This window comes from Ammodytes marinus, assembly GCF_949987685.1.
Source record: "Ammodytes marinus genome assembly, chromosome: 9".
In the NCBI taxonomy this organism is placed as follows: Eukaryota; Metazoa; Chordata; class Actinopteri; order Uranoscopiformes; family Ammodytidae; genus Ammodytes; species Ammodytes marinus.
This window is the reverse complement of record NC_137213.1, coordinates 10,013,493-10,157,671: the sequence shown is the minus strand read 5'-3', so window position 1 is coordinate 10,157,671 and position 144,179 is coordinate 10,013,493. Positions and strand designations below refer to the sequence as shown.

Sequence of the window (144,179 nt, the reverse complement as noted above, 5' to 3'; positions counted from 1 at the left end):
TTTTTTAAACACTTGAACCGCCACGGGGGCAATTTTACCCGTGGCAGTTTTTCAATTGCCCATAACTATATTTTCCCTGCCCCCACTCTTTGACTTTTCCTAAAATTGTGTTGAGATGCTCTCCCTATGGTTAAATAAAGTCACAATTTATCTGGATGAAAAAAACAGACATTTATACCTAGAACCGCTGCACTGGGTCAATTCTACCCACACAGGAAAATTAAATAGTTTTGAGCAAGTTACTAGGCAACGGCATTGTTTGGGCTCCCCGATCTGACAACTATACGTGCAGTCATTCATAAACTCTTACAATAGATAAGAGATGAAGATAAATACCTAACAGCATTAGAGTTATAGTGAAATGAGTGATGCGAGTCTGATGGTGGAGAGATATCAGAACTGAATGCTGTGTTCCACATACTGCGGCACGTCTAGTTCAACACACAGCTGAATGCTGTGAGATGAGCCGGGCAGAGTGCGTCGGAGGGATCCTCCGCTTCAAAACGTGTGAAAAAATGAATTAAATATCAATTAGAGCTCTCCTAAAAATAAGTGTGCCATGTAACTGTTTTTTGTATTTAGGATTTTAGCTCATATAGAGGCTGTTGTCATTTATTGGTATCTACTTTCAGTTTCATTACAGAGTTGCCACGAAACGTGATTTGTGTTCTTTAAGATACTTAGATAACGTATAAGACCAGGGGCCTCATTTATAAAGCTTGCTGCGCACAAAAACCTTGCGTAGACAGGCAGAAATGTGCGGTAAAATGTGCGGTGGCAAACGTTGGTATAATAGAACAATTATTTGCGGAGAAGTGTGCGTATTCCTACGCCAACTTTCGACCATGCGTAAAGCTACCACAAGGTTTTCCTGACTCAGGGAATCAGCGATGCTCAATGGCACCACCACGAAATAAAGCTCAGTCATCAGAAAAACACACACATATTACTGTGAAATGCTTGGCACCCACTATATTTAATCAATCATAAGCGTACCTATAGTTGCGAATATAGGCTACCGTTGTCTATGGCATGCAGTTTTGATGTAGGTTGAATTACTTATCAAGTAGGTCTACATTTTTGGTTATATTTTTAAAATGAATCTTATAGCGCTATTCTATAATAATATCATATACGTTGGGAGGTGTTTCCGTGAGTGGCCAGCGGCAGAGCAAATAGTCTATATTTTTGGCGATGTGTAAAAAGTAGTTTTGTACAAAGTTAAAAGGTGAAGTAAACGGTTTATTTATGTTAATATACACTCAACAAAAATATAAACGCAACACTTTTGTTTTTGCTCCCATTTTTCATGAGATGGACTTAAAGATCTAAAATTCATTCCAGATACACAATATTACCATTTCTCTCAAACATTGTTCACAAATCTGTCTAAATGTGTGAGAGTGAGCACTTCTGCTTTGCTGAGATAATCCATCCCACATCACAGGTGTGCCACATCAAGATGCTGATCTGACATCATGATTAGTGCACAGGTGTGCCTTAGACTTTCCACAATAAAAGGCCACTCTGAAATGTGCATTTTTTTTTGCTTTATTGGGGGTCTGGGGACTCAGAACCAGTCAGTATCTGGTGTGACCACCATTTGCCTCATGCAGTGCAACACATCTTCTTCGCATAGAGTTTATCAGATTGTCAATTGTGGCCTGTGGAATGTTGGTCCACTCCTCTTCAATGGCTGTGCGAAGTTGCTGGATATTAGTGGGAAGTGGTGCACGCTGTCATATACGCCGGTCAAGCACATCCCAAACATGCTCAATGGGTGACATGTCCGGTGAGTATGCTGGCCATGCAAGAACTGGGACATTTTCAGCTTCCAAGAATTGTGTACAGATCCTTGCAACATGGGGCCGTGCATTATCTTGCTGAAACGTGAGGTGATGTTCATGGATGTATGGCACAACAATGGGCCTCAGGATCTCATCACGGTATCTCTGTGCATTCAAAATGCCATCAATAAAATGCACCTGTGTTCATCGTCCATAACAGATGCCTGCCCATACCATAACCCCACCACCACCATGGGCCACTCGATCCACAACATTGACATCAGCAAAGCGCTCACCCACACGACGCCACACACGCTGTCTGCCATCTGCCCTGAACAATGTAAACCGGGATTCATCCGCAAAGAGAACACCTCTCCAACGTGCCAGACGCCATCGAATGTGAGCATTTGCCCACTCAAGTCTGTTACGGCGACGAGCTGGAGTCAGGTCAAGACCCCGATGAGGACGACGAGCATGCAGTTGAGCTTCCCTGAGACGGTTTCTGACAGTTTGTGCAGAAATTGTTTGGTTATGCAAACCAATTGTTTCAGCAGCTGTCTCAGTGGCTGGTCTCAGACGATCTTGGAGGTGAACCTGCTGGATGTGGAGGTCCCTGGGCTGGTGTGGTTACACGTGGTCTGCGGTTGTGAGGCCGGTTGGATGTACTGCCATATTCTCTGAAACGCCTTTGGAGACGGCTTATGGTGGAGAAATGAACATTCAATGCACGGGCAACAGATCTGGTTGACATTCCTGCTGTCAGCATGCCAATTGCACGCTCCCTCAATGCTTGTGGCATCTGTGGCATTTTGCTGTGAGACAAAACTGCACATTTCAGGGTGGCCTTTTATTGTGGACAGTCTAAGGCACACCTGTGCACTAATCATGATGTCAGATCAGCATCTTGATGTGGCACACCTGTGAGGTGGGATGGATTATCTCAGGCTGAGATTCTCAGCAAAGCAGAAGTGCTCACTATCACACATTTAGACAGATTTGTGAACAATGTTTGAGAGAAATGGTAATATTGTGTATCTGGAATGAATTTTAGATCTTTAAGTCCATCTCATGAAAAATGGGAGCAAAAACAAAAGTGTTGCGTTTATATTTTTGTTGAGTGTAAGTGTAAACTCGCTCTTTATTCATACAGTGATCACTTTCAGAATGTGCGCGTTTCATAAAGCCGATCTCTCAGTCAGCTGCTTTGCATGTAATCGGCAAATAAACTTATTGGAGTATCCCGAAATTTGTATCTAATCAGAAGAGAGAACGCAACGAACCGACACTCTTCTCACTTATATATAGTATACACTCCATGGTCTCACTGCCGGTGCACGCCAGAGCAACAGATGGGTGAATGTGTATACGCCTACAATGGCGGAGCAGGTAAAAATCCTTCCCAATGTCTGTTTTGATGGTTTTTAAACATGTTTTATCACACTTATGGATCTGAGATGATGCTAGATAACTTGCTGCTTGAAGACCGCAGTGCATTAATGTGGTGACGTAGGGACGAGCGAGAGGACTGCTAACTGCAGTAACTGACAGGAAGTTAACTAAAAGAACCATTCCGCTTATAGCACCTTTTAAGGCCAACAATATTAATTAAAACAGTATTTCGTTACATAAAATCATGTTATGAATTTAGCAAGTTATTACATGCATCTCTTTCCCATAACAATTTAACCTGGAAGTTTAAACTATAATCTGGCATTGTTGGAAATGTGTGGATCTCACAGAAGGGAAACAATGCTCTGGAATAGACTACAGGCTAATGCATTATTTCACTTCTCATAACACATTTTATATAGGCCTACATATGCTAATACGTACAAAGTCAATACAAAGTTGGGCGAAATAAATCAAAAAGTGTTATCAAGCACTTCTTGAGTTTAAATGAGGCCCCTGAAGTCTGAATAATCAATTATCAGTACATAACCTGCAGTGAGGTTTTGGGTCCCTGACATTAGGATTTAAGGCAAAAAGATAATAGGGTTAATCTTTTTATAGCACTGAGATGGTAATCCCAAAAACGACACCTGTACTTATTATAAGAGGTGAGTGTTTACTTTCCGTTCAGCCATGTCATGATCAATTCCTTTTAATTGGATACACCTTGTCACCTTTTGCTGGTAATTTACTGGAAGGGTTATCTCTCTATGTTTTATGTGTTTTATTTCCTGCGTTAAAACTTTGCAAGCAACCATAATACATAAATAAATAAATATAAATATCATGCCATGGCTGCCAAAATGTCTATTGGTATCTCACCGTGCATCCACTGTTAGCACTTTGTAGCTCTAATTAGACTCCCGAGTAGACTGTTTGTGGTTGTTGTTTTCTAGGAAGCAGACAGGCATGAAAAAGTTGGGAAGGTAAAAGGTTCCCTATACACTTTCACTGGGTGACAGGATGTGCCGCGTTTGTACATATCAAAGCCCTTTTTGCCAATGTGAAGCACACGAGTGATAAAATACTGCATCTCATGAAGGATGTCAGAAGCATGGTGTCAATGTTTTTACGGCAGAATGGTTATCCTGTGAAATATGTTTAAGGGATCTCAAAGTAAACCTAATACCAAGTATATCAAAGCGATCCATTGCAAGAGGGTGAAGGATGCAAGCAAAACAGGACTAAGGGCATGATGGTTATAAATTATGCTTAATCGAAAGCATGAATTGCTCACAAATAAATCAAACGCATACATTTGTTTAATTTTTTCCTCCTGGGCTCTGAAAAATAACCATCTGTTATGAAAACAAATTATATGGGGGTTGTTAGTTTAAAAGTGTTTATAATTTTTTAATAAAGTTGTAGGAGACAAAAAACAACATCAAAATAAGAGACCCATTTTCCAATTCATACATACAATTATACAGCACTACAAACATTCAAGGCTAACACCCCAACAGAGAAGGGTGCAGCAGATTGGAAGAACAACTTAGTGATCTAGGAAACATTGTCTAGATCACTAAAACAAACCCGTCAATTTACATATTAGCAAACTTAAAAAAGGGACCAATACAGTGTTTAATTGACATTGACTACTTCCTAAGAAGGATCTTATCCAGTCCCATGGTCCCAAACCCATTATCAAAGTCTCAGAGGGTTGATACTGCCTTTCCAATGGCAACAGGTCTAACATGGTCAACTTCTGTGTTGTTGTATTAAATAGTTTGCTTATGTTAGTTCCTGAGCCAAGTAAAAAAACATATTCCATATCCAAATGTATCTGCCTTAAATTTGTCAACAACACAGACACCATGTGCAGCATGCAGCTCAGGTTCCATAATAGCCGTGACAGAAGATCCTATCAGTAGCGTTTCCCGACTTCTATTTTCTGTCGCCATATTGTGAAATTGTACTTTTGCACTTGTAGTTGAAAGGAGTGCAGTACAGTGCCCTTGCTGGGGATGCATTACAGCGCTCCGAAACCTGTCAGAGTCTGCTGTCTGACTTTTGGCCTTGCCGTAGCAACATTCTTGTTTTAAATGAGCTCATTTGTGGCTATCTATCTACAAGGGGGTGGACTGTCAAGAGGCCATGGCAGGGTGTCAGAACGAGGTGGTTTTCAAACTATAAGTGCAATCTTATTTGTCTTTTTCGCAGGGTTTATCTCATATGTTTAATCTAGTTTAGTGCCTAATACTTAAAGGCCTACTTCACCGGTTTGAATATGAAGGTGTATTGCATTCTGAGATCCTATGTAGTATAATTGTGCAAAAAAAATTGAAATTGGTTCATCCTAGCCTGAGAAAAGGCAGAAAGAGTGTTTTTTTAACCCTATATTAATCTTACTGTGACATCACAGTAAGATAAATATAGGGTTAAAAAAAAAACCTTACTTTGTAAATATTACTGTGATTTCTCCTACTGTGACATCACAGTAATATTTACAAAGTAATTTTTTTTTAACCCTATATTTATCTTACTGTGATGTCACAGTAAGATTAATATAGGGTTAAAAAAAACACTCTTTCTGCCTTTTCTCAGGCTAGGATGAACCGATTTTTTTTTTTTTTTGCACATTTATACTACATAGGATCTCAGAAGTCAATACACCTTCATATTCAAACCGGTGAAGTAGGCCTTTAAAGATCTCCTATTATACTACTTTTCTGGTCTTCATTTCTCATTAATGACTCCTATAGAGCAACCTGACACGAATCACAGCACAAAAAACCATGTAGATTTTCGGGAAGCTCTTCCTCTCATCTCAGCGATTTCAGCACTCTGTTTCCACACTCCGCTTTGTGTTTCTCCGCCCCCTCGCCCCCCTCCTGCAAACCCCACTCCGTTGTGATTTGTTACCTACCTTCCGGAACACTTTCAGCGGCGCGCGGGCAGATTTGAGGACGCAGGTGGGGGCATGGCCGGAGCGTGCCTGAGCATGTTGCAGCATTACCATACCAGGGTTTTTCCTGGCTCAGAATGGGCCTTTGGGGGGTCAGTACGCGACCGACTTTTGTAAAGGCAAACGGTTTGTGTATTTTAAGAGGGGTGTTGGGTTGGGAGAGGGGAGTTTCTGTCCAGCTCAAGAGCATTTCAGTCAGCCTGTCAATCACTGCGTTACCATGGAGCTCACTGACTCTTATGAAATCACAATAAACAACCTGTAGATATGAAGTCAAAATACTAATAATGACTAGGCCTACCTGTTTAATACTTTAATTGTTTCTAATTGATCCAAACCATGGAAGAAGGTAGGGCTGCTCAATTGTGAAAAAATCATAATCATGATTATTTTGAGTAATCACATTGTGTTATCACGATTATTAAAGACAGTTAATCATTGATTTAAGAACATTATGCATTTATTTTACTTTTAACAAGGTTTTTTTCTAAAAACACCATGACTTTGGACTTTAAACAAAGGCCTAATTGAACTGAAAACAGGGAGAATAGAAATAGGCTAAATAAGTGAAACATATTTTTAATAATTTAATAAAAATATGTCAAAATAAAAATAACCAGTTGTAAATGGTGATGATAGGGCACGTCTTTTGCTAGCATTGAATGTAAGGGCATGATTTATTTATGTCATGGAGCTGGCTGGATAGGCAGTTGCATTGTAGTGTTGACAGTTGTGGTGGCAGGAGTTAAAGAGCTTTAAACTTCCTGTGTTTGTATTCATTGATTGCTTGGTCATAGACCACTATGACTCGACTTAAAGTGAATAAACAAATTGGTCGGGATGTTTAAAGGTGCAGATCAGGTCGTATATCACTTTTCTTTCTCTGTCTCTCGGTCGCGTATGTCATGTTACTCGCGTGTCCGCGCGTGACAAATCTTGCACATTATTTTAGTTTGTTGTGAGTCTGAAGTGTTTTCAGACAACACAATTAGTTTTACCTTTATTCTCGTCATCTAGAAGTTTTTCAAAACACCCGGCAATGCGCAACATCTCCCTTGTACTCTCTGGACTAGCCGTTAGCGAAACTATCAGGTGAGGGAGGGGCCGAGCGGAGCTCACGGCTGAAAGGGTTTGCTGCATTTATAAGCCTGCATGCGAGCGGAACAATGATAGTTTAATAACGATTATCCCCGACCTGATTTCTTTTTTTACAACTGAGATTGCAAGTAATATGACTGGAATGGCGCGGAAATGGAAACACATTTGGAGCCGTTTTAAGTAGATTTTTATTTATTCATCTATATATATATAAAAAAAAAACACTTTGGCGCTGAGGATTTTCCTTTGGGGGGGCGCTAAAATTCCTTTGGCGGGCGCCAACATTTTTTGAATGCAGGAAAAACCCTGCATACATGGAAAAATCCAGATTCTCTACGTAACGAATCACAGAAATTTTAACAAGTGAATCGCGACCGGCTGCCCTAGTGTTTAGCGCTCTACACAGCCACCCCAGACGGTCAGCAGGGAATACGTCTAAATGCATGTAAGTTATTACTTGACACTTTAGTAGGGCTGCTCGATTATGGCAAAAATTATAATCACGGTTATTTTGATTGATATTGTAATCGCAATTATTAAAGACGATAATTCACTGTAGGGATGCCCCAAAATGAAAATTCTGTAAATTCTTTCAACATTGCATAAATTAAACTCCCAAATGTGCTCCTCAAACATACCCTACAACTAAAAAGCCACCCTAAATAAATAAACAGTGAAACCTTCCAATCTAAGAGTAAAATTAATATTTTACTAGGGATGTGATTGTGAACAACTCATTTATTTGCACGTTGAGGAGGTATAAAAAAGATCAACTTATTGCCTTTTTTTTACAGTGCAGGTTGAGTTGCTGAAAAAAAACTGCAAAGCAGCTGCCAATGTAATATTCGGACTTCAGAATGTGCATCAAAGCCCTAATGATCATAAAAACAAGAGGCTTTATTTAAACGATGTCCATGGTGGTTATTGTAATTTTTTCGGCTGTAGACTGAAACTAACGGAGGGAGGCGGCTCACTGTATATTTTCTCTAGTCGCGCTGTCAGTTCGGCGACATGGCTCTGTGTATCCAGGCTCAAGAAATGCAATCCGATCGCGGAAGCCTTCCACATCAACGTCAACGGGCAGGATATCCCCGGTTCATTTTAGCCGTAAAGCCACAGGGCTTTTCTGTGCGGCGGCTCACACTGGCGAGGTGTCACTGTGAATGACACTGTTACCCACCGTCACAGAGTTTCAACTGGCAACTCGCTATTTCGCTCGCGAAAGGCTTTTGTGTTTCGATTTAACATCAGTCTTGGGCGAGTAGGCTACTTTAACTTTATGCTGAATAAACCATTGCACTGCAATCGCTGAAAGCGAAAGTGTTAGGGCGGGGGCGGGGCAGAGTGGAGCTCACACAGAAGGGTTTGCTGCATTTACCACTAAAGACACGGCGTGCAACACAATAATCGTTTTATTACGATTATCTTGTTTTCATGATCGAGGGAAGCCAAAATCGTAATCGAATTTGAATTTCAATTAATCGCCCAGCCTTACACTTTAGTATGGTTAAACATGACTATAAATCATTATAACATTGTTTATAGGTCATACAAGTCGAAAAAGTATAATAGGTCCTCTTTAAGAATTTGTTAAGGGAACTGCTGCAGCTGCTAGGAACACAATGAAAACAAAGTTAAACATTAAAATCTAGGACTATGATTCAAATGAGCAAAATACTACAGTTGTATTCATCATCCGACCTCTGACCATGGATTCTTCATGCAATAGTAATGAGTAGCCAAGACAACAATTGCTGGATTGGAGCATTGCATCCTGGTGGAGTTATGATTTATGACAGGCTCTCCCTGCTTCTCTCCATGTCAGTGTTTCTTTGATGTCTGATGTCTCAGCCCGGCCCCAGGCTCTTGCCTCAAGCAAATCATCTCATCACACCAGCGGGATAAAATCAGGCCAGGGGGAGCTCGAAAATAAGGTACCAAACAAGCCACCGGCCACTGAGACTACTGTCTTGCAGGGTTTCCTTAGAATTATTTAGGATATGTGATTTAACTAGCTGTGAGCAGAAAGGTAATGTGGTTAAGGGATCAGCTGCGGTCACTTGAGTGTTTGGAGAAAAACACAGCATAGTGAAGGTTAATGTTGGCTTTATTCAAATGTTTTATCTTACTTGCCTGGAGGATGGAGTGAGGGCTCATCTGATGCCCTCTTGCTGCACACTAAAAATCTGTGTAAGAACAACAGAAGCTAATGAAATGCCACATAACACCTTATTTACACTGCATTCCAAATTATAAGATTTTCCCAGATTTTCCTAAATAGTCGATGCAAATCACAGTCAGTATAATTTTCAAGTCATCAACCGTTAGAGTATATTTCAAATTGTATTGAACAAACCTCCCAATAAAAAAAGTATTTTTTTTAAAAATAAAAAACTCCAAATGCGCTGTTCCAAATCATTATGCACAACAGAGTTTCAAAACATTTTATAGGTTGTAAACAACTAAAAATGGTCATTTGTTGAATTTGCAGCATTAGGAGGTCATATTTAGTGAAATTAAAAGCTATTTCAATCAAAAACATCTTAACAGGCCAAGTTACATGTTAACATACGACCCCTTCTTTGATATCACCTTCACAATTCTTGCATCCATTGAACTTTTGAGTTCTTGGAGAGTTTCTGCTTGAATATATTTGCAGGATGCCAGACTAGCCTCTCATAGCTGCTGTTTTGATGTGAACTGCCTCCCAACCTCATAGATGTTTTGCCTGAGGATGCTCCAAAGGTTCTCAATAGGGTTGAGGTCAGGGAAAGATGGGGGCCACACCATGAGTTTCTCTCCTTTTATGCACAAAGCAGCCAGGTATTCTTTGCAGCATGAGATGGTGCATTTTCATGCATGAAGATGATTTTCCTACGGAAGGCACTGTCCTTCTTTTTGTATCACAGAAGAAAGTGGTGAGTCAGAAACTCTACATACTTTGCCGAGGTCATTTTCACAACGTCAGGGATCCTGAAGGTGCCATCCAGCTCTCTCCCCAAAACGTGACTCCGCCACCTCCTGTCTGCTGTCGCAGCTTTGTTGGGAAATTGTAGCCATTCACCAACCATCCACTACTCCATCCATCCGACCATCCAGGGTTGCACGGCACTCATCAGTAAACAAGACTGTTTGAAGATGAGTCTTCATGTATTCCTGAGCTCACTGCAACTGTTTCAGCTTATGATCATTGTTTAGGGGTGGCCGAATAATACGTTTATGCACAACTGCAAACTTCTGGATCCTACACCTTGAGGTTTGCGGGACTCCAGAGGCACCTGAAGCTTCAAATACCTCTCTGCTGCTTTGTGATGGCATTTTAGCAGCTGCTCTCCTATTCTGATGAATTTGTCTGGCAGAAACCTTCCTCATACTACCTTTATCCGAACGAACCCGTCTGTGCTCTGAATCAGCCACAAATCTCTTCACAGTTCGATGATCACACTTAAGTTTTCGTGAAATATCTAATGTTTTCATACCTTGTCCAAGGTATTGCACTATTTGACGCTTTTAGGCAGCAGAGAGATCCTTTTTCTTTCCCATATTGCTTGAAACCTGTGGCCTGCTTAATCATGTGGAATGTCCTTGTTAAGTAGATTTCCTTTGATTGGGCTTACTTAGCAAACTGATTATCACAGGTGTCTGAGATTGATTTAAATTATCAAAAGCACCCTGAGACACAATACCATCCATGAGTTTAAATGAAATACACAAAATTAAATGTTTATGACACTTAATTCCAATTTGCATAATCATTTGTGACAGACTGTATATAATGCAGTAACTGTTTTCTTTCTACATACTGTAAGGGGTAATTAAGGTGAACTATGTAACTGTGGGTGTGTCAGAGAAGTGAAAGTGTTCAAAGTGAGGTTCTCATATCTGAAGAAACAAACATTCCTTACAGGAAAATTGGATCGGTGTAAAAAGTATGTATCAGCCAGCTAGTTGTGTCTAAAATATATTTCCCTGTGCCTTCACACTGATAGACATATGTGCAGGCAGACAGACGGAGGTCTTTACAACAAACTGAAAGACTTGCGATTTGTTGAAGGTCAAGCTTTCTAGCCTTACAGGGTAGCTTTTGTCTACAATTTCAATAGCAAAGTATTGACTTGGCAACATGTGGTCCTCTATTCAGACAGAAATATGGATCCTTTCTTTTCCGGAATCTCTAAGTGGCCCTGGCCAAAATGACAAGCGACAGCTTGGCTTACAAATAAACATGTGGTGCATTTGAGAATTTTTTATCACTTTTTTTCCATCATACACATACATAACTCACTTGCTTCTTCTCCTCTCTTTTTCGTTAACTCTACACTACACTTAATTGATTTTCTATTATTTTCTTCTTCAGTATCAAGACTTCCACCGTGTGTATAATTATATACGTACTACCACACAACACTGACATATTTGACACTCTCAATATTAGCATGCCTCCCTAGCCCTTTAGTTAATATAAATGTACTGTATACCCTGTAGGGACCCTTAATGGCAATAGACTTCAAAAAGGCATCATAGGTGGAAATGTCCTGGTAAGGCAATTGATCCGATTACTGTGATTTGTCATAATGCCAAGACTGACATTTCGTCATCCATTAGAGACCATAAAATTGAAGGGAAGCAGCCTCATGAAATCCAATTAAAAGACAACAAATACCTCAACCCTTTATGTTGGCCAAAGCTCACAGAGATACACAGTCAACTTTCTGGTTGAAAGTTATGTGAAACGAGAAATATAAAACATTATTGGTCAAAAAGAATGGCAGGAATTTTGAGCGTATGGAATATGCCATCACCTATATAATATAATAAACATTTATTTGATTGTGCAATAAGGTTGAAACAAAGTTGTTGAGTTGATCAATCGATGGACAGGAAATTGTTCAATCGATGGACAGGAGATTTTTCAACTAATCCTCTATGTAATGTATCAAGCACTAACTGGTTCCAGCTTTTGAATGTAAGGATTTCTTAATTTTCTCGGATTTATATTAGGGCTGTCAAATTAACGCGTTAATTTCGATTAATTAATCACAGAAAAATTAACGCGATTAAAAAAATGAACGCAGATTAATCGCACTTCTATAATGCCTTTTGACCCGGTGCAAAAGTGGTGCGGAGCTGCACCTGTAGCTCGCCGGGCCGGGCGCGTGGGTTAAAGGGAGAAAGGTAAAGAGAGAAGCAAGGGAAAGGGGCCGACTCGAGGGCTCTATGGACGGTTTATGGGATGCATGAAGGTAGGAAGACATCTTACTTAATTCTCCGCAGTGTCCGTGCATTATTTATTTAGTGGGTGCAACAATGTAGGCTAGGTTCAAAACAGTGAGTAGGCCATATCTCTCAATCTTCCTCCAATTTTGTTTGCCCCGTGTGTGTGTGTGTGTGTGTGTGTGTGTGTGTGTGTGTGAATATTTTTGCCTATGAGTAGGCTACGAAATGGTGGCAGTGCAGCGCTGTCTGTTGTGGGAGATGGAAAGTCGTAATTTTGTCTGCTTGTTTTTTTGAGAAAATTCGGCGCTAGTTCATGTATAAAGCTGGCTGAGGGGAGGAGACAGAAGTTACGAGAGACGGAGAGCGAGCGCGCGCGCGAGAGAGAGAGAGAGACAGAGAAACAAACTGTAGTAGGCTATACAGCTGTTTACAAACAGGTATAAAAGTGTCATATAAGTATGCGATTCATTTAGATTAATTAATCACACAGCCTGTAATTAATTAGATTAATTTTTGTAATCGCTTGACAGCCCTAATTTATATTATTTCAAATTTGATACCTTTGAATTCTGGCTAGTTGGTTGGTTCGACAAAACAAGACATTTTAAATAAATCAATTTAGATTTGGGGAACACAGACACTTTGAAGATTAAAGCATAAGGCTGGCATTATTCAATTTTTTTTCGTAATGTCAACAAATCTCTTGAATATCAAAACCAACAATGAGGAGATGCCACTATTTAATCTGAGCTAAAAGGGCATTAAGTGACAACAGACTTGATACTTTTGGTCTTTTCGTGGGATTTGTTGGCATCAAGAAAAACAGCAGCCTTATCTTATTGCATTATTTGAGCAATTACCTGAAAAAGAACATTTATCATTTGACATTGAAATAAATGATTAATTTCAGCTCTAGTGATGTGTCTACTTTCCAAGCTTAAGACCTTTGCTGCTGTCCTTGCACAATGTTTATGCGATCAGTATGCAGTGTGAAACTCTTCCAAGTCATCAATATGTCTGTTCACCAATGTCACCAAGGAAAATCTGTCACTAATAACCTCTTGGTGATTAATGCACATCAATAAGTGATGAGAAATGAGAAGACACTGTACATTCTAATGTGTATTTGTAAAGTTTTTTTGTGTTCCACCCCCATATCTTCTTAGTACTTTGTGTTTGGTGTGCGGAACTTTACTTTTCACAGTCAGTGCGTTTACATGCAAAAATCAAAATCATGTAAATAAATGGATAAGACTTGTAAAATGCATGTAAACACCTTTATCCGATCTACTTTGCACACAAATCGCAAATTAATGGACAAACGAAATCGGATAAGAACACCTAGATAACTCGTTCATATTCTGCATTCTACCTGCATTTATACAGGATCGCATATCGGAGTTTGCGTTCTGCGCTTACTCGCGAGTTCCCTGTCGGGGATTTCACAAGGAAGTGGAAGGAGACGACATAATAAATAGTAGTGTTGTTGCCTGAAAGGAACCGGACGTGGCTCTATAACCACTTATTGAAAGGGCTACATTGCCACCTAGCGTAGCGGAGTCAGCCATGCTCCGGCCATTTATCGAATATTTGAAAGGCCATGTATACTCAAAGAAGTAACGCGGTCTGTTCCGAGTGGCAAGTTCGGTATATATCTTAATCCAATCTAGTTGTCCCATGGAAACGCACTGAGTGATTATGTAGCTACGATGTGTAATTCGCACACTTGACACATGCATCATTGTTCTTGTTTAAGTTGAAAAATAATTTGGTCAAAATAAGTCATTATCTCCTCACGATCTGTGTGCTGAAAAAATTCTGGTGTTACTAAACAGCCTAGGCTGTAGGGCTGGGCGATATGGACCAAATCTTATATCACGATATAGGTAATTGTATATCACAATATGGATATATATCACGATATAGTATTTTTCCTTAAAATTCAATGGATTACAATAACCGTACTGAACTTTAATCACGTAAGATTATTTTCATCTTTTGCATGGAATTTAAATTTCCATACAAAAGAGAAACTGGTGCAAAATACCACACCAGTCTGGCTTTAGTCAGTCAGTGCAAAATAAAAATGACAGCATCAACCAAAGAGCCTACATTTTCCAATTGATAGTAGCCTATATCAAAATAATGAAAGACTTGAATTTTACTGCAGTATTTGCTCATCTTCATTTAAAAAAGCTGTCAAAATTAACTAATGAGCAAATGCCTGGTAATACTTTAACTCCAGCTTCAACACAAATAATATTTTCAAGTTTGACATGTTTTAAAGTTACATAAAACCAGCCTTGCTGGCTGTCTCCAACAATAACAGCACGGGGGTGAAGCCCCGAGTAGGCTAAAGATGTCATTATTAGCCAGCTAGCTCACGAGAGCTAACCCATGTAGTTTGCGGCTTAAAACAAGCCAACTCTGCGTCACGGCAACAGCACGCTGAAGCAGCAAGCAAGTTTCCTTTGCCCGATGACATTTTTGACCGTTAAAACCAGCTGCTCTGCCACCGTGACACGGAGTTGGTTTGTTAACTTTAATGACAGCGCACCGAAGCTAGACCATGAGCTAGACAGTTAGAGCAACAGATGAGGCTTCTTCTGTTGCGGGTAGAGAAGCTGTATTGCAGCCCAGAACTCTGCAGCAGAGCCCCCGTGTGGCGCGGCGGTGTAACTGCAGTGTAATTATAGGGACTCGGAGGGACAGCTGCCTCCCGCTCCATATATGCTCCCGCCACATCAACTTTGTATCTCCGCGATATAAACGGTATGGCCAAATCTCTCCCGGTAGACACTTTTATATCGTCCACGATATGATATCGTCATATCGCCCAGCCCTACTAGGCTGTGTAAACTAGTATGTTGTTAGCTATGGTGCTTATTGTTTTTTTTAAGCGCACACACAGTACAGACAAGTAGCCAATCGTGAGGAGAAATTCATCGATTTTGACAACAAGCTTTGTCAAAATCGTTACACCTTAGCACTACAGATATTATTCAGTGTTTCCCCTACCATTAGGCCTGGCGGCCCCGCCAGGCCAACGGGACCCCCCGCCAGACCAACAGCTGCCAGAAAAAAATAAATAAAATGTAAAAAAATATATATATATACAGTATATAGCTATACTTAGAAAGTTAAAGTCGCTACGTCACTGTGGCAACCAATATGTATCAACAGCTGAGACAACGCAGCAAGTTATCTTGAAAACAGCAGGGTATTGTAGCCCTACAAGCTTTATTTTTTGGTATTTTAAATGCTATTTTATTTTTAAGTTTTAAATTGAGAATTAGGCTACATGAAATATAATGGTCGGAATACGAAATTTGGCTTATTTTGCACACATTTTGATTGATAGGCTAATCATGATGTGTAGCCTAGGTTAATTCATTTATTTTAAATGAATATTTGATAAATGAAAGAAAATGTTTCATGATCCAGATTATTCCAGAAATTAATACTAGACAGGACATACCTGTCTATATTAGGTCTTAGTGTTTATTGTATTTTATTTTCATATCCATGTGTTTTTCGTCAATAGTTTATATGGCCTGTGTCTCCAAATTATTCCAGAAAATTGTTTTAGGCAGGACATATATGACAGCTGTTTACAGAGCAAAAAAAATTAAATCAGATTTAGCTTCTCAAAGTGCACCAGATTGATGCATTTAACTTTAAAAAGGTAAAGGTTTTCTTCCGCAGGGGCATGCCCCAAGACCCCACTAGAAGGTCCATTCTCCCCCAGCAGTCTCAAAAAATCCTGAGGGAAACACAAAATGTACAAACATACTGAATGTGAAAGCATAACCCTATGCCCTAATTTGTAGCCGGCTGTCAAAAGAGGCTCATCCATAATACGGTTAGTTTTGGTCAATTTCTACTAGAAATTTGGTACGCACGCCATGCGCATACTCTTTATCAGCTTTTACCACCGGGCCTAAAAAAAAATTCTAGGGGAAACACTGTTATTGTTAACCTTTGGCTCTCTTAATCACACCATAATAGGCACTCAAATAACAGAGCGGAGAAAAATGTTTCACATAAGGATTTTTTTTTTGTTTGGCTCCAGTCGAGAGAGTGGACTCAGTCTGTGTGCATGTGCTATTAAACAATCAGAGATATTGGCATTTTGGGCTTTAACGTTTAATGAATCTCAGGATCAGTCGATGAGTGCTAGAAAACAAACAAAACCAAGCTGAAGCCCTTGTGCCCTCTCGTCCCTTTGGCTCCCACTGACCTCTACTCAGTCCTGAGTGCTGAGAGGTAGCCCGCTAACGCACTCAGACTTTGTACTAATTTTGCTCCCTTCCCTCCCCCTCCTGGATCCCACCTCTCTCTCTCCCCCCTTCTTTACTGGGCTCAGTCTCTCCTGCCATCACTCCCACCCAGTATTGCAGGGGGCCTGACCAAGCGGATTGATTTCCAGTAAGGCTGTGTCTGGAGCGCTTTCTGGAGCTTTCCGGATGTGTTCATCCTCCTTTATTGCAATCTAATCTGAAGGGGCAACCGTGTCTGCTCCTATGGCTTTGTTGTAGACGCACACACACACACAAGCAAAAAACATAAAAGCTTACACACACAAACCTGCTTAATAACTAAGCATTGTTATTGCCTTTGTCTTACTGATTTTTGTTTACCTTTCCACAGTCAAGCCAGTCATATTGAAGAATAGATAGGCATTTCATTAAATGATACCTACATCAGAATTGGTGCCCCAATACTAGGGCTGGCCCGAATTTTTCGAATATCCGAGTATTCGTTTGATAAATTATTATTCTGAGCTCAATTCAGTATTCGGATTTTTTTTTTTATAAATTTTTTTTTTTGTTGCAAAAGCACCTCCAACTCTGCAACATATTTTGTCAGCAAATAATGATTAGATACACAAGTTATACAACAATTGTAAAATACACATTAGACTTTAATTTGAATTATATTATTTGAACTTTGACCTTTCAAAGCACAACCGGTGATATCAGCTGTAGTAGGCTACGTGATGTTACCAGAGCGAGGCAAACTAAAGCGGCACCAAGCGCAGTAGGGAGAGAGAGATGGAGGAAGAATAGATTATGTGTTCCTCTTAATTCTATAACACAACATTAGCGCGATTTTGGAAGGAAAAGTAGCCTAATGCTTGTCGTAATGCTAACGTTAGCTTACCTTAGCTGTTTGTTTACGTTCGTAATGCAGTGCCGCTATCGCCCATCATCAACACTGACTTGCTTGCATCATGGGAATACGCGGTCAATAATGGATATAGTATGGACACAAAAGACTATATAAATATTGGACCTTTGTATGGATTTATAAATCCCCAAAAAGATGCATGTTCCGGGATGAATTGAAAATATCCTGTAAGGGTTACGATGGCAGAGCACAGCTGATTTGGAACGGAATAACAGCTGTTCGCTTCCACAAGGAAAAAGTAAGAACTCCGACTTTATTGCCGTTCGAAGTAGGGCTGGGCGATATATCGAATATATGCGATGTATCGCGAGATGTTCTCCACGGGATGTATAAAATGACCCTATCGCAACCATCGAATACAAATTGGCACGTAATGTGTTTTTTTTAGCCGCAGCCGCCACCGGCAAACTCGCTGGTGTTCGCTTCTCTCGCTCTTTCCTGTGGCTCTCTGCCTCACAGACTCACATGCATTGGCAACTCACTCACTCCCCCCTCCCAACGTAGTCTGCAGTGCACCCCGTGTGTTTACTTTTATCGCTATGTGAAAACAACGAGAAGGGGAGAAAAAAAGATGAGGGCTCTTGTGCTCTTATGACAGCCGAACGAGCGAGTGGAGGGGGGCGCGAAAGACGGCGATGGTGGCCGTCGTTCATAGCATGGACCTTTTTTGTAGGTCCATGCTTATGAGAAGAAGGCTACACAGGCGAACGACCAGGGGAGGCGGGCGCACATGACAGCATTAGCGGCCGCTGTACACAGCACAGCCTGCCCTGGTCCTTATGAGAGGAAGGCTAGTGGCTACACATGCGAAAGAACGGGGGAGGCGGGCGCTTGACAGCATAAGAGGCCGCTGTACAGAGCCTGGTCCTTATGAGAGGAAGGCGAACGAGCGCCGGGGGGCGGATTACTCCGATTTAACGGAGGGTTTTTGGTCCAACGTCACACAACCACGGCATCACATTTATTACGGGCAGCCTCTTATAATAGGTCCATGTCAGCACCAAGGGAGGTGCACACCGTTTATTAACTAAAAGTCTATGTAAAGTAGGCTACATTTGCGAGTATTTTTTATAAAATAAAACATAGTGTTTTCGTGATAATGCAGGAGGGCTAGATCAATAGGTATGACTAGCATCCAGGAATGGTGCATCGGTTAGAATGCAAGGAATGATGATGAGACTTTGCTTTCTTTAGACTATATTATTCTCAGCCGTATTTATTTAAATCCTCTGATTGTCTTCCAGTTTTATTTTCATGAACTCAATACAGGACAATTAAACAATAAGGCAGGTAACAGAGGGACGATGAGCCACCTGCTGGTGGGCGCTCGCATGAATCTCTCTCGGACTAACAGGCAGAAAACGAAACTGTATACACACTGACTGGGAGCAACTGCTCTTAAAGCTACAGTAACCATTATACATGTCAGAGCCTTTTATACACATAGACTACTATTATGGAGCAAAACCTGTTCTGCATTTAAAGTGTGGCTGCTATCTTCAGGGGGTTAGTGGTGATAAACTATTAGTAAGTGGTTGTAATGAGTCATAATTAGTGTTCTCAGTTTACAGATTAACAGAAGATGGAAAAAACTGTTTCCAAATAAAATAATGCTGGATCCATTGTATGGGAGTGGAAGGATGTGGAATAATCAATACAATGTGCAAACTCTTTGCCATGTGCAAGTTTCAAATTGTTCCAATAGAAAGCACTAAAGAATATAAACAAGATGTTGTTTCATGTAGCCTAATGCATCGTTAGTGCAGACACATTTTGCAGGGATTATTTAAATCATATTACTGGTGTGATGTTATGCAAAAAATTAATTAAATTGAGCATTTAGGATGTGCTCTAGAGGAGATTTGAAATATATATATAAGATATATATTGTGTATCGAGATATAGTAAAAAAATATTGAGATATTGATTTTAGCCCATATCGCCCAGCCCTAGTTCGAAGGTTATTAAAGTATCAACAAACTACGCAGCTTACTGTCTTGGCTCACACACTCAGTTTCAGGGTGTACATTTGGATTATTAATGTTGGTTTTGATTGAAGGTGTTTTTTTTTAACGAATACTCGAATATTCGCTCGGAAAATCTAACGAATATTCGAAGCCTGTAAAATGGTATTCGGGCCAGCCCTACCCAATACAGGAAGCTCATACTCTGGTTGCACAGTAACCAAAGTGTGATCGAGCAGATGCAATCTCCTTTGACCCATATACTGGATCCATGACCCATCAGACCTCAGTCCCCTGGTAGTCTGCCTAGCAGCTGGCATGTGGAGGATCCCTCACAGTGAAAATTCCTTTCCCTATTCCCAGTGCTGGGACCCAACAAATCACACCTAAGTAATGCAGAGGTCAAAGTTTTAATAGAGTATCCGAACATAGTTGCTATTCAATCCGGTAAGGCGAGATCAGGACCCTGGATAATGAGATTTCTTTGCACCTGGTGATTACACCGAGCAGCCAACCAGAAACGCAACAGGATCAGGTTGGGAGGATATACCCACTGATGGGTACATTGCTTACATCGACCCTTGCAGCTCCGTTCTATTCTTAGCCATGGTCTGCCAGCCATTTCCTCCAGGGTCAGGGTTTTTGGGGTGTATCACAGAAGTCCTGAGGTTTTTTCATAACACTCTGAACAATAATTACCAAGAAAGCTAAAAAAAAGGGGGTGCTTTAACCAACCCTCATATTCATTGTTGAATAAACTGTGGATTACGGTATAGTTTCATCAATAAAATGTCAAATTCCTCTAGCAAGTTCCCAAAGCCCATGCTAATTAAATACTGCTAATTTCAAAAAAGACCCAAACAATTACTAGTGGTGTTAGAGCTGAGACTAATTTATTTGGATTTGTTTGTGAAATCTCACCATTATTTTCTTGATGAATAGATAAATTGGTTTATTTAAGAAAAGAGGGGAAATTGCAATTTCCCAGAGCTCATTGCGACATCAGTTGTTTTGTCCAATCAACAGTCGAGCTATATCACAAATGTAAATTACAAATCAAATAAAAGTCTACTCTATACCTCAAGAAGGCAAATACAATTGCTTTACATAAGATATACAGAAAAAGGCATACAATTAGGGCTGCAACTGGCAATTCTTTATCATCCATGAACTTGCAAATTAATGTCTTGATCAAAAGGATTTATCCATCAAATATATGACCTTACATTTCTGAAATTCTGCAGTTTTGCATAATAATCTATGTATTTAAAGTAATTTATAAAAATGATTCTTCATTTTATTTTGCTGGTTAGAAATTGGATAAACGCAATCATGATTTTAGCCCTCTGAATGATACTGGTTCTTAAAATCTTGCACATGATTGGTGTTGTTTTATCTGATCAGCTGAGGATATTTAAAATTTACTTCATTATTGAAACCTCTTCTCCCTTCCATTAGACAATTTTTAATGACAAAACTTACACTTTTTCAGTCCAAATCAATGGGACAAACTTCTTTTTAGGATTCCAAACACAAAGGGGGGCAGCTCTAATATATTGCTGTTGAGTCTGATCCTACCTACCACGACTGAGTGAAAACGCCAGCAGTGTGACACGGCCTGATGGGGTGCCGGCCACTAGCAGCTCATTGATGATGAGATAGATGTATGACAGCCACTCACAGAAGAGTGTCAGCCTATTTGTCTTTCTGTCTCAGAAAGATGGATGACCCTTCAACCCCACGCCAGTGGAAATATTCACAGTGCTGCCATGTCATAAGAAGCCTATCATCATCCCTCACCCTCATGACAGTCACCCTTCAAGCTTTGTTAAGATTGGATTTGACGTTTGCTATGGTTTTAAACAGTCAGTCAGCATGATTTCAATGTGAATAATCGTGTGGAAAAGGGTGATACTGTGGGCAAACCTGAACGTATAGTGGAAACCTGTGACAACGGATTAATAGAACAATTAATGAAGGGATTGTTTGACGAAATCATTACATTTTTTAATTTATATTTAGAAAAAAATGTATTAGATTTTTGATATTGATATAAAAAATAATAAAGTGATTTAACGTTTGTGTCTGAGGATTTTTCAATCTCACCATTTGTTTGTCGAACTTACCATTTCTCTGCAATTTCCTATTTAAAAATAAAACTAAGTCCAACCCACACTGTACTAATGGAGACCTTAATGGCCAGCTGGAGGCGAAGGTGTCTCCATCATACTCTGATGTTCCTTAGAAAAACACTATTCTAACCTTTATTTATACAGGTAAATCCCATTGAGACCTTTTTCAAGGGAGACCTGTTTTCCTTTCCCACGTTACCATTCACACACACATTCATACACCGATAGCAGGCTAACTATCGACATTCACACGAGGCAAGGTGGGTGAAGTGTCTTGCCCAAAGACACAACAACCATGACACAAGTGGCAGGGCGGGGATCGAACCTACAACCCTTTGATCATCAGCCGACCCGCTCTACCAACTGAGCCACAGTCACTATTAAATTATTAGTGAGGTTGTCAAATTTATTTCTTATAATCTTTATTAACTGATATCTTTGGTCACTTTGGGGCACTACAACATGCTGTCAAAAAACAACACTAGCACATTATCACCTTAAAATGTTTATACCACAAATGTGTCTGCAAACAGTTGCTCATTTCCATCAAATTAAAAGCCATGTCTCTGGCCAGTGGCCACCTGACAATATTCCTTCAGTTTTGGTCTCCACTAACTCTTTAGGGAAATATGTTATCTTTAGATGTCGAATGTTCCATTATTATTATCACCTTTGAGTGTATAACTTTGTATGTGATGTTTGGCACTATACAGCGGATGTATTATAGCATCTTTAATTACAGCAACCGCCTGCTGAGGCACGAAACGCAGTCGATGAGTGGTGAGAAAGAACAAAACCAAACATTTGCAAGCCGTTTAACCAAACAAAGTTTTTAAAGGAAAATAGTGTCTTCATTAGAGGGGGATGTAATTGGGCCCAACAAAAGTGAAGTGTGTGGTCCTCTGCAGGAGCTGTAGCCCAAGTAACCTGTCCCCGGAAAATAAATTTGAAGAGGTTTTGAGAAACTCCTTTCTGAAGAGTAGAATTTTACATTGATACTTGTGACTTAAAACCTTAAAACACTCTCAACATTCTTAAACATGTTAACATTAACTTAGATAACTTTAATTGAAAAACACATTTAATTAAATGGTATACGTATAATTATTGTACTTTGCAATTGTATATATTGAGTCGATTATTACTTTATATATTAATTATGAAATATGAATAGACACGTTATATATATCAGCCTTATTTCCCACGGGGGAAGAAGAGGCATAAGTAAGTAGTAAGTAATAGACACGTTATATAACGTTATAGGGGAGAACGGGGGAATCTGAGGCATCGGGTAATGTGAGCCACCCCCTGTATCTAGGCAACGGAAAACATTTTTGGTCATGTGAGATATATGTTTTCAAGCCCCTCTCATTTCCCCATGGCCCTGAAAGAGAGGACCTCATGGTGCTGTGGTAAGCATGTTTTTTTCACCAAAATAGGTATTTTGCATGTAAAAGTAAATTTTCTTGCTGTCAACTTAATCAACTGTTGTGCCAAAGCAAATGTATTCACGTAGAAAAACTTCTATCATACGTGTTGATGAACTACCAACATATGAAACCATGTGATGCTGATAACTGAAGATTAGCCTGAAATGCTAAGAGAGGTAGTTTTTTCTCAAATTGTGGTGGTGGGGGAAAGTGAGTCAAATGCTGTGGGGGAAAGTGAGCCACTGTCTCACTTTCCCCCACCATGAGGCACAAGTTAAGTTTAGTCTTAAACATATTTTAATGTAATATTACATCACATATGTTTTATTTTAATGTCATACACATTGTAGAAAAGCCATCATGCCAAGGAAATACACCAGGAAGACAACCTGGGGCAACCACACGGAAAGAGCACTTTCTCATCTTTCCCTGTAACCTTCAGGGATTGAATGTAGAGTATAACAGGCTGATGTTATAATCCAGTTGGGTCTTCTCCTGTGTTCTGAGTCCCAGGCTGTTCTCACTGGTTCTGATTTTCCTATGTATTAACCCCCAGACACAAGCTGGCTCTAAGGGTCCTGCGTTCTGACCCCCAGACTGTGTTCTAATCTTACTGGTTCTATCTTTCATTTGAATCTTATTAAAACCTTTTGAATTATAATATGTTGTATTTGATTTTGTTCAGAGTTACTTTCAAATGTTTAGAAAATTAGCTTTGCTTAATTGACCAAACCCCATCATTCTTTTACTAGTCCAACATTAGTTCTGGAATGTGTGGCTAGCTTTCAGGATTATAACTGTTACAATATGTGTTGTTATGGTAGTTTCAGAGTGGAAAGTGGTTTACCCCCAGCTGGTTCACTTTACCCCCTGACCTTTGTCTTGAAAAAATTCTGCTAATGCCCATTTCTAGGAAACATCCTGAATTAATGGGAAATGTGTAAATTTGAGTGATAAATCATTTTAGCTTGCTTAGAGGGGAGCAAATGTAAAAAGTGGCTCAGATTACCCCGTTCTCCCCTATATTATTTTTAAGTAACTGTAACATCATCACATACAATTTGAATGTAAATTTAAATCATGATTTTCTACTTACTTTGTAATTATCTTTTTATTCAGTAAGGATGAATGACTGAACAAGATTATTCACATATATGTTCAAAATCACACACATGGTCTCTGGGGTCAGTCACAGATGGTACACAGAGGACCAGGGCAGGGGTTAGGCCGGAAGATTGGAGGAAATCATTATCTCCATACATTTCAGTCCCTCATTTCCTTTGGGAAACACATCATGATGTTCCCCGCCTTTCTTTTCGAAGATCGCATCAACTGCATAACCTTTTTCCAACGGGCAACTCTTATTCAAGTGAAATTCATTTAGAGACTAGCCACTGCTCCTAAACATTTATGCACCTTTTGTCACTACAAACCTAAGACTCTGAGTTAGTGAAAAAAAGTGATGAACTTCAAAGACTTGCGGCACGCCGCTTGGTTCAGACTCTTTTGATGGTGCATTACACTCTGATGGCTCCCATGGTTACCTTGGTAACTGCAGGTTGTGCTGGGGAGTTGAGTTTGTCAATGCAACAGTTGTTAATGAGAAAAAAAATTCAAGCCATGACATGCCATCTCAACCTCCAGCACATTATATTTCTATACCATGACAGGTTTTCCATGTTATTTTGTATTCACATTAAATAGAAGCCAGTACAAACACTATTTTGTATCTTTATGGCTAGATTTACTGAGGATAAATTTCCTCTTTGTTACCTTCCCCTGTGGTAACAATTAACCCCTGTGAATCGTTTATCTTTTTTTTAGACAAATCCATCCAATTTGCATTTCAAAGAATTAACTGTGGAACTGTTAACCAAAATTTCAAACACCAAGGCCATTTCATGCCCCTGAAATACACTATCTAGTTCATTATGCAAACCCTAATTCCTTAACACCAATCCTCGAAAGGAGCAGTGCAAAAAAGATTTTTACAAAAAAATCATGTAGGGGAGAACGGGGTAATTTGTCACACGGGTTGATTGTCACAATCGTTATATCTCGGAACCAGAAGGCGCTGTCTGTGAAATTTTGGTATGTAAATATCCAGAATTGGGATAAGAGGTCACCTACATAGTCTTCCTTGGAGTTAGACTGCTGAATTTGAGGTGAGAGGATCGTTTGTGTTTTTCATGTCAAATTGAAAATATTTATCTCCTCAGTATTTTTCTTCTAGGCTTTTACAGAATGGGTTTATAACAAAACACTTGTTACCCATAAAAAGTGTGAAGGGTAAACTATAGTTTAGATTGTGGTTAGCAAGCTAATTAGTTGCCAGATGGTTGTTGGCATTGATGCTAGCAAAAAATTCAAGTTGGGGTTGGTCGTCACATTTTTGGGGGGGTTGGTTGTCACATGTTATCCAAAGGCTACAGCCAGAAAAGGAACCCAATACCGAAATAAATTGTCAAGCTGTATCCTCACTGACACCCCAGAGAAGGAAAGAATAGAGCAGGAAAAGGCAGCTAGCATGCAAAGGAAAAAAGGGCAACAAAATCAAAACAACCCAGTGCATGATATTGTGTCTCTTGTCAGTGGTTGTCAAATCCATTTATATGCTGATGACACCATTTTGTACTGTGTTGCTGACTCTGCAAAGTCAGCTATTGAGAATCTGCAACTGTCCTTTAATGCTCTTCAGAATGCTCTTATTTCACTTAAATTTGTCCTTAACCAGACTAAAACTAAATTCATGTTGTTCTCTAGGGCTAGAGAATTGGACAACAGTGCATGCATCTATGCTGTAAACGGTTCTTTGATCGAAAAAGTCACTGAATATAAGTACCTTGGTATCTGGCTAGATGAGAAGCTCACTTTTAAACCCCATATTGACAAACTTGTTCTCAAATCTCGTCAAAAAATTGTTTTTTTATATCGGAACAGAACAAGTTTCCCAAAAATTTGTAGGAAAAGGGTAATCGAAGCAGTGTTTTTATCAGTGTTGGATTATGGAGATATAGTTTATAGACATGCCTCTGCTACTGCCCTAAAACCCCTTGACTCGGTGTACCATTCAGCCCTTAGATTCATTACAGGTGATCCTTTTAAAACTCATCACTGTTCCCTGTATGAAAAAGTCGGCTGGACATCCCTGTCATTAAGACGTGAGTTACATTGGTTTTTATTTATTTTTAAATCCTTAATTGGTAAACAGCCACCTTATTTATCAGCTATGCTCGACTGGAACTCTCAGTCTTTTAATACCCGATCCAGTGAGCTGCTGCTTTTAAAGGTTCCTAGAGTTCACTCTAAGCTGGGAACAACTGCTTTTAGCTATAGTGCCCCCACCTCTTGGAATGCCCTTCAGAGCAACTTCAATATGACCATTCTCCCCACTTTTTCTTCTTTTAAATCTATGATTTCTGATTTTCACCATCACCACTGCATTTGTTTTAACTGAATTAATTTTTTAAGCTCTTTTATTGTAATTTTTTATTTCTTTTGATCTTTTTTATCTTGCTAGGATTTTGTGTTTCTCTGTTTTATTCTGTCACTCTGTTGTTATTGTTGTTGTTGTGTTGTGTGCGCTCGTCGGCGTTGTAAATGAGGGGAACCTCAATGCCTTTCGAGTTTGAATAAATAAAGGTTTCAATCAATCAATCATCCCAAACTAGACAAGCTGCCAAGGCTACAGTAAGTTATATAGGCCTATTTGTCAACTTGACAATGCAATTGCATTTTCAAATTTAGTTCTACTTTCTTTCCTTCTTTTCAAGATTATTCCCATTAAGATAACATTGTGACAAACAACCCCATAGAGTTGAAGTCCCTCTACCAGCACAGTGAGCTCAGCAATGGCAACAATACCACACTGTCATTACTGAAGTCCATTCATGAGAACAACCTCCAGGAGGCCTTGTCTGAAACAGTGTCGCTTCTGCAAATCATCATCACCACACCGATGACAAGCGCTGAATCTGAGAGAAACTTCTCCACTCTTAAAAGAATCAAAACCTTTACACGGAACACAATGGGAGAGCAGAGACTGAACGCCCTGGTGATGCTTTCTATTGAAAGTGAACTCATCCACGGACTGTTGGATTTTAACAGCAAAGTCACCGAGAGGTTTGCGCAGATGAAGGGCCGCAGAACGTCATTTCTGTTCAAGAAGTGATCCTCATTGGTGAGTCTAATTTGTAATTATTTTTATTCTAAGTGGAATTTATAATGTAGTTTACATATTATTGTTTGAATTAGAATGTCTGCATGCGCACCTGCCGATACGTGTGTGTGTGTGTGTGTGTGTGTGTGTGTGGGGGGGGGGGGGGGGGGGGGGGGCATAACCTCACATGGGCTCCCCGAGGGAGCTGTTCACCTGTTTGTGGTGCTGAAATTGCTCTTTGGCTGTGGTATATTGTGAGTGGTGGCTTTGTATATTGATTGCTGTGTATAGGGTGTGCGCCGTTGTGTTTTTATTGTTGCCACGTTGTTGTTTCTATCTTGAGTTTTGATATTGTGAGATCTTGAACACTCCCATTTGGTGGTGCTATTGATATAATAGCCTAATGTATGTCGGCAGATTCGCGTTTGAGTGATGGCATTATTCAGCTGCAATTTTGGTCCCCTCTGTCACTTGCTGCTTTGTTTTTGTTGTGATCATGGTAGTAATATGTGGTATTTCTGGATTGCGTTATAAGATTTTCCTGCATGGCCCCACCATAAATTTCAACCCAAAATCTCCACTTGTGTGGAGACCCGCTGTTGAAGTAGGCTTATGATAATAAGAATGAGAGGCTTTATTTAAACGTTGTCAATGCGCAGGTGGACTGAAACTAACGGAGCGAGGCGGTTGTTTCACTTTACAGTTAGTCGCGCAGTCAGTTTGGGGACATGTCTCTGTGTATCCAGGCTCGGGACATGCAATCGGAATCCCCGTTGATCATTTAGTTTAAAACCACATAGTTTTTCTGCACGGCAGCTCGCGAGTTCTCACTGTGAACGTAACTTACCATCACACTTTAACCGGGAGACGCGCTGCTTCGCTCAGACGGGGCTGTGAGTGTAGGCTCAGGCGCAAAGAGGCAGTCTGTATCTATTGCGCGGCACCAGAGAGATGGTATAGAATTGTTTTTATAGTCTTTAAGAATCGCGTGACGTGTGAACAAAACTCCAAGCCAAAATTCGAATTTGAAATTTTCTAACGGGAAGTCCAATGTATGTTAGAATGGAGATCCGTGTGAAAACGGCTTGTCATGCGACATTCGAATCAGGATTTTTCAAATGGTCGACCAACTGATATGACGGTAGCTTAGTGGGGGGTTGGCAGCTATTCCTAAAACCTTTCATATACATATTAACATTCATTTTACCCCCCAAATAACATAGTTACAAGGATTTAGTGGATTTGGGTTGCCAGGGCCTTTAACAATCTCTAAATGCAGTTAAATGTAGTCTTAGACGAGTAAGTTATTGAGTCCACCCGGCACTTTGGCTGGTGAAAGACGTGTGCTCTAGATCTGTGCTCGTGCGGCGATTCTAGCGTCTTATAAACTTCACCAACGGTAATAACCGGAAGGAGACGGCTCTGAAAATTAACACGGTTAAGTTAGCGTGTTTGCGAACAGAACATTTCCTGTGTGCCTTCACTTTAAAAGCATGTTACTAGCCAAACACGAGTTGACTTTTATTTTGAAGCTAGTAAGAACAGGAAGTTAGCGCTTTACAGGACTGTAGTGCTCTAGCTTGAAAAGCAACTCATTCAGCTGCAGAGAAAAGTCAACAATAGTATTTTTAAACAAAAGCCCCTTTTACACAGAGATTGCGGCATAGTGACGGAACAACATCACTCCAATATGCCGGCTTTGCTTGCTTCTGTGTTATTTACACAGAACCAAGCAACGCCGGCCTGCTTGCGCATCAGTAGCCCCTTTTACACAGCGTTCCGGAATGAAAGAGGTGCTTGTAAACAGCGCCAGGTGTGACGTAAACATTTAGCGCCGTGCCGGTCAGCTGCTTTACAACAACAACACTGGCCGGTGAATTGAGAGCAGAAGTGCTGGAGCTTGCAGTAAGAGGGCCATATTTGACTGTCCTCACGATGTGCCGGTTGATCTCGCTACGCGCTGAGTCCAACATCACTTGGACTGTTAACCAAACTGACAAAATCACTCCGCTCCCTGCTTCACCTGTGTGTGTGTGTGTGTGTGTGTGTGTGTGTGTGTGTGTGTGTGTGTGTGTGTGTGTGTGTGTGTGTGTGTGTGTGTGTGTGTGTGTGTGTGTGTGTGTGTGTGTGTGTGTGTGTGTGTGTGTGTGTGTGTGTGTGTGTGTGTGTGTGTGTGTGTGTGTGTGTGTGTGTGTGTGTGTGTGTGTGTGTGTGTGTGTGCGCGCGAGTCTCTTTGTAAGGGCAGCGTTCTGCCGATCAGACATACACATACACACAGTGTGTGAGGTCACGTTACTGTAGACAGAAATAAAGTGTGGATATATGCTCAGACTTAGGATAATAATAGCGGCGGCGATCCGGTCGTAGCCTAGCTTAGCCTAGCCTAGTGTAGCATTTACCAACATTTATGTTATGATGTTAAAAGGAGTCAACACAGAACTCTTTGAATCAAGCAAGAAAGTCACAGGTCATACAGTGACCTTACAAACTGCAACAACAACTGTTGCAGACACAGCAGAATATAGAACATGATTGCAAGACCTGGCCCGGACAGACTATCATTTGATTCTATTTAAAAGCACACTATTGCTAATAAGGCTTGATATAAGATCTGTCACACACAAGCACTCACACACACACACCCACACACCCCCACACACACACACTCACATACACACACCCACACACACTCACACACACACACCCCCACCCCACACACACACACACGCACACACCCACATACACACACACACACACAGACACACAGACACACACACAGATAGTATAAAGCCGAGGCCTTCACTAGAATCGGGGCCTTTGCGCCCGGGGGGCGCCTTTACGCCCGAGGAAGAAAACTGCTGTTGGGATTTCCCCTACCCCCAAAGTTGAGGCTAGATAACTAGGATAGGGTGAGATAAGATCTGAACTATTGTAATGAATAAGTACCTTTGTGTTTATAGTAGAAGTTGTCTACTAAGCTGATATCCTGTTATGTCAACCTTTGAATAAAGAATCCTGTTAGACCGATCTCCTACTCCTCCGTGTCTATCTGAAGCCTGTTGAGATGTCTCCCTCTCTCTCTAGTAATATCAAATGTAGTGGAACAATGGGCCCCTCGGCCACGATGACAACACATTGTTTACACTACATAAATGGCGTTGTCGTAACGGAAGACCTTCAGAAGTTGCAGCAGACAGACAAACGGCGGAATGGGTAATGTATATTTTGCCCTAAACCAATGTCAACCTGTCTGTGGTTTTTCTTTGAAGTCTGTTAAACTTGCGTGCTTGTATAAGGAAAGCGGAATCATAGACTTGCAAGTATAAAATATCTGCTAGTCGTTATAACTGAATCTTGGCTTTTCTGTGGATTGTTAAGAAACTTGTTGGGTTAAAAAAAGAAATGGTTGTGTTGTTTTAGTTGGCTGGCCACTCTTGCTGTTTGGTTCCGTGTTTTGACATTCCATTGTGTAATGAATATCGCTGCAGTGTGATGTGCTTCCCGTTGAGGAATAGGAAAAAAATAATAAGAGTTTTGAGGATACCTGTCGATGAGTTTGGGGCCCGTCCATGAGCACACGAACCTCTGACTGGTACAGAGAGATCCGTTTTCCACGGTGGACATTACGTCAAGAAAGGCATTATTTACACCTGTAATGTCTTTAAAAATAAATAAATTATACAATTCGGGAGAGAGACATTTGCTGTTCTAATTAATGACAGTGTTACTGCGTCAGAGAAGTTCAAGTTAGAGTCTGGGATAGCTTTGACGTATTAAAAGTAAGCAGCATATATCTGGTTCTTGTCTATCGAGATTTCAATTGATCAAGGTCTTCTCTCCATATAGACATTTACACAGAGTCTAGGACGTTGATTACCGACAGATGAAGGGTTTTGCGCTTTAAATGTGATTAATAATAAAAAATAAAGAGTTGAAAATTAAAGAGAATAATTTAATTTGAAAAAGGAATAACAAGTAAAACTATTGTATGCTGTTTGTTGCGTTGAATTTTGTATTATGATACAGTTGGTTGTGTTGCCATATTGTTGAAGCAAAAGAGTGGCTTCTGAAGTTGTGTGCAGGCCTGAAAATTTCTGTGGCATGGTTGCCAGATTAAAGGACAGAGCAGTCAAAAGTGTTGATTACATCGTGTTGGGTGGGGGGACCGAGCTCCTTGGCAGTTTTCTCCTCGTTAAAGAATCCCCCGCTCCCCCCTCCCTCCCGTTTTGCTCTAAGCCTGAGTGTCAAATTTGCAGGCTGGGCTAATAATAGCTGCCTGCAGCTGGGGGAGAGACTGAACAGTTGAATGCTCTGATTTTTCATCTTAAAATCTGTAAGAGAGCATTAAAGTAAATAAATTGATTAGGGAATAAAATCTATGGTACATTCTGTTGATTTGGTTTAACATAAGAATTGGGTTGTACTAAAAATAAAGCATCTAAGTTAAATTGCCTGTGTTTTAAGACACTGGAGATATGATACAATGAAACATTAAAGTTAAGTTGTCTGTGCCATATAAGACACTAACGTAATGATAAAATAGAAAAAAGGTGACATGTGTGTTTAGTAAGCGTTAAACTAAGAAAAAGATTTGGGTTTATTAAACTGTGTGAGTACAGGTGTTAAGTGAACAAAGTTAGCATAAGTATTATTGGAACTGTGAAAATACCTTACAGGGGTTTCAGTGATATACGAAAAATAGAGACAGTGAAGTTCTTTCCACTGATATGTAACCATTTGTTTCTCAATTGGGATTTGAAAGCTGTTTAAGAAGCGTTAAATTGCATTGTCACCTGTTATTTGAAACATAGTTCTCTGAAACATGTGTGAAAACGTGAGTGTACGTTGTTCATGTGATTGAAAGAGGATGAAAATGTCTGTTTTGTTTGTGAAAAATGTTCAGTGTTTAAGTAAAAATGATCTCTTAAATCTAGTAAGAATCATTGAAGTGTGATTTGCCACATTTATTTCCAAAAAGAACCAAAACAGAATCTTTGATTTTGTAGGTCTAATAAAGAGCTAGATTGAATTGTTAGAAAAGGGTTAGACCTGTTGAAATTTACTAAAAAGAATTAAGTTAAAAAGTGATTTTAAATTAAGGTTTACATCTGAGTAGGCTAAAGAGTGTGCTCTCAGTTACAGTAAACAACAGTAAATCCTGTGGTTTTTGGGGTAAGTAATAAAATCTTTTGAATAACATCGTGATTAATTTAAGAGTAAGAGATTTTGTGAGCAACAGTTTTGAAGGTTTGAGAATCCCTTGGTTCTATTTTAAATGTGTGATTTTTCTTTTTTCTCTTCCAGAAGCTGTTTAACTGAGAGTGCACTGGAAGAAACGATTACAGTGCACTGCAATGTAAAGGTTTAGCATTGGGTTGAAGAGTTAGATAAACAAATAAATCCACTTTTTTAGAAAATATCCACTATCTAAAGATGATCTAAAGTCTATTCTAAGAGAAATGATTATGCTTGCAATTGGTTTTGGGGCACTAAAATTCGAAGGTTGTCACAGGTCACAGTACCTTTTCTCTGCCCAAAGAAGAAGAGAAGAACACAAAATGTATTTAATATCAAGAAAGAAGGAAAGAAAGTATAAAGATGAAAAGACAAGTTGCCTGGCATTACCGATGCCGCAAAAAGACAAAAGACAAAAAGATATGTAAGAAAAATGGACTGAAATGCAAAAAAGACATTTAGCCTGAGGACTGCTCTGCTCAGCTCAGCAGTTTCCAGTTTCAGTGTTGGTCCTGGAGCCAACAGTCTGACTGGAGCCAACGCATACCGACAGAGAACGCCCTGCCAATCCCAGAGTGAACTACAAAGATGGAGGCGTGTATGCACGTGGCTAAGTAACACCGTGCCAAAAGTGACATTCAATGCCCTGTGTGGGGACTACAGGATGGAAGGAATACAAGAATGGCAAGTAATATGTGCCATAATGACACTGCTGACTTCTGCCTTGTGTTATAGGGAAAAAAAGAGACATTGAAGGAGCCGATGTGATGGGTTTCCCTTGCTTCTGAACTGAAAAAGTGGACATTCCATCTGTAGAAGGAGGGTGGAATCAACTGTCCACTTAAAAAGAAAAGTGCAAGTACTTAAATTGTGACAATTTTCTGATTAATGGTGTTTCCCCTAAATTTAGATTTGTGCAAGCAAATGGAATAGGTCTGCTTTGGACATAAACTAATCTAGTTATACTCTTAGGACGACATAATGCTTTGTAAAAAGAAGTACGTAAGATTAAAAGTTTAAAGGACTATTTTGATAACTAATAGGTTTCCTCTTTTATGCATTGAAGAAAAGCATGTTTAGGGTTATTTCCAAATAAAAAATACAACTAGTGTTTACCGTTTTCAAATCAATAAAAGATTGTGTTGTTGCTTTCTCAGCCAAAAAGAAAGAAAGCATGACCAGAGGGTTAACACTTTAATGTTTTTTCAGAAAGAGATTAGTGTTTTAAATATTCCCAAGTAAAGAAGGTTAAAGATAACAAAGTTAATAAAGTTAATAAAGAATAGATATTCCCAAGTGAAGAGGTATTAAAAATATTGAGAAATAGTTGTTGATTAAGTAGGATTTTGAACCAATCTTATTCTCACACTTTCAGGAATACCTGAGTTTTTTAAGGGTTGCTCTGTACATTTTACCGATTCAAGAAATTGGATTTTTTGAAAAAGGGTTAGCATTCTAAATTTATAAATCGTTTTGGGGTTTTGTTGATAAGAGGGCTGGGAGAAAGCCACATGTTTGTTTGTTCCTGTTTGAATACAATTGCTCACACAAAAAGTGAGAATCTTATTTTAGCTGAATTTTTAACTTAATATGCTTCCTTTTTGTGTTTCAAATAGGAATTTGAAAAAGGAGGGAGAGGTTGAGAGAGCACATTAATTTAAAAATGATAGAAGTACATGGTAAAGAGTTTAAGGAAGCACATTAATTAAAAATAATAGAAGTACATGTTAAAGAGTTTAAGAAAGCACGTTAATTAAAATAATATAGGTACAGGTTAAAAAAGAAAGGTAATAATTACAATATTATGATAAGGCCACATAGAGAAAGCACTATACAAACAAAGTAAGTTTAAAAAGAGAGAATGATCAAAATACTTAATATCCATTTAAGTTAATAAGTAAGTTAAAAGTAATTTATTTAGGGTTCAGGATCAACACTCTATTAAAAAAAAGTAAGAACAAAACATACTTGTAGTGTTGTTGTTAATGTCATAATCCATAGCTGTTCCAAAAAGTATTACTGCACAGTTGACATCAAGTGTGATTAGATTACACGTATGTGCAGTAATACAGTAAACCTAGGTAACAAAATTAAGTAAGACAAACACAAACTCCCCAGAAGTTATTTAGAAGTTTGTGTCAGGTAGGATTCTTTTCCCTATCTGTCTTTTCTCTGTCTATATCTATCTCTCCGATGGCCTCGATAAGAACTAGGTACAGAATCCTGCTGTGGAGATTGGAGAAATATCGTGCTGAAATCTGATGCTAAGCTACGCTCTCAACTCGAGCTATCAGCGTGATGTCACTGCCGTGTCCAAGTCGTGATGTCACAGGACAACTGACAGCCGAAACCGAGGGGGGTCGTTTTCGCCTCTATACAGCCCAACCCAATCACAGCCAGAACCGAGGGTCGTCTTTCGTCAGCCCAGCCCAACCCAACACTAGCAGCCAGCAGGAGGGTGCCAGGACAGGGTGCTATGGAGGAATTATACTATAGTGCCCTGTCCGTGCCACCTGTCGCTTGGAGGAGCAACTCGACACTGGTCGACGAGAAGTCCGTTCCACCACCGGCAGCGTCGCCAACAACAGAGAATCGAGATGCAGTCGTCAATGTCGTCATCTGGAAATTCGAGAGGGGTTCGCTCTCGTCTCCCCTTCAAAACGGATCCAGTTGCACAGTCATCGATTCCCAGCACCACTGCAGGGTGCACTGGGATTTCCCCACAGCCTCCCCATAGTCGAAATGGGGGGAGGCTGTTGTGTTGTGCCTTTCCGCACAGAAAGTATTGCCTGTTTAAGCAATTCTAAAAATATGCTCGTGTCGGTTCTCGCAAAGGCGCGGGTGTTTTGCGGGACTGGCCAAATCAGTCCGAAGAACGAAGACTGAAAGACAATTGTGAAAGTCATTATATGCTGTTCAATTATTGTTATTGTTGTTGAATTTTAAGAGGGTCTAATAGGTTTTATTAAGTTTCATACTATATAGTTAACAGTGGCCACTGTAGTTTTATTTTGTCAAAGTTTATCATTTTTGATGTTTGATTTTGTTGAGTTTAAAGGTTGTGCATTTTTCATGCAGGTTAAATGTTGAAATTCTCTTTTGAGCGTTGCTATTAAGCAACGAAGGAGGGATATGTAGCATTTACCAACATTTATGTTATGATGTTAAAAGGAGTCAACACAGAACTCTTTGAATCAAGCAAGAAAGTCACAGGTCATACAGTGACCTTACAAACTGCAACAACAACTGTTGCAGACACAGCAGAATATAGAACATGATTGCAAGACCTGGCCCGGACAGACTATCATTTGATTCTATTTAAAAGCACACTATTGCTAATAAGGCTTGATATAAGATCTGTCACACACAAGCACTCACACACACACACCCACACACCCCCACACACACACACTCACATACACACACCCACACACACACACACTCACACACACACACCCCCACCCCACACACACACACACGCACACACCCACATACACACACACACACACAGACACACACACAGATAGTATAAAGCCGAGGCCTTCACTAGAATCGGGGCCTTTACGCCCGAGGAAGAAAACTGCTGTTGGGATTTCCCCTACCCCCAAAGTTGAGGCTAGATAACTAGGATAGGGTGAGATAAGATCTGAACTATTGTAATGAATAAGTACCTTTGTGTTTATAGTAGAAGTTGTCTACTAAGCTGATATCCTGTTATGTCAACCTTTGAATAAAGAATCCTGTTAGACCGATCTCCTACTCCTCCGTGTCTATCTGAAGCCTGTTGAGATGTCTCCCTCTCTCTCTAGTAATATCAAATGTAGTGGAACAAATGGCCCACTCGGCCACGGTCGACACCTCCTTGTTTTACTACACTAGCTTTCCCATTGTACAACTTCCCCTCGGCAGAAATATACTCATAAACTCTGCAAAATAAAGCGTGGGGTTTGGATTGAGCAGCGGACCTTATGACCAGCTAGATTATACGCCGTTCCTTTTATTTCGTGATTTTTACGGGACATCAGGCCGCCGTGGTTAATGTTAAACACACGACACACGTCCTTCAACTGCTAACATGGTCGCATGTTTAGAACGTAGGCTATGGAACGTCAAACGGCCCCCTGTTCCGCAACAAGCTGGCCGCATTTATACAGAGAGGCGGAACTGATTGTGTCGGCAATCTTACTACCCCCCGAGGTAGTAAAATTCCCGGAACAATCTCTCGCACCTTTCTTCCCCCGTTCCGCAATGGTCGCATTTATACAGCAGGGCGGACGTTTAAGTTCTTGGTTACAGCTTGTGACAAAACATCTATAAACCTGCAGACGCCGTTGTCCTGTTTCTAAATCTTAACTGATTTGTTTCTACAATCTTTTTTTTAATCTCCAAAAAAGATAAATAGATACATTTCAAGTGAGCAATGCAATCTTCCATCCAAGTATTTCTTCACAGGCTAACTTGGCAATTCAATGAAAGATTTTGCCAGATGGAGTCTTGCAAGATGTTTGTATAATGCAATCCCTGTAAGTAAAAGAGGTATTGTGGTCGTTGCTGCTCGAATACCTATCTCACATCTCTAAAGCCCATACAGCTAAACCAACCCTAATGGAAGATATCAAACTATAGTTGGCAGCACTGTTGGCAACACAGAAAAAAACGTATCACCAACTCATAAGAAAATTCATTTCACATTAGCATTTACCAGCCTTATCGAATTGATGGTAACTCATCAGAAGGAAGGCAAACACAAAAATAATTGGTTAGGTAGGTTTAATAAAGTTTCTAAAAGTACAGCTTGGATCTGCTTTCACACTCTGGGGAAATATTCTCTCATTACACCCAGTGTGGGGGAGGACAGAAGCAGCAATAAGGCGGAATTCATCGAGACTCGGGAGGAAATGAAAGTTTCCAATGACAGTAGAAGAGCATGTAATGTTTTCATCTGGTTCCACCCATGGAGGAACATTGAAATTAAATGTTACGGTGTTTCCTTAATACTAACTCAATGTGAATTTTTCCTTCATAACCGATAAATAAAATGAAGGTATTCTTCTTTGGTCATGAATTTTAACAGGTACAACTATCTGATGTGTTGTATATTAGGTCATGACACATAGTATCATGACATGAATTATTTAATACTGTCGTAAATCAAAAACAGTCTAATACAACAGGCATTTAATTTTCTTTAAACGTTCAGGTGCGGTCTAAATACTTTCTCCATGTTCAGCACAGCTGCTGAACTATAAGCACGGCTGCTAAAAGACCCCCTCAACTAATTTTTCAAAGGAAAACTATTCAGAATTGTTACTTCAGGGAATAGGACAGTGTTTAATGTAACATTAAAGTGAGACAGAGGCCTACCCTCGCTAGGGCTGCACAATTATGGCCAAAATAATTATAACGATTATTTTGATCAATATTGAGATCACTATATTTTACCACGATTATTCGTTCATTTTAGTGACAACATTATTGGACTGTCACGTAAACATAACACAGCTTTCATATCCATGTGATCGACTATGCAATATTCCTGCTAGTGTACAAATCTTTGCATAAAAAATGTATCCTAATTATTAACCTGAAATCAATGCATTTCCACAAAGAAAAATATAAATACAAACATTGTAACAACTTTACACAAAATCAAGAGCACTGCTTTATCTTTTCCTTGTGCTACATTTCTGTTACATAACACATCCTTGCACACAAATAAGGTGTTTAGTCACCTGACCTCATTGCAGCTCCTAGAAGCAGAACATAACATATTTTACTCCATTCATTGTACCTGCATGATGGATGTGTATAAAACTTGATTTTGAATTAAATAAAATTGTGCCCAAAATGTATAACTAAAATAATGATACTAAATAATGAAACGTCGTATATGGCTCTACCATGTCGGAATTTAATTTGAAAGGACACAGGAAGTGGCAGGTCACACTCAGCAGCAGTCCACGTTAGTTAACTTAACCCTCTGGACCCGGAGCCCGCAGTACTGCGTTCTATGGCGTTCTGTCGGTGATTTCGTTATGTTTTAATACATTATTTAACATTATTAAATCGCAGCAATGTGGTTTAAATATCACCGGAAAGCTGAGATTCTCCCCTTTCCGGGACATATTCTCGCGTTATTCTACGTGACTCACAGCCAGAGATATGTTGCTGAGAGGCGCGAAAATGTATCAACCCTTTCCCTTGCGCTACTGGCTGAGCCGCTTGTCAATCAACATTTTGCGAAAACGTCATCGGCCCTTTCCCTTGCGTGATTGGTAGAGCTGCTTGCTGTCATATTTTGTGAAAAACCATCCAATCAACTTAGTGTAATCACTAAGGACCTCCCACTAAGGTCAAACATACACAATCACTGAACAAAGGACTCCTATCATGCTCCTAATTTCGATTTCACCATGGCGCGGATGTTCGACAACTGAGGCCCGCGACGAGATTCAGAGGAAGACGCCAATTCCGACATTGAGGGCTTTGACGAAGAGGAATATGAAAATGACATGGATCCATTTGAAGACGGGTAAGAGCATTTATTTGACAAAACGTCTGTTTTTGTAATGGAAGCTAAGTGTGAACATGTAAACTAGCTTGAATGTTGCGTCCGTGACGTGACCGATTTTTTTTTTGGAACTGACGTGACAGAGCTGTATACTCTTGTCGCCAGCCTTCTGTTGTTTGAAAACAAGTAATAGTTTGAAAACAAGTAAAAGTAAGCAATCTTCCCCGTGTGTCTCAATTTTGTTTGCTAGCTGTCTCGCATAAATGGACACCCGGGGTGTGTGTGTGTGTGTGTGTGTGTGTGTGTGTGTGTGTGTGTGTGTGTGTGTGTGTGTGTGTCAATATTTTGACACACACACAGCGCTGTCTGTTGTGGGAGATGGAAAGCCGTCATTTAGTCTGGCTGAGGGGAGGAGACAGAAGTTACGAGAGAGAGAGAGAGAGAAACAAACAAACTGTAGTAGGCTATACAGCTGTTTATAAACGGATATAATAATTTATTTTAGAAATTGCAAATGAAGCTCTGTGTGTAAATGTAAGATAGCTTGAATTTTGCATTCTTGACATTACAGGGACTGATTTCTCTATTGATAGCACTACTTTTGTTTACTTTTGTTTGAAAATAATAGTAATAGATGTGTATTCTGTGTAAAAGTATTTCCCTTTACAATTTACAAATAGTACAGAATGGAAATGTTTTTGCATCGACTTTTATTACACTGTTGTTTGCAAATACAAGTTGTGAAGTTTGAATATTTTTGTTATGAGATAATGAGACTGATTTCTGTGAATCTGTGGCAGCACCAGGTCCAGGAGAAGAGGAGAACCACCCGCAAAGAGGTCCCGTGTCCCAACTCCACCAGCACCCCCTACGCAGCAGCTGGCTTGGAAGACTGAGGAAGACCAGAGGGGTATACTACGAAGCGAGATTAAGGGCTGAGCAAGGTCTGTTGAGTCTAAAGCGGTCTAAAGCCAGAGTTTTCAGTATCACGAAAGGTGGCTCTATTTTTACCTGGCTAGATCACCGTGGTAACAGAGGCTGCACGGCTAACCTGCTCAGACCAGTTTTTGTTTCAGAGTTTGAGCTTAAATTCGGCTCTTAGAGCGCTGCCCTTCAAGGAAACTACACATTTAGAAATCCCGCGGACCTGACTATATTGTCTGAGCACTACATTCTCACTGAGGAAACTGTTACATCTAAACTTATTGATCAGTAAGTTAATGAACGAAACGAAGCCGTGACATTAGGCTTACAGAGTGAACTGTAACATCGCGCCGGGGCTTTTTGCCACATGCATACAGTTATTGAAAATGTAAAATAGCCCACACCTATACTGTATGCAGCGCCACTCTATGCTCTCCTCTCAAATGATTTTACCTGGCGATATACACACACTGGCTCTTAATAAAGCGTTCTATAAAATCACAGGTTGCAACATTATTTCACTGTAGGCTTCTTTCTTTTCATCAGTAGCGATTACAGTTGGGACGTGACAACTGACAGCTGTCACAGTTCGGACATCGTTGCAGACTCGCAGGTTAAGCTTCTCACAGTAGATTCATATTTGTCCGAAAAATCCAGTCTACAGGTTTTTTAATGTAGGCCTATTGGTATTTGTAAGATTCAAATAAAAGGCTAATAGTCTAAATCAAAATTGTATTCATTATGATGTCGCCCAAAACTAAATGATTTTCCATAGGCTATTCATTTGGGGACAGTGTCAGACTTAAATTACATTCTTAAGTGTGGGACTATAGGCGTAGTGCTATAAATATAGCAAAGTAGCCTATATATATATTAGGCTAAATGGTATAGTGTTTAAATCCGAGTTCAACGTTTCATTTTTTTATAATGTCACGTTACGCACTGCGAGAACGATCGGCAAGATAAATAAATAATGTCCATGCTGGCAGCATTCCACTCTCCTTAGCCTATTTGCAGTAAGAGTTTTTTTCGGCTCTCTGTTTTCTGCTGTAATAATTCAGACTGACAAACTCTTCCTCTTGAATGAAGTTGGCGACACACTTTTGTTTTACTCAGCTGCTCACAATCAGTCCGTTTGTGTAAAGTTAGCGGCAAAAGATCAGTCCAGTCTGTGCGGAAGCAGAGTCAAATGACGGTCAAACGCCCCCTCTCATGGGGACGCGCACAGAGCCTGAAGCTGAAACCCTCGTTCAACATAAGAGGTTGATAACTGCCTTCGTGATACCGGTTAGCTCTGAGCGAGGGTATGTGTTATGTTGAACCAGATCAAAAAAAGAGAGCCGGGCTCTGTTGAGTTTGCTTTGTAGTATACCCCTCTGGACACCGCTCCTCCTGTCTCCAGGTTTCAACCTGCACGCACCCCTGGCCCACAGCTAGGCACGCACTTCTACACACCAATTGAGCTCTTCAAATTGTTTTTCACTGCACACACTGTACACACACTCTGTAGCAACACAAACAAACAGGCTGCCAAAAAAATTGCCATGGGTAAAAAGTTTAAATGGACTGATTTGACAGTTGAGGAGTTTTACAAGTACATTGGACTCCTCTTTTACATGGCCCTGGTTAGACTACACCACATTGCTGATTACTGGAGGCAGAACCACAGTTTAACCTGTCCATTTGCCGCAACAGTCATGAGTAGGGACAGATTTGGTGTCATCTCCTGGAACTTACACATAAGTGATCCAGATGAAGATGTAAACAATGATAGGAAGAAGGGAACGCCACAATTCGACAAACTCTTCAGGGTCAAACCTCTCCTCAATTTGATCAAAACCGCAGCAAAGACCTATTTTCATCCATACAAAAACCTAGCCGTGGATGAAAGGATGGTTGCCTCAAAGGCTAAAACCGGAATTACTCAATACATGAAGGCCAAACCTACTAAGTGGGGTTTCAAATTGTTCGTTTTGGCGGACTCAAGCAATGGCTACACCATAGATTTTAACATTTACACAGGGAAAAGTGACATCCCCTCCGGACACGGCCTCTCTTACGATGCTGTAATGTCAGTTTTTGTTTTTGTAAACCACATTTAGTCCCGTTTTTATTAGTCAACAATAAAGCATTATATATTTGATTATAGTCTTCGTCACATGACCACCATTTACGTTGCGTCTCGTCTCGTTTCTGTCACGTGATAAATGTTCGTTGACGACGATATTTTGTCATACATTTCGTTGACAAAAACAACACTAGTATCAAGTCATTATTCAGTCTCATTTTGCTTAATTCCTCATATGTGGTCAAAGTAGAGTAAGAGACTATTTGTATTTTGGCAAATTTGATTTTAGTCATGTTTTTTGCACTTCCCAACTTTTTTTTGGAAAATGACAGTGCATTATAGAAGCTAATGCTTTGTAAATGGGGATAATGCTTTCGCTCAGCAGGATAGTCTTTTTGTTTTCATGCCTGTTCACTTTTCTTGGCTCATTTGTTGTCTGTCTGTTCTCTTCCAGTTTTCCCTGGTGGAGACGAGACGGTGTGGATCAGGTCCTTCCTCTGGCAGCATCTGAAGTTCTCCTGCATCCACACTATTCATATTTTATTTTAACATTAGTTAACATTAGTCAAATATTGTATTCCTTCGCTAAGCTAATGTTTTGGAGAGGCAATTTCAAGAGCCAAAACAATTTGTCCTGGTGAATAAAGGTATTATTTCACATAAGTTTCCACATTTTTCAAAAATCTGACTTCAAATTGCAGCATTTGTGTCAAAATATTTTTGTTCACATTGGTCTAGGACAAAAGTGAAATTCCCTAATGTAGAGCTGAGAGTGTTCTGAACATTTTGATATGAATCACCTGGGTATTATGTTATCTACTTGCCCTCTAAAATGGTAATTTATAAAAAGCATGTAAAATCGAGAAAATGCCCTTAGATCTCAACCAAAAAATGTTTGGACAAAAAGATCATTTTAGTCATGTTTTTTGCTCTTCCCAACCTTTTTATGGAAAAAATTCCAGTACATTTTAGAAGCTAATGTTCTGGAGAAGCAATTTCAAGAGCCAAAATAATTTAATCAGATGAATAAAGGTATTATTTCACACAAATTTCGACATTTTTCAAAAATCGGACTTCAAATTTCAACATTTATGTCAAAATATTTTTTTTTTACATTGGACTAGGGCAAAATTGAACCTTCCTCACTGAGAGCTGAGAGTGTTCTGAACATTTTGATATGAATCACCTGGGTATTATGTTATGTACTTGCCCTCTAAAATGGTAATTTATAAAAGCATGTAAAATCGAGAACCAAAAAAACAAAAAATGTTTGGACAAAAAGATCATTTTAGTCATGTTTTTTGCTCTTCCCAACCTTTTTATGGAAAAATTCTAGTACATTTTAGAAGCTAATGTTTTGGAGAAGCAATTTAAAGAGCCAAAATAACTCAATCAGATGAATAAAGGTATTATTTCACACAAATTTCGAAATTTTTCAAAAATCGGACTTCAAATTTCAACATTTATGTCAAAATATTTTTTTTTTACATTGGACTAGGGCAACATTTAACCTTCCTAACTGAGAGCTGAGAGTGTTCTGAACATTTTAATATGAATCAGCTGGGTATTATGTTATCTACTTGCCCTCTAAAATGGTAATTTATAAAAGCATGTAAAATCGAGAAAATGCCCTCAGGGCTCAGAGGGTTAACCATTGCTGCCTTATGCCTTTACTTGCAACCAGGCCCCCAGGACTGTGCCTTCTCCGAGCAGCCAGCATGGACATGTGGCCAACCCATTGGTATTGCATGGTTGGGGGTGGAGCTTATTTTCATGCGACCCGTAGGCAGATTTCCCTGTCCACACAGTACAAGCGGCGAACAAGATTGTGTCTCTGCAACATTTTTCTTGATATCAATCATAGGCTCATAGTTATCTTTAGACCATATACTATTAAAATGGGAGTTTTCTCATTTCAAAATGCGACCTAAAGAGTTTTATTAGGCCAACGGCTTTTAACGGCTTTCAGTTTGTTTTCGCCAGGCTAGATGCTACAGAACGAGAATGATTCTACTCCCGCCTCCGGTCCGCTACGCTTGCCGCCCTCTTCCTTGATAGGTCCATAATACAGCTACGTCCATGCTACGTCATGCTTCCCGGGCCGCATGGAATTTCCGGATTATGCTTCCTTGTTGCTTCTCTGCGCCAATGAGCAGCTTTCATATGAATGAATGGGCGCCGTGTTTCAATCCGGTGTCCATTTCTTTATATGTCCATGCTTGCAACCAACCATAGATATATAAAACGCGAGGTTTCATATTTGCTTCAGGTCGTGCTTACGCCAGTGAAACAGAGGCACTGACTTTATGGAGTTATTATTGGGTTATAAATCCGGCACACACAGGAGACTCCCTGTATGTGGCCAGGTTGGAGCATGGACAGGCACATGATCAGCGTGTGGTTTGGGGAGTGATTGATTTGCTTCGCGGGGGGAGCACACGCAAAAAAATATCGCACATTCATGTAAACGTCATCGTGGGAAGCCAATGTCGTCATTGTGCATCCCTAACCCTAGCTAACAACTCTCTTGTGCTACTGGCTGCTGTTACGTTCTGTTAGTTGAAGCACTGTCCAAAAAACCTTTTTGCAGGCTTTGAATATTCTGAAAAGGTTTTAGAATTCTCATTCTGAAAAATATTCAGCCTTTTCCCCTGCCTACAAGCAGGGGAAAAGGCAATGTATTAGAGAAAGTTGAGAAATTATATTTTCAAAAATATTCTCCTACAAGAGCTGTCACAATTAACCAAATTTGCTCAGGTGATATTGATTGTTCCGAGGACAGCTAGAGCTGTGAAGCATGATTTAGTAATTTTTGAATCAAGCATTCCAAACGTTTCTTGGTCTTACTTGATTGTAAACAGAAATATTTGGGTTTGGAATTGTGGGTTGGACAAAACACGAAACATTTTGAATACGCTAGTTGCAGCAATAGAATCAGCTATTTCCGATGCAAAAAGACTGCAGTAAATATATGTTTAATATCTGTTGTAGTAAACTAAATCTGTTACCTTTACAGCAAAACAGATATATGGACTTGAAGCTGCACTGTTTCTTTCGCACCAATAATGAAAAATATATAAACTGATCCGGTTTTGAAACACCCTGAAGGAGAAAAAAACATTTAATTTACATATTCAATAAAAAATGTCAGATTAATATTTTTCCTCCTTTTAAAAATGTAATTTCTCAGTTCAACCCATTAGCATAATTTTATTCTGGCTTGTACTGTAGATCAAACCAATCCAACGCATCATTCCATGGTTGCCACTGGCTCATGATGTATCCAACTGATCAAATTGAAAAGCTTTTTCTGACATATTTTGCATATCAATATAGGCATCCTCAAATTGAAATCCGCTTCTATTTTAGGAGATTGCTTTTTGATGGCTTCTCATTACAGGGATGCTGGCTATGGGTCAAATGAAAATGTCATCACAGACTCAGCAGAGGCGGTTCACGGGAGTCTTTACACAGACAAACGTCCTTTTACAGTTTAACCTCCTTTGCCTGGGAGATGATGAATAAGAGCCCAGAAGAGAGGGCGCATGGTGATGGGAGGTGACTTAGCGTTTGACGAGGTGCCAGCCAGCCCGTTTGTGTGACAACCTTACACGCTTTCTACGGTGTTACTCACAGGCAATAATCACTTTAAGTCAAAGTTTCACTCAGGCTTTTCACACTTGCCTCTTGTTGCCTCAAATAAGTAAAAGGAAAACTGTAATGACACATTGAAAAAAACTATTTCATGTTGGTAAAAAACTAAAAATTCCTGCCCATACAGACATTTAATAATTAATACTTTAAACCTGTAAAATGTAATAAAATATAAAGACAGTATATATATATATATATATATATATATATATATATATATATATACATACTCAACAAAAATATAAACGCAACACTTTTGTTTTTGCTCCCATTTTTCATGAGATGGACTTAAAGATCTAAAATTCATTCCAGATACACAATTGTACCATTTCTCTCAAACATTGTTCACAAATCTGTCTAAATGTGAGATAGTGAGCACTTCTGCTTTGCTGAGATAATCCATCCCACCTCACAGGTGTGCCACATCAAGATGCTGATCTGACATCATGATTAGTGCACAGGTGTGCCTTAGACTGTCCACAATAAAAGGCCACCCTGAAATGTGCAGTTTTGTCTCACAGCAAAATGCCACAGATGCCACAAGCATTGAGGGAGCGTGCAATTGGCATGCTGACAGCAGGAATGTCAACCAGATCTGTTGCTCGTGCATTGAATGTTCATTTCTCCACCATAAGCCGTCTCCAGCAACTTCGCACAGCCATTGAAGAGGAGTGGACCAACATTCCACAGGCCACAATTGACAATCTGATAAACTCTATGCGAAGAAGATGTGTTGCACTGCATGAGACAAATGGTGGTCACACCAGATACTGACTGGTTCTGATTTTAGATCTTTAAAGAGGACCTATTATACTACTTTTCTGGTCTTAATTTCTTGTTTTACACTGCTATAGAGCAACCTGACACGAATCACATCACAAAAAACTATGTAGATTTTCGGGAAGCTCTTTCTCTTATTTTGGCGATCCAGCACTTCCTGTCAACACTTGAGTGTGTGTGCTTCGGCAATCTCCGCTCCCTCCGCCTGTGCATCGGCCATCTCCGCTACCCTCCCCCCCTCTTGCAAACCCCACTCCGTTGTGATTGGTTACCTTCCTTCCGGAACACTTTCAGTGGCGGGAAGCGCGAGCATGGACCTATAAGGGCGCGAGGCAGACGCGAACAGGGAAGTGACAGCATTAACATACATGGAAACATCCGCGTGGTCACGTCACAAATTTTTATGCGACGTCACGAATTATGAAAGGGTAGACCGCTTTGAAGACGTGACTTCTCGACTGGCTAGAATAGTGTTTAGTGCTCTGCACAGACACCCCAGACGGTCAGCAGGGAATACGTCGAAATGCATGTAAGTCATTATTTGATAATTTAGTATGGTTAAGCATGACTATGAATCATCATAACAACGTTTATAGGTCATAAAAGTCAAAAAGCATCATAGGTCCTCTTTAAGTCCATCTCATGAAAAATGGGAGCAAAAACGAAAGTGTTGCGTTTATATTTTTGTTGAGTGTATATATATATGATGCTTTCCATCAGTGTTGTTTAATGTTATAATGAACTGCAGTTGTCCACCTAGGAAGAAAATTAAGTTGCAATCTATTTTATTCTATTCTACAATTAAACTTTTCAGAGCTCTCTAGTGGACAAACTATGTTATAAAACATTTTTGTGTTTAACTAAGTTTAGGTTATAGGCCAATAATTTTTTTCATTCTTAGAATTGAATCATTCATAAATCAGAAAAAAAATTATTTTGAGGAACCTGGAACTTAACATAAGACTACCATATATGTTTTTTTTCAGAGATGACACAATAAAATAAAAAATAACAAAACAGCAACGGGTTGCTCCATCTCCAAAAATGGTCGCAAAATGCACGCATTTTGTCGCAGTCTGGAGCCCTGCTATGGCTGACTCATAATCATTATGCTACTTTTATATTTTTTAGATATAATTTACTGGCCTTGGACACAAAATTCTGAGGTTGACTCACTCTCTCTCTCAATAGATCCCCGGTTACTAAAATAAACTGCTTTTTGTATGTCTTGAGCCTGGTTGGCATTGAAGTCAAGGTTAAGATTCATATAACATTTCAGAAATTCCACCTATGTCTCCATGGTAACGCTTTTGCTATTAAATCCCAGCTCCAAACTCCCATCCTGCTCAATACTTAAGTATGTATTCCGCATGCTACAACAAACAGACATTACTAAACCAAAGGCCGCCTTCAGACAAAAACTACAAAGTTTTGACATTTGCTTGATGAGTCATTTCTGTGGCTTGTTTTTGTTTTTTGTTAAGGTGGGCAGGAGGTCACAGGCAGCTGTGCTTAATACGATAGCTTACGGATCCCAATCTGCCGCTGCAGAGGTTCATGCTGCGAAGACAACGTCTAACAGTAACGAGCAACCTGTGGTGTTGGGGTGCATGAGGCTGCTTCTGGAGTGTCAATTCTGTAATGAGGTTTTGCTCAGGCAGAAGCAGTGTCAGGACATCAGCCACTTTCGTAAAGACAAATATTCTCCTGCCTGAATATGTAAACTATGTTTGTGTATTTGTAGCCTAATGATGAGCAGTCCTGGAAATGAGACAGAGGTGGGGGTGTAATGAAGAAGGAGCATGGTGGTGGCAGGAGTATACTGTGTGTGTGTGTGTGGGGGGGGGGGGGGCATTCAAAAGAGGAAGCATGCAGTTGTTCCAATCACTGATTAATTAGATCATCATTCTCTTGTACTACTCATCTTTGTTCTTGTGTGTGTGTGTGTGTGTGTGTGTGTGTGTGTGTGCGTGTGTGTGTGTGTGTGTGTGTGTGATCTAGTATTTCTGTAGCTGAGGTCAGCTGGTCGAGATGGTGCTGGTGTGCTAATGCAGAGAAGGCATTAACCCCAATCTCTCTGGATGAGAGAGCGCTTATGGCGAGCATCCGTCCCCCGGGACTGATGGCATGCTTCTGTCTGCCTGCCAATCTTATTTCCCGGATGGCTTGCACACTTATTACATTTTGGTCTGTTTCACAGCCCCATATTGATTTTTGGAACATCATGTCAGTGTGAGGATGAAGGGCCCTCACTCGAATAAGGGGATTTGTAATGAGCTTGTTTTCTGTCTGTCTGCATTTTTGCTAGGGATGCACCGAAATGAAAATTCTTGGCCGAAAACCAAATAAAATTAAACAGTTGGCTGAAAGACCGAAACCGAATACTGAAAGAGGCTTTTGCAGTTTTGTTTATTATTTAGTCAATTCTTTCAACATTGCATACATGAACTCCCAAATGTTCTCTTCAAACATAGCCTACAACTAAAAAGCAACCCTAAATAAATAAATATTAAACCTTCAAATCTAAGAGTAAAATTAACATTTTACTAGGAATTAATTTGTGAACCACTCACTGATTTTTACCTTGACTTATATGAGGATGAATCTACAAAAAGATCGACTAATTGCCTTTTATAATTTAATTTTTTTTGCAGTGCAGTGCAGGTTGAGTTGCTCTAAAAAAACTGCACCACAGCTCCCACCGTAATGTTCAGACTTCAGAATTTGCATCAAAACCCTGATCATAACAATGAGAGGCTTTAAACGATGTCCATGCTTAGGAGGTGATTGTAACTTTTTCGTCTGTAGACTGAAACTAACGGGGGGAGGCAGCTCGCTGGACATATATTTAGTCGCGCTGTCAGTTTGCCGACATGGCTCTGTGTATTCAGGCTCGAGAAATGCAATCAGATCGTAGGAGCCTTTTCCCCCAACAGCGCTAACAGACAGGATATCTCCGGTTATCATTTTAGCTGTCAAACTAAAGTTTTTTTTGCGCGGCGGCCCTCGCTGTGAAGGGCACCGTTGCCAACCATCACACTGTCAGAGTTTCACTGGGTGAATCGCTGCTTCGCTCGCGCAAGGCTTTTGTGTTTCTAAGGTGATTAAATATCTTGGACGAGCGTTTTAACTTTATGCTGCATAAAGCATTGCACTGCGCCGTGTTTCATCCAGTTTGAAAAAATGCTCCCTCACTGGACTCTGACATTTTCATGCAAGCACCTTACAAACTGCTCCTGCTACTGGCTCACAAACAGACGTGGACTCGCATAGGCCTACACGTTACGTCTCTCTTTACTGCCATTTCCTGGTTTACAAGCGTGCAGCTCTTTTAAAAACATATTTCCTTAGTGTCATTTAGTTCGCCAATTTTCGGTAATTTTGTTCGGCTTTTTAACTGTTTCGGGCCGAAACCGAAAATTACTTATTTTGCCATTTTCGGTGGCCGAATGTTCGGTGCATCCCTAATTTTTGCTTTCCTTCCTCTGTCCTCAAAGAAAGTCCTTTGTGATCATGTGATTTGGGGGATTTACGCAGGAAAATATTAATTAAAATTAGACATATGATCGTGTCACTCTTCAGTTGCTTTTTGCATTTATTGTGTTATTTTTCTGTGCTTGCAAACTATTTTATACATATTTTCCTAACCGTTCTATTCCCCAGCTTTTATTTCCCCTGTTGTTTTTCAAACCTCATGCGCTTGCTCTGTCTGACTTTGTGTGTCGAAACTAGCGGATATGAGATAGCGGGCTGTGTGTGTCGGAGACGTCTGTCTAACAGTCCCTGTGGTACATTAGCCTTCCCTTACCATCTATTATTGATTCCCTCTCTCTCTGTCTCCAGTGTTACAGATGAGCCTTTACTGCCAGCCGTGCCTGCGTGAGGTACAGCTCTAAAAGATACAGGTGAGGTATACTGAACTCTTGTCCAACACTCAACATTAAAAGGGGAAATTCTACTATCTTTCAGCCATATTTGCAATATTGTGGCCATTTCAGAGCAAGAGGAGAGAGCCTTCTAGAGCTTTCCAAAAGCGTGTGACTGTTCGACCAAAGTTTACACAGAATGTAGACACCTCAACTACCGATTGTTATCTAACTGCATGGATGTACTTCTGAGGAAACTTGCTGGAACAGCTTACCCACAGAACTCAAAATGAATCAAGACATTGAGCCTTTCAACTCAAGTTTGAAAAGAGCTTCAGTTGTGTACCCATTCTAAAGTTTGAAAGTTTTTATGGTATTTATATTAGAACATGTTTTGCATTTTTCAGTGTGCAATTTTAGAGAATGGCACTTCAATTAGTTTAGAATAGATTAATGCTGTGGTATGTGGCATCGGCCCACATTTTCCCTATAACCTTACATTTTTAATATACGTTTTGACTAGGGATGGGCATAATTAATCGATGCTCGATAATTGCTCGTTAAGAAATGTGTCGATCAATTTATATTGTTATCGATCAAAAGGACGTTGTGTATACTGTGAGTCTTGAAGCGTTTAATTGAATATCACTATGTGGAAGAAATAACAACTCTAACCACCAGGGCGCGATGTTTTATTATTTCAAATGACAAAAACGGAACAGCCAAATGAGCGGCAGTTGACTTGTGACGCAGCTCATTTAAAAACTTGCCAGCAAATCAAGATTAGCCTAAACATGAAGCGGTCCAAGCGAAGTGTTGCGTGGGACCACTTCGATTTAAAAAACGGAGACGTGCACTGTACACATTGTGATGCCGTGTACAAGTATAATTCCACGACGACTACTATGATGTATCACTTGACCAACGTACATCCGACCTTGTTGGCCGGCAGTTCATCCTCCTCTCAACCTACCATCACCTCGGTCCTAGCAAGGAGGAGCTGTGACTCACAGCGGGCAGATAAAATTACTAAAGGTATCTGTAAGTTCATTCAGACAGACATGCTGCCTATAAGTATAGTTGAAGGCAAAGGTTTTGGGAATCTGATTGATATAATGGAACCAGCATATCACATTCCATCACGGCGCACAGTCACTAGACTCATTGAATCGCAGTATGAAGAAAGAAAGGAGGAGTTGGTTAAAAAGTTGGCCACAGCCGAGAGTGTTGCTCTCACGACAGACTGCTGGACGGCTTTAACAGCTGAGAGCTATATTACCATCACCTGCCACTACATCGGCGATGACTGGGAAATGAACTCGGCTGTCCTGTTAACAGAAAGCCTGCCAGGCCGTCACACAGCGGACTGTCTCGCGGAGAAATTGAATGGGGCTGTGGAGCAGTGGGGAATTGAAGGCCGAGTAATCGCCTGCGTACATGATAACGCGGCCAATATAGTCGCTGCTAACCGTCCAACCAGAGTCAGCTGGGTTTCCGTTGCCTGCTTTGCCCACACCCTCCAGCTGGCCATAAATGACGGCTTTGCACTTTACCTGCATCGGGTAATCTCCGCGGCTGGCAAACTTGTTGGTCACTTTAACCACAGCACAGTTGCCAGCAAAGCGCTGCAAAAAAAACAAGAACAAATGGGTCTCCCAAGCCACCGGCTAATACAATCATGTAAAACACGTTGGAACTCAGTCTGTGAAATGTTCGATCGGCTGGTGGAGCAACGGTGGGCTGTTGCTGCTGTCCTGTCGGACCGCACCGTGACCAAGCTCCAGGACGCCAGGATCCTGGAGCTGAAAGATGAGCACTGGCAGCTGATGGAGGAAACGCAGCCTGTGCTGAGAGCACTAAAGTGTGCCACCACAGTCATGTCTGCGGAGAAGGACGTCTCCATCTCCAACACTTATCCCATCACCTTCGGCCTCATCAATGCGCATCTGCTGCGCAAAGAAGGAGACGGGCCCAAGGTTATCGAGTTCAAAACTAAAGTGCGGTCCTCCCTCAGCACCCGAATGAATGTAAGCTACATGTAGTTTAATTTCAATATGCCCAATAGCAAAAATGTTACGAGTAATAAGATTTACAACATAGCCTATACTTACATGCCTCTTATTGGATAGCCTAGATACGTTTTCCATTTAGCATTATAGATGCACAATTATTTCTGATTATTGATTTCTCCGCATCATTTATTTTCAGGTTCAGTCTGCTGAATTTGTATCATCGGCCCCCATGCTTTCAGCAATGCTGGACCCTCGTCACAAGCACCTGGGCTTTCTGACACCTGCACAGAGAGTACTTGCTAATGCGAAATTAGTTGAACTGGGAGAGGCAGTGGAGACAGGCCAGGAGGCTATCGAGCAGGCTGGTGGGCACGCGGCGGACGAAGGGAGCGCAAACACTGGAGCCGCCGCCGCCGCCACACAGGCTTCCGCTATGGCACTACTCCTCGGGGAGCAATACTCCACTATACTGGACACTGGCATTGACTCAGAGGTTAATAACTTTCTGAGGGATACCCCCCCACTCCTGGATTGCAACCCTACCGACTGGTGGAAAGTGAATGGAAGAAGGTTCCCCAGGCTGTCAAAGTTGGCGCGCCAATACCTCTGCATCCCCGCAACTTCGGTCCCGTCAGAGCGGGTGTTTTCTGCTGCTGGACTGACAGTTACAAGGCTGCGTTCGCGTCTGACCCCCGAGCATGTTAACATGCTTATATTCCTAAACAAAAATATGTAGGCTGGAGGTACTGTATGCTATGGACAGTGGGGACAGTCACCACCGTATGTAAGTCGCTCTTTTTTTTTTCTTAATGTGTTGTCTCTCGCTCCGCTTTTCTTTCGGCTTGGTGCCTATTGGAGTCGTTACATTTTGTCAAAACTGTGACATTTTAGCAACAAGTTCAGCCTTATATATGTTCACTAAGGTATTGCTTTTAGATAGGCTAGTTCATGCAATTGTTTCTAAATGTGTGGCTCATCTTTTTGTTGCGAGCCTTTCCGAGCGCCGGCTGCACTAGGCATATATGTCGGCCTTTTTTTCCCCCTTTTTTCAAACAGTTATACAGTTTTATGCCCACTCTTACTGCCTTGTTTGATTATTGTTGGCCGATAGTAGGCTACTTATTGTAATTGGAATACAGATTTAGTCTTGTTGAAGCGTTTCCAAACCTTTAAGAGCGCCTGTAGGCGCATTGTTCGGCCGTTACAAGCGCCGCATAGGCCTATAACCTATAATGCCTGTAGGCTATTTATTATTTTAAAACTGTTAAACAGTTGTAGGTCTTCAAGTTGACTGTCTTGTATTATTGTTGGCCTAAACATTATTGTTGGAATAAAGATTGCATTGATAAAAACATGCTGCATTTTGTATTTTCTACCAACGGGAATTTTAATATAGCCTATAGAAAAAGTTAATGATTAATCGATAATTGCTCGATAATTCTAGCGATGATTGAGCAAGGAAATTTCTTAAAATGCCCATCCCTAGTTTTGACCAAAGAGACAACTGTAATGAAGCCATGATAGCCACATGAAGGACTGTGTGTGCTATACTTTGCCTGTGCATTTGACAGGGATAAAAATGGATGTCGACAGAGCTGCGAGATAAAGCCTGGATTTTCTCTGCCCTTTCAACTCTTCAGTGAGCGTTTGTTCTCTGATTCTGATAGACACATTTCACACAGCGGGAAATCAATTAGATTCCCACCAATGTGGATCAGAGACAACTGGTGATCTACATGTTTTTCCTGTTCTTCTCTTCACTCTGTGTCTTGATGAATAAAAATTATAATTTTCTTGTTGTTTTTTTTAAAGAGAAAACTATTTCTCTGTCAGCCTCTGATGGGTGCTCTGGCACAGAGTGCAACACTTCACACGACGGGGGTTTGCTGCATGTGGGGATACTGAGGCAATATGTATAGAACAGGGAAGTGGGGGGCTTAAAAAGTGGGTCATTTAAATCATAGCATTAAAGGTCCGTTCTGATATCATGCTGACATCATCATCCCCCGCCACACATCACAAAACAATGAACTGGGACTCATACTTCAGCATAAGGTTGTAGATTAATAATCTTCTGATGTCAAGATCAAAGAAACATTTCTTTGTAATTAACATTTAATATTTATTAACATTAATTAACTAATGTGTACACTTTTTTAATAAAAAGCTTCATATCTAAATAACAACAAAAGATTCACACTGATACAAGTTTGAGGCTAAATGAAACTTGTGAAAGTGCGTCACATTTCTGTAAAAGCGCTCTTTTCTAACAAACGCTGTGGCAGTCAAGCCAAAGCTCAGGGTTACTTCTTTCTTCACACTTCTTTTACAAAAAAAAACACAGACATGAGTGATACAGAAGTGTGTGTTCACTCTGAATTAAAGGACAACATTTGAAAGAGGGTTACATCCCTTCTATCTTGTTCAGAGTAGTCCTTGACGAAATTACAGTAGAATGTGAAGGCAAAACACTGACTGACAAAGAAGGGTATAGAAAGAGAAAGTTAAAAAAAATTTAAAAGGCAGTACAAGTATTCTGGTGAAGAGGAGAAAAGAGCCACATCTATCCTGTATTTGATGAGAAGAACTTGATGATCTCAGCTAAAGCAAATATCATGACTCCATTTAGAGTAGTAGCGTTATAGATGTGTCGTTTACTTTTTATCCATTTCCAATCTACAGTACAGTAAGGTTGTTTCTCATGGAAGTAATCTATCTGACAGTGGACTCACATGCACCTTTGTATTTGGCGCTGTTCTCATTCCTTCTGTATATACTGGCCCTGAAGTGATTCCCTCCTAAAACACTATAATGGAAGACACATTTTTAAGCCTTTTAAGTATTAAAGTTCCTCTTTTAGTTTGCCCATACAGTGCTTCCTTGCTGAGCAGCAACAGATCAACAGCAGGGCAGTTCGGACAACTGTAACAAGACCTATTATGCAAATACAGTGTGTGTACAAAGTTGGTATTTCGCCTCTATGCTGACCTCGTCACTCCCTACAAGCTAACGACAAAACCAGCAAAGCGCATTGGGGAGTGATGATAACAAACCCAGAAACACAATATGTATGCCAAATGCCAATCAATATGAGAAATCTTCAATGTGAGGCTGAGCAACAGACTTTGTGGCCACTACTATATATCTCTAACCAAGAAGTGTACTATTTAATGAGCACCTACTAGTATAATAGAAGCATAAAACATAATATAACAAAGACAATAATAATAATCCCCTACCAGAAATGAACGCCCGTTTGTGTTTCCCCCTATTTCTGTTGCTGCCATTCGTTTTAATTCTGTCCCAGTGCTAGTGTGCACTTTTTTTTACACTCAAAACATTTTTAAGAGCAAAAATTAGTTGATTAATCAAAGAAAATAAGACTAATCTGCAACTATTTTGACAATCTTTTAATAGTTTCAGTCACTTTTCAAGCAGAAATATAAAATGTTCTAGTTGCATCTTCTCAAATGTAATGATTTGCTACTTTTTCTTTGACAGATATAATAGTCAATTACAAAAGTTTTGTTTTTGTACTGTTGGTTGTCACTTTGAAGACATTACGTTGATAATTAAACACAATAATTTAATGAGAACCTAATTGGTCGAGTGATTGCTAATAAAAATAATAATTTGCTATGGCTCTCTTACGATGTACAGTCATTTTATTTTTTCTCTTTGTAGTGCTTCCATGTCATTTGTTTTCTTCTTGGATCATTTGGGGCGACTGTGGCTCAGGTGGTAGAGCGCGTAGGCTGATGATCAAAGGGTTGGAAGTTCGATTCCTGCCCTGCCACTTGTGTCATGGTTGTTGTGTCCTTGGGCAAGACACTTCACCCACCTTGCCTCGTGTGAATGTCGATAGTAAGCCTGCTATCGGTGTATGAATGTGTGTGTGAATGGTAAAGTGGGAATGGGAACAGGTCTCCCTTGAAAAAGAGTCTCCGGTCTCAATGGGATTTACCTGTATAAATAAAGGTTAACATTTTTTTTTTTAAATGTGTGTGGTTCATGCATTTTTACTGAATTACGATGATGTAGTAGATTCAATCTCTGATCTTTGTACTATATATATATATATTTTTAAATATCACTGAGGGGATAGGCATACTATGTTCCTTTATATAGTATCTTGTACAATCTAAACCACTATTTGCACAGAATTAGTTTTACGTGGTAACTTCATTTATAAAGAGTTCGCTCTTTGATGGATTTCAGCCTTCTCTTTCTGCGAATGCTTTTTTTGTGTAGATATGGTGTAGGTGTTGAGAAAACGTTGCGGATTGGTTTCGAAGAACAGCCCGGCCCAGGCCAAACGCCGAAACGTCAATCCTTGGTGTACCAGCCGTGGTTTGTATGAACATCTCCAGCTCCACTCATACACATCGATGGATTCCCAGTACCCTTCTCCTCCAAAGTTAAGAGCCTCGGCGTCATCCTGGACAACACCCTCTCATTCGCACCTCATATTCAAAACATCACCCGGACTGCATTCTTCCACCTCCGCAACATCGCCAGACTCCGCCCATCACTGACCCAATCCAGCACTGAAATCCTGGTTCACTCATTTGTCACATCACGTATAGACTACTGCAACGCCCTCCTCACCGGACTCCCCACCAAACTCATCAACAGACTGCACATCATTCAGAACTCAGCCGCCCGGATCATCACCCGCACCAAATCATCTGAACACATCACCCCTGTCCTCATCAAACTTCACTGGCTCCCAGTACCCTACCGCATCCAATACAAAACCCTACTCCTCACCTACAAAGCTCTCCACAACCTAGCCCCCAATTACCTCTGCAACCTCCTCCAAGACTACACTCCCTCCCGCTCCCTCCGCTCATCCTCTGCTGGACTACTATCCATCCCCACATCACGCCTCAGCACAATGGGTGCCCGGTCATTCAGCTGTTCAGCACCCAAGCTCTGGAACTCCCTCCCCCACACATAAAACAGTCAGACACCATTACAACCTTCAAGTCACAACTCAAAACTCACCTGTTCAAACTCGCACACAACATATAACTGGTCCCTGTCTTGATTGTTTGTTCGTTTTGTTTTGTTTTGTTGTTTTGTTTTGTTTTTTCCACAATGTCTTGTTTTTAATGATTTTATGATGATTTTATGATGATTTTATGCTCTGTAAGGTGACCTTGGGTGCCTTGAAAGGCGCCTATAAATGTAATGTATTATTATTATTATTATTATTATTAACATAAACAAATGTTCGCCAAATGTTCACTGGGGATGGCTTTGTGTGCCTTTAACTACACAATGCCTAATAAAGATATGTGATACATCTTAACAATGCTCTGATATTTTGTCAGACAAACCCAAAAAAGCACCTTCAACCACTGTAGTGAAAATACAATCTAGTGCACTGAGTTGGATAAATCAAATCACAGCAATACACCACAACTTCTGCTATTAAGCGTATCATTCAGTTTACACATCAGAAAATCAAAGAGGCATGGCTGGGAGCAGGCAGCCTCTTGTTATGAACATTGATAAGCAGCAGTTGACCAGCAGTACATGATACAAGCTTAATGTTTCCGCTGAGTGAGCAAGAGATCCGCAGTTTAGATGTAATTGTGATACGAAGCCTCAAAGACTGCCATTGCTTTGAGTGGAAAAACTGTTCTATCGCCTTGCAGAGGGGGAATTTGATTGAAATGTGATTATTAATTTTTTTTTGGGCCTATACAACTTGAGATGGGACTGATCCAATCCAATATTAGTATCGGGTGCCGATAAGGCCGTAATTCACTTATCGGATTTTGGACTGACTTCACAGATTCACGTATTTTCAACAGATTCTATTGTACTTCAATGATGCTGTTGTATATTTATATAACTTTATAATTGTTGCGGCTGCAATAACATCCAGACCGACTTCAATTTTGCTGTTAGATTTAAGCATTTAAGCAGCCTTGGTTGGTTTTAACCTATGTGGCAGGGTTTTTCCTGGCACCAAACTGGGCGATGGTTGTAGAATTTTTTTTGATTTGTCATTTACACATAATTTTAAATTCTTGCTAATTAACGACAATTTCAGATATTTTAGGCTTATAAATTAAGTTCATTACAACTCAAAAATATGGCAAAGTGTAATTTAATTTGAGTACTTTTTCATTTAAATATCATATGTGTGTTTTTAAAACAGTTGCCACATTACAGGGTAGTTGCATCGTATTCGAGTTTGTTTTATGAATACATTTTACAGCCGGAGGTAGAACATTTTAAGAAGAAAACATATGCTCCTTGTGGTCCAAGGCTTCTTCTGGTCAATCCACGGACACCTTGCGGGATTAAAAATCTATTCATATACAGACATTAATATTGCTGGTGAGAAATGATTAGTGCTAGTGTTTTCAATACTTTCTTACAATCTTTAGCCTGTAAGCACGCAGTGAATGAATGCTCCACAAAGCATAAATAAAACGTGATATCAAAATCATGTAAAAGTCGGCTTCACTTACACGCTTAATGACCTATGCTAATAATATTACAGCTGAATATATATGCCTTGTCTTGACTCCCCCTCCGCAAAACAGTAAGACCGGATACACATAACGAATCTCGTCCGTAACATGAATAATATCTTTTTTTAGGCGTTGCAGCCGACTTAACACCCCTTAACTGCGATAATATGCATTTATAACAGTATGGCATAATCAATAATTGCTTAATTACCTGCCTAGAATGATCGACTGTCCTCCTCACAAACTCGCTTTAAGTAATAACTCATTTTACGAGCAATACCTGCAAAACTGAAAACAATTACACTGATAGGATGTAATATTACTAAAGGCAATCCCTTAAGAAATGCAAAACAAACAATATTCACTTCAATATTCACGTGTTCCAAGCTGGCGATCTTCAGATTGGAGAAAATTTCATCCAGAAAATCATGATGAAGAAAATTGAAGTTTATATTTTTCCTCTGCTTACAGTCTGGTGGAGGCCGCCTCCAAAATTATATGCAGGAAAAACGCTTCTATTTTCTCCGTTTATAATTTAAGCACTTTTTTTCAAACATGAAAACCTTTGAATGACTTGAAAATCTGCAATTTCAAATTCTGTTATAATAATTCTAAAACATTTTAGGGTTTCCTCCAGAAAAGTTGTTATGCATAGTGGCAAGTATCTTTTGTAAGGGGGGCAGTGCTCATGAAGGAGAGGACATGACTTACCTACTTATTGTGGCAAAGATTGCATGTTGGATCACTACACGCTATCCTCCTGGGTGGTTCAAAGGTAAATTCTGGTGGTCCATCTCAGCTTTGGAGGGTCCATTTATCTTGATCCGCATGCAGACTGTAAAGCCCGGTTGTAGCATGTTGAGGTTTGTAAGAATTGGTCAACAAAAACGTAACTTGAAATGCAAATACAAAGCTTATATAACTCTAGCCTCAACTGAAACTCAGCTTGCTAAATTCCTGGAATAGGCTACACTGGGGAAAACTGTGCATTATTGCACTTTTATTTCAAATATGAAAACTTTGGAGCTGTCAATTTGCCATTTCAAATTGTGTTATAATTTTAACTCAAACGCAAACTGTTCAAAACTGTTATATTAATTGCTTTGGCAACATTTAAATGTAAAGCATTTATATATGTTTTGGTCTTCCAATAATAAGTTCTCTGTTTTACTAGACCCTCATAACCTTATACTGATTGCCAATAACAATATAAATAGATTTAATTAAAAGAGTTCTGGGTATAGAATCAGTATCAGCAGATATCAAAATCCAGTTGTCGAAATCAGACTTGAACAGAAAAAAGTTGATTTATGTTTCCCTATATAACATAGAAATCATTTATTTTGTCTATCATCAATGTACAATATTGCATTCTACTTGCCAAAAAGAAAACCACTCTAAAATTAATTCCAACAACTGAATGTAAACGCAGGCTACTACATCCGATTCAAAAAGCTGGCATTAACAGTATATTTCACCACCATATAAATAAACAGTTTAGTAGCAACAGAGGCAAGTGACTACAACCACAGCCAAATGAACAATTTCAGCCAGTCCAAAGCAGAGACTCACAGTCTGCCTATACAAGCAAAGCTTTACATAGCTTACTGTAGCTAGCATAGAGGCACAACAACAGAAATAAGCAACCAGCAGCAACTCACTTTCAGCAGCCTAAACCAATACACTTACCGTTAGCTAGATGAAGAGAACCAAACTGCTGCAGACAGCGGGACAGGAACACTCCGGTATGACATTATTTGCGGGATTATTTCTCGATAACAGACATCACTCGACTTTTGGGATGCTAGCTAGCCTGTTACATTTGCCACGTTGACCAACAGCTCAGCAGAAACAGCACTCCAGAGCAAACTTTACTATCTATGGAGCAAACGAGCGCGAGGACGGTGAAGGTTTAAATAGAGCGCGTGATGGTGAAAAGGTAGCCTGGTCCAACCAGGAAAATTAAATTTGAGCGGAAGCAGGTAGGCGGTCGGAGCCAGGCTAGTGAAAAGGTGCGTTGAATATATGATCTGTTAAGGCCATATTTGCCTCGTTTCCACCTAACATATTCACCATTATACATGAAAAAGGTTGCTGCTGAGTGTTTTTTTTTTTTTTTTACTCAATAATAGCCTACGCTGGAGTTGGAACTGTGATTATGATAGATTTCTACGGATTGCGTTGAACATTCAGCAATTAAAATAAAAAATTATCATCTTATCTAGGATCTTGTAATTACGGGAAAATATCTCGTAATTATGACATCAGGATCACCCCTCTCATTCATCTATTTGACATTATTGATGAATGAGATGGGTGACCCTGATGTCGTAATTACGAGATCTTTTCTCATAATTACCAGATCCTAATGTCGTAATTACGAGATCCTGGTGTCCTAATTGCTAGATAAGGTGAGACATTTCTTTTTTATTTGCTGAATGCTCAGCGCCGCCGTAGGTTTCCAACTACTGTCCAGCCAAAACACAGCTGCAAGGTAAAATAAATTGCAAATGATGGTCAACAAATTGTGCTACTATAATACATTTGGAACTTACCAACTTTTTATTTTATTTTAAACAAGGTTTCGAGGAAGTGCTGCTATCCTCTGTCAATAACATTGTGTATAGGTCCATCAAAAAGGCAACATCAAAGTGGAAATAATCAATTAAATATGTATAGGCCTAATACATAGGGACATGTCTATGGCCTATAGCCTTCCTTCCATTTCTATTTATTTTTTATTTGCCCTTAAAATCCATCATATAGGTTTTAGATATTAAGCATCATAACCAAGATATTAAATAAAATTAGCCTAAATATATTAAAAGATACAAGATGTCAAAGACTGCCGTGCAGAATAAATAGCATTATGATTTCTGACATCCTTGTGACTTACTTTGCAGAAACATATTATTGAGATGAATATATTGTAGGCATATGGCAACATGCTAAGTCTTGCTTGCAGTGCAATATATCTATATTTACCATAGAATTAATTACCAGGAGTATAAAGTAGTTCAAATTTCCAAATTAGGTGTGCTCCGTGGCATGGTTGGTGGAGCGCGTGCCACATGGACTCAGTCATGGTCAACTGTCAATTAAAGGTTGAAACACCGAAAAAGTATATTTGAAAAATATTATATTCCAAATTGACCAGCTACAATATTAATTACTATTTAAAAATCTAAGACCTGTCTCACTGCAGACACTTTGGCTTAGCATAGGGGAATCTAATTAACATTGCATTACATATAATTTGTTATCATATAATAAAAAATATACTAGACATGTGTCTGTAGGCCTATGCCTCACTGCCACACATACATGGAAACCAGCCATCCTTAATGTTTTAACTAGGTCCACCTAAAGGTCCGTCAGCCATGCCAAGTCCAAGGTTTATTTTTCATTATCATTAAGGTCATTAAAATAAAAGTTCCATTATCGTTAAAGAGGATCAACGTGGGTGGAGGCTGATTCTCACCCCCTGATTGCATTTCTAGACTCAGGAGCGCCCTGAGGAATAGACTGATACTGAATTACTGATTACCTTAAAGGTGCTGTAAGCGGAATGGTTCTTTTAGCTAACTTCCTGTCAGTGACTGCAGTTAGCAGTCCCCTCGCTCGTCCTTACGTCACCACATTAATGCACTGCGGTCTTCAAGCAGCGAGTTATCTAGCATCATCTCAGATCCATAAGTGTGATGATAAAACATGATAAAAACCATCAAAACAGACATTGGGAAGGATTTTTACCTGCTCCGCCATTGTAGGCGCATAAACATTCACCCATGTGTCGCTGGCGTGCACTGGCAGTGAGACCATGAGTGAGACGGGTGTCGGTTTGTAGCGTTCTCTCTTCTGATAGGATATTAATTTTGGGATCCGACAAAAAGTTGATTTGCCGATTACATGCAGAGCAGCTGACTGAGAGATCGGCCTTATGAAACGCGCACATTATGTAAGTGATCACTGTCTGAATAAAGAGCGATTTAACACTTATTAACATAAATAAATCGCTTACTTCACCTTTAATTTATAAAGATAAGAATAGCTGAATACTTTTTTCTTCTATGAGTCAGTTTCGAACAAGACAGGACAGGTATGGCTGGATGAAGGTACAAATGGATCACAGAGATATCCTTCCCTTCCACTATCACATTGGTTAATCCTTACACAGCCATTCATTTATTTAATCACTCTATGGGCGAATGGGGCAACGACTCCTCTCAGGTGCCCTCAGCGTTTCTTATTATAGCATGTGGGGGGTCTTGTGGATTCAGCTCATCAGTTGTATTTGCTCAGCAGCTCACAGAGACCTCTTGGACCCCACGCAATCTCACCTCATTAACATTTTAGGTGACGAGTCTGTCACGGCCTAAATTAACAATTCATGAGCGCGGCTTATAGCTATATTAACATTTGACAACCAATAAATCAGCTTTACCAAATCTTCCGTGTGTCCACATGCACAGGCCCAAGTGTATGTATGTGCATCTGTGAGAGCTTTGTGTGTGCGTGTGCCTGTGCGTGTATGTGTGTGTGTGTGTCTGTGTGTGTGTGCGGGCGGGCAGCGGGATGGTTGCGTTACTTGTGTACATCCACACTAGGCATTTAATAGCCCTCACATTGTCTCCAAGTCTGTCTCCCTGTCTGTCTCTGATTTCATTGAACTTTTTCTCAATCTTGTGTTCTGTTCACGACACAGAACTAAATGATATACCCATTATGCTTTCCCTTAAAATTATTCTACCTCCTAACTTGAGCCATATAGGAGGTCATTCTCAGTGCTGCCAATTAATAACTTAAAAAAGCTAAATCCGACTAGGCGCCCACAAATGAAAGCTTCACCCCAGTGATGGAGAGGTCAACAAATTAGGGAGCTATTTTCGATCAGTCGACTATTGTAAAGTGATGGAGGTACAAGTCGGTCCCCGTAAAGATTTATTTTCGTTGGAAGCTAAATTAATGAGAAGGGAGAGGGATAAATCTGATATAATGATGGAGTCGGTTCAACTGAGGTATCATCATTTCTGCTTCCCTCAGTGTACCAACCTACAATGAGACCAAGGAGTTTTCAGCGTGATACAACATGTGTGTACCTGTGAGTTAATTTGTTATGGTACAGTCAGAATCTAAAAAGTACAAACAATTCAGCATCTTCACATCAGGGGTCATACATAGGGCTTTCTAAGGCTGGAGAGATTAGACAATTTAGGCAAGGGGCCTCAGAATAAGAATTTTTTTTTGTTAAATTTAGCTCAAACATGTGTTGCGATGAGTGAATAAAGTGGAATATGTGCTTAATACACAAGGTCTCTTGCTCTCTGTTTTACTGTATCGAGCTACAGGGAGAGAAAGGGGAAATTGAAGTAACAATCCAACTGCAGTAGCAGCACCCTTAGGTAGCCTCTTGACCCTACTTTGAAAAGTACCTGTGCGTGGGCAGGGTGTGCAGGCTTTGGCTTTCCCCATGAGTCACCCAGTGTAAGCGCAGCACTATCACAGAGTAATGCGCTTGGTGTCTAGCTGTTGCTTGCCAAATGAAAGCGATCTCTGCAGCATGGCTCTCTTCCTGGGTTAGACAAAAAGCAAGTCATAGGGTTTTTTTAAGTAGTTAACAAGGGCATGTTAACCGTCAGGAAGCAAACATACCACACCAAGTTCATAGTGTACCTACATGGACAGTCTGATTTGATTTACATGATATGAAGCAGTTTGTGTCAGGATGTTTAAATTGTAATAGCTCTGCAGCACAGGACCAAGACTGGTCTGTTTACAGTGAAGGTCTCAGCTTCAGCGAGAGCAGATTGAATTTAAAGGATTCAAAAGGCAGTGGTGAGGGGTAGCCTTGCAAAGCACATGTCTCAATGACAAATGCATTGTACAACCCAACAGATCCACCCTAGTTCAATGCAAGCTATTCCAATTCCAATGAGGCCTCCAACTTCTTAAAAGTCGAAATCGGCCCGAGAGGGGTGAAACGAAGAAATGTTCCCTGGATTTATGGCTGAAATTATGGTCTGTATTTTTTTTTCTCCTTTTTGAGGAAGATGTACTGATGAGGCTGGGTATTTTCTTTCAGTCGTGACTCATCTTGCTTCCTATTCAGTATGAGCATGGAGGCATACGTATAGAGATGAAGTTGAAGACTATTATTAACTTGAGCAGTACACAGAGGTGTGACGCGTGCGGCTTGAAAATGTCCCCATCATGGCAGATACAGAACAGTAAGTAGAGAGCGATGGCTTTTTAATTCCTGCTACAATAAGAGGAGTGAAAATACATGAAACAGAGTGTGGCTGAGATAACATGATTTCATATAAAATGAACAGGATCAAATAAGGGACGTTGAATTCAGGGTGCATAGCACAGATAATTGACATGAGCACAGCATGGCAAATGCAACTGGAGAAATGTGTGGGGGGCTTATACCGCTTCAGTAATGAAATGTCCTTTTCTCACTCAATCCTAAACTTTTGGAAAGGAATTGCCATGACTACACAAAGCAGTTTTTGCTGTCTTTACTACTGCTTTACTGCCCTCTTCTGGTGATTAAACAACCAGCCATAAACTGACACTCACCATACCCCATTAACAACCTGCTTTTTTCCTGTTTGAACAGCCTTCAGAGGATGTTGAATGTTTGCTGAATGTATAATGTGGGTTGCAGGTTAAATAAGGTGTAAATATAGGCAAGTGAGAGGAAATGAACTAAAGGAAATCATTGAAATTGTCAATAATCTCATTAAAGGACCGTGTATTATTTGACTTACAAGTTTACCTGATGCTCATGTTGATAAAACACTTAAATCCCTACTGACATCATTAATTTACATAATTTATTAGAACTCTCACTAGGCCGATCCAGTCCACACTGCCTGATGAAACAGTGCTGTGTTATTTTGGGAAGGGCTATCTCTGGTCAGAGAGCTTGTTCAATGGTAAAAGGTTCCTTTTGGGAAAAGGGAGGGTCTCTGACGTGTGTGTATACGTGCATGAGTGTGTAACTCTCAAATCCCAATTGGTTACGTCTCTTCTTCAGTGTCTAATTTATGTGTTAACCGTCGGCATCTGTCCGATCATGGAAATGTCATCCAGGAGGCCACGGACCACGATAGCACTCTGGGGCACAGTGGGAAATTGCTTAAGGCCACATCACAAAAATATTTTTCATAGCAGCACTGTGTTCTTGGAAACTCCTCACACTTTCACACAGTGCTAAAGCTCTGACAATGAATTGCAGCCTTCAGTGCTGTGAATTGAGGCTCTTGTTTAACTAACGTGCTACTTTCTGTACCCTCTACATCAGTGGTGTCAAACATACGGATCCGGCCCGCGAGATTTAATCCGGCCCGCGACTTGTAGAGCACACATTTATGAGCATTTCAAAAAAAAAGTAAGTCTCTAGCCCATTCCTGTGAGGAGATATTAATTTTTAAAGAAATAACCAAAATGCTCACTCCAGCCGCTAGGGGGCAGCCAAAATTTAAAAAAGCACATTTTAGCAACGTGGGAAATGGTAAATGGCAATCTTGCTTCACCGCTATTAATGTTTCCTCCAGTGCTTTATGGCAAAGTAAAAACCAAAAAAAAAAAATATATATATATTTTTAGTGCTGAACAATTAATGTACTAGCAAGCGCGATGTGTCCGCGGCTCTGCACGCGCGAAACGAGCAGGAGCATGCTAGTGTAGGCCTACAAGATTTATTTCCTAATTTTCCATGCTGCTTTATTTTTATGTTTTAAATTGGGAAAAACGAATTCCAAAACAACCAATAACCTCTGTATTTAAAAATAAATCAAAACAGTAGAAGTTGCACTTTTATTTAATTTAATTTTGTACTGTCTGCATGTTTGCACAAAATGTGTCCCTGTACATATAGTAAACAAAATTGGACAACTGTAACGTCAGTGCCTGTTGTATTTGTGTATTCAAATAAACAGTTGTTTATTTCATTAGTGCGTATATTGGCATCTTTGAGCAAAATACCCCCAAAATTTTTGCTGCGGCGCTACGCGCCGCACCTCCTATTCCCATGGCCAGCAGCAACCTTTACTAAGACATTTCCTGGGGGGTACAGAGATCCCTTGTGATCCATGATAATGTAGGTTACAAATGTAGGCTGAGTGATGAAGCATATTACTGAAAAACAAAGCTAGAGATTTGGAGTTGACATATGTACGTTATGTTGCCATTATTTTACTGGTCCGGCCCACTTGAGATCAGAGAGGCTGTATGTGGCCCTCGAACCAAAATGAGTTTGACACCCCTGCTCTACATTATGGTGTCGCACAGCAAATTGCTCAGTTTAGCTTTTAAAAAAATGTATTTGGCTCAGTGAATTGTTGTAGAAAAGAATAGGCTGCACACTTTGTATTCCCCTTTATCCCCATTCAGCAGCAGGGCAGACATAATGTAAATTACTACTGTTATCCCTGGCTATGAATATCATCAACACCGCTGACCTATTTAAACACTGAGAGTTGCATTCAAAGACATTATTAGGTGTGAATTATTGGCTTGGTGGCAGACATAATCAACTTGTATCCCAAATCCTCTTTGATTCTTAATTAATGACTCCATGTTGTCTGAGACTTAAAAGAAAAGTTTCACTCAAACAAACAAACAAAAAGTCTTAGCCTTTCAAACTTTTTAAATGGCTGGGGGAAGTTTGTTTTTTTTCCTCTTCTGAGTTTTTGGGAGGAGGGCGTGGGCCCTTTAACGTCATTCCAAGGCAGCTGCAGTGAATGTGGACTTCCCCAAACTTGAGTTTTTTGGAGTTAGATCAGTCACTGTAGCAATGTGACTTTGGTGGTTGGACACAGTCGAGCATGATAATAACAGAGTAGCCCTCTTTTTCTATGTTAGGAATATTTATTTGAAGGCGTTTGTTAATTATGGATAAGAGGAACGGAGAGGTGGACTGGCGGTGGGCAGTTTTCACACTGTTTTTGAACTTTCAGTTCACTTATGGGTCTCCCTCCTCTTATGACTTGTTCCAAGGATCTGCATACACCGGGGTGGTGCACAGACACAGAAATAGGTGAGTTTCTGGTTTTTATACTGTTATACTTTTATATTTTTCTGTTTCGTTGAAGTCGTTTAAAAACTTAGCCACCAGTTTTTTCTTTAACTACACTACTCCTGGAGGTGAAAGCGGTGCGCTTTTGTCGCGCAGCTGCCAATGAAAATACGCCCGGACATTTTCTAATTCATCGCGATTACCTCCGATCGGTGAGGTTTGTTGCCTCTTATGGTCATTTGCAGCTTGCTGTGTTTTGATCCGCCTGTGCCTAAGTTTGGCTCGAGTTTTCCAGAGTTGCCAAAGGTGATAGCCTATGACCCAGATAAGCACCGGAATGCCAGATTAATCCAGTGAAACTTCTAGGCTACAAAAGACCGTTAGTTTATTTGCAACTATTTCCTTATAAGCTCGAATAGGCTTGTGGAATAAATGCAGCAAAATTAAATGACACAGCTTTTAGGGGAGGCTAAGCAACGCCAATTTACCCTAAATTGTGATGTTTTTATTGTTCAAATCGACAACCCAGGACCGTTACCAGTTTCATTTGTATTCGCGGTAGGCTATTCATCATAAGAAGGCTTTATCTTATAGGCTAGTTCTTGGCTGTAGGTAAATGTATATCTTGATGCCGATGTTTTTCTCCTCAGGAACTGGTGTGCCTTTGTGGTGCGCAGGAACGTGAGCTGCGCCGTGCAGGGGAGTGTGGAGAGCTTTCAGGAGCCCGTAGTGGCCCCCTGCCCAGCCTACCAGCCCGACTGCCAGCAACAAGTGACGTGAGAATCCGGGGAGCAAGGGCAAGGGGCGGAGGGTGCATGTTTAGATGTGGCCTGCCTATGACAAGGACAGAATAGACACGTGCCTACTGAAAAGCCTACTGAAAAGGCAAAGATTTAGGCTGAAAATGTAGCCTAAAACTAATGAAGGCTAGATCTCCCCCAAAGCTGAAAGGCAATACACATTGGTTCATGTTATTAAAAGGAAATGTTTTTGTGAATGTTGACCAAAGCCAGATGTAGTCATTTAGCTCCACTTGCCTCATAGCATCCTATCCTCAAACACAAGAAAGGTAACAAAAAAGAGGAAGACAAAGAAAAAAAGTAATTCTACACTGGCAGACTGTAAACATTAATGTCTAAAATTCATTTTCTCATAAGATGCTTGTTATGTTAAGTATCACAGGGGCCTCAAGCCTTCTAAAGCATACATAGGATGAAAAGCCACAGTTTTAATCAAATGATTTACATCTCAAGGGCACATCTGGCTTTGATATGTGTTATTTTATGAGCCTGTACATTTGAGTGTCTAGTTTCAAATAATTCAAGTTTTCAAATACTGTATGTGTTCTCAGTCACAGTTGCTTGGCAGCTGCTGATATGTCATTAGCAGGTATATGGCCCCCTCAATATAACATAATTTGATGTAATTTAGTAACTTTTATCATCATAATGCAAAAAAACAAAAGAAACACAGAACTTGCTATTAATTAATTTGGAAACCACATCAAAAATAATCGCATGGGGCGCCCACAGCTCAGTTGGTAGGGCGTCCCCCCCTGGGCCAAGGCCCCACAGCGGACTAGGGTTCGAATCCTGCCCGGGTCAGTTCTCTGCATCTCCTCTCCTCTTTGCCCCATTTCAACACTGTCTCCCCAATCTGTCTAATAAAGCAAAAATGCACAAAAAAATAATCTTAAAAAAATAAAATAAATAATAATCTCATCCAAGTTGTATTCACAACAGGGCCTAATGAACTTCCCTGCAGATAAACCGTTGTAAGAAATATGTATATTATTATAATTAGAGCCACGATTTTGTGGAAGAGTTTCCCAAAAACTGTTCATTCTTAGGACACATGTTTCTTCATTAAAAAAAGGGTTTTCCATTTTTAAGTTTTAACAAACAATTTTGACTTCCCATTATCGCATGTTAAAATGAGATTTAAGAAAGCAAAGTTGAGCAGCCATACTGTTCAGTGTTATTGTCCCACAGGATTTTAGTTTCCTTTTGTCTATCTGTTGAGCTAGAAAAGTGTTATCACTGAGAGTGATACGGAGGAAATGTGCAAAGATCATTGTTTCAGCCACAAACTTTCCAGATGTTCTGCATGATCTGACCCCTGTCTTCAGGGAAGTGATGTCACCTATTGTTTCTCTTAGAACTGTTTGCCTTGGCTAGAAAATGAAAAATCTTCATGTAATGGGGAACAGTAGTGAAGCTACAAAGTCTCTATGTCAAAAAGACATTTTGGTGATAGATTGAGTTAAAAGTTACAGATTAAACCAAGCAAACATACATGTTTCCACAAAAAGACATTCATGACACTGGTTATATAACTGTTCAGGGGTTGATGTTGGAAATAAAGCTCAGAGTTCCTAATTTAGTATTTATTTGAGATTTCGAAGAAACTAATTGATACCTTTTGCCTTGATTTACAGATACCAGAATCGTTTTCGACCCACATACAAGATTGCCTTCAAGACAGTCACAGAGTTGGAATGGAGATGTTGTCCTGGTTACCAAGGCCTGGACTGTAAAGATTTAAAACCACACCCAGACCGACAAACAGTTCAGGGAACACAACCTTACGTGCTACCAAATCCTGGATATACAACCAGACACACACAAAGTAAGACACTATTTCTACTTCTACCTTGTAACACTGAACCACTAAATTAAGCCTACTTTGTGCCATACTGCTTTAAGAGTATAAATACATTGTTTGTACCTGTTTATAAAAATCTACATCCATCTCCAATCATGTATTTCCTGATCATAGGGCCAGAGCGGAGAGAGACAGGAAACCATGAAACAAGGCATGGTGGGACAGATAAGGTTCATCTTCTGGAAGGTGAAGTTCAGCGCCTGTCTCAGACGGTCCTGGATCTCCAAACTGCTTTGGCAGGGTTCACTGCCAATGTCCGTACAGACCTGCAAGAAGACACAAAGAAGATGCTCGTGACACTTCTCAACAACATGCGTCCGCCGGACAGTTCTACTGTCGCAGGCACAGAGGAGAGCCCAGCAGTGTTGGATGGTCATCAGGCTACTAGAGGTGGGATTGCGGGAGACAAGGCTATAGAAAAAATAGTGGCCCGCTTAGATGATATCAACAATGCACTGAAAAGTAATGATGAAGCTATGGAAGACGTAAGAGGAACCATAACAAGTCATGAAGGGCAAATCCATGTCCTAATGGATGCCTCTCAATCTCAGACTCCAGCCATAGCAGATATTGATGTAATACAGACCTACATTGATGGAAAATTTGAAAATCTGAAGAAGACACTAGACCAAAATGTGGCGGAACAGATGGCCAAGTTCCAAAGCTCATGCAATGACAAGATCCAGACTTTGGAGAAGACCTACAAAGACAGCCGGGACCAAGGTTTGGTCAGCCAGACCAAGCTGGAAGCTGATCTGAGAAAGGAGATCCGGGCACTGCGTCTGGACATGGCTGCCGCAGATGGACCTATACGAACTCTGAGGCAGACAGATCCAGCCAAAGGGGAAGAGGATCGTAGTGACTACAAAGACCTGTGGCGTGAGATTGATCGTATTGCAGAGGCTCACCGCATCCTAAATGTCCGAATTGACAACGAGCTGGCAAACCTATCTGCGCCTCCAGAAGACAATGATTTCAGCCTACTGATTGAAGAGCTGGAAGCACGCATTAATATCACTGAGCAAAATGCTGAGACACACTGTTTCTACATTGAAGAAAAGCTGACCCGTACGATTGTTGAAGAAGTGGCAGCACTTCGGAAGCTTCTAGATGAGCGTTTAAATGGCATGGAGGACCAGTTTACGAGCATGCTGGTGGAAATGAGCAACAACTCATTTCCTGGGATGTTTGGTGACTCCGTGGATGCCATCCAGGCAGAAGTCAACAATAATAAGTTCCTCCTCCAAGGTTTGGATGATAAGGTCAATGCTGTTGGAGAGTTGTGCTCCGCAGGGTGTTCAGGCTCAGGTAGTACTGTGGGTGTTGCAAGTTCATCACCTACATCTAACGGTCTGAATATAATTTTGAAGGACCTGAGTCGGTATAGAAATGATTTGGACGTTCTTCACACAGATGTCAGTGCCAATACAGAAAAGCTCAGAGAGCTGGAAGACCTTGTTGAAAGGCAGTCAGTCGGACATGAGAGAAGTGCCAAGACGATGGAGGACTACCAGAAGGGACTGAATAATCTCGTAGAAAAGGTGCTTGGTCTGGCTGGTGCTGTTACTGGGTTAAATGACTCCTTAAGTAAATCCAACCGGGATATCCAAAGAATAAACTCGACATGCTGCCATGCAAAGCAGAGTGGCACGGGAAATCCTGCACAGGACAACTGGTCATCGGTTATTGCAGTTCCAAATAGTCAAGTAGACAACACCAGACTTCAGGTGGAGGAGCTGAAGAGCAGACTTGATACACTCAGTGGACAGGTGGCATCGGAACTGAGACAATGTCAACATAACACACAGGGTGTTTCTGATGGAATTTCAGTTGTTGATGAACGTGTCACCAGACTTGAAAAGGTGTGTGGGAAGTTAGATGGGGTTTCTGCCCACATAAAAGAGCTGAAAGATGGACTGGAGAGACATGTTGTAGGTCTGCAGGACAGTGTGGACGGCATGAACATCACCTGTGCAAATCATGGCGCAGACATCATCACACTGCAGAATTCCTTGCAGAAGTTCCAGGGGCAGCTGTCTGCGATGGCAAAACACGTTTTGAAAGATGTCACTGCCAAAGAGCCAGGTGAGTTGATGGTTTGATGCTATCATTGGCTATCTGTTTTAATGTCTTGAATAAGTGAGATGAGAGTGAGAAAAGTCACCTTTATCATTTGTGACTTAGCATGTGGTATCTTATTCTGTACATGTATGTTGAAACTGTACTAAAAACGAAGTGTAAAAAAATCAAGTTGCAGTTCAACTTTATTAGTTAGATCCAGGCTTTTTGATTCTTTGAATTTCTGTCTTTATACTTACTAAATGGATGCTGGCTGCAGTTTCATATTGAATCTGATGTAATGCTCAGCAAGGAAGCAAATAAGAGTATTTCTCAAAATGTCCAAATGATATACTGTATGACAGTATTAGACAGATTATGGTGCAATTTTACAACTTGGATCTCCCACAGCCCAGTCAGAAACTGAAATAAGCCTAAATAAGTTGGATAAAATACACAAACTCATTTGTAGTTTCCTCGCTTAACTTCCAACATATCAGTTTATCGAATGTGATTAACGTCTGTGTAAACACAAACTTTTCCTGGAGATAATCCTCCATATAATGCATTCTGCTTGCTTCGTTTACATGGAGGCTTGTAGGGGAAGGATCAGATCCCATGAATTGCCACAGGGTATTTCCCGAAGTGGGAGGACACAAGTTCACTGGGCCTCCTTTGCTCGCCTTGAATATGTCATTCAATATGTCCTAGAACTGAGGCAGAGGCCCACATTGGAAACTTCCTGTGACTTAGATTTGTGTTGTCCTAGAATTCCCCAGTTTTTCAATAAGGAATGGGATAGGTAAATAGAATCTTACATTTCAGCTCAGCCCCTACAACCTACTACATTGGTAATTTGCTCTTATTGTTTCGTGCCTCATTGCTCCATCATGTAAATGTCTGAAGGCCCGGGCAGAAGCTTTCCGTCTTATCCCTTTATAATATGTGAGGTCTTTCTTGCACCATGACATAGCTTTTCTTACCCATACCACAGAACTGCAAACCTCCATCTCAGTTCCCGGACTCTCAGCACACAAATACACAGCTCACAACACACACACGCTCATACAAAATACACCTACCTCCCTACACATGTACACATACCAACCTCCAGAGATTCCCGTAGGGTGACCTCAGTCTGGTGTGTGGAGTCTGGTCCTCGTTAAGGGCCCTGACTCACTGCTGTAGCCAGTCTTGGTGGAGAAGGGAGACGCAGGGGCTCCACACCCAAGAACAGATGCTTCAGCTACCCTCAGCTGTGATGTCATGGCTGGGGCCCCACCATCGGTGCCTCCCTTTCTTAAATCATTGTCCAAAACAATGGTATGACGATGATGGACCTGAAGCAAAAAAGAGGCTGAATGAATTAACGGTTATGGTGTACTGTAGAGATACGATGAGCCTGAAGGAATTTAGTATTCCATGTAATTTCTTGCCAAATTTTGTCTGGTATTTCCAAACTGTAATGTTTTATCTCATTACTGTACATTTAACCTTATACTGCACCTCTGTCCAGTATTAAGTAAGCGATATATTTTTGTTAATATACGTGTTAAATCGCTCTATATTCAAACAGTGTCACTTATATAGTGTGCGCGTTTCATAACTCTGATCTCTCAGTCGCCCGCTCTGCATGTAATCGGCAAATAAACTTTTCTGGGATCCCACAACTAATATCCAATCAGAAGAGCGAACGCTACGAACCGGCACGTCTCACTGCCGGTGCACGCGCAGAGCGATAGATAGGTGAATGTCTATGCGCCTAAAATGGCGGAGCAGGTCTGTTTTGATGGTTTTTATCATGTTTTATCGCACTTACGGATCTGAGATGATGCTAACTCGCTGCTTGAGGACCACAGTGCATTTATGTGGTCACGTAGGGACGAGGGAGGGGACTGCTAACTGCAGTCAGTGACATGAAGTTAGCTAAACTGACCATTCCGCTTACTTCACCTTTAAATTAGAAATAACTGTGCGTAGGCCTACTACAGCAGGATTTTTATTTTGAAAGGGCCTTTAATTTAGGACTGTTGGGTATTTACAGTATATATCCGAAAAAGAACCTCAACACAGTTTCTAGCCTTTTATTTTCTATGAGAAAGCATATTTCAAGGAAAAGTTTGACATTCTGGGAGATCCGCTTTGTTGATAAGAAGTATAAGATGGATAGGGTAACACTCACAGCCTAGCTTTCAGCAGCTGGCTAACTTAGCTTAGCCTAAAGGCTGTTTAACTTTGTGAGGCAACCATATAGCATTTAACTCTTTGGTTTTGAATCGATTAAATCAAAGAGATACGTTTCATCCTGCTGACAGCCTTTGTGCCAAGCTAAGCGAACAGGTCCTGGTGGTAGCTTTGTATTTACTGCACAGGCAAGAGATTGGTAGAGTGGTTTCAATTTCCTCAGCTAACTCTCAGAACTCTCAAGAAAGTGAATAAGCTTATTTTCCAAATTGAAGATAATTTCCTTCATGGCAAATAACATAATATTTATTCACTGTGTGCCTATAGTCCATACCCTTCAAATCCACAAAGGAGAGACAGAGTTTGGAATGTGTGGCTAAATTACCATGAAGATTAAATGTTTTTCTCAAGTTTGGGAAGGAGCAAAATAGTCCAAATAGAGATAGCACATTTCCATGAAAATTCCCAGCTCTATAGGCGTGGTGGTGGAGAATCAACTCTCTGCATTTGAGCTCATATTCTCCAGTCAGTCATATGAAGACCCCGAGGAGGCTGCGAACAGATGAGGTGTTGTAATAACATAACTGGGAGATTTACTGGAATAGCTTTGCCCTTAGTCAATGTGACTGCTGAATGGAATTGTGTGACTTCAGTTGCAAAATGTTGGCACTGGTTCGCCCACAGCAGCTGCTGCAGCAGAGTTCTGCCACTACAGCTTGTGTATGTTTGTTTCTGGCTTCTTTCTCTCCGATAGGGAGTTGTGGTTAAGCAGCAAGGACTCTTTTTTGCATAATTGAAAAGAACATCACAAACTTATGTATCCAATTTATTTTGAAACTAGCTTAACAGCTTCAACTGTTAAACAGGTATTATGCAGAAAAATGGAAAATGTGTTTGCTTTCACAGAACCCTCATTAAGACGTTGACTTATCAACCTTCTTGTGCTGAATTTTCTCATTCAGTTTCCAAGCTGTTTCTTTGCTACTCCTTTTTTTGTAGGTGATCCCAGCCTAGCTTAAATCACATCCCTGTTGATGATCTCTCTCTCCTTCTTGTTCCTCTAAAATGTTCTCTCCCTCCCTCGTTGCTCTCTCCTCCTGTCCATTTTTTTCTTCCGATTTGTCCTTCCAGGAATACCAAAGGAGTTTTTTTTCCTCCCTTCCTCCACCCTGCCCTGTAAAATGTCTATCAACAGGCCTGCCTTTCATAAAAAAAATCTAATCAAAAAAGAAAGACGAAAAAAGAGAAGGCAGTAGAACTAAAGCAAGGCATAAAATAAAAGCTTTGATGTCATGGATCAATGCTTTGCAATTGATCATTCTGACTGTATATTGGAGGGACAGGCTGTAAGATTACCTGTCTACCATGATGAGTGAAAACAAGAAAACACACATATCAAAGGCTTTTTAAAGTCAGAGGTGGTCCGTTTTAAAATAATGAAAAATTGTAACCAACACCATCACAAATGCACATAGTATACATTTAGCCAGCGCCAGGTTTTTTATAAGTGGGGTGCTTTGACTATACAATAGCTTCCCCAGGAAGACCTTGTGAAGCTTCAGGGTGAGGTGTTTCCATCTCTGACCTGGGAGCCCATCTGGAAGTCTTCAGAGGAGAATGGGCCCACATACACAATGGGAGTCCCTGAGGTCTGCCATGCAGTGCTCAACTTGAACTTCCCATCATTATTATCGCTGCAGAAAAATTGGGTGGAGGATGAAATTGTGTCCATGTGCATAGCGAGAGAAAGTGATGCATTATTGTATGTGCGTGTAACTGCCACACCCTGCTCTGCGCCCTTTCGACACCATTTTCCATTGCATGATCAGCCTGTCTGCTACAATATTCCTCAATGTTTTCAGACACTTTTAAATAAGCTTGTCATGCGCTGTCACCCGAATCTGTGCAAGCAGCGGTGACTAAGGCTTCCCTCCCCCTGCAGTGTCTCAATCTGTTCGTAAGCAATAACATCTGTTCTTGGTGATGCTCATGGTTGCACCAGTACTCGTGTGTCGTGTTTGTGCGCCTTTCTGTGTGTTTTGCGGTTGCCCCCCCCTTGGTGACACACAGGCTGAGAGCTCATGGGAAATATGCACTCAGGCAACTGGGTCCTGAAGAAGACATATAGAGGAAATGAACAAGAGATTTCTGATTATCTCGGTACAATGTGATTGCTGGGTGTAATTTGTTTTTAATTTAAAATTAGGTTTCTGAGAAGCTTGTGGTATGACTTGCAGTAAGATGAAGGAATTTTGCTGACAGTTCATGGTGTTTTATTTGATAAGAAACAGAGCAGCTGATTAATTCCGTAATCCAGGGTAACAGGCGGGTTCTAATGTAATACAACTGATTTCAGGTACTTTTAGATTGATTACTTTGCCTAAACAATGTAGAAATGAATTCAATGTTAACTTTTGATTCATACTTATATCGTTAGCTCAGGCAGAACTTACAGCCAATGTTATTTTTGTTTCAACATTATAAAAAGTATTTTAATGGTACTTTTACTTTTGGATTTTAGCATAAAGGTGAACTTTTGTTTTTAATTTTTAAATGTTTTATTATCTTAACTTAAAGTCTACTGACCAACTTTTCCATAAAACTTTTAACTGCATTTTGTGGTCCTCATCATGAACCAAACCCCATCCATTACTCTGCAAACTCCATCCACCAAAGTCATCGGGATACAGCTTAAAGCTCATGAAAAACATGTGAGTGGATCTTGATTTTAGATCAGCAGGAATGTGTGTAGCACGTTCATCAGTATCAATAATTTATTTTTTTCTTTTATGTTGCGTCTGATCACAACCTCAAGGAGTTACTACCATGGCTGTAGATTTTTAGTCTTGTTAGAAAGTTGTTGCAGTATTTTGTCAAGGCCAAACAGTGAAGAGGCACTTGCATCAGCTGATTTACCTTCAGCTGATTTGTTCATGCTTCAGTGTCTATCAAATGATTGTTTCTGTAAACCGATTGTCTACCAGCACATCCAATCAGATTCACACAGCTTTCTCACTTTCACACTGCTCATACCTTCATATCTACACTGCTTGCTGCCTGCTGCAACACTTTTGCACCATCCGACGTTCCATTTGAAAATGTTGGTATTGTTTCCTTTGCCAAAATTAAACATTAATTTAATTTTTCATGACAGTTTTTCTTCAAATCCCATTGATCATATATTCAACTTGTGTAGAATCCTTGTTGTTTGTATTCCTTGAGAGCTTCCTCAAAGGGCAGAGCCTTTTAACATCTGTGTAATCAAGTGGAATAAGTGGTCATTTCCTTGATCTAAGTGTCTTTGGCAGAATGGCATTACTGTAATTGTGCTATATGTACTCCATTTAGGCATAAACTCGCCCACAACGTTTAAATGACACTTGAGATACATGAAGCATCAAACAAGCCATTAAAATGTAGAAACCCCTTCGCTGAATCTTAAACACAGCGTGACACAATCTGTCAGGCACCTGGTTGTGAGAGTGGGGCTGACATGGAGCAGGTACTTTAATTATTTTTTGTTACTTGTCCCCGGGACACTCTCACAGCGCCTGTACGCTTAGTTCAGAGGCCCCAGTGATGTGTGTGCCCTCAGGGGAACTGGCAAGCCGCCAACTGGTTTCTTTTCAGATGGTTCTCGTTGCCTAAAACTCAAACTAACTGCCCGCCGGCTTTGCCTTTGTGAGGGGTAATAATGGCACCGGTTGAATGAAAAAAAATGCTGTTAGCTGCGGTGAAAGCCAGGTCTAATTTGGCCTGTCATCAGAGTATAGGTCGTCAAATGAGAATTCACAAGAGAAGGGAGGGATGTGGTGTGGACGTGAGAGAGGAAGTGGGATTTTATTTTTTATTTTTTTAATGTTGAAGTAGTATATTGGAGGCTTGTGCAATTGCAGATACAGCCATTTTAATTTTCAATTGATTTATAAGAAGTGATGTTGTTACCAAAGGCTTTTTATGGTATCATATGGTTAGAAAGTGAACCGTCAATTGATATATTTACATCTTGCCACTGTCTGTGGTTTTCCTTTCGCTCTCTAAGGAATGACCTTGAAACCAGAGAGGCCTGCTTCATTGCCAGATTCAACCCCGACCAGGACCAGAATCCAACAAATCCACATCCCTCTCATCCTCCCACCGCCGCCGTCTAACCCCAGGCAGCCGTACAATCCAAGCCGAGTCCAACCCAACATGCACACGATAAAGATCAGTGCACCCAGACAGCCGTCCAGCCCCCAGCATCCAAGCCACCCCATTCCCAGAAGGCCTGTGGTGGAGACGGGCGAGGCAGGACCTCCAGGGTACAACCGCAGGGTGACTGTGCGTAGAGGGTCTGAGGACTCGTCAAGCATACCCGTCCAAGGATTTGCTGGAGCACCGGGTGAGTAGTGCTTATGACAATAAAGACCTTTGGAGTTGTAGACAACCTTCACTCTGAAAACGCTGAAATAAATTATATAAATAATAGATATATCTCTAATCTATGTGAACACCCAAAATCTGCAATACATCTGCAATAGTAATGAAGTCCCATTACTTCATGACTATTCTGGAACATTTCATCATCATTTTAAAAACATAAACAGCAACCACCTAGAAACAACAATAATGTAAATTTTTTTTAATACAAAAAGGTTGAAAAATAATATAATTTCCCAAAGTATTACTTTATTTTTTGTAAGAATACAAGACATTTAAATAAATTAAACTATATCTTACAAATTTTATTTGAATTTAAATACCTTTTTCATATTTTCCATGGGTGTTACCCAGTAATAACATTACGTTGTCCTGTTATCATTAAACAGTTAATTTAAAAAAAAGTTACCAAGTAATTTATTCCGAAGTCCCTCCCAAATACAAAGTGGCAACCACCCTGTTCCCTAACCTTTCTCTTCACTTTCCCGGTATGTAATATTTGTCTCCTACTTATCCAATAAGTATTGATAGTCCATTTATACTCAAGTAATGCTGTAATTTACAGGTTGTAATCAATGGTGTTACCCTGAATTCTGATGTGATGTGTTCTTGTAACTTGTCTGAATGAATGTTGAAACTGGAATCTGTCATCACTGCCTTGTCAACAGGGAGTTTTATGAAACTTTGTAATAGTTATGGCACCATGGGGAGCTAGGCTGAGCCAGCATTACCACATGTGTGACATAATATGTGCAAGTTCTTCCTTTCAACAGGGCTGTCAAGTCATTGCTTCATAAGAAATACTCATGTAAACTAATCTAATGGAATTGAGTCAGTTTTGTTCTTTAAAGCCGTTTTTTCACATATGGAACCCATAACAAAAGTTTGATTATCCATGTACTTTGGATTTTTTTTGTCATCCATACAAAGGAATGCTATACATAAAAGGCTTTTAATTTGGGCCAACTCAAATTGGAAGGAAGAGACAGTCATTTCAGGTTTGAATTAAATGTACTGCATATACTGTAGGATAATTAGAAAATATATCAAACAGACTTGTTTTAGCCTCCACGTGGGCATGTCTTGGCCGCTAAAACAGCTTTGAAATATGTCCTGTAAATACATGTCAGTCAAAATCAAAAATCTTACCGGGCATTCACAATTGCTTGCAAAACTTGAGGATTTGGTATAGAGTTGTATAACTTATTTCAAGTGTTATGTGTATAAAGCACATTGTTGGTTGTATCTGGAACTGAAATGGAAATAATATCTTATGTAGACACCTGAGTCTACTTATACATCCCATTGTCCTGAAACAGCTAAATGAAACTTGAGCTTAATAAAAACACTGTTTTCTTGTTGTATAGATTATAACCTGTGTTTTAATTTCATACCTTCTCTGAGAAACATTCCTGCAGTGTTTTGCCATAATGTTCAGATGGAAAACCAAACTGCTTTGTCTGGCAAGAGTATTCACGAACCCTTGTCCTCTGATGATAAAACATTATGTTTTTGTCATCTGTTTTTTTGAAGGCTATCCTCCTCCTCTGCAGCCTGTGTCTTTCAAACCTCAATCAGCCACCAAACGCCAAGGTATTGTAGCAGTTCATTATCAAGTTACAGTCAATGCTTCTGTTGCATCTGCCATTCTTCTACATTCGTGTTAAAAAAAAATAAAAAAGCTGTGAATAATTTGTAGCCTCAGAGTGTGAGGGAGTGGGAACTGGATGTGTTTAGTTTAAGGAGGTGTGGGCAAACTGGAAGGATTTTAGCTCGTCTGCAGGCACTTAACCAGAAACTCTTATGCTCTTACATTTGGTGATGGTTAAGAAAATGGCATTGCTGAAATAGATAATGGCTACATTTCACTAAAATGTGAACCACTGACCCTGAAGAGCACACAATTGATTATGTTTATTAAAGATATGAGACTCGCACAAACAAAACATCCTCTTTAAAAATAAATGGTGTCAACCCTTCAGCTCACAGCTATGACTGTAGGAATTCACAGTTAACACTTTCTTTATTCATACCTTGTAGTTCCCGTAGCGGCAAAGGTGCCATGGAACCCCACGTATCAAGCTCCAGCTGAATCACCAGGTAAAATCCAGCTCTCATTTTAGTTACTACATCGATGAAGAAAAAAAGGATACAATATGTTCGATCAACGTGAGGATTTGAGAAGTTAAATTCTTTGTAATGAGACACTACTTAAATTACATGTATGTTTTCTTTTTTTTTTACCAGTTTCCTTTGACAACAGCGCCTTTGCTGATCCGTTCTCCTTCTCTGCTGGCCTAACACAGCAGTCTTTCTCTGGAGACTTTGGCGTCATCCGCTTCAACAAAGTTCTAGTCAATGATGGTGGACACTATAATCCCCAAACAGGTACACAATAAGAAAAACAACACATATGTATTATGTAATATTTAAGTTACAAATACCATTTTATTGCTTTGTGTCTTCAAAGGGCTTCCTTTAGTTTATCATCAGGGTTCTGTTTTTCAAATGTTGGATTTTGTCTTATGTGTGATTTTTTTTTATTTTACCGTATCATGTAAACGGGTGGTTAAGCGGAGCCACATTTATTGTTGAGGTTCAGTCTCTAAGCTCTGATTAGTGTGGTGTTCAGCCGCAGCAGACAACTGCTTTGGCAACAAAAACAAAACAAAATCCACTTTATGCTAAAAAGTGAAAAAAAATGACAAAAATACAATAGCTGGCATAGTGTTAAGCATTAAAAATACCCGAGAACAAATAGTAGGCCAACACACAGCTAAAAAGTGTATATTTGAATAACATTACATGCCTGTGCCCAAGACATGGCTTCAAATGAAGGATAAGATTTGCTTCGTGTCTGCTGCATGTTTAAATAATTGACCATTTGCTAAGAAGAATATTCATACAGAATATGGACTATGTCCCCCATATCTTACAACGGAAGGGCATTGGGACGTGATCTCTACATGGTCAATATGAACAGGAATAATGATTACACAAAGCAAAACCTGTTTTATTGTTCATAAAGTATGGGTACCTTGGCTTTGATTTTGAGAAAGACTTAACAACTTTTGGAAATGAACAGAACTTAAGAGTAAACACATGATTGTGTTGAACTAACTGCATGTCATTATTTATCTTACCCACATCGACTACAGGGATCTTCACTGCGCCCCTGGACGGCCGATACCTGATTTCAGGAATCCTTACTGCAAAGCAAGGCGACCGAGTGCAGGCCGTCCTGTCCGTGTCTAACCGCAGCGTCCAGCGACTGCAGAGCTCCTGGGGGCCCGCGGCAGGTCACCACGGGGGCTCAGCAGGTGCTCAGTGCGGCTGCGGAGGCTCCGTGTCCTTCAGTCTGATCCTGCCCCTGAGGAAAGGAGACCGTGTGGGCCTGTTGCGGACCGGAGGCCAGCTGGCCACCACCGAGGCCAGAGAGATCCTCTCCACCTACAGTGGCATCTTCCTGTACGCGCCGCAGGCCAACAGATAGCCAGGGCTCGGCTGGGTGCTAACAGCAAGGACTCTTTTTGTTCCCCGAGAGTTGAGAACTCGAGCTTTCAGAGATTGGCAGTTTCCCTACTACACGGTGCGACTGTGTGAAGATCCTCACTTATCAATTCAGTTAAGACATCTTTACATTGTAATTTTAAGCCATTTGCCAAATATACCTGACAACAAGAAGCAGGATTTGTTTCTAATATATTTGATTAAGAAATTGCCTTTTTGTAACTATTGTGAATGTCTTGTGTACTGTATATAGGTGTTTATAAATTAACATCCAATTGAATTATTATTTTAACAAAACCAGCTCAGAGACTAAATATACAGTTTGAATAACATATCGGAAAACTGTGTTGTTGGTAAGGCAACAAAACAAACTGATAAATCACCAGTTAAAGTGTGAGATCACTTCTTTTTGAGTAATCTACACTGCAGAAGGAGAGGATGCTTAATAAAGCAAAGGGTTGAGCCACACGATGAGCTGTTATTAATATTACAAACTTGGCTGGCTTCAGAAACTACTGAAAAAGACGGGGTAAGAAGGCAGAATCCCCATTTGGGTCATTACGTAAATGGGTGTGGGTGAAAAGTGAACTTCCCCTCCCCTCACTCCTGAGACTGAGAACATATTCCAACAGTGTATTCAGCCTTCAGTTCAGCCTCTGTTAACCTTAAAAAAAGAGACAGAAATACAGATTTCTATTCAAAATAAAACGGTCCACTAAAGAACAGAAATGTGGAATTACTTAAGGGATTTAAAGTGAAAAAAACCTTCTTCATATATTCTCACTAAAAACATGAGCAATGGGGTACAAGTGAACCCACTAGCCTGTATATACGGTTGAACTTATTGACCTGAATTGAGACAAGTTAGATTCAGTTAGAAACTTTATTTAATACAAATCGGACCACAAGCCACACTTAGCTTCATTAGGCCTGTATTTTTTTCTTCTTACAATGTATTTTGTTCTTTAAACATACTTTGAACCACATTTCTATACAAATCAAACACAGCATACACTTAAGGTACTTTTCTTGGTCAGACACAATCAAAAAGCAAGCATTACTTCCAAACAAAAACAAACAAAAGTCCCACAAAAGATCATACACTTTATAAGAAATTATAAAACGAAAAAAAGGCATCAAAGACAGAAGAATGTGATGATCAGCATATAGACTGGATCATTTTCCACAGCAGTTCAGTGAGAACAAACAATATCATATACCATGTATTCCAGGGTCATAGAGAAGATGAAGTGTGATTCTTCCACACAAGAAGCTTTACTTTCATAGAAAGAATGGAATTTATTTTGTTAATCATAAGATATATCTTTTTGACTTCACCAAACTTCATAAGAGAACGAGCAAACAAATCAAAAGGTGGACACGCATCTTAATCATCACTCAAACATCAGAGCTACAGAACCAATGTGGAAACACTTCAGCGAAATAATCTGGATGTTGCCGTCATTGTAAATTGTGCTTTTCTTTTTTCATTAAATGATTTTGTCTGTTAAATCCGGCTCTTTTATTTCAGATTTTTTTTAATCCCCACTAGCACTCAATCACTGTTACACTCCTGCTGGAGATATGATCCATGTCAGTGGAGTGGCACATCTGCCCGCAAAATGCCAGTGAATCGCTTCCGGAACACAGTCAAGTATTTCCTGTTTATCTCCAAACAAAAGCCCAATGGCTAGGGATCACTCCTATTGCTTTCTGTCTCTCACACTCACATACATTAAACACACACACACAAACTCAAACTCACACACTCAAACTCACACACCATAAGGGGTAGCTCTGCGCAGCAATCAATATAGACATTATTTTGTTACCAATCAACACCCTTTACCATGCAACCACACATCCCCTTCTAACAATTACTTATATTGACACATTTCAGAATAGCTGATTTTCCTGTGGTGTCAAAACGTCACTCATAAAACATAGAGGTAAAACCCTTCATCCTGCATTAGTTACATACTCTGGTCTATCGTCTATTTAGACCTTCAATGAAGTGCATGTGGGGTGAGAGGTGTTCTCAGTTGTGTCTCTGGGTGTTGTCTTACACAAAGTGCATTGGCTAAGTCTAGCTAAAGCCACTGAGGGAACATAAGCAAAAGGGTGAACGGTCCTATCACCCCAACATCAGCAGCACTCAGTGATTATGGATGCACACACACATACACCGGCACATTGTCATCAAACAGAGGACTTCGCAGACAGAATTTTTTTTTTAAGCTGTCTCCACATCTGCCGATTTCCACTGTTCTTACTCAGGTGGTCAGCATTTACACTAACACGCATATTTAAATACAAAAGCTGAGGTTTGCTAAGGAATGAGTGTGTACCTAACATGTTGAAAGTTTCACTGTTAAACAAGGTATGCAGATTGTTGTGAAAAATTTGATAAAAAATAAATAAAAAAAGATCATACAAGGCCTAGTAGTTACTGTTAGGTGCAGGGTAACCTCTGACCAAACATACCAAATAACAATTTGAAGTATTTCCACATTGTATTGGTGATAAATTACTCTCTCTACTTTTTTCTTCAGAAAAGCAAAGGCATCACACGATCATCAAATCAATAACTTAAACATATCAATTATCATAAATAATGACTGCATTGTTAACAGACCACACTTGATTCGCCAGAGCTACTATAACAGAAAAACATACTAAAATAAGAGCAAGGCAATTTACCATTAAGCTACTATATTTAGTTTTTCAAGTCACATATTACTATGTATCTTCACATACTTGTTGGCAAAAGTATAAACCTGGTAGGACCTTGGATATTAACAATACCGACAAGGACACTTTCAGTATGGACGTCATAAGCTCTCCAAGGAAACGGCAACGATCTGAAATCTGTTCCATGAATGAGAACTAATAATAACACCTCCTATAGATTTCTACCTTTCGTAACTACTGTGTATGATTCCTGGGTGGAGTAAGGGAGTTGAACGTTTCAGAAAAGATCAAAGCCTCCGCATGAAGGCTGAATATCTGGAAAAACATAGCAGCCACAGCAAAAATATTACCAGCACAGGACTAGCGGCCAGTGTTAATTGCCTCTCCCATCTTAATAAACAGTGCGTCATTTTTCGCTTTGAACATTGAAGTTCACTTCGTTTAGAACATGATTCAAGAAAATATTTTCCATCTGCGAGGTTCAGACTATAGTGCGAAAAAGGGTTCACGCCTCATGTGGGGGGTTTTCAGCTGCTTCCCCGATGGCAAATGCAGAACCATCCTGTTTGCTAGAAGTTACAGAGAGAAACGATCTTTGTCCCTGTACAGTAATGAGAGCGCTTAGTGGGTTAGGATGCCGGCATGAGGAAAGATGATCATTTAGTCAGTGATTAGTCTCTTAGTCTCCCATGGATAAACATTTTCAGAGATTTACTGTTCTGGAGATAATTTCCACTCTCATCTCTAAAGGGTCATTACAGTTTAGAAGCTGTTTTGTATTTATGTTCATCACCCTGTTAATGTGTCACACACATCATAGAGCAGTGTGTGTGTGTGTGTGTGTGTGTGTGTGTGTGTACTATGTAGTAAGTTTGGGCGATTCAGTCAATGTTTTTCCAGGAGATGCGTTCACAGTGCACAGTCCAATTGCGCGCATATGAATACCTGGGTATCCATATGCCGTTGGATCAGGGCAGTTCTTCAGGGTTGATGACTTGTATGGGTTGTCTCCAGTAACAAAAGGAGCTGAACTCTGGCATGTCAAAGGCCTCGTTCTGCTCTTTACTCAACAGAGGGAACACGTGCTCCACCAGCTCACTAAGCCTGCCGTAACTATGGAGGAAAGAACGGAGTGAGAGAAAGACAGAAAAGTGGGGATATACGGTAGATATAAACAAAATAATGTAGATGATAAAATTTAAAAAAAAAAAAAATTTGGAGCTGATTAACAATCAAACAAAAATAATTGAAGTTTTTGGGCCACTTGAGAGCAGCTAAACAAACTGTACACATTACTGATAACTATTACATCGTTAAGTTGTTATGGTGAAGGTGTTAGCAAACAGCTGCCTATTTACACATCCACCAGATTAGGAGCAACATTAGCATTAATTTGAAATTCAGTTTCTGGCCGACTGACAAATCTGCTGAAAACAGGCGCCTTATTGCTGCTGGAAGCAAGGGTAGATGAGAGCGGCGGGAGTAAACCCAAACTAATGTCGGGGCTGTAAAAAAAAAACTAAATTAAAGTGCCGAAAGACTCTACGCAGCTCATTAAATCTGTGCAGAACTGCACATTCCATAAAGTAATTTAATTTATTGCTAACAGAAAACAATATTGATTTGTGCAGCTTTAAGCTAATATTTTATCTCTTAAATTATACCATTTAGTGCTCATTCCATACGTAATACAAGACATCCAGTGAACACGTTTTTCCGCATTCATAGTATTACCTCTGATGGCACTAATTTGCAGTGAAACACAAACAACCATTCAGTTCATGTACTTACGAGGATTTGTTTCCCTTGGTCTGCTCCTGGATCAGCTCTCCCTTGGGGTTGACAGTGAATATCCGACACACCGGAACTCCCACCTCTTTATAGGCAAACACATCCTGCACAGGGACAAAAGGGTTCAAGCCAATCTGTGATATGAATTTAAACAACAACAACTGACATTCAAAACACATGACTCATAACCCATTAAAGTTTATATTTGCCCCATGTTAACGTTTACGAGCACAACCAATAACACTTAACGTAAATGTATCCTCTTGGATAAAAGTACATTAATAAAAAAATATCCAACTGGGCTCATATATAAGCCATCTGAGAACACACTTGATTGTGTAATTTTCAGAAAGCAGCACTCGTACATATTACACACTGGAACAAACTGACACACGCTTAGGAGTTAATAACATTAGCTACAGATTTCCTGTTTGTGGTCAACCTAATGCACGTACTGGCAATATTTCTAGACAGAATGTTTTGGTGGGCAAATACAAGACTGTGCGTATTTGTGTGTGTTATGTTTTTTTGTTTTATTTTCTCTGGCGAGCATTAGATGCAGACAGAGTTTTAACGGCCGAGCCAGTGCTTCATCTGGGTGTTGGGTGTTTACGCAGCTGAAGACGGGATGCTGTGCCCGGCTGGAGCTCCCAGACGGTGTCACACGGGACCGCAGTCCGCCACTGATCTCAGCTCAGGTTCAGCCCGTTACTGATTTCATATGTTTGTGTCTGTTAATTGATAGCCAAAGTGTTGTGTTGCTCTACCCCAATACATCATGTCTGCATCGACTGTCTGGGGAGTTAATGCAGCTCCCTGACATGGCAAAGCCAATGCTTTAATGTCTGTGAGTCTGACATCTTCAAACACCCATTAACTCACATTAGTTCGATTCCCAAAGGCGGCGTGGAATGGCTGCTTGTTATGCAGGAACAGGTTCTTGATATCTGTAAGGCATTCAATCTTGAAGATCTCTGGTTTCTTCTCAATGACCTCTCTGAAGGAAAACAGACAGTTTGATTAGAGCGACACAAAATATGCCTGTCCTTACCACAGGTTAAGTCTGAATTAGAGTTAACTTGGCTAAATACATATTCAGCTTCTCTAGATATTCTTGTTCTTATCTCGCAAAGGTTGTATCCTATACATACAGTAGGTAAACATGTGACATACTGTGCAAAGCATCTAAAAAAACACAAATATGAGTTCAAAATAATGACACGCAAATAAAATCAAGAGGGCCATCCAAGCAAATACGTGCAACTTAAAGACGTCACACAAGAATTTACATGTTGCAGGTTGCTATGGCGACACAGGTAGATGATAGACACAGTACATGAGAGCAGCATCTCAATCTTCAACTGAACTAGTACCTAAAGAGAGAGTTATTTTCACTCCCAATAAGCCACTGACATTTCTGTCATCAATTATTACATTCATTATTTCAGAGCTCCATAAAATGCAAAGTAGGGATCAGTCGCATCCTGCACTAAATCTCTTAAGTACAATCATATTTTTCCTCCATTCCCAGATAAACTGTGCAATGAATACATAAGTCTCTCAGCAGCGTCACTTGGAATAAGCTGCTTGGGTTCTTTATGGGAAAAAATTAAGACAAATCGACACTTCTCCTAAAGAATGCCATCCACGTAGACAAAATGGGAAAAGTTTTTATTTTCTTGAGTCTAACAAGCTCATTTATAAAGAAACAAATCACAACTGTGTGCCACCAATCAATCAATCCATCTATCTATCTATCTATCTATCTATCTATCTATCTATCTATCTATCTATCTATCTATCTATCTATCTATCTATCTATCTATCTATCTATCTATCTATCTATCTATCTATCTATATGGAGATATGTAATGTGAAATTCAGACAAATAGGATGATGGTTTGAAGGGAGCCGGTAACAATTCATATTGTATATTGCTGTACCTGTGGAAGGCAGAGAAGAGGCTGCTGGGAGACAGCATGAGAGGTCCCCTGGGCAGAATGGTGCCTTCGTCGTTGACCCACTGCAGGTATCCTCTGGTCATGTCCGCCATGCCAATGGCCCGCGCAGAGCAGTACAAGAACTTGTAGCCGTTCCTGCCGATGGGGGAGAGCAGCGCTCATTGACAGCTTTTCCACTTACAATTTAATATTTCGTCCATCATTAGCAGCTACTAAGAATAACACTTCTATTAGATGGTATGATTTCATAATATGTAGATGTCAAGCCATTTTAAAGCAAATTTGACTACTAATTGTCACTAATCTCCAAGCTAAATTTAAGACATCTTAATGTTACTTATAATAAAATGTAATACCAACAGCAGGCTATATTGGCAAAAGTAGGAAGGATATAATGGAAACACACTGATAGTTTGATTGACACATTTTAAGATTATTTTAATAAAGAACTGTTATTATAAAATCCCATTAATATACTCACATTGATAACCTGTAACAATAGCTTTGTGGAATATGGTTATAACTCCTAAAAATCACATAACGAACCCTCAAGTATTTAAAAGGGCAATCAAAAAAATGTAAGACCTTTGAAAGGAAGTTCAATACTTTGCAGTGAAATCCAATTCTTTTAAGGCCTTATTGTGAGAATATTAAATAAAGGCATTTTCAACCCTCAGGGATTCTGATTACATTATCTTTTCTCTGCGTGACTAAAGCAGCAAAGGCAGGAGATTAAAGTGATCACACTTTCAAAAGAAACTACACTGAGGGAAGTGTCTACATTAATTCTGTCTTGATTACAGTTAAACTTCCTGAGTCATCCACCTCAAAGCAACACCCCACGCAAACATTGGGAGGAAATATCAGCTCCACAGAGAGACAACTGGGCATCAAATGCAGACAGCGCTAACCACTGACCAGCCACTCGTCCCTCCTCTGTGATTAATCCGTGTTGTTGTTGTTGTTGTTGTGCACTTACTCGGCTACTGAGTGGTACAGCTTGGCGATGCCCTGGTGGGTCCAGTCTTTCCCCAGCTGTGGCAGGATTTGTCCAAACACATCTGACCTAAAACATCAAACAAACACATACATTGCATTAGCCACGTGAAGACAGAGATCTCTCCATCTGTCGTGGGACATCACTGAGGAAAGGGCTCCAGGAATCCAGGTATCGCATGTAGAGTTAAGAGTCAGAAAAAAAACCTTACGCATGAAATAAAATAAAGCAGATCTTGAGTACAGGCCGTTCAGAAAGGTCACCATAACTACTTTAGCATTTCATCATAAGAAGAGAACATTATGGACTGTTCTCTTACTAATGAGGAATGCTGGCCCATAGGGAAGGCACCATCTCAACTCAATCTCATGACTGTGTGTGTGTGTGTGTGCTTAAAGATTGAAATGTAAATGGGCTCATTATAGTCCCTGTTACTCGGAGAGAGCCACGTGTCACCAGTTGGGCTAAAGGGTCACAGAGATAATAAGCTCTAGTCGATCCGGACCCGTTTGATGTTGACCACCTTAGGAACTTCGCTGTGGGCGTCAGGAAGGCAGCAGACATCAGGTTTGTGTCAAAGGAGATGGGAACAGCTTTTAGCTCATTAAAAGCTTAACATAAATGCTACTAAATTATGGACTTCATAAAGGCTATTTGGCCAAGCAACAAGAGATGTCTAAGAAGGAAATAATCTGTATAAGGGATGTATCATTTATCATCCTTTCTTATTTTCGTTGATCTTTTCCATGATTTAACCTATTTGGCAAAATATCGACATGATATGTGTGTCCTATATATAACTGGTACATATGTGTGATTTAATTATTGATTTAATTGAACATCTATTATAAATCACAAAAAGTAGTTTCAGTAAGAGTATGAGTTAAAGAATAATGGTTTGCTTCTCGTACACATTCCAAATCAATATTTGGCGTTTACTAAGAATATATGATGAGCACACACAAGCAGCTGATAAGAACCCATGCACTGGTGGAAAATTGATGAGCCCCAACAATAAACATAATTCACACAGTCCTGTTCAGTTCTGCCCACAATCAGTATAGTTAAAGAACGGCTTTTCGCTAAATTCATTAAAAGCTATTTTGCCATGTATTCTTGTTCATAGTTTATCTGTTAAAGGAATGTGCTGTAAAGAAAAATAAAAGTAGAATACTGTCTCATAGAAACTCAAATAATAAAAGGTAATGAAAGTGTTGCGAGTGGCTTGGAGACACGTACTTAGTGATGGTGCCGTCAATGTCAGAGATAATGACTCTGTCGTCCCAGTTCCACAGGTAGATGGTTCCCTCGCAGCGACATGTGCCCTGGTATTGGGTGGTGATGCTGAACGTCACATCATTGGGTCCTTCCTTTAGTTTCAGACTGGCCTGGTGGCAAAAAGACAAAAAGGTGAAGGCGTGTGTGGAGGCGACAGGCAAATTAGATTCACTTATGTATTCCAACAGTGTAGGCATTACTCTCCATTATGATTTGTATTTTTTTTTGAGACAGTACAATGAACATGCGCAGGTCTTTAGAGCCCCCTACAGACTTGAAGTGGAGCAAACACTCTGAAGTTAAAGGCTGACCAGCAGAGGGAGCTCTACACTACAAACAACACCCTTTAAAGTACAAATGTCACTGAATATGCCTCACTCCAGCCTGGATTAATATTAATAATATATTCTGTCAACTGTCAAATAAAAGTTCAGCTTACTAACAAAATGAAAGATCCTCTTATGTTAAGTATAATGTTATACTTTTAAAGAAGTGGGAAAAGAGGAATGGAAATGCATGTGTAAGGATGTACTTACTATCTGATCAGAAGAGAGGCGCAGTGACTTCCTGTAAGCGTGGGGGCTGTGGTGGTGTGGACCTTCTATCGGCTGCAGTCTCTCCTGACAGGATGCAGCGCTCACTTCCTTGGCCTCTTCATCGCTGGATGAGTCTCCAGCTTTAGGTCTACAGGGAAACAAAAACAATTCTTGTTATCTTTCCACTGTACATAGACAAATGACTTGTAGACAAACTCGGCCATGGGTGAAATAACATGAGCGAAAAGTCTATAACTAGTGTACAACAAAACTTGCGGTTGTGTATGTTTTGGGACCATTTTTCGGTTCTTTTGTGCAGCTTCTAAACTGTTCAAGACTTGAAGCTGATTCCAAGGTTGAACTTTGATTAACATCCCCCGCCTGGTCAACCTGCCAAAATACCGTCGTTTGTTGACTTTTCTTTGTCACCATATTATGTCACTAAATAGAGTTGACATAAAACAACAGATTTTTTTCATCTGTGATTTATTATCAACATGTCACTTAAATCACTTGACTAAACTGAGGTATCAGTAATCCCTTGGTACCACTTACGGTGGGGGCAGTTTCTCCTGACACATGGAGGGTTCTCCCTCCTCCAGTTGCGACTCCTCCTTGGTTTCAAGCTTGGTCTCCGACTGAAAGAAAAAGTGAAAGATAAAAAGGAAACTTAAAAACAAATGTATCTCCATATAGAAATTGCGTGTTGTCATAATACTTGCTAACATGTACACACCTGTTTGATTGTACTATCAGCCCGCTTTCGCCAGAACCACCAGCGGCCTGATTTCTTTGGCATTTTCTCCTTCACCCAGGCCTCTTCTGTAGCCTTGGATAAATAAAACAACAAAGAGAGTTAACCAGAAGCTAGTTAACAATGTACTATCGTCCATATGTACTGTCAATAAGTAGAAGGGAAAACCAAGATCGCAGTTACCTTTGGTAAATTCTTCTGAAATGCTTGCAAACTTAGGATCAATGGCGCAGCTAGTGTCCAATTATAATATCTGAGGGCACAGGCATTAGTTAGGAAACAATATACAGCACACACTTGGACTTTATGTCTCTTGGACATTTCACTAATGACATAAAACATGTTAACTTACCTATTTCCTATTTTAACTACCAGGTTGGGGTTATCTATAATTGCTGGATTTTCAGCAAATTCATGATAGGTGATGATATGCTCCATGAACTTTTCTGAAAAGCGAGAACGGAAAGGAAAATTAATTAAAGACAATATATGAAAAGGTCAACGAGGTGTCGAGCAGTAACGTCTTACTTATAGCAACACAGAAAGGTCAAGAAACATTTTCTTCCATCATTAAGTCATCAACTCAGAGCTTCTTCTTAACAATTCCAGAAGAGTGTCTATATACATGTATATCTATATTTTTTTGACACATGGAGATAAGAAAGAAAGAAAGAAAGAAAGAAAGAAAGAAAGAAAGAAAGAAAGAAAGAAAGAAAGAAAGAAAGAAAGAAAGAAAGAAAGAAAGAAAGAAAGAAAGAAAGAAAGAAAGAAAGATTCTTAGGTTATAATATAGTATGTCTGGCCTAGGTCAACTTTCTATCCTTTCTATAAAGTATAAAAGTACACTGTTTGGCTATATTTTGTATGTGTGCTGCTGTGTACCTTTGGATATTTCAGCATTTTCTGTGAGGCCTCCGCACAGAGAAAGAGTGACATCAGGGACATCGCTCGCCGAGTCAGAAAGACACTCTGTGCCACTGTCAGCTGCAGCACTGCCTACAGACTGTGGAGACTGGGAACCAGAGTGGATCTCTGAGTCCATCCAGAGCTTAGTCGCTGCCTCGGACTCACTGGAGCAACCGGAGAACACAGTACGTCAAGATTATTTAAGGCTTTCAGTTTAGTTCTGAAATAGACCACATTAAGCTTTCCAATTTAGATTGAAACAGGGCAAGCAGTTACATTAATTAGCCGCCTCTTTCATAATCTCACCTCTTCGCAAAATATCGTGCAGCAACATCAGGTTCAAGTACATTCAGGTCATCTAGATAGATGTCCTCGGGACCTTGATGCTTGCTCCTCTTTGGGACACCTTCAGTCAACAACAGAAGCATGAATTAGTTAATGTACGTAACCAATGTAATGTAACCAAAATGTGTAGATGAATAACCACCAAACGTACCTTTCTTCTTAGAGGGTGAATCGCTCTGTTGGCTGTTGGGGGGGGTGGAGGTTGCCACATCGGATGGCAGGACATCAATTGGCTCTGTTGGGGTTATAGGACTCTCAGAGGTGATGGTGTCGACAGCTGCGAGAGGATTCGCGGTTGTTATAGTGGTGACTGGGGTGCGTGGCTGAGGCTTGACAATGGTACACACTGAGGGGGAGGGGACATCGCACTTTTCAATCTCATTCTCCATGGCCTCGGAGCTGAGGATGACGCGGAAGTGGGTGTTTTCTGACGGGATGATGTTCACCGTTTTTAAAGGTTCCAGTCTCTCTTTTTTGGTGACCTAGATAATGGATACCAAGAGAGAGAGAGAGAGATGTAAGCTACTGAGACAAGAGAACACTAAAAACAATATTTCAGATTGTAAGTGGAGAAGAATGCCTACCCTGGTTGTTTCTGGAAACTCTCCCCAGGTCCACTGCATGTGGGACTCTGCTCTGAGCATACTCTCCGACGGCCTGACCATCAGTTCAGAGTCACTCTTTGGGGAAAAGGCCTGAGACAACCCATGACTAAAGGAAAAGATAAACAAATGAGAACAATCAATAAGAAAGAGTCTATCTATTAACGTGACTCTGCCATACCCTTGCTGATGGCTCTGCGTTTACGTCAACACATACCTGTCATCTGCAGGCCAGTCTCCGTCAGAGTGTGGATAACCATCAAGGCTGTGTCTGGCTGCGGGCAATTTGGGGTCAATGTCCCGCATTGTGGACACTGAGGGTGACCTAAATCCACGGTGAAACACATACGTTAAAGGTGTACTATGTAACTTTCGGTGTGTCAGAAAAGTTACAAATTTCTTAGGTATATTCTTATAACTGAATAGACAAACTTTCCTCGTAAGAAAACTTGATCTGTGGAACATTTTTTAACGTTAGAAAGCTACCTCAAATGGTAATGTTTCACGGTTATTGTTTACAGCAGCTGGGCCCACAGTTTTGTTTGGATTCATGATTACAGAGTTATTCAAAGAAAGAATTACATGTAGAGTCAATATGTTCTGTAAACTAACTACATGTTCTGAAAATGTGAAAAAAGAAAGAAAAAAAGAATCAATATAGTGCACCTATGACCAAGATAAATAAACCCAAATTGTATTTTAACACATTTAGGTGACAGCAACGAGCGTCGACCCTGAGCCTACCTTGAGACGCGTGCTGCAGCGTCCTCGTCAGAGCTCAGGTCCATCTCAAAGATCTCTTCGTTGGTCCCAGCGCTGGACGTAGCAGCAGTCATAGCAGCAGTCATAGCAGCGGGCGCGTTAGCAGCAATAGCATTAGTGGTAGTGACTGACATGGGCGGAGTCAGCTCCTCTCTTCTGGGATCTCCCTTGTGCTTCTTCCTCCGCCTCTTCTTCTTCTTTGTTGCCACGGTGCTCGGAGCTGGAGGATCGGGAGGGTCGTCTTGGTCGGCGGCGTCGTCGTCATCCGGATGGTTGGGCCCCCTGTGCTCAACCTCCGAGATCCAGAACAGGTGAGACTCGGTGGGGATTGGGGAGGTGGCCAGGTGGGCGGGAACAATCTGCTCAAGGAACGTGCAAGATTGTGTCAGCGTAATGACAGCATAGTCCAGCCTATGACTTGAATCCAGTAGAACAGTAATGCTGTGACTGCTGAGCTGCCACAATGAGTTTGTAAAGCTTGAAGGATAGGTAAACTCTAACATGCAACAACTGAATAACAGTGGAGTAGTTGCAACTATAATGTTGTTATACTTTTATGTTTCTTCAATAATCTGTGTACATCTGTGTGATTGGGCACTCACGTTCAGCTGCTCAGATTCCTGCACAAAAAAGGCCTCTCCATTGTCACCGAGCTTCATGTGCAGTTCTACTGGTTCTCCATTCACTTCGATGTCGATCTGGAAGAAATTGTCAGCAGATACATGCAATGTAAATGTACAATAACTGTGAAGTGCCGTTTGTTAGGAAAAGAAAGAGACACTGAAAATGGTGTTGGCACCTTCTAATCAGTGTGTGTTCATCTATAAAAAAATCTGATCATGCTTTTTAAATTGATTAAAAACAAACTGGGTCGTGACTCGTGTCAACACTTTTTGGGTCACATAGGACAATTTTAGCTACTTACAGCCCCATCCTTCTCCTGAGGCTTTACAAAACCTAATACGTTTAAGTAAGTATTCTGGGACTCTACAGAGCCTATCAACAGAACTGGGCCATTAATGTTTGCCAGGGAAAAATCCTCAGTAGCCCTGGGGCCTCAGGAACTTGACACCACAAAAACAAAGAAAAACAGGTCACGTCTGGCAGAGAGTAGAGAGGAGAAAGAATTTGATTCACGATGACTGCTCTGCACAGTCTGACAACCTAAAACCAAATCATCAATGTTCATTCTGAACCGATGGCCATCAACATCATCCATTTGTTTTTCTTTTTAACTCTTATGTTTTGTTTTTCCTTCTTACAGATGTCCTCTCCGGTGTGTGTTTTTTTTTTATCAGCAGGCTCAAGATTTAATTTCATCTCCTTGGGTTGCTAAGGGGAATTTATGTATGGTGAGCGATGGCTTGGAATTTCAATGTCCAATTAATAATGCGCCAGAATGAATGGAGTCCTCTTCATCCTTTCACAGCAGGTTACATGCACTTGAATGGTTAAGTTGTGGCTTTGCAAACACCATGCTGAATTACTGGTATTTCCGCCGGCAATGGCTGTCAGAAGATGCAAAAAAGTATGGTAATGTTTTTTCTTCTCTAACTGCACTAAGCAATATGACTTTTAAAACCTCAAACATCAATTGAAACTGACCAGAAGATCAGAAAAAGAAGAGGAGAATAATTTCAATATAGCAGAGTTTAATTATTATCCATGTTTTAGTATCATATGGCACTAAAAACATTTTAGTTACCAAACAAAGTAGCAAGTGACTAAAGATCACCTATAGTCAAAATGTAATTAGTATTTGGCTGGCATCTACAGTTTCATTCCAAACTGTGATTATTATTATTATTATTATTATTATTATTATTATTATTATTATTATTATTATTATTATTATTATTATTATTATTATTATTATTATTATTATTATTATTATTATTATTTTAATTGCTGCATGTCAGGAACAAATATCCCATCTCATTTTATTTGGTCCAGTAACTTCTAAACAAATATTTATTTGGCAGCAAACCTAGAGGATCTGATATGCAATCTGAGGGACACATGCATAACTGCCCTTGTTGTTGAGGCCTCCCACTTCTCGTTTCCTCCCACACATCCCTAGTTGTACAGCTGTTGCCATAGAAACCACTCATTCAGTCCTCCCTCACAGCCCATCAGCATTCTGGGTAGGTGGTGAAGAGTGTCAATCCCCCGCAAATCGTCTCCCCACTCTGCTCCAGAGGCAAGTAAATAAGCTTCTTTCAGCTCAGAGCTAACCACTGTTCTATGAATAGACCGTCATGGACAAGTTCACCATTGATAGTGATGTTCTGGAAAATCACACCTAATTAAAATGAGGTGCCATTTAATCTTAGCCATAAGTAATTACTAGCTGAATACCGAATCTTGATGTAGGCTGATAAACTCAAGCAACCTTAATTCCACACACAAGACAGCCTGTGTTGAGTTGCCCTAAAGCAGGTTTCAATTAGACAATCTTTTAACTTTTCAAGCAGATTAGCCATTTCTAAAACCCATGATATTTAGCTCCACATTTGCTTGCAACTATATACTTTACTACTGTCAAAACTAAAACAAAAACGACTTAACTTTCCATCTATTAGGCCAACGCAAAAGTGCTACAAAAATGCAAGAGATAAATGAGCGCTAAAAATAGCCCCAGCGCTGTTCCTGAACCATGATAAATGACATCCCTAAGCAAGGATGTATAGTAACAGCTAGTGTGGGAGGAGCGGGAGAAAAGCCCTGAACATAACATCTTGCATTCAGCTTCAACAAAGAGAAAAGAATAGTCTGAATATAACTAAATGTTAATGACCCAGCAGCAACACATAAACACAAAGGTTTTGTTAGTTAACGTCACCAGTCTCAAACAATGAATAAGGATGATAAGAGTGTCATCAGCCTGTGTAGTACAATTCTCCACTAATTAAAAACCGCAGCAGTATCCATCTATTTTCAACATCCCAATTTCATTAAAAGGAGGCTAATGTGACCATTCAGTCAGGGAGATGGTCGATAAAGCACATTTCATACACACCTACCTACACAGTGTAATTGGTCTAATCAGGAAAGTAATTGAAAACACTTGTGTGTGGATCATTGGAATGCACAACCATAAAATTAGCAGTTTTAGTTACTTCTTTCTTCTTTTCTTTTTTTACTCAAAAGGAATCTAGATTAGTTTAAACACAGGCCCATGCAGTACCAGAAACAGATCCCCTCTGTACTAATTTTCTTGAAGACTAGTTAATCTTATAAACTGCTGTACAGTTTATTTAGAGTACACATTGCGATGATGGGCCTGCTTCTTCAAAAGTGAAACAAAACATGTTTGCAGTTGGCAAAGACTCTTGTGTACACTCATTCTATCAACTGAGCATTTCTTTAGCATAATTTCTTTGTGTAGATTAAAAAGCTTGGATGTTTCTTGATATGAAGTTCAATATATCATGTGAGAGAAAATACAATAATTATCATAATTATAGGGGAACAAATCTCCCTCACCACTTTCTCTTTGGAGCGCAGTACACCCAGTTTGCCGAAGCGCACGTGGAAAGGAGAGCACTGGTAGGTGCCATCTCTCTGGCGGACGACCACGACATCGATGCAGCCCGACAGTGTGGCCTGATTGATGCCCTTGTACAGTTCTTTGACGGTTACCAGCACCTGACCTGCCAGCTGGCCCACGTAGTTCATGGTGTCCGTCTACAGGGGGGAGAGAGAGAGAGAGAGAGAGAGAGAGAGAGAGAGAGAGAGAGAGAGAGAAACGAAACAAAAAACATCAGCTGAGTGAAGAGAACGACAGGATTGTTCAGCAAGAGGAGACCGTTTTGGCCAGCATAACACATACAAGTCATGGGATCTAGTAGTTTTTCCACCTAATTCTCCTGGCACTCTCTCAGTCTATCCTGCTGTCGTCTCTCTATCTTTTAAGTATCTTCCTCTGGACAGTCGCCCTGCCTCATTTGACTTTTTGCTTTCATCTCTTGGCTCGCTCTTTGCCTGCCTGCCTGCCTGCCCTATGGTGTCTGTTATCTCCTGACCCGCGTGCATAATGCCAGTGAGCCACTGTTACCCTGTCACTGACCGCGGTGTCCCACATGAGCAACATAAGAGATGGAATCTGACGTGCCGGCCTGAAAACAAAGAAGAGACGGCAGCCTCGTGCAGAGTTCCTGTTCCCATGAAAGCAGCTGGACATCCTGTTTAGATTCTAAAAAGTCATACAATACTAAGAAACTAAAACAAAGCCATATAGTTCTGTGGCTATAACACTAGGAGTTTGGATACACTCTGTGCACAATTTCAAACATGTAAAGCAAGTGTTGGAGAGCTTGTTTTCATTTTTGATTTTGCCCATTTGTAAATAAATATAACTTTTTAATGTCCCCTCCCATTTGCTTTTGTCAGTTTTCATTCCTTATCTTTTTTCTGTACTTGTTTCGAAATAAAACATATTTTCGTTTAAATTAAATTTTCCCAAAGCATTTATTTTTTTCAATTTGGATAGGCGGATTTGTGAGGCTGTACATTACTTTACAGGCAATCTGTTGTTGAAGCGACTAAATCAGTGAGGAAGTTACACACACACAGTCATAGGCTCGTCAAACCTAATCACACAGACGACCAAAGTCTTCCTGTGGCTTCTTCACTGAATTTACTGAAAGAGATTATTTGCAGTCAGCTGAGCACTGTGACATAGAGTGCATGTAACGACTAAGGGAGCATGAGCAAACATCATTTTGGTTTCGCTCGGGGTCAGGTCAGGGTCTAGTTTAGTGGGGCTTGTAAACACATTCTCCTGCTGACTTCCATTGGGTTTATGTAACCTGAAATGCTCTCACACTGTGCTTTTGTCTCCAGCCATGACAGCAGCGGGGATGGTAGGGCAGAGAATAGGGGCAATTGTGCGAGGGTGGCATCTTGGAATATGGGAGAGGGCCATGATATCATTTTACCAGAAAAAAAGCTAGTGTTTAAGATAGCAATGCAATATTAAACATATGTGCAGGTTATTCAGAATTATTCTCACATTTCTAACTGCATACAGACAAACACAACAGCCAGTACTCTACTAAGTTGACTGTTCAAATGGCTGAAGACTGGGCTTAAATGACCTAAAATGAGGCCTTCTGACAACAACAGGAAGCTCTCAATTACTTCTAAGAACTTCACCCCTCATTTGTAGAAAAGGAGGATGGAAAAATACACATGTTCTGCCTGAAATAAACCTCTGCGGAGCATGGTGAGTGGGAAAAGGTTGCTAAAACATCTTAAAATAAACAATAATAGTCTCATTTTATTTTACTATGGCTGCTTGGATGTTAGGTCGGGTGAAAGCTCTGAATGAACTTAAATATGAATAAAAAAGCGAGACTGTGTTAAAAGCTATCTAGCCGTGTGGTTCCTTCAAATAACCTGAAGGTCTCTAATGAAACTGAACACAATGTTATCTCAATAATCCAGACAGTGGACCATTTGATATTTCTTGACAATATTATATTTAATCATATATCATTTTATAATCGGGCATCTACATTAACAATAGTGATACAAGTGTTTGATGTCTACAACCAATCGACAGTCAGGTTGAGACAAGGAGCGCTTCTCTTTGGTGGTGGGTGGAAATCATATATGTAAGAAGGTGCTCTGATGAACAGGGTGAACATCAAGGCACTCTTGTTGAAAGAAAATGTAAAATGGCTTTTACAATTTTCTTTCAACAAGAGTGCCTTGGTTTTTACACTGTTTTGCTGCTATTACAATTTTTGATGTTTATACTAATGAATATGAGATGTGTGTGTTACAAGAAAAGGGTGTTACAATGACAATCATACTATCCACAGAAGAAAAGTGTTTTTTTTGGTGTTTAATGCAGTGAGGACTTGAACACACAAAGTGACTCAATAGGCGTCAACTAAGTGGATGAAAACAGTAATACAAACCGGTAAATGAAATCAGTAATGGCTGCCCTGGAGCACGAAAAGAAACACACCTTAAGCTGCAAATCCCCTTGAGGTACAATGTCCAAGTGGACAGGAGTTTGGCCAATTAAATGTATATTTTCTTTGTTTATCTGGATTTTTCGGTATCTCTGGAAAGCAAAAACTGTCTAGTTGCCATCCAGCAAACCAAACAAGGTTTAAATTTGGAGCATTATGCATGATCATTTTTATTTCAAGGATACTGAGCAGACTGACTGTACTGAAACAGTTCTAACACCAAATGAAAAGATACATGAGGAAGTCTGTCTTATCAACAATGTGCCAAACATTTTATAATGGCATTATATAATAGGGGAATAATTATTATACACGAAAAAACTAAAATTACCCTTACACAGGAGCTGTGTGGAAAGGCGCCAGTATTTAGTTATCTAAAATACACTCCACTGTGACAAACGTGATTCACCTGCTGCTATCCATTATCTTTCCTTTCCTTTTTCCATTTCAAATACAAACAATATATAAGCGTCACACCCTCTCAACAGTCTTGACTGGAGCCTTAAAACTGACATCATTCGTCTGCCTGAATCACTGTGGTTAGCTATCAAGCCACTAATCTACAATAATAATAAAAAAAAATAATTAACCAAGAAGCAACTTGCCAAACCAAACAATTCAGGATGTCTAACAGTGTAGTAAAGGCCCTGCAGCATCAGGCCCGAGCTATGACGAAACCTGTCAGCTCTGACTCACCAGGGACCAAGAGCGCCTCAGAGACAAGGACTCATCCAGCTCACTATAGTCTGTGTTGTCTTCGGTGTTGCTTCCCGGGAGCTCCTTGCCCCCCCAGGACCTCTGCCTCTTCATCTCCTTTACACACTTCAGGAAACTCCACTGGGAGCCATTTGTTCCTTCCTCGTGTTACAATGATAATGCCTCCCTGGCATTCTGAGTCCAATCTCAAAGAAGGCCCACCTCATCACGTTGGCATAAACCTCCCCGGGCTAAATAACAGGTACACCGCTATCTGACGCCAGTGGTGATTGCACAACAAGCCGGTGAACTTTGTCATCCTTCCGTTCGGGGCTATTCTCCTTGCAGGATGTGCACTTCGTGGGCTCATCCAGGCCATAACGGGTTCAGCCAATGGGACGGTCCCCTTTAAGGTGGTGGTGCGTGGCTGATAAGGGGACAGCTAATTTATCTGAAGGGCTTAGCAATGTTTTTCTCCTGATAAGAGTAGGCCTACCACCTCAGGGGGAAAAAACAAGCAGTACTCCAAAGCAAAGTGACGTTCCAGCACAGTCAGTCACATGTCCGATAAAATCGTTGCTGCGTGTGCATTTGTTAATGATTTTATTATTGTGTGTGTGTGGGGGGGGGGGGGGGGTCAATGACATTGATTGGCTGCTGTAGATAGCCAATGGTATTTCCAGTATGCTAGACATTCCACACGTTGGTCTTTTGTTGCTCATTACCCTTGAACTTGACGTTCCCGCAAAACTAAACAGTTGAGAGTTCCATAAATACCTAAGAGATTATCTCTGCAGGGAGATGATTGGCCCGGGGTTTCATTTGAATCATAATATACAGTACTGTACATTCAAAGAAGATAATAATAATCTTTATTAAGGACTCAGATAGTTTTGGAACTTGTGACACAAGCCTGGTTTAGCTCCTATGTGAATTCCTAAGATAAACATAAAGCATTAGGCTCTTCCAAAAAGGCCTCACCCCTACTGTCCCATCTGCTAGCCTTTTGTAAACAATATTATGTAAAACTCAGAGGCCAACCGAGTGCAAGGCTGTTGGTTCATCCCCACCCTGGGCTGGGATCTGTTTTGTGTTCCAATATTTGACAAGAGACAATGACATGCGTAAATTAGTTAAAACTTTCCTTTCAGAATATACAAATGTCACAAATAATAACACAGCATAAACTGATTACACTACACAAGAATCAACGTAAAATGCCCTTGTCTTTATACACAATGTGTTTGTAAAATTCAGAATGACAAGACCAGGCAAAGTATGATGGTTCTTGTTGTTGGTCTTACTACACACAACTATGGTTTCTTGTGTATTCCTGCCATGTGGAATGATTCAGCGCTTTGTTTTGACTGGATGACAAAAGATCAGTTCTTTGTCTGAGCTGGCCGAACCAGGCCTAACACGGTTCATGTTACACTTCTTCATGTATGAGGTTACATCAAACCGCACCAATTTGAGGCTTCCTGTTATGTGTGTAACTTAAACTACGAAAACCAAAACTCCAGACAGAGACAGGATTGCTTTCATTCTTACAAATGTTGCAGTGCAAGACAAACACAGCTTTTTCTTGCACAATGAAATCAAGTCAACACCTCAATTTCAATGTCTTGTGTTCAGGCCATGTGCTGAAATTCCTGGCTGCTGAGAATTTGGTGATACATTGTGAACATTCAAAGCCTAACAAAAGCTCAACCGTGTGAAGAAGAAGCCAAAGGCACTGTTACGTAAGTGTTTGTTTTAAGCGAGGGTACAACAATATGTCCAATATTTACCTAATCTTCCTCAGCTTGCTACCAGTGTAGAAAAGAAAAGTCAGAGATGATTTTCATGTTGGGTAAACTACAATCTTCTTCTTTGAGATTTATTTCAGACTTGCTCAAAGTCAAAAACAACAAGTCAGTCTTCTTTTAACTTGAACAGTACACCTGGCTAATGGATTCATTACAAACAATTGCTACAAATCCTACTTTCATGAGGACAATATTTTTCATATTGTTGAGACTCTTTAAGAGATATTTTATTTTATAATTATGATCATTTATGAGGCTGATAATTGTATGCTGCTGTTTGCAGCTAAATGTTTCGAATAGTTAGTCTGCATAACACAATACAATGCAGCAGCACCATAAATTACAGCCTTCAAAACAACCATACGTTTAAGTCAACGCCTCTCTAAAACACTCATGCATAGTTTTATCTTGAGTGCAAATGAGTTCAAATGCATTGTTTGTGCACTAGTGTTTGGGTTTATTTGTTTAGGTTTATTGGTAACAGATAGGCTAATTTGAATGTCAATGTTTAAGTGACCGCATCAGTGCAGGGCTATCACACAGTAACATGTCAAGTCTGTCTGAAAACTTTTTTTTTTTTTTTTAAACCTAACTGGTTCTTGGAAATTACTGAGTTTCCAGGTAATGCGGTGGTTGTTTTGAAATACCACCCCAAGGGCAGCTGTGTGTTTGGTGAGGTGGCAGCACTGCTCAGCAGCCCGGAAAGACTTATGTCCGTTTAACCACCAAATGTGAATTAACCATGGAATTAACCCACACAAGAAACAAGCTAGCTTCATATCGCTGCGTATAGGGGGCTATAAAATAAGAAAGAAAGCTGTCACATCGTATGTTTCAAATGTCACCACTTCCAATAACCACTCGAGCGTCACAAGAGCGGAAAGAAACGAACATAAACCAAAACATTAGATTTTAAATAAAATGTTTAAGGTGTCCTGCGATGCTTTAAGACATAAACAGTAGCCTAGAGCACGAGCGAGCTACTAGTAGACCGGGGATATAAATGAATGGAGACGGGGCTCGGCTAGCTTCACTGTCATGTTATCGTTGGGTCACCGTTAGCTAATAGCAAAACGCTGACACTGTAACAGGCAATGCGTCGCCGGTTTCAACCAGAAGTGGTCACGTTATTTTGTTATGGGGTAAATACATTTCGAATCCTGCATTTGTGTCTCTCAGTTAAGTAATGAATCCCCGTGGCTAAAACATGTTAGCCAGTGCTTACAGGCTAGCTAACGTTAGCAGACGGTACATCAGAAAGATGGATTATCCTTCACAGATGGCCTGAAACCATCCACTTCGTTGTTTGTTTACCTTTCGGGTTCTCTTCAGGCGGATTCTGCCGGTTACGGAGGAGGTTATGGTGTCTTCAGTCCTTCCCCATTATCTTCGTCCGTGAAACTCCTCTATGTCTCCGAAGCCTCCTGACGTGTGTGTCCGTGCCTGGACCACCGAGACTTTCTGGCTTACTGACTGACGGGACAGTGAGACGCACAATGGCAACTGACGTACTCACAAGCACTCACACACTGCTGCTGTGTGACAGTTGATGAAAACTTCCTCTAGCTTCAGCCTACTATTGCACAACAATATCCTCATTATGTTAAGTAATTTCTTTCTGTTCCGAGATAGACAGAATAAATATATCTATATTTATGTATATCCATCTATCTGTCCATCTAATCTGTCTGTCTATCGATCTGCATTGACAAATATAACACAATTAGGATTGCATGTGGGGTTTAGTCAAATGTCTTTAAAAAAATATTATTCAAATGCTTGGGACTCCCCTTTCTGGCCCCATTAACTCCACTTTCTGTATCAATAGGCTAGATGGATGGCCCCAGCATTGAAATCCATATGAAAGTCACTTTTTATGTGTATCTGATTTTTAAATTTGAACTGGATTGAAGGTTCCTATCACTGAATGAAATGTTTATGGGAGATTATTATGCAAAAAACAAAAGAGAAAGTCTCTGAAGCAGGAGTACCTTCAAGGGAAAACAAACCTGTGTTTAACTTGTAATGCTGCAGGTCTGTCTTCATGGCTTCCTTCCATTGCACCTGAAATACAACATCCCCCCAACCACTCCCACACCATTTTAACACATTCCACTGTCTACATCTGACACTCATGTGACTAGTTCCCAAGAAAGACCTCCACAAGAATGCTATTTGTGCTTCAACAGTGCTTTGCAAATAGCTTTGTCTGACACCTTGAATGAACCAGTCCCAACTGCTGTGTGTTTTGTCACACTCAAACTATACTTTTGTATAGCACGCCCTCAGTTTCCTTCTGCTCCACCTCTCCTTCAAACTCCGTTTGTTAAATAACTTTGAAACACACATAACATACAAGTACACAATCATAACACAAAGGCTGTTTATAAATAGACACCAAGAGCTTTAATCAGTGGAGCATGTGACATATCCACTGACACATTTTTCCAGTGTCTAACAAGACAAAGCAAATAGCTGACATCAGTTGTTTGCTGTTTTTTCATTTATTTGACACATAAACCTTTAGGCATGATTTTGTTTTACAAGGTCAAAAGTTTTTTTTCTGAATGAAATACTGTAATGGTTTTGCTGGCCATTATGCTATTTTTAAAACAAAGGACAATGACAGGTCAACCATCTCTCGTGATTATACATGACATTTACTGTAATGGCCAGAAGTGAAGGAAGACATGTCAAGCGACTACAAACACACAAATTATTCTCTCTTAATCACATGTATCGTTTGCTTCCTCAACAAGTAATGCCCAAAGCTGTTTAGCCCATCACATGAAAGACGCAGTAGGAAGCAGCTGTATTCATCCTTTATTTAAACTGCTTTGGTGCACCGGCATGTGCCGGGGTAAAATGCTTTGGAGATAGCCCAGTTGTCCATCTTTCCTGTTTTATTTCATGACACAGTGTCATCTTTTAACCTTTCTTCTCCTCTTCCTCTGGGTTGTAGACGCTGACGGTGAACTCGCCGTTCTCTGTGCCGTACTTGTTCTTGACCACGAGGGCGTATTTGCCAGAGTCGGCCGTGGTTACCGAGGCGATTGTGATGCTGGCGAACTTGCCGTGCTCAAACTTGAGAGTGTAGTGGTCGTCAGGCAACAGTTCCTTGTCGTTCTTCACCCAGCTTACCTCAGGCGTGGGCTCGCCCCAGACATTGCCAGTCAGGTTCAGTGACTGTAGAGAAAAAAAAGTGGATTTTAGAAGGGTTGACAAAAACTGGATTCAACAAAGTTCAGAGGAAAGAGAAGCTCTACATAAAGAGAAAGAGTTTATCACAGTGTATTAAAATACTGAATGTCTTATTTATTTACCTTGCCCTCTTGGATTGCAACCACATCTGGCAATCCTCCAACAACACGAGCACGGTCTAAACAAGAAATGCAACAGTGAGCGAAGCAAATGTCAAACAATCAGTCAACCTTTGGACCATTTGCCTACCGATAACATTTCATGTCCTGACACTAACTTTCGATCTGGCAAATGAACAATCCCTTATAAAACTTTTATTATTGCAGATATAAAGACTAATCTAATTTCCTGGAAAAACTTTTTTCCACGAATGATATAAATAAACAGCAGCAGCTTGTCTACCTTCATTTCCACAGAATGTTAAAAAGGATTTTTAAACTGAAATAACTTTCTATATCCAGAGAAAAAAAGTTACATAATGTAGTTGATGGATGTCTCTGGGGAGAAACTAAAGAATAGATAACCACTTACTTCTCTCTGCGATCGCTGCCGCCCTAAGGAAGGAAAGAGACCGACATTGTCAGTAGCTTCTCAAAAAAGGGCATCACAGGCAGAACGTATGCTTCACAAAGCCAGGAAATGTATTTTGTATGCTTCGCAAAAGGTCTCGTAAAGTACATAGTCTATTTTAAGCATGTGATGAATGTTGCTATTTATTTGTGCAAACATCCTCTTCAGCCCAAAATACAAAATCATACAAATAAAGGATTGAGTCAGAGGAGGTTATTTACTTACTTGAGCCTTTGGAACTCTTCAAATGCATCTTCCCATGCTGCACCAGAAACACAAAAGCAGATTATTGTTATTTATACTAACATAGCACAAAAATAGTCAAAGTTAATGGATACCGAATGAAAAAAACAAAAAAATCTTCTTTATATGTCTTCAAAAGTGTCTCTCACCCTTGCCACTCAGATCAAAGACTCTCTTTAGGCCGTCCTTGCCATCAAAGATGTCCATGCAGTATTTGCCCTTATCTTTCTCAGTGGGCTCATTGATCTTAAGCCAAAGCTGCTCTCCGCTGACTCCAGACTTAACTCTCTCTGAGGCGGCAATCTTACTGTCTCTAATGGAGAAATGGTCGACACAGAGATCATTTACAGCTGCACTGTTGTCAATAAAAAGGTGACAGTGATATGATCAAGAACAATGGTTATGCAGGAGAGCTGAGAGTGACAAATAGAGTCACAACAGCCCAATTGAAACACTCTCTTCCACATAAGTCATGCGAAACCATTTATGGAAGCATAACATTATTTACGTGAATGAAATGATTATCCCTCACATTACAAATTGCTTGACTAATTGGTGTCAGTCTCGGATATGTGAGACCACCCTAAAGCCATAGAGATAGTTTACATGTAAGCTCTGAAAGGTCACCATTATTGTGACATTTACATAAAATATTAAACTTTAAAATGACAATTTGTTAAAATATGATAGGAAACTAGTTTCTTAAATAGTCAGAAAAAAATCTTTGCTGGTTGTTGGAGAAACAAAGCCAACATTCCATTTGGTATATTTTCATCTTGCTCTGTCCATCAGTGTCTAAGGTACTGTATATGGTGCATTTAATATTTGCATATCAAATGCGACACTTGATGTTGGTTGCCTTGTATGCCTTCTTTGTGTGTGTGTGTGTGTGTGTGTGTGTGTGTGTGTGTGTGTGTGTGTGTGTGTGTTTGTTTGTCATTTGTTTTAGATTTAGTATCCAAGATTTGCATGAAGCAATTTTAAATAGTTGCCTTCGTATTGGTTTGTTCCAGTGTATTTCATGACAAGTGTAAATTTGTATGTCAGACAGGAGATTCATAAAAAAGACTTTCAAGTACGTAAATGAATCAGGCTGAATTTACATACTTGTGGAGCCAACCAACACGCAGGTCCTCATCGTAATACGTGACGTCGGAGTGGAGCTCGATGCCATGTTCAGTGCTGATGACTTTGATTTGAGTGGAGGATTCAGCTGAATGGAAAAGAATAAAAGGAAAGTGTTCATCCCATGAAAACCGTATGGATTAAAGCTATGAAATGCTGTATAAAATATTTCAGTCTATTGCTGAAAATAGTTCAAGAAGTGCAACAACAGTTTAAACGTTCACATTCTGCTTCTTTCTGCAGTTTCATTTAGTGTATGGTCTAGGTGTTGTGCTTCACTACTGCTTTGCAAGAGTGTGTTTTAATGACTCACCAATGACCTTGAACAAGGCATTCTTAACAGCTTGGAATCCTGGGAAAATGTTATATGAGAACAAGCAATTATTAATCATAAAAATCATATTCAATGATATACATTTTTTTTGCAAGACTAAACCTTGATCGCCACTTTCCATTTAATTTTCCACTTTACCTGCATCCGTCAGATTGAACAAGCTCTTATCTTTGCCTCTGTCGTCCTTCAGGAATACCTCGTAAATACCCGCATCCGACTTGGAGATCTAGAATTTGAAGTACGAATCAACCTTAGTACCCTTGAGGCAGCATTGAATTGTCTTTTACTTCAAACAGATAGGAACACAGTGTAATTCATGGGGACAGATTATATGACCAGACAGACAGAGAACAACTAAACAGAAAAAAGCAAGCTTTTCTCCAGCCTGGGATGCTGCATGCGTTTTATCAAGGAAAAACATGTAAAAAGGTAAGACGAGTTGAACAGATGGAGAAATTATAGGCGTTAAACTTATGGCAGCAAATGTATAATGTCCAGACTTTGGGTCTTGGCGGCGGGGCAACGTCCTCTGCACGTGTTTTTTTTCCTTCTTTTTCTTTTGGTTTCTCCTGTTTAATAACCCACTGTGAATAAGACAGATAAGCAAGTTAAAGCAAGCGCCGGTGACAGGAGTGGCGATGAATGAGCTCATGCAGTGACAATGACCCTCTCTTTATGAATGGTGTTTATACAGTTTCAATGCAGATAGGTACCTTGAAACATCAATATAACTTCACTGGCGCTGACATCGTCAACCAAATTATTATCCTGAACAAAGGACAGTTCTCCGGTTTGAGGTTGCCAGAGGAGTTAAATTGAATGCAGTGTTATAAATGAAGTTTATGAATGAGTGACACAGACCATAAACTATATTTACACTACTTGGGCATACATGTTGAAAACTAGGACCTATTAGTCTAAGATATAAAAATATCCAATATCAGAATAGGATTTTATTCTCATTCCCTCGTATGACGTGCTGACACCAGCAGCACTCATGAATGTTTAATCAAATTCAATAAGTGTTTCATCAGTTATGGCTCTGTGTCAGAGAGGCGGTTGGAAGCGTAGCGTCTAGTCTAGCTCTGAAAATGGAAGCATAGCTGCATCAGAAGCAAGCGCTTATAGCTCTTTACTCATAAGCTCACGACTCCTGACAAAGTATGGCCCTCCGCGTAATGGGCTGACCTTTCCGATATTAAAGATCAGCTCGCCGTCCTTTCTCTCGATTTTCTCCGCGCCTTCGTCATCATCTGCAATCTCAATGCTGTCCTTGGACCAGGTGATCTCCGTATCTGGTTTGACGTTTCCTATCTGTGGCGAGAAAGAAGCCATTTGTGACGATTAATCTTTGTTAAAAAAAAAAAAATTACATAAGTAACAGCAGCCAAATAATTACTTTTCTTACCTTGCATTTCAACAGCACATTGCATTCTGCGGTTACAGTGAAGTCAAGGTACTCGACAAAGTGAGGACCTGCGGAGAGTCAATAAAAATAATTCATTATTGAAAGATACTGTGTAATCAGAGCATGTAAAGTAAAAGTTGGATATCTTACCTTGTTTCCTGACCCATTCAGCCCTCTCAAATTCAGATTTCTTCTGAAGCGCCCTGAATTCTGGACAACAGAAAAGAAATATTAAATGTTAAAACCAGAATATAGGTTTCTTTCCAGTAGAATTTTTCATAAAACTGAAAGTTCCGACAGACATCAGTGCATCAGAAAGACAGCTACAACAAGAATACAGACTTGACACATAGTCTTATGCTGCCCCTCAATGGACATGGGCTGTAACTGCAGCAAAAGCAATCAATCCAGCAGAGCAAGGATTTCAGTGTGTGCCATTAAAAATAATATGCAGGTTGAGCATATCAGTATCCATAGCAAACATTCTTATACTTATATGTCTCCATGCAAAACATCACCATGGAAGTAAGAATTCACATATGAGTTCTTACCATCTCCGATGAGCACCAGACTGGTTGTACCCTTGGCCTTGCCATCCACCAGATTAAAGGTGAATGTTCCCTCATCTGTGACCTCCAGAGAGTCCATAAACATTTCAATGATGCCGGTGGAATTGTCAAAGTGCATTGTGTATTTCTGGAAGCCAAAATATAAAGAGGACACCAAATCTATTAGTTGAAATACTAAGATAAAAAAAAAACAGGAAGACGATCCAATTAAAAGTGGATCCACAAGACAACATAACAAAGGATATATTAGATGGTAAGCTATGATTCCTACCTTTCCCTGAGAGAGGACGACATCGTTAAAGACGTACTCCACTTGGCAGGCCGAAGTGAATTTCTCCAACTGAGTCCAGAATCTAACGCGACCCTTCTCAAGCAAGTCCATGGCCATCTCAGTCTTGAAGGGAATAACTGGAGAAAAAAAACATGTTTTTTTTTTTTTTACGAATAACTGTAGTAAACACCACAACTAAACATCAGTCTACATTTCTATGTCAGTAAACACGGCTCAGTTGCTACAATTTCCGAGACAAAGCTGTGTTTCTAAAGGAACGATGCTGGATATTAATATTGCCAACGTGCAGTGTTTGCACTTGATAAATAGAATCCAAGTGAAAAAGAAAAGAGTGTCTGTGATGTGGTGGGATATTCACCGGGAAACTTGTGTTCATGGCTGATGTCCAGAAGACGCTTGAGACCTGGAATGTAACAATAACAACAACAGCATAAAAAACAGTTCAATGTCTTGACCCCTGCATAACTCTTCAACATCAAGTCTTATCTAAGCACAACCTCAGATATTTCAACAACTTTGACAGATATACAGCACATTTTACAATACTTGAGACAACTTTCAAGACAAACTACTCATATATCCGCCCCTCAAGAGTGTAACAGAGGTCAATCTGATGCAGCTGTTGTAACAGGATGACAGACAGGAGTATACACAGTGCTCACGTCTTAAACCTAGACGTCAGCCAAACAGAATAACAAGAGGATCAAGTTTCATGCGCACTGGACTGGAATGCTAAGGCTGTGGGCTGACTCACCCTCCTCAGTGAGTGTGTAGCTGGAGGAGATGCCGTCAGTGCCAGTGACCACACAGGAGAAGATGCCCAGATCCTCCAGGGAAGGACTGTTGAAGATAGCTCTGGACCTGGAGATGAGAAAGGAAGAATGTGTGCTTATTAAATGAATAAGACAATAAAGGAGTTAGAATAGAGGAGTTGAGCAACTGTTGCAGTACAAGACATACAGTATTTTGGATTTGCCCACTAGCCTGGAACAAGGGCAAAAAAGTAAGTTTGCTCCTTGAAAGTTGCATGAGAAATGGGGGGGTAAGATTGCCTCGAGGAATGAGGGGTTGACCAGTAATCATGAGGTTGCTGGTTAGACCAAAGTGTCCTTGAGCAAGGCGCTTAACCCAAAAACCGCTACAGGGACGCTGCATTGTGGATGACCCTGCGCAATGACCCCTACTGGGATGGATATGAGGACAAAGACCATTTTCAATTGCCTTGTACAATAAAGGAAAACATCGCACACATGAAGGATACTTACTTGCCCTTTTCATTGACAATAGTGAGACGAGAGGTGTCTGTCATAGCCTTGTAATTCTTGGACCAAACAAACTCAGAGCCCTCACTCATCTCAGAGCACTCAAAGATCATTGAGATCACACCGTCGTCGTCGACATCCACATAAATCTCCTTTGTGCCTGGGGAAGGGAGAATAAATGGTTACAGTGGGTGTGCGTCACTGGCATCACACATTTCAGCTCATGAGGACTACATTAGCAAATTATAAAATACAAGATGAGAGAGTGGACATGAAGAGTGAAGTCACGTATTAATACTGAGAAATAGCCATTTTCCCTACATTTCCATACTTTCCAGATCTGCGTAGGAACACTATGCGTCTGAATGTGTGAGTTACATAACGATCACGCTCACCAGGGCGTGACTGGGCCAGGATTGGACCCAAGACCGCTGAGGGCTTTCCAACTCCGGCAAGATTTTGAGCTCGCACGCGGAAGACGTAGGATGTAGCAGCCTTCAGCCCTGTCACCTGAATTCACACGAAGCAGAGATGGATAAAGGAAAACTTTCTTCCCATGCGAGAAGGACACACAGAATAACTTCCTTTCAAGAAGATCAAATAAAAACCTCTCTTCATCTTCCTCACCTTCAGGTATTTCATCTTGTTGACCTTCTCGTGAACAGCCTTCCAGCCTTGGGCTCCAGCAGAGGCCTCCTTGATATCCAAATAGTAGCCATTGACGGGAGAGCGGCCACTAAATGCAGGCGTGTCCCACAGGACAACAGCAGAGGTGTCACGAACCTCCAGCACATGAAGACCAGAAGCAGCACCTTAAAGGAGGAACCGGCTAGTTTGAGTGATGTGGGAATTATTCTGGATTCTCAAAGAAACACAGAACAGTGCAGCATTTAAAAAAATAAGGAATAAAGATTGAGCAAACATTATATGATTTAAGAAGTGCATTTAAATGTATGAACACACATTTTTAAACTAATATAGAGTATATAGTCAGTAATACATTTTAAAATGTATTCTGATGATCCCATGAATTAGTTGTCTATCGAAAATTGATTATGGCCAATACAAGCTGAGATAACTGTTTTGGCTAAAAAACAAGCCAAAGGAAATGTCTTCATATTGCTTGGTTTTTCTGAGCAACAGTTCAAAACCGTAGATATTTACTATCACATAAGACAAGGAAAAGAATCACATTCTAGTCGATTAATCAACCAACTGTTTCCTTGACAATACCCCATAAACCCAAATGTATATGCATGTATGTATTCTTTATCTCATACCTGGCACAGTAATGGTCCATTCCTTGCACTCCAGAGTTGCACAGGGCAGAGAGGCTTTACTCACACCGGCCATGTTCATAGAGCGCACCTGGAACTGGTAGAAGACGTTCTCCTTCAGGTTCTCAGCCTAAAAGAAACCAAGGCAGATGATGAGAAATGATACAAATTATCATTTTGTTGGAAAACTTTAACATAAAATAAATAAATGTAGATAAAGTCATACAATTTCCATCTGTCAATGATGACTTCATGCTTTGTGACGGGTTTACACTCCTTCATTTAATTGGAAAATAACTTACTTTATAGGAGGTAGTAGTCACTGCCTTATGGTTCATTTCGTGCCATTTCCCAACAACTCCTCCCTTCACTGTCCTGTAGTCCACAAAATAGCCCCTGATATCAGCGCCTCCGTTCTTAGCGGGCGCGGTCCAGGTCAATTCCATGTAGTCCTTAACAGCCTCCACCAGGGTCACATCAGTGGGCTTTCCAGGGAGGGCTGCAGAGGTATTAAATACGTTTGTCAGCACTTATTGTCCAAGAAAAAGCGAAGACAAGAATACCTTTTTCAGATAATCAGCCCCTATTTATTTGTATTAATGAAAAACCTGTCCTAAATGTTATCTCACACATCTTAGTTTTCATTAGTGTTAAGCTATCACAGCGATTACAAGGGGTACGGTTAAACATGCTACATGCTTTTGGCACACAACACAAGCAATGCATTTTTTTTCTTAGGGTCATTGTAATGGAGTACTTACACTCAAGGCTAGAAGCAGGGTAACTTTCACCCAACGAAAACCTCCGGGACTCTCGTTAGGTTCATGCTCTTTAGAACGCAATGTTTTAGCCTTTACCTTGGCCATGCACCAAGAGGCACCCCTGAAGAGTTATCGAATAGCAAAAGAGAACTCAAGCTAAAGAAAAACAAATTTACACAGAAATCAATACCAACACACAGTAAAAGCATTGCAAAACGTGATCTGATTTGTTATTTCACCTTCTCATTAATAAATGAAAGAATAGAGAACAGACAAATGACCAGTGTTAGTAATGAGTATGTCAGGCAAAACATGCAGATGTATTAAGAAATAGTCACATATAAAACATGTGTCACATAGGCATTCCTTAAACGCAAGATATATAGGAATTAAATAAAGTAACTGTATTAAAGTAACTGAGAATAATGATTAAGGATTTTTTGGTAAGGAAAAGAAATACAAGTGATGAAAGTTAACAAGATTCACAAACACAGATGAGTTAAGAAACTCTTTGGTATTGAGCAGAGGGCAACAGGTCGAGTGTGAATGTGTTGCACTGAATTTAAAGCATTTCTTCAGGGGGAAAAAAAGTATGAGTTTAAATTCATACCAGTCATTCCCTGGATACATAAATGTTTTTAAAAAATGGCTGGGAGGATGGAGCAGAGGTAGGTAGGTAGTATGGCTTGAATGCTACAGGCAAAGTAATTTAATGAAGATGAGTTGTAAGGGACTGGACACTCACAAATGGCGGCCTGCACAACCACAGCATCAGAAATGGGGGAGCTCTGGCTGTATCCAGCAGCGTTGACCGCTTTCACCTTAAACACGTAGTTCACCCCGGTGCTCAGGCCGTGGACAACAAATCTGAAAACAGTGCAGACGAAGGTGGAAAAAGTCTCACAGTTAGTTATTTCATCAGTAGCAGTAGCAGATAGTGAGAGCTCTAAGATTTGCCGTTTTTATCCAACAGTGAAATTAAATAAAAAATCAAAAGACTGTAAGACTGTTTAGGTCAAACAAAGAATTTGCATTATAAAACAGGCATGTCATTGTATGCAGCATTAGCACCCTTAGCATTAGCTAGATCAGAACACACCAGCTTCTCAATATAATACACATTTTAGCCTTCCGCCAATTTCTGGTGCTTGTGATAGCTAATGTTACTCATATAAACAAACTTTCCGTCAGAGTAGTTCACATGAACGACTTTTCACTCACTTTAAGAATCTTTAGGTTCAAAGAAAAAAACTTTATTTATTTTATTTATTGTGCTACACACACAATTTTAAGTGTATGTTTGAGAGCATCAGGGTCTGAGAGGAACAGGTGATCCTTCACACACGGGAAAGGCTTTCAGCTTCATCTTCCTGTACTATCAATGACCACGGCTACAAGGACGCCATCATCACTTTCGATACAGGGAGTGACCTTTATTTTTTAAACAGTATCTTTGCACTTCCAGTTTGCAGTAATGCAAACTGGAAACTGAATGAATTTATAGACCAATAATGATCTTTAACTGTACCTACCTGGTCTGCCTGACAGGTTTGTTGTTGCAAGGCATCCAGACATCCGTTCCCACCACGCTGCATTTAATGTAATAGCCGGCCAGGTGCACAACATCCTTAGAAGCCGCCCAGATGACAACTACTGAGGTGGCAGTGTTCCTGATGGCCACTGCAGTGCCCGGAGCTGAGGGTAGACCTGTCAGGAGAAGAGGTTTTAATAAAAAATTAAAGAAGTAGAACTAATAAGGTAATATAATGGATTGAGATCAGAAAGAACATACAAGGAAGCATCAAATGCAAGTCTCACCCAGTTTATCTCCGACGGTGGTATCTCCTGTGGCTGCAGAGGCTTCGCTCACACCGGCAGAGTTGCAGCAGCGCACGCGGAAGCTGTAGGATTTACCCTCCGCCAGATCAAACAGAGCAAAGCGGGGCGACTTGACTGGCATACCAGTGTTCACCCTCTGCCAGGTGTCTGAGCCTGCCATACACTGTGGTCCACATATATAAAGGAAAGGTAAGAGGGTGCTCAAGCACTCCATATGATAATTTTCACAAAGCAGTAACAGAATAATCAGCTACAAAAGTTCATATGTTCTTCTTAAAGCAGAGTTTATCAGTAATTACAGATTCATTTTGTGTCTTTTAGTGTCATTATGAACATGCCTTTTCAGCTCTACAAGACACACAGTTTTCCATTTCCCCTCACCTTCTCAATGAAGTACATGACTCCTTCGTGACCTCTCTGGACTGGAGGCTTCCAGGCGAGGACCACGTAGCTCTTGGTTGCCTCAGTAACAACAACATCAGTGGCTTCTCCGGGGACAACGCCCTCTGAGGTGGCAAGAGGAGGTTCATATTATTTGGAGGGAAACCCCCTTAAAAGTTGGTACAAATCATTATGCTGGCTATCCTTTGGAAAATGTCAATACAGATACCAAAACAACACTATTTTCAATACCTTAATACAATACCCTTTTAATACATTTAACAAAATATGAAGAATTCAAATAATTAATAAATAGTGTTAAACGTTCCCTTCCACACAAGCAACCTAAAGCCTTACATTTTGGAGAGTAAAGATAAGGTATTGAAGTTCGATAGCCGGTCCTATAAGTCAACACAAAATGCCTTTTCAATATGAATAGCTTTAATTGAGTTTTAAAATGCCATACCAGTTGAATCCTCCTCTGTGAACTTAATCATTCCAGTAAAAGGAGCGGAGGGGCCAGCTGTCGGGGAAAATAAAAAAGACCTTTATTAAAAAGAGTGCAGTTGTTGGCATTTTTGCAGCGTGTCAGCAGCTCTCTGGTGTTTGTCTCTCACCACGGAGGCGGGCTCTGTCGGAGGGATCCATGGCGATCACGGCCTCGGACACACGGGAAGCGTGGCTGACTCCTGCCTTGTTCAAGGCCCGAACCCTAAAGATGTAAGAGCGCCCCTCCACCAGTCCTGTGACGGGGTATCGGGCGTACTTCACTGGTGAGTCATTACACTGAGCCCAGTGGTGAGTGCCCACCTCGCACCTAAACAAACACATAGAAATTAGATTTTGGTTCAGCAAGCAACAGTCTCATTTAATAATCAGGATAAAAAAAAGTTGTTACAGTGCAATGATCTTATATCTGGATTGTAGGCATCAAGTATAGCCCACACAGTATCTGAATTACACATGTATACAGTTTGGTAGAAAACTAAAAGGAATTTGGTCTACGGTGCCTAGAAAATCATTATGTTTTTTACACAGAAATATGTAAACAAACCAGTGTTACTGCACCTGTATGTAGGATTGTATCTAGCCAACATAATCATCAGAAGAACAAAGTGAATAATGTATCTGGCTAACCATTCAAGTAATAACAGAAAGAGTGTGCTGACCTACCTGTCGATGTAGTATCCCAGGATGGGGCAGCTGCCCTCCATCGATGGCTGCTTCCAGGTTACCACCACATAGTCTTTATTAGCATCATGACAGCGCACATCCAGGGGTGACACAGGAACCCCCTCAACCTCCACATCGGCATCTGGCATAGCAAGGCACACCCACACTTTTAAATAGTGCTGTTTCTAAATCCGTCTGATCTCCATTACATGCCCAGTTTCCATTTTTAAACCTACTTACGCCCGTACAGTAGGCTACAGAATGTGTGGCAGTACTGTAGCTAGCTATGGCTAATTCATTGTATATGTCGGTAACTTTAGAGGAGATTCTTAAGACATTTCTCAAAAATGTAATAGTTCCTACTACGTCTGTAATATGTTGCTTTACTTTGCATATATAAGCTGTACAATTCAGGGCAGTCTTGAGGATAAGTGGCTTCCTGGTTTATTTCAATTGTCAATGTTAATAAGAAAGCAATATTTCCATAGTTAAGCGCTCTGAGTGAGAGAAAAGCGCTATATAAATTAAATGTATTGTTATTATTATTATTATAGTTCCCATGTTTTGACATGAAATCAGAAGCTTAAGTTGAAATGTCCATTGGGCACCTTACCTTGGACAAACACATAGGCAGAGTAGCTGTCAAAGCCAGACTTGGTGTTGATGCGCAGGGTGTACATGCCCTCGTCCTCCTTGTTCAGGTGGGCGAGGGTGAGTGTGGCACGTTCCCCAGACCAGTGAGTGTGCACCCATTTGGAGGGCTTCAAGGGGACGGCTAATAGGATTCAAAAGGCAAAAGGATGGATGGTTAGGATGGGTGGATTAATTAGAAAGGGTAATATATAGTAGTTATGAAGGTAAGAAAAGATATTTCAGTTTTTCCAATTTATATTTCTACTTACAGTTTCTGTACCACACGACTTCAGGCTGGTATTTTTTGACAGTGGGATAGACGATGACGGTACAGCCCAGACTCATTGTCTCGCCTTCTCTGCCAAAGGCTACCTGGAACTTGTCAATGATGGTTGTTTTGAAGGTAACACCGTGCTCAGAGCAGAAACCATCTGTAGAAGAAAATAAATAAAAATGCTCTAAACACAACAATGACATATTATTTCCTTTTAAACCTGCCTTTGTTTCTTTTACACCCTTAGCACAAAAAAAGACCACGCACAAAACATGTATCTAGCTCTTTAACTAAATGCTAAAGTTGCTCACTTTGTATGTCTGCTGTTTAATGTTGAGAAAGAAGTGTATAGCAGGATATTTGAAAGCTTTTCCGTCTGAAAATTGCATTTAATAACTTTAAATGTGAAGTTATATACAGTATACAAATGAATTGTCCTTACTGAAAAACAAAATTAAATGATTTGTGTGTGACTCACGTGGTTTAGGATCCAGTGGTCCGTCTTCCACGCCCTCCTTGAACCCTGCAGAGAAATATATCGTTCAGTAACCTTGTTGTACCAATAACAAGTTGCATCAGTGATTTGTAAAATATGATACGCTGTGGGCAAAATTTGATTCATTGGATCCTTAGCTATGGCAATTTCCTGCCGCCCAACATGTTCTACTTCTAAAGCCAGATCCTGAAATCAAGACACAGCTGTAGCACCACATTGTTTGTACACTAGTGTTAAATGAATCTTCTACTTTAAACTTTGACCTCTAAACGGAGGAAACGGGAGCTGCTGCCTAAAGGAGGCAACGATGATCAAGATAAAAACACAGGTACCTACTTTTGACAACAATAGAAGCCACAGAAGAAGTCTCCCCTTTTATGTTGAGGGCAGAGACGGTGTACTGAGCGGTGTCCAAAAAATCACAGCTGGAAATAAAAGGTGCAGACATTAGGACTCAGCGGAACATTTTTCAAAATAAAACATTCAGCTTGGAGCGGTGTGCATTGTTTTGGGGGTACATCTCATTCATTCTACCTGAGGCCATGCATTGTGAGCTCAATGATTACCTACTTCTTGATCTCCAGGGAGTGCATGTTGTAATTGCTCTCTGTGATGTACTTCTCGGAGTGGGCCTTGGCATCAATCAGCACATTGTTTTTGTACCTTGAAGAGAGCAGAAAGACAACTGCTTAGTTTTTTTACCCTCTTCTCCAGAGTGTGTAAATTGCACAAGGTCATTTTACGTGTCGATTTACATGTCTGCGTGTTTTAATTGTGACTGTGGAAAATACAATTGGCTGATGATGAGAGCTTTGGATAGAACACTTCTTTGTGACACTTTGTAAATGATTGCTCTCATCTCTTTTTATTGTGATTATGAGAAGGCGTGGGGGTGGGGTGGGGGGATATCTTACCAAGTAATCCTGGGTTTAGGCCATCCAGCCACGGTGCAGTGCAGCTTGAGAGTCTTGCCCTCCCAAATGGTCTGTCCACGAGGCTTGATGATTAACTCTGGACGGTGTGTCAGGCTGTCTGGGTTCATTTTCTTACGGAACTCTGACCACTCGTCCACCTATGGCGAGACAGTGAAGCCAGATTGTAAAACAAAAGCAATTTTTTTGTGAGAGATCCGATGATTAAAAAAAAACATATGCACCACAAAGAAACTGCAAAAAAAAGGGGGAAAATCATTTACCGTCTTGTTCACTTCCAGGCGAGTGGCCGACTCCCTGACATGCATTGTTCTGCTTTTCTTCTCCACTTTAACCACTTGACTCGTAGCCTCCCTGGACTCTGCCACAAACAGGTTTCTCATTGCCACATAGTTGATTCCCTCCTCAACCACTTCCTCTCCCTGGGCCTCCATCAGACTGCGAACTGACTCATGACTGGCAATCCAAAAAATCACCAACGTATGAAAACAGTTCAGATTAACAGTGAAAAAGGAGAATATCTAGTTTGGTTTCATGAACTGCACAATATAACTTTACTTTTAGGAATATCAAATCAAGTGTGTGTGTGTGTGTGTGTGTGTGTGTGTGTGTGTGTGTGTGTGTGTGTGTGTGTGTGTGTGTGTGTGTGTGTGTGTGTGTTTTGATGCATCCTCACTCACTTGGCTCTGAATACGGGAATGACATAGCCGATGACTTCTTTGTCCCTGTCCATGGCCAGGTACGTGCGTTTGGCTCTTGTGGGTAGCGGGCTCAGTTTAACCACCTGCTGCCCCTTCTCTGTCTTCACAGAGGTCTTTAGGCTTAAAAGGTAAAGAGACAGCAATTACAACACTATTAACACAAATATACATTTCATTGTATTTCCAAATAGAACTTATTATTTTGTGCCATGGACCTTGTATTGTGGTCCAAAACACTATAAGAAAAAAAAAGATAAAAAAGCCAAACTGTTGCAAAGGGTGACATGTTTTCCATCATAACCATGGAAAATTGGCACTAGTTTATCTTGAGTCAAACCAACATACAGTATATGTGCTGCTATAAATTCTTATGCATATTCATTTGTCCCGGAACACAGTCCGCAGCGAATACACTATTTATTCTTAATAAAATGTAAAGCGACATTTGCTATAAACTATTTGTTTTACACATTTACTGAGCCTTTGGTGAAATATTGTCAGTGTTATCTTTCCATTGAATATGCATTCCTGATACTAAAGGTAACACTTTATTTATTGTTTAAGTTTAAGCGGATAAACCAAGGATACAAGCTACACAGGCCATATACTGACTATTAAGCTGATTTTGTGCCATTGAATCAAAGATGAATGTTTGGACTAATCACACCAGTAAAAGGAAGGCAGACAGCATTGCTAACTTGGATGTTGTTGATTGAACTAGTAGTAGACCAAGTAGTTGCTACAACTGCTGCAGTTTGACACATGACAAGAAATTATCTAAAAGTACCTGAAAGAAGGAATGCAGAGCTGCAATCCAATCAAAGAATAATGACAAAACTCAAAATGAACCATACTGCCTGTCTTGGTGTGCTTGTTACATAAAGACACATTCAGAATATGCTATAGACTCAGAAATGGAAGATAGATTTCTGTTCACCCTGAAGCACTCTGACACACATTACTGAATCAGGGTTAAGCCATGGGTTTATAAATGGAGCCGGAACTGGCGGATATTCAGCAAGGTGGTAAGGTTCCTTTTTAAAGCCCTGCTTTCACTGCTTTAGCTCGCCTCACTTCCTCTCTTCCAACCCTGCCCTTTAGTCTTACATTTGGCATAGAGGCGTAGAGGCACAACACGGCTTTGATAAATCCTATTCTATCTTTCTGAGACGAGATGGAGTCGATGGAAGGGGCTCAACGCACAGCAGAGACAGGCCTTTCTGCAGAGCCTAATCTTTTTCCTCCGCTGACTCACCACGTCTGCCACAAACAAGGAAGTCATTGATTCAGTGTATAAGAAAGTCAAAAGGTAAAAAAAAATGAAGAACTTTCATGGCTTTTAAAATCATTTGATTCCTTTGCGTAGACCTTAAGATTTAAATAGTTAAAGTACAAATTGGAAATATTCAATACAGCCGATTTGACAAGTAAATGTGGATAGTAGGCGAAGAGTTATTAACTATTAAAAAGGGTCCATGGAAGCCAGTGTGCAAGCGTTTACCAATTTATGACTTCCATACGGTGTCTTAAGAGTTGGCCTAATGGCAGCGGCTCATGTCCTGCCTACAGAAATAGCTTGGCTGTCCATGAATATATTTGGCAGCCGTTCACTTCAGCTGACATTCCCTCCCTGACCCCGTTCAGAAAGCTAGCACTGCTTCCAATATGAACAGGGAGCCCTGCAGCCTGAAGGACAAAGAAACTCTCACCATGTGTGAAGAGTGGCACATACATATTCATACAAATCTAAGGTGCTGTGACTGACTTAAAGATGTGTTTTGATTGACAAAATATATTGAACACGATACTTATACTTAGAGCAAACTTTGACGGTGTCCCATTTAATTCGAACGTAGCATTTCACAAACAAGTGAAATTAAATGAAAAGCTTACTAAAAGTAAAGGAATTGGTGCCAATATGGGCTACCCATCTACTCAAGGATTTCTAGTAATACAAAAAGTTTATTCCTGCATCAGACTTGTGGTATAAAAAGTCTTAAAAAGGGAAACTAAAACATATATCTCTATCTTGAAATAGCTTCCTATTATTCTATATTCCTTTTAAGTTAGCCAATTATGCACTCAATTAATTGATCAACTGTTTGATGTTTAAAGAAATACATGACATGATTTGCAAGTTCACATCTTCAAATTGCTTATTTGTCCTGTGCACAGTCTTGAAGCCGAAGGGTTTTAAGCTCATTTAAAAAGAATTACCACAAAAAGAAAGAAAAATAACAAACATTAAAAAAATTATCTGCAAGTCCTTTTATTGGAGGAGCTGGAAACAATAAATGTTATCTTTGAAAAAAAGACTTCAACAACTAATTCTCTCTCTAATGTCTATTGTTGATCAATTTTCCATTAATGGACCAATTGTTTCAGCACTATCTTAAATTTCAATTACCTTTGTATGATTGTCTTCACTTGGAATTACATTATTTTATATTTATGTGATCAGCGTTGGAGATGCTAATTAACATCAGGTAAATGGTGTAAATGAAAGTATGTCAACACAATGTGCTCTTTCAGTTAAATAAGGAAGAAAAACACTACTGCTATATAGATCTTATAGTTACAAACAGCACAAAGCTGTATTCTGAGGGCTTGAGACTTGGGCCAGACTAAGACTTCTTTCCTTAAGAACTTGAATGGATGTGAGATTTGAAAAGCAATAACTGTCACGTTTAATTTCGGACAATATCAATGCTGCATAGCTTCGCAGCCTTAAATATTGGGCCTATGTGTTGAAATAACTTGCTTTAAGCATTGTAAAAAGACAATTAAAACAGCTTTCAAATGCTGGTATTGGTCAGCTTTCACAGACCTGAGGAGTTCCTATCATGACTTGTAATGTGCATATGACGACTCAGCACAAGTTGACTTGGACAGTGAAAGACTTTTCTGCGACAGCCTCGAGGAGAGTAACCTGTTCTCATAAAAATACAAAACCCCGGACATTATTTAATGATGAACATCTGCGGGCAGAGAGACAGCTCCTGAATGCTCTCTTTGAAAAACCTACTTTGACATGCCCGTCTTTCCTCTCAGCATGAACAAGCTGCACACAAGAGGACCCAATGTACAGTGTTAAATATTTGAAAAGGAAGTCTGCTTGAATGCGTTCACCGCTTCCGAGGTTATAGCAGTGGAATGTACACTAAGGGGTACTTCCTTTTATTTAATTTTTTGTAAAATAACAACTCTAATGTGAGTATTTTGGACCTGGGTGTCTGCGTCACTCCCACACTCTTACCGCTGGCTGCTGGTCTTGTAAGTGGAGAAGGACTGTTGGCTAACAGACGACTTTGTGCTCAGGTGACAGCTGCTCTCATAGTGATGCTGCTGCTGTTCCTTCTTTTGATGCTGATGATGCTGCTTCTGCTGCGTCACTTGTACTGATCCTGACATCCTGAGGGCCACTCCGCCAACTTTCAATACCAGACTTTAACTTTACCAGTTCTGTGAATCAACTAGTTGTTATTATGACAGATTGATTTCTGAATTGGGGGAAGGGGTTTTAGTTTGGGGGCAGGAGACGGGGATTAGGTATCAAGGATGATATGGTTTTGTTAAAGATGGAGAGAGGATTTTCACGTGAGCAGTTAAAGGGTTAAAGGGTTTTTTGTTAAGAACGCTACTTCTACTGCGTAATATGAAGAAGCAGCATGTTAGGAATAAACAGTGCAGCAACAGGGCAGCATCCATTCCTCAACATTTGACATCTTGGTTCTACATCTTTAAACATAATACTATTTGACGTTGAATGGTGGAATTATACAAATGATGAACTGGAAAAGAAAATGTGGTGGGAGGTGATCCGGAAGCGTTGGTCAGTTATACCATGTTAGGTACTGAGGCTGCAACTAATGATTCTGTTCATTGTTGATAAATCTGTTGTTATTTTTTTTGTTGTCTTATCAAGTACTTATTTGGTTTATAAATAGTACATAAACAAAATGGCCCTTCAAAATTTCATGAAGTCAGTGTTAACAAACTCAAACTGTTAAGGTATTTAGTTGTTATGGAGAACAAATAAATATTCACCTTTGAGAAGCTAGAAAAATGGAATTTTAGGTATTTTTCACAAAAAATATTATACTACTTTAACTACCTAATTAATACTCAAAGTAATCGTTTAAACAGATTGCTGCAGAGACATTTTTCTGTGGATACACCAATCGATCGGTCGACAAATTATTTCAGCTCGAGTAGGTGCTGCCCAAGCTTAAAAAAATGAGCAGCTCCCACTGGGAATCATCAAGTAAACACAAATCAATAACACCTCAAATGAATGGCAATAGACTTTAGAAATGAATTATCTGACACTCATGTCCTCGATCAAAGGCCTACACCAGGCAGTGTACTGAATGCCTCTATTTATAAGGTGCTGTCAGGGCACAGAGGACACAAAGAGAGGATCTAAGGCATAAAAAGTTATTTCGGGTTGAGGCAAATAAATGTTAAAGTGGTTTAGCTATTATTTTAGGATGAAAATACAAGTCAATGACACATGCAATCTAATCTACAAGGACACACCTTGTTAGTACAAGGAACAATACCAAATATTTGAATCAAAACATCTTATTTAACCAAAAAAATCAATTAGGTGGTTTAAAGCCTTAAAAGAAACTCAAATGGCAATGGCATAAAGTACAATACCAATTACTCAGTATTAGGGACAGACTTATTTAAAAAAAGAAATATGTCACTCACCACAACTAGGAATTCCCCAATCCACACTAGCTGCAAAATAAAGGATAGGGTGTGCTATTCCAAAAGTGCTTAAAGCAAGTCCAGATCCAGGCAAAGCAGCAGGGCGAGGGGCTGTGGACAGGACGGCAGTCCACGGAACAAAAATAATGCTGCCACTCGGCAGAATGCACAAGACTGTCAGGACCTTTTAAGGCTGGGACCACTTTAAATTTAGATCATGAGACCATGAGAAGGGGGCAAGGCGAGCTGAGGAGCCTGTGCTAGGCCTGGCCCTTCCACTGTGATCACTAGCATACTTAAGGAGGAATATGTGGGACTTTCTAGTGTGTTACCACAGTTCAGTTGAATGAGTAGGAGCTGAGTGGCTGCTACCTGTTGAATGGGACCACATGAATAGTTCCAAATCAGACAACTTCTCTTTAGATAAACTGTCAACGTGTAGACTACCCACAAATAAAGCCTGTTAGTTCCCTGTCTGAACCAAAACACCAAGCCAACACTACTGAAGCTTTAACACATGCCTATTCACATAACTCTAATGGCAGGACTGGACTAAAAATTTGACCTCAAAGAACATTTTAAATGTCTTTAAACTTACAATTCAGTTTCCAAACGTACTTGTCATAACCAAGTTGCAGTCATTCTCTTGTCAAATAGCATTAGCGTGGTGGTTTACACGACAAATTAAACAACTGAGCGATAAAGAACCGTAACAGAATAAAGCTTGGAGTTAAGCGCTGGGCCAATTTATACATTTGTTAGTAATTGCCGCCACCTGGTGGTGGTGCATGTAAACTACAACTTTTGTTATTTAGGAAAAAAAAATAAAGACAGAATGAATAGATGTTGATGATTTAAAGTAGTTGTGTAAGTAATAGAACCCCATACAAAACGTATTAGTAACCCCACTCATCATCAATATTTAACTCACTCACCTGGTTCTAATGTCCAAATGTAAAATAGACGAGTTCAAAGTTCATACGAAGACAACATGGTATATTCCAGGCTGTTGGGTCCGTCCAGATCGGCTGTGATTGGTCCGTTCGGGAAAGAGGAAATATATCATTGATGGTTTCTTCTCCATCATCCTGTGGATGCTCTGCTAGCTGTGTGTTTGCAGCCTGTTGGCAATAACGCTCATATTATCTTAAGGTCAGCAATTTAATTCGATTAGTTTTGTTTTGCATGTGAATCTTGTATATATTAATGTCTCGGTTAAGCTCGTCAAAGCTGTTGTGGTCAGTCGGTTATTTGGGTCAACATTGAGCTAGCTAACTAATGCTAGCTACATGATACAACACAAACATGGGAAAATAATATTTCATGGCCATTTGTGTGTGTTCCATTTATTGTTGGCATCTAATGTTTGGCAGGCTAACGCTTACATTATCTTTGTGAAAACCTTGTGCTAGTGCGATACACTGTAAACATCTTGCATCTAAACACTAGGCATATTTAGGCCAGATTCCAATGTAAATACATTTAGAAAAAGATACCAAATGACAAGCAACCATTGTTCAATTAATCAATCAATCTGAGGTCCTTTTGTTCAAACCTGCAAAGGGCAGCTTATTCCCAGTTTGAAGGATGATAAAGAAAGAAACCTTTTCAATATGAATCCTTTCCATCAGCTGACTGTTGTAAGATCAATGGAACAAGAAAGCCTGGTTATTAATTATGAATGTATAATGTGGAGTCCCTTAAATCATTAACATGTTAAAACAATCACTATAGTTCAATTCAGTCAATCCGTTTAGTTTATTCTTGGTGCCTTTTTATTATGAAGCTAAAAAATAAAGCTTATGAATGAATTACAGGAGGGGGGGACCTACAAATCGCCAACATGTCGAGCAAACGGGCCAAGGGGAAGAACACCAAGAAGCGTCCACAGCGCGCCACCTCCAATGTGTTCGCTATGTTCGACCAGTCTCAGATTCAGGAGTTCAAGGAGGCCTTCAACATGATCGACCAAAACAGGGATGGTTTTATAGACAAGGAAGACCTTCATGACATGCTGGCTTCATTAGGTAAACATACAATTACACATGAGCTACCAAATTATAGGTAACTACTGTCCTGTTTTCAAAACTAAACTGTGCTTTGTGCAGCTTGTGGATGTCACACATTTTCCTGTTTGAGTAGTTATTTCACAAAGATTATAGATGAGGTTATGACTCTCTCTGCCCGTTTCTCAGGGAAGAACCCAACAGAAGATTACCTGGAGGCGATGATGAACGAGGCGCCGGGCCCGATCAACTTCACCATGTTTCTCACCATGTTTGGAGAGAAGCTGAACGGCACAGACCCCGAGGATGTGATCCGTAATGCTTTTGCCTGCTTTGACGAAGAGGCCACTGGTCAGTTGTCAAGTGTTCTTCCTATACATTTCCAACGTTCTCTCGCTTTTACGAAAAGTAGCCGCAAAAATATATTTTCATTAGCATAATCCGACAACTACTTCAAGTATCCAATACATTTTTGTATCTGAAAATCAAAAATGGTGTTTATTTTTTTTATGTTTTTCTTATTTGCTTTTGTATTAACTTGTTCTGGTAAATGGGTGGTTGGAATATTTTGAGGAATAATTGTATTCCTTGTATATTACATCAATTTAAAAGAAAACTGTAAAATAATAAAAGAAAAAGAAGCCAATTAGAAGGTGAAGTCGTAGAAAGACATGTTCTTTCGCCTCCCCTTTTATATTGGAATTAAAAATGTATTTTCCCACAGGTATGATCCAGGAAGAGTTCCTGCGCGAGCTGCTCACCACCATGGGCGACAGGTTTACGGATGAAGAAGTGGACGAGCTCTTTCGAGAGGCGCCCATCGACAAGAAAGGCAACTTTAACTACGTAGCATTCACACGCATACTGAAGCACGGCGCCAAGGACAAAGACGATTAGAGTCAGAAGCAGCAGCTCTGGACTAGGTTCATTCATTCATCCATCCATCCATCCACTTAGAACAGCTATATCCTGTTATTCGGCTCATGATAAGCTTCACTGTGGTATAGCTCACTGAAGGTCATTTTTTAGCTGCTTGTTTGGACCACTACTATGGACCCCCCCTCCAACTCAACCTTTCTCTCAAAGCTCATTTGCACATCTGTGAAAACACTCAAGGTGTCTGCATAAACTAGTAAAGATGTATGGAAAAAAAGATCCCTAATGGATAAGGCTTGAAATAAACAATCATTCTGTTATTGTGACTGGTCTGACTTCACTGAATCATTTGTATTGTGTAGAAAATTAAAGGATTCAAGATTAAATCTTGTTCTGAGATGAATTACCGATGCTATTTATTTTTCAAAATGTTTTTTAAAACAAAGCAAAACAGATGTCAGTCTTGTTGATGGTTTAATAGAAAATACCAATTCCACAGTTCACAATAATTTCAACAGTACATAATCACACAGGATCAGACGAAAGGTACCGATACTCAACGTAGAATAAATATACACAATGGCCAAAAGTATGTGGACACAATTGTTCACTTCTTGGGCTATTATCAATGGATTTTTATGGTGTTTGCTAGGGTTGGAACTAACCATTTTTTCTTAATACAGTTATCTAATAAACATTAGTAAATAGTGAAAATGCACTTAACTTTTTCCGGATGCCATTGCCATCAAACCGATCATATGTGAAACCCCAAAAATATTCAATTTAATATCGCTTGAAGAAAAGCAGCAGGTCAGAACAAGTGAACAGCTGGGAATACGTCAAAATGCATGTAAGTCATTATTTGATAATTTAGTATGGTTAAGCATGACTATGAATCATCATAACAACGTTTATAGGTCATAAAAGTCAAAAAGCATCATAGGTCCTCTTTAAGCGAATGTTCTGCATTTTAAACAGCTGCCCATCACATTTTCTTGCAATCAGCTCTAGTCCCCTTAGTTATTTAAAAACAAATGACCAGCATCGTAGCCTGGCAGGAAAGAGTAAAGCTTATTAATGTTTGATTGTGCACATACTTTTGGCCACGTGTGTACAAACTGCCACTCCACAGTTGTTACATCACAATAAGAAACACATAACAGGTTTCTCTCTGTTGTTGGACAGTTTGTGAAGATATTGTTTAAGGAACTGGTACATTTTAGAACGTTTTCTTACCTCATGGTGGATCATTTTACAGACATTTGGCTGTGGCAGTTTTACTGAGTTTAGGATGTTCAGAAGGGGGCTCTATATGATGAGCCACACGTCTAAGCACCTCTGATCCGCTGACGGAGTGACTGTGGTTACAATATCTCAAGGAGCACTTCATATTCATCTTAAAATCAGAGAACATATCCAAGGTGCCCATAACCGATCTCCTTCTGTTCACAGGGTCCTCTGTGATGAGAACCGTTCACAATAAATAGACAAAAAGCCGCTCCACACTTTCTGTACACTTTACATTTGCTCACAGAGCAACGTATAGCATACGATATATGAGAGACTTTGAAGCTCTACTCTGCCAGGGTGAGATTTTTCGACTGGATCTTTGATTGGTGGTCCGATATACAAGCTTCGATCTTGTCACACTGAGCCAGGAAATCCTATTGACATAAAAATAAAAATAAAAAAATCACACTTAATAATAAAATCACTTCTCATTTGATTTTTTGAATGAAAACGTCTCTGTGAAAGTGGAAACAAGGGTTTACCTGCACCGTCTTTACGAGTCCCTTTTTCTTCATTTTGCAGTCATTGAAATTTTCTGGGAGACTCTGAAACGAGAGTTCAGCGTTTGTTATATTGTTATATATAACTTGTACACAGAAAGAAACACTTCAAAAATGTGATTACTATAGAGTCGATCTGCTCCAGGATCTTCATGAACTGTTCAGCTGCTATTTTCACTCTGTGGTCAAGTTTACCCAACGCCTCCGCCTGGAGGTCTTTGGCCAGGAAGCCCTGTGACGGAAAACAAATGACAATCAAACATTTTAACAGAAATGTCAATTTAAATATATTGGAAAAAGAGGCAACCAATGTTATTATGCAGCTTAAAAAACATAATTAATTGCTATTGCTTACATTCTTGAGTCCGGTCAACTCGCCGTCCACCTTCTCCAGCTTTTTAGCCATCTGTTCCACAGATTTCTCAATGTCTTTAAACTTCTTCAGTTCAGTTTCTTCCTCTGGGCTGTTCTGTTGGTAGATTAAATCGTCAGTATTTGATTACACATACATATCACACATCAGAGACATCACACATGTAAAGGCCTTACCCTCTTTCCAATCATCATGAGTTTGCAGCCTTCTTTTACGCCGTAGCTGGACACGCTCTCCTCCATGTCCTTCAGTGATTTTCCTGGATATGTGAGAATCGTTTAAGCAAAGTTCGAACTGGTTGTGTAATATGATGGTCACGAAAAGAGAGAACAACAGCTTACCTTTAAAGATGAGTTTCTGTGAGGTTTGTGGAACTCCAGTAGCTTGAGTGAGAGCATCTGCCAGGTCTTTGACGGTGGGGCCCTTGCCGTCATCTTGACCGGTTAACGTGATACTGTGCTTTGTAGATCCTGCAGTGGGAGAAGACAAATAATATCATTTCACTTCCTAACCCTGGCTGTTTGAAAATAAATGTGTGTGTGGATGGATGATTGAGGGATTTCCATCACGTAGGGGTGGGACCATTTAAGATTGTATCGCAAATCGGGATAAAAACACTCAAAATATGTAGTCAAAAATCAAATGTAAATTAGAATAAGGGAGAAAAACCCTGGATAATAAAGACAAAACGATTTCCAGCAATGTCCAAAAAGATACACAAATGAACAAATGAAAAAGGTAATCTTAAATTGTATTTAATTACAACAGTTAACGCAAAATGCACATTGTATTGATGAATTTGCAGCTGCAAAATAGAACATCCAGATGACAGAATTTTTTTCTTCTTTTTTTAAGACTGTTATAAATATATCTGGGTGAAATAAATAAATTCGCCGGACAACGTTTCATTCAGGATGTTATAGTGTATAAACTAATATGTAACTGAACTAAGTTACAGCTATTAAACTCGCAAATGTTTAAGAGCTAAACTTAGCTACATTAGCTAATCATTTCCTAGCAGCTTTGAGCGATGGTTATTAATCTTACATTTTGATGTCTCTCTATCACCTGGAATTATCATGTAGCATCATGCAAAAAAAACGCATTACCGTATGCAACTGTCACTGTTATCGTTTGCTCTGTCATGTTTTTTTCGCGTCCTTTATTCACAACATGAATCGCACCAAGCTAACTGTAGCTGACTGCTAACGACTTCCGGGACAGACAGGAAACAGTTCCACTCACGATTTCAGTTTTTACTTTATTTATTTATCTTTTAATAACAGGGACAGCAGCTACAGACTAAACAAGGACACACAAAAGTGATAATACAAGCAATAAAAACTAAAAATTGTGTTTTAAAGCGCACATACCGTATGGAACTAAGAATAGGGGATCTATAAACTTTTGTCACGAGGGGACGTTACCGTCCATGGACGTTACCTGTCAGTCGAGCAAGGACCGTCATGTGAGAGCCAATCGCTTTGCGTATCGCTACCAATAATCAAGAATATAACAAGATTTGACCAATCAAATGCCGCCCTACCATCAAGCCTGGTGTCAGGGTATAATCGACGTTGTATGTTCTTATGGTGTCGTACGGCTCTGTAACGCATCTAATCCTCTTTTCAAACGCCCGTTCACGGTGTTAAACATAACATAAGTGACCATTACTTCTTAGCCGATTGAATTTATAATGTAGGTAGCGGTAGCCTGATAAGTGCTTTTCTTCCACACCCAGATATCTGGCTTTGCTAAATGAAAACAGCTTAATATTTACGATAGTAGGTCTGCATAAGTTCTGCTATTGGTTGGCAAAACGAAGGCAGACCTACTCTCGTAATTATTAAGCTATAGCCTACCTAACATCACTAAACCGTTAAATCATTGTCCTCTTTTTGAGCGGAAAAAAAGAACTGTCAATATCATGCTAAAATAATCATACCGTTAGGCTACTGTGGCATGTTATTCTTATTCATGTATTACACACTGATCTCACTTTAGTTAGAGTTAGCTGATTTAGACAACACTTTATTTCACTGTATTAACATTGCCCTCACTGGAGGCTGTATATTCAGGTGTAATGATATTTAGTGGTTAAACGTTTGTTGGTTTGTTATAAATGACACTTCCATATTTATGGTAGATGGCTTCAAAACTCAAAAAGCACAGAGCGACAGGGAATGAGGAGTGGATGCTACGCCTGCGGAGGTTTGCTGCCCTTACGCTCTGTTGCATGCGCGGGACGTAATGTCTCCATAACAGCAGACGGCGCTAATCTGTATTGTGGCCCGAAAAAATACGAAAGCCGGAAATGATGGGACAGCTCTCTAGAGCATAAACATAGATAGAAATACGTATTTATATTTATGGACCATAAGAGCACAATTTTTAGCAGAGAGTGTCGAGCATGGTGTCGAGCAGTCAACAAGGGTTGATGCATGTGAGTACTCTCAAAACGAAACGAACAAACACATTAAAACGATGGCTAGCTGTTGTTAGCTGTTTGTGCTACCCGCCTCACTTCCGGGCTTCACTGATTCGCTAGCCCTCCACCAATCAAATTGCTCCAAATGAAAGACGGTCGGCTCAAAACAAGCCCGACGACCTCTACGTCGGCCGACGTCACGGCACACACCAAACAGATTCGTCTCCCGACCCCCTATCGACTCAACGACGGCGATTTTCGGGCTGGTGTGTCCTGGCCTTTAGGGTTTGGCCCTCAGATGCAGGAAACAGGCCGGCTCCTGGACGTGTCCGCTTTGATGACAACAAGCTCAGCCAGCAATCCAGCTCTCTCCTCCCCAGCTTCTCTCCAGACTGCAGCTGCATCTGAGCAACAACTGGTAATTATTCTTTTCATATGTTTTATCATACTTTGACAGTGTGCACACTTGCTCATGATGTAATCAAGTATGTAAAATGTTTATAAGGTAATATGTAAAAATCCTAAGAATGAATAAAAGCTTAATAAAATAAAATCTTATTGCATTTAACAGATCATGCCATCGGTCTGGCCCACCCCTCCTCCTGTGCTGCCAATGTACACTCCTCCTCCTGTGCCTCCCACTGTTCTCACCGGCCCCTCTCCCCATTGCTCACACTGCTGGTCCCTCTGGGGCCGCGGCCAGGACCCTAGCAGCACCTGAGCAACAACTGGTAAGTCTTCTTGTGACACTTTACACTGCAACAGCTGTGATATTGTGTGTTTTCGTTTTGTTTTTTGATTGAAATGTACTGTGACATTTTCCAGGCTGTGGATGAGCGTGGTGTCCCAGGGAGTGGACAGCCTGGCACAGTACTTGGTGGGACTGAGGGCTGAACCTGGCAACACCGTCAGCCCACAACAGGCGGGGACCATCGTGGCTCTGTGGCAGGACCTTCTGCAACAACAGGCGGCTGAAGAGGCAGGACCTCAGCATCCTGCAGCAAGGACTCAACCTTCCTCCCCAAGTACCTGTTGCTCCGGTGCCTCTCCCACCTCACACAATGAGGCCCACTACTGCTCCTGTACATCCTGGTCCTAAAATACTATACAACCTGCAGAGCACAGTAGGGCAGGCAGTGGACAGGAGGAAGACTGCGGCTCCCCACCTCCATCCCAACCAGTTGCCTGTACAAAGACAGCTTTTTGCGCTGCAGCCACCTCAACCTGCCTCTACCCCTTTTCTTGTGGTCCCAAACCCGGTTATTTCACAACCAATTTTTTTGTTCCCACAAGTGCCGGCCCAGCATCCTAAAATAATTGCCCCTTCTGCTCCCCTTCCATCCCCACCAACTGTCCGCAGACCCTACATTCGCACTGTAGAAACAAACCAGTGTCGCCAGTGTCACCAGCCCCGTTTAAAGGAAACTGGACATGGCCAATACTACTGCCACATCTACTGTCCTGTCACAGCAACCAACACATTAGAACAGTGGCAGGAGGAAAAGAGGAGGGAGAGGGCAGATGCCAAAAAATAATCATACACTACACACAAAACATTTCATATAGTCAGTCACACAACACACATACATTTAACTTAAAGTTAACTCAGTGTATATATATATTTAGCCTTGTTTTAACTTTTGTATTTACTTGTTTTATTTTTATATACATTTACTTTCGTATATATTTCTTTGTGCTGTGTTTTTGTATTTATTTCATTTATTGTACTATTTTATTTGATTATTTATTTGTGTGTGTGTGTGTGTGTGTGTGTTTACTATGGTGCGTGTGTTTTGTATTAAATGTGCACACTATTTCTACAACAGTGGTATTGACTTTTTATTTATTTAATCTTAAGTAGTATAATATCTAGTATTATAACACATTTTATTCATTAAAGGGCGCTTTTTAGGACACTCAAGGACAAATAATAGAAGATAAAAACTGATGCACAACAATAAAACAACAGACTAATAGTCGAACAAGTAAATATAAAAACATTTCACTGACTAAGCCAATCTGAAGAACTAGGTTTTTTTGGGGAGAAAGTCAGTGTCACGGATGGCTTGTTGGTGAGAGGTCCAGGGACAGGGGCTTTTTGCTAATTGAGGTATTAAATGACAAGACAGGAATGGAACAGTATAGCAAATTGTTACCAGTGTTTTCAATACTAATTTTAGTTATTGTAAATGAGTAAAGAAAATGATTGGAGACATTACAGTCACAATAAAAAAGAAAGGTAACTTTGTTGTGATCAGTGTTCAAAGAAAAAAAACAAAGGTTTAATCAAAGGTGTTACACTCTTTAGATGTGAGCTTTCCCAGGTAATTTACCTGTCGTAAATCAAGCCTTTCACCCTTTCTTGACCCTGCAGTTAAGGGTTGATCACCCTAGCAGTTATGTAATAACTAGCCTATTATTATTATTATCTACATTAACAACAAACACACAAAGTAGTAAATGTTTTGGTCATTATATAGTTTATTATTATTATTACATGTCATTCAGCAGACACTTTTATCCAGAGTGACACACATTCATAGACCGATAGCAGCAGCTACCATGCAAGGTGATCTTTTGTATACAATCTGTGGTGCAAACTAACTATAGGGAGCAATTTAGGCGTCAGTGTCTTGCCCTGGAACACTTGGACATGTGTCGGGGGGACGGGGGATCGAACCACCGACCCTGTAGCTGAGGGTGGACGCCCTCTTTCTTTCCCTCCTTTTTCCTTTTTTTCTCTTCTTTTTTCTCCTTTTTCCTTTTTTTCTCCTTCCTTCTTTTCCCCCTTCTCCCCCCCTCATACGGACGAATGTTCCCCAGCTTGTAGGCTGGAGGCTCGCTAAGGATCTGTAGGCGGCCTCACTATTTTGTTTTTTGTTTATTTTTGTTTCTTTAATGGTCATGGATGTTGCCTGTGGACTTTCCTTAGGTCTACAGTTGTCACATACGCACTAACTTGACATGGGTTGCAAATGTATTTTTTGTAGTTTCACTTCTCTTTTGGCTAATGGTGGGAACAGATTGTGTCTCTATTTTTATTTATTTTTTTGTGTTAAAAAGTGAATAATGGAAGGATGCATAAAATGTAATGTACTTTTTGATAATAAAAGATAAAAAAAAAAAAAAAAACACGCCCGATCTCGTCCGATCTCGGAAGCTAAGCAGGGTCGGGCCTGGTTAGTACTGGCCACTCGGTGAACTGCAATATTTGTCACTATCCCGAAGGTTTGGTTTGTCAAAGGAGAAGTAAACAAAAGGGTTATTTTAGCTAACTTCCTGTCAGTGACTGCAGTTAGACGTACCCTCCCTCATTGACGTACAGCTGTCTTCAAGAAGCTAGTTATCTAGCATCGTCTCAGATCCGTAAGTATGATAAAACATGATAAACACCATTAAACACACACATTGGGTATGATTTGTACCTGCTCATCCATTGTAGCCAGGTACACATTCACCTCTGTCGCTCTCTGCGCGTTCACAGGGATTTGATTGATTGTTAAACTGATGAATACATTTTGTCAAATTAACACTTTTCATTGCAATTTTAACAATATGAACCTTGCTCTTGACTCCTTAGCGCCACCCTATGCCCTGCATTTATTAGCGCACAAGATACAGATGCCTTGAAATGCAAAAGATGCCTCTTCCCCAATCTAGAATTGTTTTAAAAGTGCCAGGCATTTACAATGGTCAACCAAGAAGTAAAAAAAAAAAAACTACGTCGAGAATTATTGATATAATGGAACTAATCTGCATAAAATGTTGTCTCGCAACATATCAATCGGATTGCAGCCAAAACATTTGCTGCAGGTGCAAGTGTTTTCAATAACAAAGTCCTCGGCCAGTATGAATTGTAGCTGTGTTATAGCTAGTGACGCATGACGTCCACTGTAGTGGACAGATGTTATATTGAAAAATGTACACCCAACATAAAATCGACACTTGGGAATTTTAACAATTATATAACTCCTTAGCATTTTTTTTATGCTTTATTGATAGTGCAGAGAGACAGAGGTGAAATGGGGCAGAGAGGGGAGTGACATGCAGAGAACGACCGCGGGCGGGAATCGAACCCGGGTCTGCTGCTGAGCCCGGCCCGGGGGTGACGCCCTACCAACTTAGCTAAGGGCGCCCCCACTTAGTTGTTACTTGATGCAACCAAATTGTATTTACCTGCAAGGGCCTACTATTGAAGGATTGGCAAAATATTCCAGATTGATTTATCAATGCTGGCCGTCTGTCGGCCATCTTGGTTTTGTGTAATTTGTGTTGCACTTACAACGGATGGCCAGTGAGTGGCAGTGTATGAGGTGACTCTCTGGAGTCTACTGCTGAAGCGAATGTGTAGCTATGCCATCAAGACCCAGGCATATACAAGTAAACCGCTTTTGGGTAGCTGCCTACTGTAATGAACACTATGTGCGTGAAAGAGCTAGATGCTCTAGAGCAGTCCCGAGCACAGCGTCTGCCTTTTTTATCACTTCAGTTTCTCTGATTCTGCATCCTGTTGAACACGTTGAAGGACTTCAGCTCCCTCGCGAAGTAGAGAATGCTCCGTCCCGTCCAAGCCCCAACCTCAGCGATTTTTACCAGCATCCAATAAGGAAGTGACACACACTGTAGTACCTTCCGGTGGCCACTGGGGGTGGTACCAGGACTGAGCAATTTTTCTTTGACTCACTTGTTAAACAAGCCGTTTTCACGGTCTTATTAAACCTATTTACAGCCTGGTCCAAAAAAACATTCTAGTCTGTATGTTTAGGTCCTATCTCAATGACAACACTGAGGGGGGTGAATTTTTTTCTAGCAGGCTAGTTTTTATTCTTTTGGAGGTTAAAATGTATTGGCGCGATCTCTTGAGTGACAGCTCTCCGCCCGTTGTCCCCTCACTTTGCCGAGGTATACGTCAGCTAGATGGGCGTATCTCCCTCCCCCCGACGTGAGGCGGAGTCAAAATCTCACAAGATGGCGACGCGCATGAACCAGGATTATTGGATGCCGTGTGAATAACCAGAATTATCACACCATTTCTCACAGAGGAAGATTTGTATGTAGAAACTTAACACACTTATATAAAGTCAAAATGCAATAAAGATTTCAACTCTTGCTTTAGCCAATATCTAGATTTTTGGTTTTTAAAGATATGCAAATTTGTGCATAATTTGTGAAATATGCCAAATTTGCATATATATTAAAAAAATAATGAAAAAAACTTCAGTACAAAAAATCATTGTTTTAATGCCAGTAATCAACTGGCAAAGTTTCAAGATGATATCTATCAATTAAAAAAACAAAGTTTTACCCTCGCATTAAACCATTGTTCCGATTTTCTATTTCGGCCCTCTGTAGCTTTCCAGCAGGTAGTTGACCAGGTTGTCCACCCAGGTTGTCTTGAAGGTCCTAGATATCAACAGATATAGATGTGAACAACCTTTTACAACAGCTCATGTCTGTTTTCCAAAAAAAGAGGGTTTTGCCCCCTGGGTAATAAGATAGATTCAAAACACATGTCCAGTGATTTTTTTTTTTTTTTACCACATCATGCGAGTCTGTATCTATGCATGTGATGAGTACTCTAAATTCCTACATTCGCTGCAGTCGTAGAATGTGGCATTAGAGCCGCCCCGCTCCACCAGATTTCAGCTGGTAGGCAGTCGGTCTTTGCCAGTGAGTGACAGTCATTCATGAAACCCTCGGGACCCCCTGGATTGTCCACCTGTCTCTCATCTGTATATTTTTTTCTTTACACGGTGTGATGAAGCGGAAAACAAACGTCAATTAGGAGAAGTCTAGGTGACTGCCGTGCAACAGGCAACTGAGCTGCAAACTCACTAGCCCCTTTTACACAGAGATTGCGGCATATTGACGGAACAACATCACTCCAATATGCCGGCTTTGCTTGCTTCTGTGTTATTTACACAGAACCAAGCAACGCCGGCCTGCTGGCGCATCAGTAGCCCCTTTTACACAGCGCTCCGGAATGAAAGAGGTGCTTGTAAACAGCGTCAGGTGTGACGAAAACATTTAGCGCCGCGCCGGTCAGCTGCTTTACAACAACACTGGCCGGTGAATTGAGAGCAGAAGTGCTGGAGCTTGCAGTAAGAGGGACGTATTTTACTGTCCCCACGATGTGCCAGTTGATCTCGCTACGCGCTGAGTCCAACATCACTGGGACAGTTAACCAAACTGACTAAATCAATCCGACCACTTCACCTCTGTGTGTGTGTGTGTGTGTGTGTGTGTGTGTGTGTGTGTGTGACAGGTTGGTTGTGAGCGAGTCTCTTTGTGAGGGCAGCGATCTGCCAATCAGACATAAACATACACATACACACAGTGTGTGAAGTCACGTTACTGTAGACAGAAATAAAGTGTGGATATACGCTCAGACTTAGGATAATAATAGCGGCGGCGGAATGTGTTAGCAAAACAGTAGCTCTGTGGCTAACAGCTGAGCCGGAGCCTTCAGTCAGCTGAAGCAGACAGTCTAGCGGGGCGAGCAGACTATTCCCCCGTTACTAGGTCGACCTTCAAGCTGAACAAGAGCCCTCCGCTGCGCGTCGGGCTCCTGCTTCAGCTTGTCGGTCTTTATTTCTAGCAAGTGACCCGTTCGCTATACTTTATCCCTTACTTAGCCTAGCATAGCTTTCCCATTGTACAACTTCTCCTGGGCAGAAATAGACTCATACACTCTGCAAAATGAAGCGCGGGGGTTTGGATTGAGCAACGGACCTTATGATCAGATAGATTATACACCGTTCCTTTTATTTGGTGATTTTTACGGAACATCAGGCCGCCGTGATTAATGTTAAACACACGTCCTTCAACTGCTAACATGGTCGCATGTTTAGAACGTAAACTATGGAACGTCAAACGCCCCCCTGTTCCGCAACAACAAGCTGGAGCATTTAAACAGAGAGGCGGAACTGATTGTGTCGGGAATCTTACTACCCCCCGAGGTAGTAAAATTCCCGGAACGATCACTCGCACCTTTCTTCCCTCGTTCCGCAACTGTCGCATTTACACAGCAGGGCGGAGGGCCGAAAGGCCGGCATATTCCCGGCTTTCACTGGCTGTGTAAAAGGGGCTACTGAAAGCTCATCGGCTTTGGAGGAACTGTTGCAGAAAACCCCGCTGAGATGTCCCTGCTGTGTGTCAGAGGTAATGTCTCACTTCATAGCTGCTGCTGGTTGAATTTTAAAGGAAGAATCAGAAGAATGGTTACAAAAAGTACGAGTTGTCCTGTTGGGATTTAATGATTAGCTGATAAAAATTAAATAAATAGGCTTACAGCGGGATTAATCTTGTACAAGATTTTATTATTGTTGTTGTTGTTGTTGTTGTTATTATTGTTGTATTTTTTACAATATCATAGCTAAACAGGCCTTATGGTTACAACTTTTATCAGGCTAGTACAAATTCATTATAAAGGAAGGAGAAATAATGTTGGCTATATAGACTACCTTATGTTGATAGCTTAATCTTCCTCATTCCACAACTACCACATATTTAGTGAGTATAGGCTACTTGAAATGAACCAACGTTAGAAGTTTTGGTTAGAAACTTAATGCTTAACCAATTTGGTTGATAGTTAATGCTTAGTTGTCAATGGTTAGTCAGTCCGACTCAAGTTATACTTGCACTTTAATGTCACAACATCAAATGTATGTCACTTCCATCGTACATACAGACACTAGCTCAAAGAGGGAAGCTTGAGGGTCTGTGTAGTGATTTAAAGCTCAGCTGTGATTTGTTAGAGAAATGGATTTGTGATGCATGTATATAATTATTATATGATTCCACCCCGAACTCAGTTGTATTTCTGTGCACATTTGAGTAGTTCAGTTGTTTTGTTTTCTATTTTAATTGAGCACAGTAGTACAGTACATGCCACACAAACATTCCACCGTGCATCCTGATGTGTATGTGACGGATAAAAACCTTTGAATCTTTCGTGTTAGTCAAATGCAATGGTAATGATGAAGATATAAAAAAAACATCAATATTAGCCATAGACAACTGGTCAAATTGAACAAGGTATTGCTTCGTCCTGACAAAAGTACTGAAGTGCCCTCAGGCAAGTCACTTGACCTGCAGGTTTTCAAGTTAAAGGTGAAGTAAGCGGTTTATTTATGTGACACTTGTTTCACTGTTTACACAGTTGATCATTTGATCACAGCCCTTAGAGCAACTCAAAACCATAGTTTGATACATTTTTGGTCATTTGGGAATAAAACACCAATTATGTGGCAGTCATCAAACTGCCAACTGAAGCAGCTTCATCAATTGTCTGTTTTGTGTTGTGTTGTGTATTTTTGATAACTTTCAAAAAGAGATTGTTAAGGAATCCAAAGAGGTCAGAAAAGTGTTTCATCTGCCACTAGAGGGAACCACCTGACATCAAAATCAAGGCAGAGAACAGGATACAATTTAATGTTGTAAAGTTGAATGATTTTTTTCAACAATCCTTATAGATACAAATATGTTTTCATAATTGTTTTATTTTATCTGACAAGGCATGGGGAGTTTGTGGTTCTAAAAATATGGTTGGTGTTCATTTGATTAAATTGAAAATGTATAGTTAATGATAATTCTCTACTTACTTGAAATGAACAGTCTGAAGATCTAAATGGAACATGCATTTTCATAACATTTTATATAGCAGTAATGATTGCAACTTTGTCTGTTTAGAATGAAAAGAATGACTATACTATTAATGCTGTCTTGCACTTTAGCTGAACAGAGAATAAAAGCTGACACACCCTGCGTTCCAAAATTGCATACTCTTTCTTTTATATTCATCACATCCTGGTTGTTTTAATACGGAGGCTCCATCGATGTGACGATACTTCCGGTGCGCACTAGATTGTGTGTCAGAATCGCCCAAATAGCATGCTGTTTTCAACATTTAAATTCTCGGCCTGATGTAGTAGACATCTGGGTTTTTTAAGCACACTATATCTGACCACAAGAATTGGGACACCCTAAATCTTTTTAATACCATACTAAATAGCAGAAAGTATGGATATTGGAACGCGGGAAAAAATGTAATTGATGCAATACCCTTCATGATTAACCCAGCCCTGTAACTTCCACCTGTTTCCAATCAACCTATTAGGAAGCGAGAGCTGTGATTGGCTGTCATTGAAAGTTAAATAATTGCACTGCCAGCTCCCAATCACTGCACCACTGTGGAAGGAGGACACAGTTGTGGTTTGTTTGGTCAGTTGAAGTCTGACTGCAGCATTGCAGTCTGCTTTTGATCATATATGGCTGAAGCCATGAGACTTGCTCTACGGTAACTTTCAATTGCTCTGTCTTGGCTCAACTTGACCTATTAACAATGCCTACATTTCTTGGATTCTTGTTTTAACATGGTATTCTGTTTTTTTAGTGTGGTGTTGCTATGGCTGCTTCTTGGAGAGCTGCAGGTAGCAGTTGAAGGTAGGTCTGTTGGTTACTTGTCTAAACTTTTGAATTCTGGCTTACAATATGTTTAAGTCCTTGATCTTTTATTTTTCAAATAATAAAGTTAACTAAACAATTTTGATTTATTTATCAGCTCCTAGCATATCCTATCCTGGATATGTACTTGATGTTTGGGATCTTGGCGATTACCACAACCCTCATGTCCAGTATCCCATCCAGCATCCTGATCCTTATCTCCATTATCCCATTCAGTACCCTGTACCTCATCCCCAGGTGCCTGTCGAGCACCCTGTACTTCATCCCCAGTATTCCTTCCAGGAGCCTTTACCTGATCTCCATGTGCCCGTCCAGCGCCCTGTGCCTTATCCGCAGTATCCCGTCCAGCGCCCTGTGCCTTATCCGCAGTATCCCGTCCAGCGCCCTGTGCCTTATCCGCAGTATCCCGTCCAGAAGCCGGTGCCTCATCCCCTCTTGGAGCATAAACCATATTCTCCGATTCCCCTCTGGGGCACAGCGCCTCATCCCCAGGTGCCCGTCAAGGACTCTGTGCATAAGCCCGCTGTGTCCGACGATTCCCCTGTTCCCGTGGAGCCCGCTGTGTCCGACGATTCCCCTGTGCCCGCATTGTCCGACGATTCCCCTGTGCCCGTGGAGCCCGCTGTGTCCGACGATTCCCCTGTGCCCGTGGAGCCCCCTGTGTATTCCCAGTTTCCCCTCTTTGACCCTGAGCCTCATCCCCAGGTGGTCAAGGACCAAGAGCCTCATCTCCAGTTTCCTGTCCGGGATTCCAAGCCCTCGTTTCCAGTGACTGACCCTGAGCCTCAGTCCCACGTTCCCCTCTATGAGCCAGAGCCTCATCCCCAGATGTTGAAGGATCCCGAGCCTCATCCGGATGTGGTCAAGGACTCTGAACCTCTTCCCCAGGTGGTCAAGGAGACCGGGCCTGCTCCCCAGGTGGTCAAGGAGACGGAGCCTCATCCCCAGGTGGTCAAGGACTCGGAGCCTCATCTCCAGGTGACTTTCTGGGACCGCGAGCCTCTTCCTGAGCGCCACTCGAGGGAGCCTTATTATGATCCCCGGTATCCTGACTTGAACCCTGAGCCTCGTCCCCAAGTGGTCAAGGATCCCGAACCTCATCCCCATGTGGTCAAGGACCAAGAGCCTCATCTCCTGTTTCCTGTCTGGGATCCCGAGCCCTCGTTTCCAGTGACGGACCCTGAGCCTCAGCCCCACGTTCCCCTCTATGA

The 144,179-nt window shown here is 40.4% G+C and overlaps 5 protein-coding genes across 5 annotated transcripts; 2 read left to right on the top strand and 3 right to left on the bottom strand.

Annotated features, from left to right (window-relative positions):
• Positions 1-67,664: 67,664 nt before the first annotated feature.
• Positions 67,665-85,170, top strand: emilin2a (elastin microfibril interfacer 2a). Its single transcript, XM_080034482.1, has 9 exons — positions 67,665-67,918; positions 68,548-68,673; positions 70,335-70,525; positions 70,676-72,646; positions 78,846-79,184; positions 80,756-80,815; positions 81,263-81,322; positions 81,470-81,610; positions 82,381-85,170. Exons 1-9 carry the CDS (start codon positions 67,773-67,775, stop codon positions 82,713-82,715), a joined length of 3,369 nt encoding a protein of 1,122 aa, XP_079890608.1. The 5' UTR covers positions 67,665-67,772; the 3' UTR covers positions 82,716-85,170.
• Positions 85,164-105,209, bottom strand: lpin2 (lipin 2). The gene is made up of 20 exons (XM_080034483.1): positions 105,158-105,209; positions 98,842-99,042; positions 95,958-96,053; positions 95,338-95,717; positions 94,811-94,918; positions 94,576-94,702; positions 94,143-94,473; positions 93,953-94,052; positions 93,623-93,810; positions 93,093-93,186; positions 92,924-92,993; positions 92,723-92,815; positions 92,542-92,624; positions 91,987-92,134; positions 91,412-91,560; positions 90,155-90,241; positions 89,158-89,310; positions 88,097-88,211; positions 87,215-87,318; positions 85,164-86,536 (listed from the first exon to the last, which is right to left on the bottom strand). Exons 2-20 carry the CDS (start codon positions 99,031-99,033, stop codon positions 86,392-86,394), a joined length of 2,763 nt encoding a protein of 920 aa, XP_079890609.1. The 5' UTR covers positions 99,034-99,042; positions 105,158-105,209; the 3' UTR covers positions 85,164-86,391.
• A 1,127-nt stretch (positions 105,210-106,336) lies between these two features.
• myom1a (myomesin 1a (skelemin)) lies at positions 106,337-126,167 on the bottom strand. The gene is made up of 37 exons (XM_080034859.1): positions 126,031-126,167; positions 124,571-124,776; positions 121,294-121,434; positions 120,877-121,069; positions 120,596-120,753; positions 120,252-120,344; positions 120,018-120,106; positions 119,664-119,708; positions 119,181-119,342; positions 118,892-119,053; positions 118,279-118,420; positions 117,723-117,922; positions 117,572-117,628; positions 117,106-117,230; positions 116,704-116,887; positions 116,418-116,592; positions 115,631-115,752; positions 114,427-114,623; positions 114,128-114,254; positions 113,475-113,659; positions 113,243-113,357; positions 112,851-113,007; positions 112,340-112,446; positions 111,944-111,988; positions 111,565-111,701; positions 111,276-111,420; positions 110,875-110,934; positions 110,725-110,792; positions 110,505-110,630; positions 109,455-109,542; positions 109,296-109,334; positions 108,965-109,070; positions 108,007-108,170; positions 107,840-107,876; positions 107,576-107,598; positions 107,167-107,222; positions 106,337-107,029 (listed from the first exon to the last, which is right to left on the bottom strand). Exons 2-37 carry the CDS (start codon positions 124,723-124,725, stop codon positions 106,772-106,774), a joined length of 4,443 nt encoding a protein of 1,480 aa, XP_079890985.1. The 5' UTR covers positions 124,726-124,776; positions 126,031-126,167; the 3' UTR covers positions 106,337-106,771.
• A 909-nt stretch (positions 126,168-127,076) lies between these two features.
• On the top strand, positions 127,077-129,233 carry myl12.2 (myosin, light chain 12-2). Its single transcript, XM_080034880.1, has 4 exons — positions 127,077-127,182; positions 127,848-128,057; positions 128,226-128,387; positions 128,761-129,233. Exons 2-4 carry the CDS (start codon positions 127,874-127,876, stop codon positions 128,931-128,933), a joined length of 519 nt encoding a protein of 172 aa, XP_079891006.1. The 5' UTR covers positions 127,077-127,182; positions 127,848-127,873; the 3' UTR covers positions 128,934-129,233.
• Positions 129,234-129,369: 136 nt separating this feature from the next.
• Positions 129,370-132,297, bottom strand: bag1 (BCL2 associated athanogene 1). The gene is made up of 7 exons (XM_080033841.1): positions 132,185-132,297; positions 131,417-131,545; positions 131,252-131,334; positions 131,058-131,171; positions 130,827-130,934; positions 130,685-130,747; positions 129,370-130,576 (listed from the first exon to the last, which is right to left on the bottom strand). Exons 1-7 carry the CDS (start codon positions 132,219-132,221, stop codon positions 130,487-130,489), a joined length of 624 nt encoding a protein of 207 aa, XP_079889967.1. The 5' UTR covers positions 132,222-132,297; the 3' UTR covers positions 129,370-130,486.
• Between the last annotated feature and the right edge of the window lie 11,882 nt (positions 132,298-144,179).

Bases quoted from the DNA above. Each gene is read 5' to 3' on its own strand.
- lpin2 (XM_080034483.1), bottom strand. From the start codon at position 99,033: ATGAACTACGTGGGCCAGCTGGCAGGTCAGGTGCTGGTAACCGTCAAA. The intron at 94,919-95,337 runs GTAGGCTCAGGG...CCGTGGATTTAG, and splicing joins GCTGCAGCACGCGTCTCAAG to GTCACCCTCAGTGTCCACAA. The intron at 93,811-93,952 runs GTGAGATTATGA...CGGTTGCTCCAG, and splicing joins GCACGATATTTTGCGAAGAG to TGAGTCCGAGGCAGCGACTA.
- bag1 (XM_080033841.1), bottom strand. From the start codon at position 132,221: ATGACAGAGCAAACGATAACAGTGACAGTTGCATACG. The intron at 131,172-131,251 runs GTAAGGCCTTTA...ATCTACCAACAG, and splicing joins TCATGATGATTGGAAAGAGG to AACAGCCCAGAGGAAGAAAC. The intron at 130,577-130,684 runs GTAAACCCTTGT...TTATGTCAATAG, and splicing joins GACTCGTAAAGACGGTGCAG to GATTTCCTGGCTCAGTGTGA.
- emilin2a (XM_080034482.1), top strand. From the start codon at position 67,773: ATGGATAAGAGGAACGGAGAGGTGGACTGGCGGTGGGCAGTTTTCACA. The intron at 70,526-70,675 runs GTAAGACACTAT...TCCTGATCATAG, and splicing joins TACAACCAGACACACACAAA to GGCCAGAGCGGAGAGAGACA. The intron at 80,816-81,262 runs GTATTGTAGCAG...CATACCTTGTAG, and splicing joins ATCAGCCACCAAACGCCAAG to TTCCCGTAGCGGCAAAGGTG.
- myl12.2 (XM_080034880.1), top strand. From the start codon at position 127,874: ATGTCGAGCAAACGGGCCAAGGGGAAGAACACCAAGAAGCGTCCACAG. The intron at 128,058-128,225 runs GTAAACATACAA...CCCGTTTCTCAG, and splicing joins TGACATGCTGGCTTCATTAG to GGAAGAACCCAACAGAAGAT. The intron at 128,388-128,760 runs GTCAGTTGTCAA...ATTTTCCCACAG, and splicing joins CTTTGACGAAGAGGCCACTG to GTATGATCCAGGAAGAGTTC.
- myom1a (XM_080034859.1), bottom strand. From the start codon at position 124,725: ATGTCAGGATCAGTACAAGTGACGCAGCAGAAGCAGCATCATCAGCAT. The intron at 120,107-120,251 runs GTAGGTAATCAT...TTTTATTTCCAG, and splicing joins CACTCCCTGGAGATCAAGAA to CTGTGATTTTTTGGACACCG. The intron at 107,030-107,166 runs GTAAATAAATAA...TTTTCTCTACAG, and splicing joins TTGCAATCCAAGAGGGCAAG to TCACTGAACCTGACTGGCAA.